This window comes from Crotalus tigris, unplaced genomic scaffold (genome assembly GCF_016545835.1).
Source record: "Crotalus tigris isolate CLP2741 ecotype Arizona unplaced genomic scaffold, ASM1654583v1 scf7180000024280.1573445, whole genome shotgun sequence".
Classification (NCBI taxonomy): Eukaryota; Metazoa; Chordata; class Lepidosauria; order Squamata; family Viperidae; genus Crotalus; species Crotalus tigris.
In genome coordinates this window covers 1403110-1547288 of record NW_024100452.1, presented here as the reverse complement: position 1 = coordinate 1547288, position 144179 = coordinate 1403110, and the positions used below count along the sequence as shown (strand labels likewise).

The following is a 144179-nucleotide window of genomic DNA, read 5'->3' as shown; positions in this document are numbered from 1 at the left end:
CCTAAGTTGAATTTTCCTGCAATGGGATTTTCCTATGTATTTTACCAGGAAACAAATAGGACAGGCTAGAATAGCTAGTGCCCTCCTAAACATATTCCAGCAGTCTGAATTTGTTGGTGATGTCCATTTTCCTCTCAGAGTTCATGGTGACCTAACCCTAACCCTAAGTGGAATTTTCCTTCAATGGGATTTTCCCATGTATATCACCAAGAAGCATCGATAGGGCATCCTAGGAAAGCTGGTGCCCTCCTAACCATACCCAAAAACTCCGAATATGTTGGCGATTTCCATTTTGCTCTCTCAGTTCACGATGACCTAACCCTAACCCTAAGTTGAATTTTCCTCCAATGGGATTTTCTCATGTATATTACTAGAAAACATAGAGAGGGCATCCTTGAAAAGTCAGTGCCTTCCTAACCAAACGGAAGTAATCCGAATTTGTTGGCGACGTCCATTTCGGTCTCCACGTTCTTGGTGACCTAACGCTAAACCTAAATGGAATTTTCCTCCAATTGGATTTTCCCATGTATATTACCAGGAAACATAAATAGGGCAGGCTAGAATAGTCAGTGTCCTCCTAAACAAATTCAAGCACTCCGAATTTCTTGGCGATGTCTATTTTGGTCTCCACGTTCTTAGTGACCTAACCCTAACCCTAAGTAGAATTTTCCTGCAATTGGATTTTCCCATGTATTTTACTAGGAAACATAGATAGGGCAGCCTAGAATTCTTAGTACCCTCCTAACCATGCCCAAGCACTTGGAATTTGTTGGTGATGTCCATTTTGCTCTCCGAGTTCATGGTGACCTTACCCTAACCCTAAGTGGAATTTTCCTCCAATGGGATTTTCCCATGTATATTACCAGAAAACATACATAGGGCGGGCTAGAATAGCCAGTGCCCTCCTAAACATATTCAAGCACTCCGAATTTGTTAGCGATGTCTATTTTGCTCTCCGAGTTCATGGTGACCTAACCCTAACCCTAAGTTGAATTTTCCTGCAATGGGATTTTCCTAAGTATTTTACCAGGAAACATAAATAGGACATGCTAGAATAGCCAGTGCCCTCCTAAACATATTCAAGCAGTCTGAATTTGTTGGTGATGTCCATTTTGCTCTCAGAGTTCATGGTGACCTAACCCTAACCCTAAGTGGAATTTTCCTCCAATGGGATTTTCCCATGTATATCACCAAGAAGCATAGATAGGGCATCCTAGGAAATTGGTGCCCTCCTAACAAAACCCAAGTACTCCGAATTTGTTGGCGATGTCTATTTTAGTCTCCACGTTCTTAGTGACCTAACCCTAACCCTAAGTAGAATTTTCCTGCAATGGGATTTTCCCATGTATTTTACCAGGAAACATAGATAGGGCAGCCTAGAATTCTTAGTACCCTCCTAACCATGCCCAAGCACTCGGAATTTGGTGGTGATGTCCATTTTGCTCTCCGAGTTCATTGTGACCTAACCCTAACCTTAAGTGGAATTTTCCTCCAATGAGATTTTCCCATGTATATTACCAGAAAACATACATAGGGCAGGCTAGAATAGCCAGTGCCCTCCTAAACATATTCAAGCACTCCGAATTTTTAGCGATGTCCATTTTGCTCTCCGAGTTCATGGTGACCTAACCCTAACCCTAAGTTGAATTTTCCTGCAATGGGATTTTCCTAAGCATTTTACCAGGAAACATAGATAGGGCAGCCTACAATTCTTAGTACCCTCCTAACCATGCCCAAGCACTCGGAATTTGTTGGCGATGTCCATTTTGTTCTTCGACTTCATGGTGACCTAACGCTAACCCTAAGTGGAATTTTCCTCTATTGGGATTTTCCCATTTATATTACCAGGAAACATAGATGGGGTATCATAGAAAAGTCAGTGCCCTCCTAAACATATTCAAGCAGTCTGAATTTGTTGGTGATATCCATTTTGCTCTCCGAGTTCCTTGTGACCTAACCCTAACCCTAAGTGGAATTTTCCTTCAATGGGATATTCCCATTTATATTACCAGGAAACATAGATAGGGCAGCCTAGAATTCTTAGTACCCTCGTAACCATACCCAACCACTTGGAATTTGTTGGTGATGTCCATTTTGCTCTCTACGTTCATGGGGACCCAACCCTAACCCTAACTGTAATTTTCCTCCAATGTAATTTTCCCATTTATTCTTCCAGGAAATATAAATAGGGCAGGCTAGAATTGTCAGTGCCCTCCTAAAAATATTCAAGCACTCCAAATTTGTTGGCGATGTCCATTTTGCTCTCCGAATTCATTGTGACCTAACCCTAACCCCAAGTTGAATTTTCCTCCAATGGGATTTTCCCATATATATTACCAGGAAATATAGGTAGGGCATTCTGGAAAAGTCAGTGCCTTCCTAACCAAAGCCAAGTACTCTGAATTTGTTGGCGATGTCGATTTTGCTCTCCGGGTTCATGGTGACCTAACCCTAACCCTAAGTGGAATTTTCCTCCAATGGGATTTTCCAATGTATTTTACCCGGAAACATAAATAGGGCAGGCTAGAATAGTCAGTGCCCTCCTAAACATATTCCAGCAGTCTGAATTTATTGATATGTCGATTTTGCTCTCCGAGATCATGGTAACCTAACCCTAACACTAAGTGCAATTTTCCTCCAATGGGATTTTCCTATGTATATTACCAGGAAACATAAATACTGCAGGCTAGAATAGCCAGTGCCCTCCTAAACATATTCAAGCAGTCTGAATTTGTTGGTGATATCCATTTTGCTCTCCGAGTTCCTTGTGACCTAACCCTAACCCTAAGTGGAATTTTCCTCAATGGGATATTCCCATTTATATTACCAGGAAACATAGATAGGGCAGCCTAGAATTCTTAGTACCCTCGTAACCATACCCAACCACTTGGAATTTGTTGGTGATGTCCATTTTGCTCTCTACGTTCATGGGGACCTAACCCTAACCCTAACTGTAATTTTCCTCCAATGTAATTTTCCCATTTATTCTTCCAGGAAATATAAATAGGGCAGGCTAGAATTGTCAGTGCCCTCCTAAAAATATTCAAGCACTCCAAATTTGTTGGCGATGTCCATTTTGCTCTCCGAATTCATTGTGACCTAACCCTAACCCCAAGTTGAATTTTCCTCCAATGGGATTTTCCCATATATATTACCAGGAAATATAGGTAGGGCATTCTGGAAAAGTCAGTGCCTTCCTAACCAAAGCCAAGTACTCTGAATTTGTTGGCGATGTCGATTTTGCTCTCCGGGTTCATGGTGACCTAACCCTAACCCTAAGTGGAATTTTCCTCCAATGGGATTTTCCAATGTATTTTACCCGGAAACATAAATAGGGCAGGCTAGAATAGTCAGTGCCCTCCTAAACATATTCCAGCAGTCTGAATTTATTGATATGTCGATTTTGCTCTCCGAGATCATGGTAACCTAACCCTAACACTAAGTGCAATTTTCCTCCAATGGGATTTTCCTATGTATATTACCAGGAAACATAAATACTGCAGGCTAGAATAGCCAGTGCCCTCCTAAACACATTCAAGCAGTCTGAATTTATTGGGGATGTCCATTTTGCTCTCCGAGTTCATGGTGACCTAACCCTAACCCTAAGTGGAATTTTCCTGCAATGGGATTTTCCTATGTATTCTACCAGGAAACATAAATAGGGCAAGCTAGAATAGCCAGTGCCCTCCTAAACATATTCCAGCAGTCTGAATTTATTGATATGTCCATTTTGCTCTCCGTGATCATGGTGACCTAACCCTAACCCTAAGTGGAATTTTCTTCCAATGGGATTTTCCCATGTATATTACCAGGAAACATAGATAGCGCAGCCTAGAGTAGTTAGTACCCTCCTAACCATATCCAAGCACTCGGAATTTGTTGGTGATGTCCATTTTGCTCTCCAAGGTCATGGTGACCTAACCCTAACCCTAAGTGGAATTTTCCTCCAATGTGATTTTCCCATGTATATTACCAGAAAACATAGGTTATCCTGGAAAATTCAGTGCCTTCCTAACCAAACCCAAGCACTCTGAATGTGTTGGCGATGTCCATTTTGTTCTTCGACTTCATGGTGACCTAACCCTAACCCTAAGTGGAATTTTCCTGCAATGGGATTTTCCCATGTATTTTACCAGAAAACATAGATAGGGCAACCTAGAATTATTAGTACCCTCCTAACCATATCCAAGCACTCGGAATTTGTTGGTGATGTCCATTTTGCTCTCCAAGGTCATGGTGACCTAACCCTAACCCTAAGTGGAATTTTCCTGCAATGGGATTTTCCTATGTATTTTACCAGGAAACATAAATAGGGCAGGCGAGAATAGCCAGTGCCCTCCTAATCATATTCAAGCAATCTGAATTTGTTGGCGATCTCCATTCTGCTCTCCGAGTTCATTGTGACCTAACCCTAACACTAAGTGGAATTTTCCTCCAGTGGGATTTTCCCATGTATATTACCAGAAAACATAGATAGGTTATCCTGGAATATTCAGTGCCTTCCTAACCAAACCCAAGCACTCTGAATGTGTGGCAATGTCCATTTTGTTCTTCCACTTCATGGTGACCTAACCCTAACCCTAAGTGGAATTTTCCTCCAATGGGATTTTCCCTTGTATATTACCAGGAATCATAAATAGGGAAGGCTAGAATAGTCAGTGACCTCCTAAACATATTCAAGCAGTGTGAATTTATTGGCGATGTCCATTTTGCTCTCCGAGTTCATGGTGACCTAACCCTAACCCTAAGTGGAATTTTCCTGCAATGGGATTTTCCTCTGTATATTACCAGAAAACATAGATAGGGCAGCCTAGAATTCTTAGTACCCTCGTAACCATGCCCAAGAACTCGGAATTTGTTGGTGATGTCCATTTTGCTCTCCGAGTTCATGGTGACCTAACCCTAACCTTAAGTGGAATTTTCCTCCAATGGGATTTTCCCATGTATATTACCAGAAAACATACATAGGGCAGGCTAGAATAGCCAGTGCCCTCCTAAACATATTCAAGCACTCCGAATTTTTAGCGATGTCCATTTTGCTCTCCGAGTTCATGGTGACCTAACCCTAACCCTAAGTTGAATTTTCCTGCAATGGGATTTTCCTAAGCATTTTACCAGGAAACATAGATAGGGCAGCCTACAATTCTTAGTACCCTCCTAACCATGCCCAAGCACTCGGAATTTGTTGGCGATGTCCATTTTGTTCTTCGACTTCATGGTGACCTAACGCTAACCCTAAGTGGAATTTTCCTCCAATGGGATTGTCCCATTTATATTACCAGGAAACATAGATGGGGTATCATAGAAAAGTCAGTGCCCTCCTAAACATATTCAAGCAGTCTGAATTTGTGGGTGATATCCATTTTGCTCTCCGAGTTCCTTGTGACCTAACCCTAACCCTAAGTGGAATTTTCCTTCAATGGGATATTCCCATTTATATTACCAGGAAACATAGATAGGGCAGCCTAGAATTCTTAGTACCCTCGTAACCATACCCAACCACTTGGAATTTGTTGGTGATGTCCATTTTGCTCTCTACGTTCATGGGGACCCAACCCTAACCCTAACTGTAATTTTCCTCCAATGTAATTTTCCCATTTATTCTTCCAGGAAATATAAATAGGGCAGGCTAGAATTGTCAGTGCCCTCCTAAAAATATTCAAGCACTCCAAATTTGTTGGCGATGTCCATTTTGCTCTCCGAATTCATTGTGACCTAACCCTAACCCCAAGTTGAATTTTCCTCCAATGGGATTTTCCCATATATATTACCAGGAAATATAGGTAGGGCATTCTGGAAAAGTCAGTGCCTTCCTAACCAAAGCCAAGTACTCTGAATTTGTTGGCGATGTCGATTTTGCTCTCCAGGTTCATGGTGACCTAACCCTAACCCTAAGTGGAATTTTCCTCCAATGGGATTTTCCAATGTATTTTACCCGGAAACATAAATAGGGCAGGCTAGAATAGTCAGTGCCCTCCTAAACATATTCCAGCAGTCTGAATTTATTGATATGTCGATTTTGCTCTCCGAGATCATGGTAACCTAACCCTAACACTAAGTGCAATTTTCCTCCAATAGGATTTTCCTATATATATTACCAGGAAACATAAATACTGCAGGCTAGAATAGCCAGTGCCCTCCTAAACACATTCAAGCAGTCTGAATTTATTGGGGATGTCCATTTTGCTCTCCGAGTTCATGGTGACCTAACCCTAGGAATTTTCCTGCAATGGGATTTTCCTATGTATTCTACCAGGAAACATAAATAGGGCAAGCTAGAATAGCCAGTGCCCTCCTAAACATATTCCAGCAGTCTGAATTTATTGATATGTCCATTTTGCTCTCCATGATCATGGTGACCTAACCCTAACCCTAAGTGGAATTTTCTTCCAATGGGATTTTCCCATGTATATTACCAGGAAACATAGATAGCGCAGCCTAGAGTAGTTAGTACCCTCCTAACCATATCCAAGCACTCGGAATTTGTTGGTGATGTCCATTTTGCTCTCCAAGGTCATGGTGACCTAACCCTAACCCTAAGTGGAATTTTCCTCCAATGTGATTTTCCCATGTATATTACCAGAAAACATAGGTTATCCTGGAAAATTCAGTGCCTTCCTAACCAAACCCAAGCACTCTGAATGTGTTGGCGATGTCCATTTTGTTCTTTGACTTCATGGTGACCTAACCCTAACCCTAAGTGGAATTTTCCTGCAATGGGATTTTCCCATGTATTTTACCAGAAAACATAGATAGGGCAACCTAGAATTATTAGTACCCTCCTAACCATATCCAAGCACTCGGAATTTGTTGGTGATGTCCATTTTGCTCTCCAAGGTCATGGTGACCTAACCCTAACCCTAAGTGGAATTTTCCTGCAATGGGATTTTCCTATGTATTTTACCAGGAAACATAAATAGGGCAGGCGAGAATAGCCAGTGCCCTCCTAATCATATTCAAGCAATCTGAATTTGTTGGCGATCTCCATTCTGCTCTCCGAGTTCATTGTGACCTAACCCTAACACTAAGTGGAATTTTCCTCCAGTGGGATTTTCCCATGTATATTACCAGAAAACATAGATAGGTTATCCTGGAATATTCAGTGCCTTCCTAACCAAACCCAAGCACTCTGAATGTGTGGCAATGTCCATTTTGTTCTTCCACTTCATGGTGACCTAACCCTAACCCTAAGTGGAATTTTCCTCCAATGGGATTTTCCCTTGTATATTACCAGGAATCATAAATAGGGAAGGCTAGAATAGTCAGTGCCCTCCTAAACATATTCAAGCAGTGTGAATTTATTGGCGATGTCCATTTTGCTCTCCGAGTTCATGGTGACCTAACCCTAACCCTAAGTGGAATTTTCCTGCAATGGGATTTTCCTCTGTATATTACCAGAAAACATACATAGGGTATCCTAGAAAAATCAGTGCCCTCCTAACTATCCCAAGCACTCCGAATTTGTTGGTGATGTCCATTTTGCTCTCCGAGTTCATGGTGACCTTACCCTAACCCTAAGTGGAATTTTTCTTCCATGGGATTTTCCCATATATTTTACCAGGAAACATAAATAGGGCAGGCTAGAATAGCCACTGCCCTCCTAAACATATTCAAGCAGTCTGAATTTGTTGGCAATCTCCATTTTGCTCTCCGAGTTCATGGTGACCTAACCCTAACCCTAAGTGGAATTTTCCTCCAATGGGATTTTCCCATGTATAACACCAAGAAACATAGATAGGGCATCCTAGGAAATGCAGTGCCTTCCGAACCAAACCCAAGTACTCCGAATTTGTTGGCGATGTCCATTTTGGTCTCCTCGTTCTTGGTGACCTAATGCTAAACCTAAATGGAATTTTCCTCCAATGGGTTTTTTCCATGTATATTACCAGGAAACATAAACAGGGCATACTAGAATAGTCAGTGTCCTCCTAAACATATTCAAGCACTCCGAATTTCTTGGCGATATCCATTTTGCTCTCCCAGGTCATGGTGACCTAACCCTAACCCTAAGTAGAATTTTCCTCCAATGGAATTTTCCCATGTATATTACCAGGAATCATAAATAGGGAAGGCTAGAATAGTCAGTGCCCTCCTAAACATATTCAAGCACTCTGAATTTATTGGCGATGTCCATTTTGCTTTCGTAGTTCATGGTGACCTAACCCTAACCCTAAGTGGAATTTTCCTGCAATGGGATTTTCCCATGTATTTTACCAGGAAACATAGGTAGGGCAGTCTAGAATTCTTACTACCCTCCTAACCATACCCAACCACTCGGAATTCGTTGGCGATGTCCATTTTGCTGTCCAAGTTCATCATGACCTAACTCTAATCCTAAGTGGAATTTTCCTCCAATGGGATTTTCCCATGTATTTTACCAGGAAATATAAATAGGGCAGGCTACAATAGTCTGTGCCTCCTAACCATACCGAAGCACTCGGAATTTGTTGGCAATGTCCATTTTGCTCTCCAATTTCATGTTGACCTAACCCTAACCCTAAGTGGAATTTTCCTGCAATGGGATTTTCCCATGTATTTTACCAGGAAACATAGGTAGGGCAGTCTAGAATTCTTACTACCCTCCTAACCATACCCAACCACTCGGAATTCGTTGGCGATGTCCATTTTGCTGTCCAAGTTCATCGTGACCTAACTCTAATCCTAAGTGGAATTTTCCTCCAATGGGATTTTCCCATGTATTTTACCAGGAAATATAAATAGGGCAGGCTACAATAGTCTGTGCCTCCTAACCATACCGAAGCACTCGGAATTTGTTGGCAATGTCCATTTTGCTCTCCAATTTCATGTTGACCTAACCCTTATCCTATGTGGAATTTTCCTCCAAAGGGATTTTCCCATATATTTTACCAGGAAATATAAATAGGGTACGCTTGAATAGTAAGTGCCCTCCTAAAAATATTGAAGCCCTCCAATTTTGTTGGCGATGTCCATTTTGCTCTTCGGGTTCATGGTGACCTAACCCCAACCCCAAGTTGAATTTTCCTGCAATGGGATTTTCCCATGTACATTACAAGGAAACATCGATAAGTTATCCAAGAAAAGTCAGTGCCCTCCTAACCAAACCCAAGTACTCCGAATGTACATTTTTCTCTCCGAGTTCATGGCGACCTAACCCTAACCCTAAGTGGAATTTTCCTCCAATGGGATTTGCCGATGTATTTTACCAGGAAACATAAATAGAGCAGGCTAGAATAGCCATTGCCCTCCTAAACATATTCAAGCAGTCAGAATTTATTAGCTTTGTCCATTTTTCTCTCCAAGTTCATTGTGACCAAACCCTAAACCTAAGTAGAATTTTCCTCCAATGGGATTTTCCCCTTTTTTTAACAGGAAACATAAATGTGGCAGGATAGAATAGTAAGTGCCCTCCTAAACATATTCAAGCACTCTAAATTTGTTGGCAATGTCCATTTTGCTCTCTGAGTTCATGGTGACTTAACCCTAACCCTAAGTAGAATTTTCCTCCAATGGGATTTTCCCATGTATATTACCATAAAACATAGATAAGTTATCCTGGAAAATTCAGTGTCCTCCTAACCATACCCAAGCACTCTAAATTTGTTGGCAATGTCCGTTTTGCTCTCCGAGTTTATGGTGACCTAACCCTAACCCTAAGTGGAATTTTCCTCCAATGGGATTTTCTCATGTATATTACCAGGAAACATAGATAGGGCAGCCTAGAGTAGTTAGTACCCTCCTAACCATATCCAAGCAGTCGGAATTTGTTGGTGATGTCCATTTTGCTCTCCAAGGTCATGGTGACCTAACCCTAACCCTAAGTGGAATTTTCCTCCAATGGAGTTTTCCTATGTATATTACCAGGAAACCTTAATAGGACATGCTAGAATAGTCAGTGCCCTCCTAAACATATTCAAGCACTCCGAATTTGTTGGCAATGTCCATTTTGCTTTCCGAATTCATGGTGACCTAACCCTAACTCTAAATGGAATTTTCCTCCAATGCGATTTTCCCATGTATTTTACCAGGAAACATAAATATGGCAGGCTAGAATAGTAAGTGCCCTCCTAAACATATTCAAGCACTCCAAATTTTTTGGCGATGTCATTTTGCTCTTCGAGTTCATGGTAACCTAATCCTAAACTTAGGTGGAATTTTCGTCCAATGGGATTTTCCCATGTATATTAGCATAAAAGCTAGATAACTTAATCTGGAAAAGTCAGTGTCCTTCTAACAATACTCAAGCACTCCAAATTTGTTGATGATATCCATTTTGCTCTTCAAGTTCTTGGTGAGCTAACCCTAACCCTAAGTGGAATTTTCCTCCAATGGGATTTTCTCATGTATTTTACCAGGAAACATAAATATGGCAGGCTAGAATAGTAAGTGTCCTCCTAACCATACCCAAGCACTCCAAATTTGTTGATGATGTCCATTTTGCTCTTCAAGTTCTTGATGAGCTAACCCTAACCCTAAGTGGAATTTTCCTCCAATGGGATTTTCTCATGTATTTTACCAGGAAACATAAATATGGCAGGCTAGAATAGTAAGTGTCCTCCTAACCATACCCAAGCACTCCAAATTTGTTGATGATGTCCATTTTGCTCTTCAAGTTCTTGGTGAGCTAACCCTAACCCTAAGTGGAATTTTCCTCCAATGGGATTTTCCCAATTATATTACCAGGAAATATAAACAGAGCAGGCTAGAACAGTCAATGTCCTCCTAACCATATCCAAGCACTCTGAATTTGTTGGCAATGTCCATTTTCCTTTCCGAATTCATGGTGACCTAACCCTAAGTGGAATTTTCATCCAATGGGATTTTCTCATGTATTTTACCAGGAAACATAAATATGGCAGGCTAGAATAGTAAGTGTCCTCCTAACCATACCCAAGTACTCTAAATTTGTTTACAATGTCCATTTTGCTCTCCGAGTTCATGGTGACCTAACCCTAACCCTAAGTGGAATTTTCCTCCTATGGGATTTTTCCATGTATATTACCAGAAATCATACATAGAGTATCATAGAAAAGTTATAGAAAAGAATTTCAAGACCAAAACTCTGAAACTAAATTAAGATTCGAGGAAAGTATATATAGTCATGCACACTGTAAAAAGATTTAAAAAGACACAGAGAAAATATAATATCAAACTGGAGTGCATGCTAAAAAAGTACAATACAAAGAGACACACAAAATGTTTTACAAAGCACAACAAAAATTCGAAAACGAAGCCAATGCATATTCACATATGTACAGCATTCTGTACTGAAGCTAGCTGGAGGAACATTTGAAAACACAATTCAATCCACTAATAGCGAGCGATCTGATGTTTTTGTACGACAGATATACAACGATTCACTGTTTGAAAAAGTCTCAAAAGTGTCCCCAAAACTTCTCGCTCCATCGCCCCCATATCGCCCCCTTTTCGTTCCTTCGCCCCGCGTCTCCCTGCGTCGCCCCTTTTCATTCCATCGCCCCCCTGAAAAATGAAATCGCCCCCTGGGGGGCAATATTTCCCAGGTTAAGAACCACTGCTCTAGACTATCCATTATAGACCTGCTCTGGGAAGACTGAAGTTGCTGAGACCAGAATCAAAGAGCCTAAAATTCGCCAAGACCACTTTCAAAACATGGTGTGGGTTCCCTCCACATTGAAGGTTAAGAGATGAGTGACAAGAAGTCATTTCCAATAGAAGGACAGCAGTAAGAAAGATGCAACCTGGGAGCTGACTGTTTTATTATGAGATAGCTATATTTTTTATTATTGGATTTATATTTTTTATTATTGGATTTCTTGTCTTTGTAATAAAAGAACTCCTTTATCTAAGTCATGTCCCAACAAGGCACCCATTCCAATTGTAACTGAGTCCATCCACTTTGCTCCTGATTGTCCTTTTCTTTCCTTCCACCATTGTCTCCAGGAAAATCTTTTCTACAGAATTAGTTCTCCACATAATGTGTCTGAAATAGGATGATTTGACCCTGCTTATTTGTGTCTTGAGTGAGCACTCTGGTTTGATTTGTTTAAGGACCCATTGGTTTGTCTTCTTGGCTGTCCATAGTATTCCCAACAGTCATTGCCATCACCAAAGTTCAAAGGCATCAATACTCTTTCTATTCCGCTTCTTTAAAGTCCAACTTTCACTTCCCTAGAATACAATAGAGCTTGCATGATTCTGATCTTTGTAGATATATACACATATCATGGCATTTGAATATATTTTTCAAGGTTTTCATGCACTCTACCAGGTGCTACTTTGTGGCATGTCTTCTGACTGCTTTTTCTTTATTGTTGATGGTTGATCCTAAGAAACAGAAGCTATCCACCTAGCAGAAGATTAAATCTAACAGACAGACTTGAAAAGAAGAACTGGAATCAGTGGTAGAAGTGCTCAAGAGATAGGCATATTTGCTATTTCCTTTCTCAGCCGTGTCATCTTGATAATTAATATACATATCAAAATTCTTACCAATAATTTTAAAAGCCATTTAAGGCCAATTGAATGGTTATTCAGTGTTCACATGGTTATGCACAAATCACTAAAAGAAAACACTTAGGTCTCCTACAATATAGATGGAATCGTTGTGTTTTCCCGGTGGAAGATTATGAATCAAAACACATCAAATAATTCTTCTACTTTTTCTTTTTAATGGATATTTGCTTGTTCCTTTTGCTGTGGGTCAGATCACAGTAATGGTAGGGAAAATGGAAGGGTTACAAATGAGGAATAAAACTGGAGGTTTTATAATGTTCTTTGAATAAAGAAAAGTGATTTCAAAATCCAAACATTATCCAAAAGTATCCATGAATAAATATGCCTAGAATTGCCCTATTGGTATAATTAACCTGTTATTTAAAAATAAGTTCATTATATTTTGAAAACCATTGTCCAGTCAACCCTAAATATATTTATTCAGAAATAAATCCCACTAAGTACAATAGGTTTTGGCTCTGCAATAATCCCTAGCTTATTTAAAATTTACATGAACTGAATTATTAAGTTAAAGCCATGATGAAAGCTTTATGCAGGATGCATATGAAGGGGAACAGTAGATATGCATTTTTTTTTTTTTTTTTGTTCAACCATGATTGGTGTTTGGTCTCTTTATTGCGTATTATCTTGCTTCCTATAAAGAGGGTGTAGGTTATCAGTAGCATAGGAACTTTGATTCATTCTTTGGGTTCTTTGTTCATTTAGATTGTGACAGATTTCTGAGATCCCTTCAACTGCAATAAAGAATACACCTACTAAGGTTTTCACAAGCTTTATAGAAAGGTAGCAGTCTGTGCTGTTCTAATTTTGATGAGTCTTTTAAAATCCAGCTCTTTATTTTAATGCCAAGACTCTGAACTGTGTGTAAAGATTTCATAGTGGCAGCTGGTTTAGTTGTTATTGTCTGTGTTAAATCCATGAACAATTTCTGCCTTTAAGACTTTCATCCAGAATTCTTTTGTAATGGTATTATCCTTTCTTCAGAATCCCTTCTGATGGTTCCCCTTTCAAATTACTGTGGATGACCTTAACGTTAACATCTTTCCCACCTAAGCTATGTCAAATTGGGCCATCAAGCCCATAGTAACTCCATCCAGCTCCAGCATGAAACCACCATTAGTTTTGTTCTTAGTGGCCTTATGTGCACACATGCATGCACACCCCCTCCACAAGTATAACTTTTTCTCTACAATAATACATTTATTTCTATCCATATTTTAGTGTTTGAAAATACTATCTGTATGCCAAGTAGCCTCTCTATATCCTCTTTTGTGTTTTTTTCCCCAAGCTAATAGTTTTGTAAGGAAAACATCCTTTGAAAAATCCATCCAACTCTTTTAATCAGCTCCATCACGATTAGAATAAAAAAAAAAAAAAGCAGAGGAAAGGTAGATTTGCAAGATTCACCAAAGCAGATGCCAGGCTGAACAAAGAATATTGTCTATGGAGATTCTCAGTCATGCAAATCATGGTTGTCCCTTTTTTTCATGAGGCAACTAGACTTGTTTTTCTTTGGAGATGTTTCGCTTCTCATCCAAGAAGCTTCTTCAGCTCTGATTGGATGGTGGGGAATGGCAGGATTTATACTCCCTGCAGACAGCAAAGTCCACATTCTCGACAGAGAAGACCCCTGGTTTGAAAGAAGGGTCAAAGAGGCCATCTATGTTAAAATTGAACAGCCCTTTCTCAACAAAAGGGGAGGGATACGACATCATCTATCTCCAGTCTACAACACAATTCTTTCAACAGTTCCAAGAAGGCTCCACACCCATTTGCACTAACCCTGATGATACATCTAAGCCTCCAGGGGCTTCAACAACTTGCTAAAAGAATGCAGATGACCAGCTGTCTGCAAGGAGAATAAATCCTGCCATTCCCCACCATCCAGTCAGAGCTGAAGAAGTGTCTTGGATGAGAAGCAAAATGTCTTCAAATTAAAGCAAGAAAGTCCAGTTGCCTTGTGAAAAAAACACCTTTGGGACAAAGAATATTGCCATACATCTTTAACCTACACATACACACTCACAAAAACACATATATTCACACAGAGGGAAAACACAAACACACAAACACACAAACACAGAAAAAGTTGCAAATTCCATGGGGAAAAGAGAATCCTTAGTATGCATTTCCTTTGTGTGGTTCCTCTAAAGAAAGCTTTTAAATGTGAAATTTAAAGGAACTTTCTGTGCACAAATATGCGTTGTTCCACACTTTTTGCAAAGCTAAATAGCAGCATATGCTTAAAAGCACAGCCATGATTGAGCCTTCTCACCCCATGATTGGTCATTCCACCTTTTTTTAACTCCTTGATCTTTTCCCACACAGTCAGCATGTGCTATTCCTGTGCTTTCCCTCCCCTGCCTTTTTTTTTACAACATCAGCAAAGTGAGAAACAGCAAACAAAAATTACATATATTAGGTTAAGCTGTGTAAAGAAACATCACATGTTTGGATAGTTGCAAATATTTGAACCCTGTTTGTGTGGAGAAAACCTGCAATACCTAGAAATGTTACAGATAAGATTTGGGCAATAGTTTGCCAAGTGAACTTTTATTTTCCTAAGAAGTGGGTTGGAAAAAGAAAACAGCTCAGCCATCAAATATTGATTCAGTTATAACATGATTTTTATTAAAGAAAATAAACTGTTCCCATACTTCTTTGCTTTTAGTTGTATTCAGTCCTCTGACTTCTCATCAGAAAGACTTTTTTTCTTTATTCCATGTACTTGTTGCACATTATACAACATACAGCACATATACAAATATGCATATGTAGCGTTACCTCCTCAGAGGCTGCCAAAGCCCAGGTCCTCCCAGCCCCAGCCCCTTCCGTCGAGCTCTGCAGCTGTGTTCTCTAGGGTTTAGTAAAGTGTCGCTTCCCACAGAGGCTCACACGAATTGAGGAGGTGGCAGGCTCTTGTCATCAAGGAGGGGCTTCCAGGAACAAAGATGACTAGCCCCTAGCCCCAATAGTCAATGCTATGGTGGTGTCTAGCAGCCCCAGGCTGTCATAGCAGCAATAGTCAATGATTCCTCAGTGACAGTTTGGAAACAAGTGGGGTGGGGAAAAGCCCCGGTTCCAGGCAGCGGTAGAAACATGAACAAAAGCAGTCAGCGTGCTGCAGTAACGGCTCCCCCCCCCCAGGGCAACTCCCCACAATGTCTAAAACTTGTACAAGCAGCAATAATCACAGTTTGAATAGCCTCCAGTCTTCACAGCAACAATAGCAGTGACCAGTCTCTCCTCCTCTTCTGTTACTTCTTGCAGTCTCAGGTCCCGTCAGTGTCAAACCCCTCCCCCCTTATCCTTTATTGTTAAAATCTGAGGTTAACAGCCAGCCACTTTTTTTCTCCACACATTCTCTCTTGCCTTTGCTTGGGATATCCCCCTTGCGAAAGAAAGCAGTAAAATTCCACCCCCTCGCTCTCTCTCACTCTCTCCTTCCCCTTCCTCTGCAAGAAGGGATCAGCTTAAAACCTTCAACCCCTCTTTACCTTCACCTGGCGAACTGCAACAAAAACAACCCCCTCTTCCTTCCTTCCTTCCTTCCTTCCTTTTTCTATCTTTTCCCAGCAGCAGCTGTCCCAGTCTCTCCCTTTCCGGCCAAGCTCCTGCAAACACTTTGAGACAGCTCCACTACACATACATATACAGTTGGAGCATTTAGATTTTTAAAACACTGAAGTTATATGCCCTGCCTATTTGGGATTATAATCTAGAACAGTGGTTCCCAACCTTTTCTATACCCCACACTCCTAGAACGCTTCTGATATATTCTCGCACCCTTACAAATGTTCAAAATAACAACAAGAAATTATGCATATACACTATAATTTGGAAAACCTGAGTTTTCACACCCCCTGGAATATCATCTCACACCCCCAGCGAGCACCCCTGGTTGGGGACCCCTGATCTAGAAGAAAGGCACATTTGAAACAGTGAGTAAAGATAGAGAGTATAGAACAAGGAATAGCTGATAATGAATGCTATAAGTGAAAAAGTGTCTTTCAAAGGGGTATGAGGACAGTGAAGAAGCCACGGGGAATATAATAAAATCAAGTCTCAAGGACTGGGAGAAACAGCCTTGTGAAGGAATGAAGACGACAATCATAATGCAGATATAATTTCCTGCCTGTTGATTGGTATCATTAGTATTATATATGATTAGTTCTGAATCAAAATGACTATCTCTTAATGCTCCTTTAATTATCCATATATTTTGAGGACATGTTTAAGAAAATCCTTTCCCTCTTTTTTCTTTTCTTTAAAAAAATTAACAATAGTAATCATTAATAATGTACCCAGTAATAATACCTACAGAAAATGCAATGCTATATATAGTATTACAATGATACTGTAAATAATCCTGGACTTACAACCATTCATTTAGCAAACTGAAGTTACAACGTCACTGAAAAAAATGACATACCTAATATCCTCCCAGCATTCCCCACAGTCAGATGATCCAAATTTGGGCAATTGGCCACCAGCATATATTTTTGATGATTGCTGGGGTCATGGTGTTACCTACTTTGGGTAATGAAATGTCTGCAAGAAAACAACCAAGCTCAGAGAACACAAAGGACCCCTCAATCCCATTGCCACTGATAATGAATTCCACCAGTCATTAAGGGAGGACTAACTGTTGTTTCAAGCCATTCCCAGCTTGGTCCCTTCCAGTTCCAGCTCCTCCCATCTTTGCCTTTTAGGTGCCTGCCTATCTGGTAGCACCAGCTGCCTTTACATTTGCCCTCCCCCCCACTGCCACACCTGCTGTACTGTGTGCCAGTACTGTGCTGGTACTTTTGCTCTGACTTCTCTCATCCTTCCAGTTGTGCTCAGTCCAGTGCCTCCATTTGCCGAGGGGCTTTTTTTTATGAAAGGATCTTGGAATATGGAAGATGCCTCCAACTGTTCTGGCATGAAAGAAGGACTCAGCTAGAAGAAGGTGCCTGACATAAAAGAAAGCAGCACAAAAGAAGGTTGTGGCCAGGTACTATGCAGTATAGGCAGAGATAGATGCTGGGGGTAGATACCTAACAACAGCTGGCAGATGGGTGGCCAAAAGATTGTCATAAATGTGGGTGGGCCTGAGTGAGTCCATATTTTATTCACGGGACTGCAAGGGCACTGAAAAAGCCAGAATTTCAAGGACTGGGTTTAAGTCCCTTTCTTCAGCACCATTGCAAGTAATTAAACTAGTTCCCAAACCTAGTTGTTAATTTAGGTTTTCTATATACAAAAAATACACTCATTTCTCAATTGATCCACGCTTTTAATACATTTTTAAGGGACTCTGAATGACATCACATGAATTTTTAAAAATCTGCTTTCCTATGTATATTCTCTAGTTAGACTATATTTCAGCCATTAAACTCTTTATATATTTGCCAAAACAAGAGCGCCAAATAGTACTATATGTTGTAAACTATGGACTGAGTGAATTTATATATATATTGAGTAAAATTTGTATGGCATCATAAATAATTTTAATGTGAGAAAAGAGCTGCTTCTTGCAGATAATTAAATGCTAATAATAGTAACATGTTAACAATGTCCCGTAATTCAGAGTTTGATACTTAAGTAAAAAAGATGAATGTCAAATCAGGAAGCAAATGAAAACAGAGAGAATATCGAATACTTCTTTTAAAAATGGAAGAAGCAATTATTTCCCTTTAGTGGATCATTCTTAAAATGATATCTTAACTCCAGGTTCATTATTTTTAAGAAAAATGTAAGTGCAGGAGTTTAATGATACAAATATAGAGTTAATAAGATTTAGGGAAATCCATTTAAGAAGAAGGATTAAAGGGACTTTAGTACATTTATATCTTATACAAAGAAATTGAAATGGATAATGTATACATTTCCACAATAATACCCAAAAGAGAGAACACATTAGAATGTTATTTTTTTTAAAGTCTGATATTTAATCTTAGAAATATTTTCTGGAAAACCACCATATCAAAAGAGCTGGGTTGGGGCTTCCGGTACGGAGCGACAGCGATGGCGGCTATCTTTTAGCCGTCCAGCTGGGAAAGTGTCAGAGCCGCGGAGCACAGCGTGCATCAGCTGGTCCGCAGCTCGGAACTCCCTTCCCGGGCAAAGGGAAGGGATAGAGAGTGCAAGAGTAGAGGTAGAACCCCTGAACCCTCTCTGGATTTAATCCTAGAGGGGGTGAAAGGAGTGTTCCCTCGGAGCTCTTGCTGTCTCCGCCTCCCAGCTGTTTTTGCTTCCTAGGAAGCAAAAGAAACTGCCGCTTCTATCTCCGTGCTTATAGAGAGTTGGTGAGTAATTCTTAAAAAACGGACAGAGCAGTTTAAAGGATTTTTCTTATATAATTTAGGTGTTTATTTTTTTTACTTAGTTTTGACTATTTCTCCTTTTTTTTCTTTTTTTACTGTGGAGAAGGAATTAAGATGGCGTTTTGAAAGTGACGGAGTTTTTTTTTTCCTTGTCTTTTGTTTCACTTTCTCCTGTTTCACTTTCTCCTGTTAAGGACTGGACTTTACTTTTGCTTTTGGTATTGAATCCTCTTTTTTGATTTTCTTTTTCTTTTTGGTTTTTTTTCTCTGGATTTTCAAGGATTATAGTGTTTTTGCTGCCTCTTTTTAAAAGTAAAATTTTTCTCTTTTTCCCCCTCATTTTTTTTGGGGGGGGGGAAAGGGAAGTGAGAATTGTGTTATTTAAAATGGCTTCAAAGAGACAGCCGCCTTCTACAACATCCAAGGTGATTTCCTCTCCCATAGCTTCTACTGCACAACCACAACAACAACTTAAACATGCACCACCGGCACAGCCACCACCCTCCCCTCCTTTGCCTGGACTTTCAGCACAAGAGGTTAGAGGTATAATGGGAGAGGCTGTAGCTCAAATGAGAGAGGAAATGAAGCAATTTACTATACAGCTTAAATCAGAAATTAAATCTGACTTTAAAGAAGAGATAAGTGGGATGAAGGATCAAATGGAAAAGAATAATAATATTTTGCGACAAGATATACTTGCAGCAGTCTCAGGTTTGGCTACAGTGGTGGTTAAGCTGAATGCAAGACTCGAGGAAGTTGAAGATAAAGTTGATTCCTTTGATGATAAAATTCAAGATGTGGAAAGGAAGGTGGAGACTTCACAAGAAGATATTCTGATGTTTCAGTACAGGCAGATGGAATATGCTTTGAGGATTAGAGGCCTCAAGGAAGATATGAATCAAGATCTGATGGAGGTGGTCCTTACTGATTTGGCTGTGGTTTTGGATATGGATAAAGAAGAATTACGCAGAGAAGTTGAAAAAGTGTACAGGCTTAACTCTTGGATTGCTAAGCAGAAGAATTTGCCTAGAGATGTGGTGATTTATTTTACGAAGAAGTCTCTGCGTAATGAGATCATACAAGCCTTTTATAATAAAAGATTTCAGATAGCTGCCCAAGATGTCATCATACTAAAGGAAATCCCATCAAAAATTTTAAGAAGCAGGAAAGATTTTGCTTTCTTAGCTAACGAGCTTAAAGTTAGATCAATGCCATTTAGATGGGAAATCCCGATGGGTATTGTTTTGAGCCATGCGGGGACACGTTATAGATTGAATACGGTTGATAAAGCTAGAGAATTCTATACTTCAGTCCTAGGTGCAGGCTCAACTTTACCTGTTCAGAAATCCCTGAGTGGCAAAGAGGCGGAGCAGCAGTCTGAGGCATTAGATTTGGTTTCTGCTGGGATGCTGCAAGCTGAATGGCAACGCCAGACGGAGGTTAAAGAGCAGAGAATGACTCGTGCAGCTTACAAACGCAAAGAGAAGGAGCAACGTAAGAAAGAGGCCAAAGAGATTTCTCCTGGAAACGTATCACCGCCGGTGGGAGGAGCAAGACCCAAGAGTTATGCAACACATGCTGCAATTTCAGATTTCCAAGGTGTCTTCTCCAGGCTGAGTGCCAAGGGAGATGGCAAAGTTTCTGACCTGGAATGTTAATGGATTGAATTCTCCTCAGAAAAGGAAAAAAATCTTTTATTATTTGAAGCAACGTAATAATGATGTTATTTGCTTACAGGAAACTCATATTTTACTTAAGGATCAGAAATATTTAGTTAATGCCCGTTTGGGATCTCACTTCGTATCTTTTGCTCCCGGAAAGAAGGGGGAAGTTGTTATCTATGTTAAGCAAAATCTACCAGTTTGTCTAGTGGAGTCTGACCCCCAAGGGAGATATGTGATGGTTGAATTGGGCTTATATGGTAAGAAAGTACTTATAGTGGGACTATATGCACCAAATCAGCAACAGGAACAATTTTACAGACTTTTACATGAAAAAATAAATTTGCTGGACTATAGATCCGTGGTACTAATGGGGGATTGGAATGGTGTCTTAGATGTACAAAGGGACAAAAAAGATTCCTCTCCTCTTCTTAAGCAGGCAAAACTACCTAAAGCCTTTTTTGATATGAAAGAGGACTGGGAATTACGGGACTATTGGCGGGAATGTAATCAAGAGGAGAAAGACTTTACCTTCTTTTCAGATAGACACCAATCCTTCTCAAGAATTGACTTTCTTCTTGATTACAACGGACTTATATAATAGAGTAAAGAATGTCAAGATTTTCCCTAGGTCTTTGACGGATCATAGTCCAGTTTGGATGGAGTTGACTCAAGAAAAAGAGGAGAGAAGATCCTGGAGGGTGAATGAGAATTTATTTAGACAAGAAAAAAATGTTCAGAAACTAAAGGAGTGTTTAAAGGATTATTTTGTTTTGAATATGTATAAGGGGACTTCAATGTCAATGGTATGGGATGCAGGGAAAGCATTTATGCGTGGGATTTTGATAAAAATGAATAACTGTCATAAGCAAAAACAGATTCAGAAACGTAAAGAATTGGAAGATGAAATTAAATTAAAAGAAAAGTCTTTGATTTTAAATCCTTCTGATGAAAGTATTAAAGAATCCTTAAAGTTGTTAAGAACACAATTTAATATGTTGTTAGCAGACCAAGCTGCAACCAATTTATTGTTTATGAAACAAAACACATTCTGTAATGCTAACAAGCCAGGGAGATGGTTGGCTTATCAATTGAGAAAGAAACAGAGACAGAGAACAATAGACAAAATAAATTACAAGGGTAAATTAGTTTATCAGAAGGAATTGATTAAGAAATCTTTTTTGGATTATTATCAAAGATTATATAAATCTACTAATGTGCAAATTTTAGAGATAAATAAATACTTAAGTGAGGTTAGTTTCCCTAGATTGACAGAGGATCAGAAACATGAAGTTAATAGTATAATTACTAAGGAGGAAATTTCGCTAGCAATTCAACAATTGAAACCAGGGAAAGCACCGGGTACGGATGGGTTAACAGCTGTTTATTATAAAGCCTTATTGGAGGAGATGACTCAACCATTAGGTGATCTTTTTAATGGCATTTTACAGGGTCAAGAGATTCCTCCCTCATGGCGTACTGCTTTTATATCATTGATTCCAAAGGAAGATCAAGATCTTACTTTACCAAAGAATTATAGGCCTATATCTCTTTTAAATGTGGATTATAAGATATTTGTAAAAATTTTAGTAAATAGGCTTATGAGGGTTGTGCATCACCTTGTGCATAAAGATCAATCTGGGTTCATAACTGGAAGGTACATGAAAAATAATGTCAGACAAATTATTAATTTATTAGAATATTTAGATAAAAATAACCAAGTTCCTGCAGGGCTGATATTTTTAGATGCTGAAAAAGCCTTTGATCAATTGAATTGGCATTTTATGTTAAGAGTAATGGAAGAGATGAATTTTGGTGAAAAGATATTGCAAGCTCTTATGGTAATATATCAAAAACAAACGGCACAACTTATCGTTAATGGAGGTTTGTCAGAGGTTTTTACAATAGAGAAAGGCACTAGACAGGGTTGCCCACTATCACCGTTGCTGTTTGTCTTAACACTGGAAATATTGTTGATCAAAATTCGTGAGTCGCAGGAAATTAAAGGAATAGAAGTTAATAAAAAAGAGTATAAGTTAAGAGCTTTTGCGGATGACTTGGTCATCACTTTGTCGCAACCTACTTATTCTGTAGTAAAATTATTACAGTTGATTCATAATTATGGTTTGGTTTCGGGTTTTAAGATTAATGTTAATAAGACTAAAATTCTACCTAAAAATATGACTAGTCGGGAGAAGCAGACTTTGGTTAATTTGACGGGTTTTGAAATTGTTAATAAGGTAAAATATTTGGGGGTGATGTTATCTGTTTCTAATGCAAAATTATTTAAAAATAATTATGAAAGGTTGTGGGTTAGGGTACAGAGAGATTTGAAGAATTGGGAAAAGTTGCAATTATCCCTTATGGGAAGAATTGCAGTGATAAAAATGAATATTCTACCCAAGTTTCTCTTTTTGTTCCAAATGATACCGATTTTGAAGAATGAGATCAATTTAACTGAGTGGCAGAAAGGCCTTAATAAATTTATTTGGGCAGGGAAAAAGCCAAGGGTTAAATTTAAAATTATGCAAGATTTCCGTGAGAGGGGAGGACTCAAGGTGCCGAATTTGAAATTATATTATGATGCGGTGGTTTTAACATTAGTTAGTGACTGGGTAAATTTGACAAACTCTGATATACTTCACCTAGAGGGATGGAATCTACTTTTTGGGTGGCATGCCTATTTAATATTTAATAAAAAAATGGATTGGGCTTTTAAATCTCATATCTTAAGAACTTCTTTACTTAGGGTTTGGAGAAAATATTATAAAAGTGATTTTAAAGTACCATTATGGGCTATACCTTGGCATGCAATAGAAGGAATAAAAAGAGGGGTTAAAATGGATACGGTGTCTTACAGACAGTTACTTAAATGGGATGGTCAAAACTGGCAGTTAAAATCACGGGAAGAGTTAGCACAAGAAAATATTATTTATTCTTGGTTCCAATATAGGCAATTATTAGATAGATGGAAGATGGACTGTAAGGTGGGTTTTCTCAGAGAAGATGAAAATCTTATTAAGCAAGTGAAGGATCAAAGACAAACCCACATTAAGAGAATTTATGGGGTTTTAGTTGAATTGGATTCAGAAACGGAACTAATTAAAGATTGTATGATTAGATGGGCGCAGAATTTTGGCGAGCCAGTTCCATTGGATACCTGGGAAACTATTTGGGTGAGAAATGTCAAATTTACACAAGCACAGAATTTAAGGGAGAATTTTTATAAAATGTTTTATAGATGGCACCTTGATCCACAAAAAATGTCTTTTATGTACCCCGACTTACAACCTAAATGTTGGAGATGTGGTTGTATGGATGCTACTTATTATCATATTGGTGGTCGTGTAGAGAGATAAAAGCATTTTGGATTAAGTTATGGTGGAATATCCAGAGAATTTTTAAAAGGAGGGTAAAATTTACTCCACAATTATTTTTGTTAGGTATAGTTATTGATTGTGATACAAAGGAGGTTATATTGATGTTAAATTTGATTACAGCTGCGAGGCTGTTAGTAGGACAATATTGGAAGAAGGAATCTTTGCCTACATTGCAGGAATGGTTTCTTAAAGTGTCTCATTTGGCGGAAATGGCAAAGATTTCGGCTTTCTTAAAGGGACAAACGCAAGAGAAATTTCTTGCTGTTTGGGATAAATGGATAAAATTCATACAATTTAAACTTGATATAAAAAAATATTATATAGTTTTCTCATAATTTTTAATTATATATACATATATTTTTCATTTTATATTCTTTTTTTAAAATATAAATTTTTTTTAATTTTTTTTAATTAAGCCTATATTCTGCTCTGGGAGGCCCTGGGGGGGGGAAGGGGGGGTTTGAGTAGGGGTGGGGGAAGAGGGGTTTTTGTTGGGTAATGTTTGTTTTTTATTTGTATATGTTGTTTTTTTTGTTTCTGTATTGTCTTTTATTTTCTGTAAAATTTATAAAACTTTTTAATAAAAAAAAAAAAAAAGAGCTGGGTTAATAGTGTGTGCACAGACACAGAGATACGCACAAATAAGAATTAGCGGGTCAAAGTACAGAAAATAATGTTTTACTGTACTAAATGGTTCCACATAATTTGTGAGATTATATGACCTAAAGAAGCCATCTGATTAATCATACTTATAAGTCTTAACCATCAGCCTTAACCTGAAGTCATCTTCAAGTCAGGTTGGACCCCTGATAAGTTTATGAATGTTTTTGTGTACTTTCTTTAGCAACTGTATATCTTTTTTCTAAACTTTCTAGTCTATCGCTGATATTCCTTAGAGACTTTCCATCCAAGAAGTAGCCAAGGCCAGACTTGCTTAGCTTCTGAATTGAGGCACAGCCTAGCAGGTACTGAGACAATGAATCTTTCTCCAAAATTAGCAACATAACACATTGAGCTGGTGTCCTGTTCTTGTGGTCATCCAGTTACTCTTCACTACATATGTTGTAACTAATAGTTAACATATATTCAGAATCACCCATTACCTTACTTCTATACAATTCTGATGAGAACTTGACAGTCTTTTAATGCCCCTGGTGCTAGCATACATGAACACTATGTCAAGTGCTGATGCTTATGTGTCAAAAAAGTAGTATTAGAGAACAAATGCCAAAGGGTATTAGGAGAATCAGAGACCAAACTGTTTTACAAAGAAATATTTCAGTGATTGGAATTTTTTATTGTAGAAAAAAATAAGAGGAGGAAAAGAAAACATCATAATATTACAGGATGACCTGAAAGTAGACAGACTGCCCTAGTTTATTTCATTTACCTATGGTCATCTGATAAAGTCAAATAGGAAGACATTTGGGATGGAAGAAAAGAAGTAAATATTTACATAGCATCTTTCAACTAAAGCATTCACGCTACAAGTTGCAATGACATCTACCAACTTCGAAAGCTTTATAGGGAATTGGACCAATTTATGGAGATTTAGGCTCCTGCCTTTTATTTTGGTTTAGCATTTTAGTTTTTGAGATTTAAAGCATACTTCATTGTAATATACTGTCACATATTTATTTAGCTAAGCTACATTTTAGCTTTAAAAGGCTTAGCCTATGTGGTTTCAGAAATCTAATATATACAGACATTCTAATCATAACTGCTATCAGTGGGAGATGGCTGGTTCCTATATGTGCAGTTTAAGACCTCTCCAGGATTATCCGAAACAAAATGCTGGATTAGATGGCCTTTTGGGATGATCCAATAGGATTTCCTTTGCTTTATTAATGCATATAAACAATATATTGTTTATGGAAAAATTGAAGTCTGACTGTCTCTCAATTAATCATAGTATGACAGAATTATTCCAAGTATGCACATGTAAGTTTATTTGATATCTACGGATTATATTTAATACTAAGATCTTGGCATAATTCCACTTCAGCTGAAAATAAAACTCTGCAAATGAAAGCTAAATAATTTACAGTATACATCTTGAATATTGAAGTGGCAAACTATTCCTTAAAGTCCTGCATTTTATAGCATCTTTTTCATGCTGGAGTTGATTTGTCTTATACACGAAGGGACTTCTATGAAGCACGCAACTCATCCAGTATTTAAAACATTTTAAAGTAGTGTGGCAGACCTGTTCCTGGATTATGAGATACGGTTCAAAATCCAATTTAATGAATTAGAAAACAATCTACTATTATTTTGACTAAGCTGGAGGCTAACCAAATTGATTTGGGTCAAATCTGATTTGGAAATTATAATAGAAAGTACAAAGTAGCTCTATGTTTTATATATATAAAAATATTGGATGGATTAATCTGGAACAATAGCTTTTTTTGAGGAATCATAGGAAAATATGATTCCTATGAAATATTTTTAAATTTTTTCATATTTACGAGTTGGTCTGTTGGGAATGTATTGTTTACAGAAGCTCGTTTGGTCTATCTGTCTAATCTATCTTCAGAAAGTTTTTATTCCTTCCCACACAAATGATGCTTATTGCCAAATTAGCTAAGTGTTTCGCAACTGATATAAGACACATGACTGCCTATAAGAGTAGCCCATAACACCACTCGGAATCTAAAATTACCTAGTTCATTATTTGACCATGCTAAGAATACCATCTGCAGATGTGATCCCTGGCACTCAAAAGGGATATTGTAGAACTGGAGAAGGTGCAGAGAAAAAAAGTGAAATGATTAAAGATCTATGGAATTTACAGAAGATAAAATGATAGACACTAATTGGAGTTGCAAGACAAAGAGATCAGGCAACATATGAAGCAATACCAATTATTAAATAAATAATACATTCTATGCCTTCAAGTTAGTGTTGATTCCTAGCAATTGCCTGGACAAGTCCCTGCAGAATTTTGCCATTCCGAAACAATGGCAAAATCCTAGCAAGTCTCCACAAAACAAGGCTTTCTATCTGTCTGTGACATTATATAAGAATGACTGGAGGAAGTGCTGCAGACTGGGCAATATCATGTAAAGAATATCTCAGTCCACAGAAGTGACAGGAGGGACACATGGGAAGCATTTCAAAAGAGACCCTCCCTAGTTTTCCAGAGAGTAAAATGAGAGGAGGGAAGAAACACTTTCAGGCTTGCAAGATTCTTTTAATATAGCCTATTTAAAAAAGATAGAGCTAGTATTCATTGTTGCACTTCTTGTTTGGACTTCCTGGCAGGGCTAACACTGTCTCCTCCCTATCAGGCTATCACAGAGTCATATTTGTTCATTTGCAAAACAAAAAGAGGGGAGGTAAAGATCCAAAAGTGAGAGCCTTCCAGTGTTTTTGCAAAATGGTTTTTAAAATGCCCACCATTTGATTGACACAAGATTTGTTACTGCATGGTTCTAAATTAATCACCCTGGACAGTACTGCATTAATTACAGTATATCACCTGAATAAAGTGAACTTAGAAAATAAGTCAATTCGGTAACAAAATTAAGTACTTTGGTGTTGGAGCTATTGAAATCCCATCTTATCCTCTACATCTGTTTGCCCTTCATATAAAAGAGCTATTTTTGTTATCCTTGACTACTGGGGGCTGTCTGAACCTCTGCTGAACCGCTTATTTGCCTTCAAGCTGGAATCCTGACAGTGTGAAATATTTTAAATTAGCAGGAGGAAAGATTGGCGATAAAATGCAGACTTGTTGCACTTACTTGTTAATACTTGCATTTTACTTCCCTCAAATTATTTTTTCTCAGCCTCTGATAGAAAATATTGAATAAACTCTTGGAACAGCAATACCAGGCAGAGGATTGTGATATTTATTGGTGAATTCTGGGAAATATTAGAAATGCTTTGGTATTGGAAAATCATAAAAGCCTTAAGGGACAATGTTCAAAGAGGGATGTTGAAAGCTTCCTTTGATGTTCCTTTTCAGATGTGCTGGAAAGGAGAAATAATGTACAGATTTATTTTAGGCATTTTGGTGTACTAGCGGTAGGTAGAACTGTGAGAATACAGTAATAAATATTTAACAAGAGATGGGTGAGGATGGTGATGGTGATGGATGCAGTTATCTTTCTGGTGGGAATGGATTTAGCTAAAGAAAGTGAGCCCATTCAAATAAATAGACAGCCCTTGGCATTCAGATTCTCACAAAGGGATAAAACTATTTTATCCCTCTGTGAAATAAGATTAAGAATATGCCAATACAACCTTGAGGTTAGAAACTGACTTGTCAAGCATCAGGTCTCAAGCCTGATCTAGAAATCTGTTAATCTGGATTAAAGTCCTATTAAACCCCAGTGGTTTGCTATGGATACTATTTTTTTGACAAATACAAATGCTCTTAGGAATTTATTCATGAGAAAAAAAATTAATACACGTGGATTTTTACTTAATTCTCAAATCTCATGAGCTATGAGGATACTGTGAATATAGTTAAATCAAGAATAGCCAATATGGAATTCCAGAAAGGTTTATCACAAGCCCAGATTTTTATTGTATGTTAATAAAAGACCTGCCCTAGAGATCCTGCTAAATACCTGTATAGTTTAATCTATAAATATGGAGGGTCTTTTTCTAGGGCATGCAATAATAACATTTATTTTTTGGAATACTTGCAAAGAGGAATTTATCTGACAAAGAATCTTATTCTGGCAGTTACATGCATATTGTAACCCTAATATTTTACTTGGTGAATTCAAAAAAGTAGAATGTGGACATAATATAAGTGTGTTTGTTTTCAATTTTAATCTCAATAATACTGCCATGGTTCGGGAAACAAAGTATCGGCACTACATAGTTGAACCCAAAAACTAAATTCCCTTCCCCCAGATACAGAGTAATAAAGTACAATTCCCACCCCCAATAAACTGTCGTAAAACACATTCCCCAATTAGCTTCAAGCGCGGGTTTTCTCCTCAGCTCCTCAGCCCGCCAAAATGTTATCAGCTTGTCCTTGAATTTCCACAGCAGCATTATTATTATGGCTAGCTGAGCTTACATCCCACCCACCCCCTGCTGCACCTGAATTCTAAAATTAAGAAAAGTGTGTTAAAGGAAAAGATAAAATGGCTGCATTTTGATCAGTTGTCAGAGCAGGAACATCCAATGTTAGCAGCGTTGACAAATACATTCATAAGTGAGTATTACGACAGTTTGTTTGGTGACCATTCAAAGGTGCAACGGCACTGGAAAAAGTAACTTATGACCATTTTTCACACTTACAACCGTTGCAGCATCTCCATGGTGACATGATCAAAATTGGGATGCTTGGCAACTGACTCATATTTATGACCGTTGTAGTGTCCCAGGATTATGTGTTCACTTTTTGTGTCCTTCTGACAAGCAAAGTCAATGGGGAAGTCAGATTCATTTAACAACCGTGTTACTTGTGATTCACTTAAGAGCTGTGGTGAGAAAAGTCATAAAATGGAGCAAAATTTATTTAATAATGTCTCACTTAGCAACAGAAATTTTGGACTCAATTGTGGTCGTAAATCAAGGACTATATACATAGTTTAATATCTAAATATTCATCTCCAACTGTACTGAAGCTTAAGGCTGCAATTTTTTTAATATTTGTTTCAAAGTTACGTACTCATTTAAGTCATAATGCTAGCACTATGCTGCATAGAAACATGGCTGGAGTTTACTCACAAGCATTTCCTGCTGTTTTTACTCTTTTCCTCATTCTTTGTTCTTTTTCCTACTATTGACATTCAGATAGCAACCTTAAAAGGAATGGTATTTGCTCACAACACTTTACAAAGCCTATGTATATTAATGATGTATCCTTGTTCTTATTTATTATACAGTAGTAATAAGTACCAAAGTGATAACTATGTCATTGAATTTTTTAAAAATGGGGATAATTTTTCAGTGGTACATTTAGCCTTTACAATATTTTATGAATTCTGATGTGAATGAGCCTTATCCATTTCATACTACCTGAATTATTGTAATTAGAGTAGCTGTTTTTCACAGTTCACATTTTCTTGAATTTTGTGCCACAGTTTTTGGCTGAAAAAAAAAAAGAAAGAACATAAATATATGCAAAACCACATAGTTTAAGGAAAGGATTTAATTGGAATTGTGCACTGGAGACAAAATGCTTACTTTTATTTCTAGAAAATACATAAATGGTGATTTAAATATTTGAAGACTTACATGATGGAAAAAGTTTAAGGCAGGAATGAGACACAATTAATATGTGAATTAATACATTTTATACTTCTGGTTCTATTGCCATTTTGATATGAAGCTCTTTTCCTAACTCTTTTGGTATGATGTTTTGATATATTATATCTTAAAAACAGACCCCACAAACTCAAAAATAAAAGGACCAGACTCCTTTGATTTCTATTGCTTATTCCAACCGCATTATTATCAACCTCTGCAGAAATATTGGAAGGATTTGTGAGCTGAAGGATAGAAACCAACATATTAGAAAAAAAGGGTGTAGTTTTGTGAATTTCCTACCTTTACTATCTCAATTTTAAAAATTACAAATTTTATTTAAATGTAAATACTGTTGTTCATTTCAAAAGCAACTTGAAACCTTATACATTTGCAATTTTCATTCACAGATTGTTATCTCACATTTTTTGTCTTATAGGTCTGCATCCTTAAAACTATGTTAGGATTCAAATATTGGATTATGACCTTGGTACTAACAGGACAACACTATATAAAAGTTGAGGAGATGCCTCTCCATCTTTTGCCCTCCTTCACAAGAGGAGACTGGAAGGAAATTTCTAGTTGGATTATAAAACCCCACCCCCTATTGGTGATATCTAGCATATTAATAGCATAAATTTCCTCTTTTCTTCACATGTATAATTTCCTGCATTCCCTCCAGCTTTCTCTACAGACTCCTATGGGATGCTATAGGCATGAAACTTAATTGCTACCCCCTACCAACATTCTTGTTTCTACTGACAGAAGCAATTTTATCAGTGAAAACATTTCATAAGATCTCCCTCTAAATTCTGTACATTCTGATTTATCCGGAGTTGGTTGCAGAATCTATTGTTTTGATATCATCTCTTTTTCTTTTATGATGAATCCTCTCAGCTGGTATTTAGAAGCACCCAGGAGGCTGAAACAGCTGTATTCAAGAATCTCTCCAGCATGACTTTGTAGTACAAATTAGGATAAGAAGGCAATATGGTCTCCAACTCACTCATTTTGTTTCCTTATATATTAATACAACAGCAAGAGAAAGATGAGAATAAAAGGAAAGAACAGGCAGAAATTGGAATAAAGTGCAAAACTAGTTCTAAGCCAAAAATCTGGTTTGGCTGGCTGTTTCCAGAACAAGTTTTTCCCAATCTGGCATCCTTCAGATGCATTAGGCCTTGTTGCGTGAAAATTTGAGAAGTATAATTCAATACTTTTAGAGAGTACCAAATTCTGAAATAACAGTTTGCTGATTTATGCTGGACAGCTCCTGTTTGTGCAAGCATCCTAATATTTGCTGGTCAGCTCCTTTGCTAGAAATTGCCAAGTTTTGCAGGATTGAATAGTTGCAGTCAAAATAAAGAATCCTTCGGAAGGCACAAATCACAAAGTGATTTTCATTGCTAAAAATTCATTGCTAAAATCTCTCTAGATCTTAGATGGCCCTTGAGGCTAGTCTCATTCTCATATAAAGGAGCCTCCTTCATGCTTTAATCATGTGGACCAGAGTGACTGTCAGTCTTGTAGCAGCTATAGCACAGTGATTCTTATGGAATTTAGGCAAGAAAAAGTCATTCAGATATATTGCACTCCATACCTGTTCAGTCTATTAATAGACTATATGGAAAAATATCTCACTAGTGAGAGATTGGAATTTCTCAAGCTTTCTTTGAGCTTTATTACAAAAGTTTATCTACTAGAAATAGCAGAGTTCCTTACATTCTGATATAAATCAGATTAAAATGCTATATTAAAAAGATAATAAGTAGATAACAAAAATAATTTTGGGTGTAAAAGCCCAAAACACATTCTTTTTAGAAAATCTTTATAGGCATGCTTGTAAGAATAGAAAGCAAAATGTTTAGCCTCTTTCTGAATACCAAAATGCTCCTGACCACTACTAGGAATGGAAATGCCAAAGTAACAATTGACAGTGAAGAGATCAAATGTGTGCAAGAATTCACTTTCCTTGGATTGCAGATTGATCAAAGCAGGAAATGCAGTCCAGGAATAAAGTTGGGTCACAGAGCAATGTTGAGCCTGAATTGAGTATGGAAAAGCAAGGACATCAGCCTGGCAAACTAAATTCAGATTAATCCTCACTGTTGTGTTTCCCACAGCCACCTACAGCTGTGAAAGTTGGACCATTAAAAAAACTAGATAGAAGGACAATTGGCTTGTTCAAGCTGTGGGGTTGGAGAAAGCTCTTGCACATTCCTTGGACAGCAAAAGTGACAAGCAAGTATTGTAGCATGTAAAACTAGTCATATTGCTGGAAGACAAAATCAAAAGCCAGCTTGAGGATCAGTTTGAGCCAGTGGTTAAGGCACCAGGCTAGAAACCAGGAGAGAATGTGAATTCTATTCCGGCCTTAAGCATAAAAGCTGGCTTGATGACATTGGTCCAGTACCTCTTAGGACAACTCTCCTCAAAGGTAGGGGAAAATAGGAGGAAGAAAGAGTATTAGATATGTTTACTGGCTTGAATTATTTATTATGTTATTTATAAAAAATAATAAAGGTGGAATAAGAAAAATCTCAGAAAATGTAGAGAGAGCTGATCCATAGAATCACTGAGAATCGGGCATGAACAAATGGATATGCTAGAGAATAACCATCTCACTTGGGAGAAGGGGTTAAGTGGGGAATTAGTTTGGACTCATTATGTTAACACAAGAGGACAAGGTCTGACCTCTCTTCCCTCAATTGCCTTTGAGCCTATTTAGTCGTTCCCAGATGAAAACTGCAAGTCTGGGGAAGTCTATGTGGAATAGGCATGGAACGATGAAATAGGTAGTTGAACACTACACATGTGGGTCTGATTATTTACGCCTTACAGGATATCATCATCATCATGTAAATATATTCCAGCAAAAGTTTTTAAACCTGAATATCAAATACCAACGCATCAACGTGAGAGAAGCAGGGAGAATAAAAATCTAAATGTGTTCTTTAGAAATCAGTCTAGTTTTCATCAGTAACAAAGGAATTAGGCATTATCTTTGCCAAGATTATATGACAACAGTCATTCCCAGTTGAAATTATTGCTCATGGTTTATTTATATTATTAAATGCCATAATTCATAACAATATGTTTTTTTTATTTCAAGGCAAACATGTCTTGTATTATACTGGGGTATTTTGCAAAGCAAGAAGATGGAAGGATATTTGATGACAGAGGTAGGCTTTGGCAGATGATTCCTATACAGTATCTACTGTATATATCTTATTCATCATTAATTATGTCCCCTGGAATTTAGATATAGATCTCTGCTCAGTCTTAGGGCCTCCAAATTCTTTTTTGACTAATTACAAAAATGCCCAGTTTATTGATTTTCAGTACTGTGTGCCCCAACTCATCCTTTAAAGCTATACTCTTGCTAACTTCACTAAGAAAGAAAGGGGAACTCCAGCTGGTTAGCAGCTCTTAAGTAGAAAAGGGAGAATCTGAAGATAGTTGGGGATTGGGAGTAAAAAATTGCACATTTTGTACTTTGTCCCTCCTCTGCAAATGGCCATGTCAAATGCAAAATACAAAATATAGTTCATATTCTGTGCTAGGTGACATGCACTTTTTCATATCATTTGGACATAATCGTAAGAATGTTCAAAGGCTCTATATTTTAGTCTTCATTATATTAAGTAACTCTGCCTTTTTGTCTCCCTGTTGTATATAGGAAAGGCTTTCTAATGAATTCCAGACTCTGCAAGATTGAATCAAGGTTTTAATTTCTCTATACCAGCTCCCAAAAGCACTTTGTACATTTTGCTTGTCTACCAAGGATATAAATAGAGTTCAACCGAACATAGGCCTAGAGGGTGTCTGGCACAAGAACTACTGATGCTTATATAATGAAGGTGACAATTTCAAAGCGCACAAGAGCAGAGGAAACCGACACCTGAGATGTTATAACTTGGAGGGCTCCATTTCTAGGCTGCTACTTAATTAGTCTTCATTTTGTTTTAATGAAGGCTAAGCAGTGTGCTTTCTTTCTCTTCCTTGCTCTTTTGTTTGACCTTTAGGCTAAGAAATGTGTCACTCCCTTAACTTAATATTTCCCAAGTTACATTTTTTGCTATATTTTCTCCTCAGTTTTTTAGGTGGCAGTGTAGGTACATTTGATGGAATTTCAAAATAATTTATTTCTGATTTTGCATGTTAAGGAAAAGGGAACCTCTTTTTTTAAGTAACAAGATAACTTTTATCTGTATTCTTTCCCACAAAGCTTTTTGAATGGGGATGAGGGAAGATCAGACAAAACATTCATATTATCATCCTGAGATGGGACTTTTGAGATCTTCAAAAAATATATAGGCAAAGCTTAATGCAATACTGAATTTTAAAATAATTGAAATCCGGTCTCTTTCATAATTATTTTCTCAGTTATGTATATCTCTATCATACACAGTAAACTTCCCTTCACCAATCTGTTTGGCAAGGTGTGGGCATTAAAAAGAATATTTCTTACATTACAGATACTGTATATACAGATCTCTATGGAGATTCTCAATCATCCAGGTCATGATTGTCTCAAAGGTGCTTTTTCAAAAGGCAACTGGACTATGTTTTTCCTTGAGGAAGAAGACATTTCACTTCTCATACAAGAAACTGAAGAGAACTGATGAACCTTCTTAGATAAAAAGTGAAATGTCTTCAAGGAAAAACAAAGAAAGCCCAGTTGCCTCTTGAAAAAGCACCTCTGGGATATACTACACTACAGTAAAACTGGACAAAGGAATAATAATACTTTTCATTGATACCTTCAAGTACTATGAAAATAATTCGCATGAAGGAGCCTCAGTTTATGGTGCTACAGAAATTGCTGATCAGGTTGTAAGCATAAAGGAACATTTAGATAAAGTAGTTCATGCTATTCCTGCCTAAGAAAATTATATGTTAACATTCATCCCACTTCTAAACGTATTTTTCTATGTTCTGAAAATGTATAGAACAAAAGTAATATCATACTTTTGACTAATATCATACCCCAAAGCAATCACAAAACCACAAAATGTATTTCTATGTTCTGTAAATGTAGAGAACAAAAGTAATATCATACTTTTGAATAAGATCATAGTTTAAAGCAATAAAAAACCCACAAAATATATTTCTGTGATCTGTAAATGTATAGAACTAAAGTAATATACTTTTGAATACTGTAATATTGTAGCTTAAGGCAACCACAAAACCATGAAGCAAACTCAAATACTGTGTAGGTATTTGAGTGGGTAATCACAAAATAACAATCATTCACACACTTCTCAAGCATCTCCACTAGTTTAGGCTTGCAATTTTTTTTATTAATTCATTATTATTTTTAGCCACCCATTTCAAACCAGTGATTCAATAATATGAAATTTTATTCATACGCTGAATAGATGTGATAGAATCACCTGGTATAGTTGAGGGGGAAATGAAGAGGTTCTGTATCTTGGAGTCACTCTGTGGAAGGAAGCGGCAGAAGCCAGAGTAATGAAGCCTTTATGTGCCTGTTCCCAAGAAGATGCATTCAATCTGGTGAGATTTCTGTAAATAGATGATCAACAATCAGAAACTACTTTGGCCTTCTCATAGAATTGTTCTGGCTCCTAGCACTGAACAATAGGCAAGTTATATAGTCCTCAGCTTACAGCAGTTCATTTAGTGACTGTTCAAAGTTATAATGGCACTGGAAAAAGTTATTTATGACTGTTTTTCACACTTATGACTGTTGCAGCATCTCCAGGGTCACTTTATCAAAATTTAGATACTTGGGAACTGGCATATATTTATGATGGTTGCTGTGTCTTGGGGTCATGTGATCACCTTTTGTGACCTGACAAGTCAAGGGGAAAGTCAGAATCTTCTAACAACAGTGTTATTTATTTAATAAACTACAGCGATTCACTTAACAACGGGGGCAAGAAAGGTCTTGTCTATCTCACTCAGCAACATAAATTTTGGGCTCAATTGTGATCGTAAGTCAAGGGCTACCTATACTTCCAAAGTTTAATCTTCTGCTATCCTGCTAAATGGTCAATGTTTCCAACTCAAAAATATATCAATACAAGTTTAGAATAAGCTCTATGCTTTGCTATTTCTCCTCAACTCCTACCTACTGATGTATTTTCTTTATACTTTATATATTTTTTTCAAATATATCCTTAGACCAGGGGTAGGCAACCTTGGCTCTTTTATGACTCATGGACTTCAACTCCCAGAGTAGCTGGCTCCAGGAATTCTGGGAGTTGAAGTCCACGAGTCATAAAAGAGCCAAGGTTGCCTACCCCTGCCTTAGACTGTTTGGAGGGAGAGGGGGAATAGGAAAAGATGATAAAGAAAGGAAAAATGAATAGAGTTCACTAGGAAAAGTCTGAAAATTATGGGAACGACAACTCGGATGGCCAATATTTTCCTGCTAAATTCTAATGAACTCCTGCATTTAATTATGTACAATAGAGTTGTCTGATCCTGGGAATGAAAATTGACATTTCTAAAACATTGCAAAATAAAAAAAAGAATAGATTGATATTTTTGTAGTACCAAATAAGTAACTAACATCTTTCTCTCTAAATTAAAAGTCAATTAGAGAGAAATAACAAGGAGGCTTTCCTTTACATATTGACTGACAAATGAGGCCAAAGATACCTTGTTTCCAAGATTTGGAACCTGCTTTCTTGATAGGGGGCTGCTATAAGGGGCTTGACAGTATGTAGACTTGATTTTCCTAATTGACTGGGAAATTACACATCACTTTTGAAAGGCAGCATTTCCAGTGCCCCTCCACTTCTCTCTGGCACTGTGCATCAACATACAAAGGCAATCTCAGTCAAACCATTAACTTGTGGAATATCCTATTCCTTGTGCCTCTCGCTACAGTCACATTCACTGATTTTAATGATGTGATCTTCAGAGTGTAAAATGTTTTTTTCTAGGGTTGAAAACAGCTATTTGGATTAAAACTATTTGTTGCCATTTTGATCAGAAAATCAACACACTATGAAAGAATTAGTCCTATGATAATATAATACTCTCTTTCTGATTAAAAAAATAAATCTCTTTGTAGATAGTAATTTTTTTTAAAATTACAATGATATATTAAAGGATATTTCTCAATGCTTGAAAATCATATCTGACAATGAAACATTTATACTTATTCTTTAAAATAAGAGTAGAAATTTAATCCTAATTAAGACCAATAGGTAGCCCATGACGGGATGATATCATAGGATGGGACTAAACTTCTAGTGTACTCAGTGACCAGATCTCTCACACAGCCATCATCTGATTCTCAAGAAGATTTGCTTCAAGCTATCAGGAGCTTTTGAAGTGGTTTCTTCCAAAATTCTAGATGTTGAAGAGACTTCCAGTTGTGAAAGAACCAGCTTCATCCCCTTCTTACTATTCTCAAAAGGAGGGTGAGGGATAGGTAAAATACCAGATAATCTAGAAGAATCTTCAACCATCAACTAGGAACTAATAGTTAGGTCTGGATGATGTTTTCTATTCAATGAAACACTTAGAACTATGTATGTATGCATGCATGCATGCATACATGTATGTAACTGCAAAAACATGCCCCATATGTTTTCATTTCCTTCTTTAATTTATTATTTCTTTGTAATTTTCTGTGCTGTTTATTTCCTAAATTCAAGTAACAAAAGGAGAAGAAATTACACTAATACATTAAAGTGGAAAATGAAAGGAAGAGTAAAAAGTAAAGTGTATTATAAATTAGTACAGTAATTTATAGTAATTTACAGTAATAAATTCATCTATTGTTCAATTACTAGATTAGAAATACAGCTTAAGTATCTATAGGTTTGCAGTTCTAAGCAATTATCTCAAAATAAATATCTTTATGTCATGCTAGTACACACTTGGCCATGGTCATTAGGGATTTCTTCCTTTCCTGAAACATCAAAGGCTGCTTATTATTAGAGTCATGTCACATGCTTTGAAGTCCCATTGATTTGGTCCCATATGGCAACCTTATATTTTTCCATTTGAATGCAGATGCTTTGGTCTCTAATCCCTCCTTGCAATAAGCAAAGAAGTGAACTGTTGGCTTTAATATATCTCTTCATGTGCTTAAAACTCCATGTTCGCTTACTTGCCCTACCAGTTCAAATGCACTTAATCTTAAGAACAATTCTGACTTCTGACCTATAATGCCAAATGCTTATGATCTTCATCTCTTCGCTCCTTGTCCTTTAAGCAAGCTGCCAAAAGACATGGTCTGGAATGTCAATGGGGCAATATTTGTTTCAAAATTATAGCACATATACAAAAATGTACTAATTAAATCCACAAGAGCAATGGCATTTCTGATTTATGCCAATTATTTTAAAAAGTTTGTTTTGTTCCGGTTTCCAGTGCTAAGCACACTGCACTTTAATTCAGAAGTTAGTTTGCATTGTAACACAGTGTAATCAATTAGCCAAATGTTTTCTATTTTAAGTAATAGGTATGAAGTACCTATTCCTGGAGAGGAAAGCTATGGCAAATCTAGACAGCATGCTAAAAAGCAGAGACATCACCCTGCCAACAAAAGTGCGTATAGTCAAGGACATGGTTTTCCCAGTTGCAATGTATGGATGTGAAAGTTGAGCCATAAGAAAGGCTGAGTGCCAAAGAATTGAGGTCTTTGAGCTATGGTGCTGGAGAAGACTCCTGTGAGTCCCTTGGACTGCAAGGCGTTCAAACCGGTCAGTCCTAGAAGAGATCAACCCTGACTGCTCTTTAGAAGGCCAGATCCTGAAGTTGAAACTCAAATACCTTGGCCACCTAATGAGAAGGAAGGACTCACTGGAGAAGAGCCTAATGCTGGGAAAGATTGAGGGCAATAGAAGAAGGGGACGACAGAGAATGAGGTGGCTAGATGGAGTCACAGAAGCAGTAGGCGTGAACTTAAATGGACTCCAGAAGATGGTAGAGGACAGGAAGACTTGGAGGAACGTTGTCCATGGGGTCGCAATGGGTCGGACACGACTTCGCAGTTAATAACAATGAAGTACTGATAATCTGAGGGTATCATATTAGAATCTGGACATATTAAAGAGTAGTCTCTGATGTGTTCTGTATATTTTCCTTTCTTGGACTTCTACAAGTCTATTCCCTCCCTAATATGCCGCATCCACAAATTTTTTAAATCCATAGCATATCTTAGTTTTGTTTAGCCTCTTTTTCATTTAATAATACAATAGAAAACTAAGGATTATATTGTATATAAAATCCCTGCTTGGTAAAAACTGGGATCTCAGGTCTTTTTCTTCTATACTGATTTGATCTGTTTGTGGATGAAATGACAGCTCTTATTACATTAGCTAGATTTGGAAAAGTTCCCAGAACAATGTCTGACCTCTAGTGGTAAGAGAAGAAAATGAATACTTTAATTGACAAAATCCAATGGGAATTTATATTCCCTCAACTTCTGTTATGTTGCCTTCTCTTGTTGAGTGTGTGTTCCTGGGCAGGATGAATGAAAGATGCTGAGAGTTTACATCAAGAGTCTATTCTCTCAGCAAGGTTACTCGAGTTGTGAAAAATCATCTTACCTGTCCTGACAAAGCAAACAGGCATCTATATTGGGTAGCAGTAGTATAGGATGCTGAATGATCATTTTAATAATAACAGTAAATGTATTTCATACTGCAAAGAAGAAGAAGAAGGTGGTAAATTTTACATTTTTCCAAGAAAATCACTTGGATAGACAAGATATACACATGACTAGCACCACAAGTTGAGTGCTGTTCAACATGATATTGAGCAAGAATTGAAGGTATTTTGGAATACAAAGTCTGTTTAAGATACAGCTAGATTAAAGCTTTTGGGATATCTAGTTGGTGATGTTGCCATGTAGAAAAAGAAAATCTGAAGCTGCAAGGACAGAATTACAGTGGGAACATGGAAATTAAGCATGAATGTGGGAAAGCTCAACACAGTGAAAAATCAATTTAATCAACTACACATTAAAACTTTAGGCATAAAAAATGGATTAGAATTGGGCATTTTCATTCAGATTATACTGGTTCCTAGTCAGGACACATGCACCCACAAACAAACCACACAAACAAAACCATTGTTTTCAGCAAGGATATTGCAAAAATAGTACTTGGTAAAATGCAATTAATGACTAAATAATTAAATTTTATGACAACTCTTTAATATGATGGTTACCCATGTTTTGTTCCAATCACTGATGCAAAGGGTTGGTTGATATGTTTATGGTCCAGTTGAATCTCAAATTGATACAACATGCAAGCACAAAATGTTGCTTATGGTGGGAGATTGGCATGCAAAAATTGGGAAATATTAAGGAGAAAAATGTAGCGCACTGTTTGACCTGGGAAACAGAAATGAAGCAAGACAATGATTTATCAATTTCTACCATTCCAACATCCTATCACCAGGCTGAGTGTATAGAAATCAAAGTGACTATATTATTGTTATAAGGAAGTGAAAGAAATCAGTTGTAACAGAAAAATCAGGGCCAGAGAATGATTTGGAACATTTCATAAACTGCTTATGAAAGCTTTTTTGCTTAATTGCCCACAATCGTTAAGAAGTCGATAAATTGCTTGTGTTTAACTGAAAAGAACAGCTGGAGAAACAAATATTGTAAACATTTCTTTGAGGCTTTCCAGGACTCAAGAAAGAGTGCATGTGAACTATTTTTCATGAACTTCAACTGCTTTTTGCTAAAATTTTAGATCTTCCCAGATGCTCCCGAAGGTACTCTGGCAACCAAACCTTTATTCCACTATTTTTATGTTCCTCAAGCTAGCTATATATAAAACAATTAAATTGTTGAAAATATAAAGTATCTGGCAGGCAAGTGGAATGTCTCCATAATTGCTATGGTCTTTGAAGCAGGGTTATTGTTTTACCTCTGCTCATGGAAAGAAATTTACTTGATCAAAAAGTTAGGATTGGTGGGGGGGGATTCAAAATGGCCACTTTAGTCTTCATGGCTTGAGTTTAGGTATCCAAGAGATCCATCTTTGCTTGTGTTCATCTGCAAACTAAGTTCTTCAGACTTTTTCAAAACTGCTTTATTAAGTTGGTAATTGATTTTATTTCTGATATTGTTGTAAACTGTGCTGGAAATCTGTTTGAAAACTGAGACAGGAATCCCCATAGTTGTCAACTTTGCTCGGTAGACCAGACCAGAAAATCATTTCTATGGGAAGGCAAAAAATAGGTCTCAAAGAAGCTGTCCTTCCCTTAGTCATATGGTGATATTAACATTAATTTCCCATACAAGGCTATTGCGAGCATTATAGAAACAATATCTAAGATACTGTGACTATAATATATATAATCAGGATGGAACGGATGTTCTATAAGCTCAATCAAATTCACCATGTGTTTAAATAGCAAAGGAATGTACTTCTTTTAAAAGATACCTCATAATTATTTAGTAGCACTTGATAAATATTTTGGAAATTAATGTATTGCTTCTCTATATGAACTACTCTGATTATCACACTGATTAACTGTGAGCTTCATGTAATGACAATTAGGTGGCTACATAATTAGGCGGCTACATTAGGTGGTTGAAAAACTAATTAAAAATGTTCATCAACGGTGCCTCATTACCTGAAGGGAAGCATCGATTGGTGTGTTGCTAGGTTCAGTCCTGGCTGTTGTGTCCTTTGGAGGAAAAATGGTTGTGATCCAATCACTTCAATATGATTTTTCTACAAAAATGTACTTCTACCTTTTTTCTTTTGTTTTGCATTGTAAAGTTTATCCCCAGAAATTATTTTTAATTTTTACCTTGTATGGCTATCCTCAATCTAAGTAGTTCCTATTCTAGAATATATTCACTTCTAAGCACAATATATTTGAGGCTATTTTCTTGAGCCCTTTAACATTGCGCACCCCCTCCCACCTCCCCACCCCACCACCACCCCGTTTTCCCATTGACCCTGTCCCAGAGTCACTTGTCCAGCCTCGGTAGAAGAAGTACTAAGTGGAGGCTGGTGTCATTGTCTGCTTCTTCCTTGTTTTTTGAAGGCTCTAAGAGCTTCTGTCACGGATTAAGTTTTCTTGACTATTGGTGGTTGTAACTTCCTCAAGGCTTTTTCCTGTCCATTTCTCTCCTCTCAACCCCTGCTATCACTTGGCTTGTGGAGTTTATCTGATCCTTTTCACCAGCCCACTTTTTTTTTTTTTTCTACACGGTTCCTGTCTGGTTACCTCCTATGGTGGCTGTTTGTTTACCTGCACCTACTAATCAACTGTTCTCAGCGGGAACTTTCTTCTTTCTGATGGGGGGGGGAGGACAGTTCAAACCCCAATATTCCCCACTGCTGCCATCAATCACACTTTTCTAGGCAGTGGCTTCAGCTCTTAGCTGGCTTCCTTTTTACCTCAATTTAATGCTGATCATCAAACTCTTAAGATGGAGAAAAGCACTTCACCCACTAACTGTTCAACTCTGTTTCTGGATTGCCATCAACCAAAACTTTCCTCCTTCCTTGTGAGCCCTCCGGTGTTCAGCATTTTTATTAATGTCTTGGATTTACAGATAGAGGAAATGCAGATCAGATTTGCAAGTAAAACAAAATTGGCACAGTAAATATCCTTCGATAGATTTGTTTAAGCAGAGGCTAAACACTCATCTCTTCTGGCTGCTGTAAATTGGATTCTTGCACTGAGCAGAGAGGTAAGTTTGATGGATGAAATGGCCTTTTACCACCCAATCATTCTAAGATTCTATAAATTCAGGAGTTACTCATTTCATAGCACATTTTGTTTCCTCAAGCCAAATAGCAATTATTGTTACAATGTTTTGAAATGGAAACATTCAAACTGTCTTTAATTAATTTCTACAGTAATGCAGGACCTATGCAAAAGTAACATGGCTGGAAATAGGTTTCCTAGGATTGACTAGAATGGGGTCAGATGATGATTATTTAAAAATCCGTTTGGCTGTCAAATCACTCCTCAGTGACTTCACGATATATTGCAAACAGGATTGATTTTCTCAGTTTTCACATTAAAAAAACAGAGGTCAAAACTGTAGTGACTTTCCATTATAGTCTGCTATTCTGAGTGTTTGTGGAATAATCTGGGACTGAAAACAGTGAAATGGCTTTGGAACTGGTAGACCTGGATTCAGTTTGATATTTGGTTATAAAATTGTTAAGTAGGACTACTCTGTAAGGTTGTTGTAGCTGTAAAAGGAGATCAGTATCTGCCTAGTACTTTGAATGAAGGCCTGGAGTAAAACATAAGAAATATGAAGGCCTCTAAACTAGACAGATGTGTTTAGATGACAAGCACTACATTTATTTACCTCATTTTTTTCAAGAATTGTAAGAAGTGAACTTGGGATCTGTCCCAAACAGCTAGGCAAGATCAAGGAAGAAATTTTAATTTTATATGTTATCTTTATTGCTAGTCTGAAGGCAAATACAGAATCTGGAAGTGTAAGAGGAATTTCCTGGTTTTGTTTGTAGGTTTATCATGAGTTAATTGAAACAAAGTCTCTTTGGGTGATTTGAATTGCTTTTTGCCAAATTTTTAACCACCTGGACTAAATTGCCATTTATTGAATATGTTGTCAATTGACTCATCTGCTAGTTCTCAATTGTTTATGTATGTCTGCTGTTCCATTCATTTCTCAGCTTCCCTCAGTCTCAAAGAGTCTTTTTTCCTTTGTATTTTCTACCTGGAATAAAGAGGAATTACAGTAACTGGTGTTCTAATGTAGCCACTCCAGGACATATCTAATATGAATCTTATGCAAAGAGTGGCCTTCTGGAAAAAAAATAGGATCTCATCTAAGTTCACCATCACTACAAGATATCAAAAATATTTTATTCATGAGTCTGGAGAAGACAATAAAACAATAAATCAAAGTGATACTCAAATTTGTCATATCTTTTATCAAAAACTATTAAGAATCCATTATCTTTCATTTTGATCAATTTGTAAATGTTTCTCAAGTCCAAGTTAATGAAAATGTGTGCTTTCTGAAATAAAAGTTAAAAGCGATACTTACTGGTCACTTCAAATGCCTATAATGATAACCAGCCCTCAAAATATTGTCTTTACATATACATATCCACATACACACACACACACACACACACACACACACACACACACGTGCATGTATGTATACATACACACAGACACAATGAAAATGCAGTTGAGAACAAAAGGCAAATGCATCCTTTATTCAGGTGGTCATCCAGAAACTTATTTAAATTGGCTAACATCTTGAATAGACATTGAATATTTTAGCTGAAATCTGGGTCCAGGCTTTAAGTTGATGACACAATCTCACAGCTAATAAGAAAGCAAGATGATTGCTTACTCTTCCCTCCCCCCCCCAAAAAAATTAGAAAAGCTGTAACCTTTTCTGGAGAGGAAGAAGGTTTAGACAATAGGGCAAGAGGAAAAGAAGGAAAAGCATCAGATGCCTGCAAATAATGCTGCTGGTGTGAGTGACATTTTTGAGATGGAAAAGAAATCACCTCCTATTCCCTTATTCCTAGTGAGCATTGGAATTTTGAGTTTGCAGCTAATCTATAATATTATCTATAATAATCTATATTATGGGGACATACAAGAAAGTTGTAATATAGATTAGCACGATTTTAGTATTTTATTGCATTTTATTGATTTTCAGTTGCAAAGGAGTTGTACGTTGCAAAATAGGATGTTTTGAAAGTGACTGCACATCAATCATTTCAACTAGCATAATTTTAATGTACTTTGTTGGCAATTGAACAATGTATTATGGTCCCCTCTATGAAGTTGAGCCAGAGTCTGAAAAAGGTGCATTTCTGTGCTTGGGTTCGGGCAAAGATTAACAAAGATAACAACATATACTTACCTATTTTCAGCTGTTTAAGTTCTTATTTGTCTTGGGGCCAAGTTTGGGGGATGGTAACATGTGAGGTTTAGTGAATATGAGACTTCAGGCATATACTCATGAGATGGCCCATGGTTCCACAGGTGCAGCACTTTCCAGCAGACTCAGAGGAATTAACCTGAACAGGGCAAGCCATGGCTAGGAATCCTGAAGGTCCACACAAAAAGAGGAGAAACCAAAGTCTTTCTCTAATACTGGCAAGGACCTCTTTACTGCTGCTAATTGTAGGGCTCCTACAAGACTGGAAATCACAAACGTAGCAATTTTCTTATTTCTGTTTGCAAACATCCTAATTTGCTATGCTCTCCTGGCCATATCATTGGAAGCAGAGAGCCATATTCTGGGTGAATGCTATGCATAAATATTAGATTCCTGGAACTCTTTCTGTCTGTCTTTTAACTATTTTATATTCTGAGTTCATTATTTTTCATTAATGTAAATATTACAATTAAAATATTAATATTTCATTTTTCATATTGTGTATTCACTATTCTGTCTTCGTTATTCAAGATTATTACCATGAAAACAGTATAGAATTCCACTAAATAAAAAATAAAATTGCGTGCATCTCTCTTGCCAGTTTGCCAGATTCCGTTTCTGCCCAGTTGTAATTTATTATTATAAGGCATGGAACGGAGGGAAAGATCTTGATATTTTTCAACAGTTTGCTTTCACTCTGGAGAGCCAGTTTGGTGTATTGATTAAGGCACCAGAGTAGAAACTAAGAGACCGTGAGTTCTAGTCCTGCCTTAGGCATGAATCCAGCTGGATGACTTTGTACCAGTGACTCAACCCTCCTATCAAGGTTGTTTTGGAGAAAATTAGGAGGGGGGAAAAGTATTAGGTATATTCACCCCCTTGAGTTATTTATAACAATAATAAAGGCAAGATGCAAAAAAACCCCACCCATAATAGGTCCAGCATATTCAATTTGTCAATTACACTGTACTCTAAGGGCAAAGGTGTCGCTGTGGTCCTGTTCTATAGCTGATGTACCATTTGTCTTTGCTTCTTTTCTTGCTCCCAATTGTTTAACCCTGCACCTGACTTATCCATTTACAACCACTCCTTCTGTGTACCAGAAAAATCAGCTTCAGGGATTGCAGGTTTCATTACTTATGATATTTCAACTTTTTTTTTAAGCCAGCAAAATGTTATTGTGACCTTTCTGGATTTCTCCTCTCCGCATAGCTGATTAAGCACAATTCTGATGTGAAAAAAACCATTATTAAAGATTAAAAATGGACTAAATCATATTTTCTTAGTAGTTCTTTAATGTTTTATTAAAGCTATCTATTCCTTGATAGCTTCCACTATTTCTCATATTGTAGTGAAAGACATTGTTAAAACTGTATGAAATGAGAGCCTTTTCGGCTTGAATAAACTTGTGCTTTTAATTCATATCTTTTTCATTGTGTTTAAATGCTGAATATTCAATAGTCTTCTCAACTTTTTAGCTATTCAAATTCACATTGAGTTGAAATTAATAGGATCGTTCTATTAATACTGCATTACAATTTTAACAAGCAGTATATGGGTATATGCCTTTGTCAACCAATGTCTTAATTAAGAAAAATAATTTGGATATGGAACCATGTAATTATACAGATGGTTTTTCATAATCTTAGCACCTTGTTTTCCAAGGCTGTATATTAAGAAACTAAATTACTTAATATTATTTTGAATTGCTCCTAAACTAATAAATGCAGAACAAAAAATTATCACTGGATTTCAGCCCTCAAAACCCAGCAGATTTATGCTTCAAGAAAGTAATGTTAATACTGTTAATGAACATATTAATGTATCATTTTGTGTTCTTTCTATTATGCAGTGTTAACATGAAAAGGCAAAATCAACGAATCAATTCTTGTCAGCAAAAAATTGGATATTTAAAGTTACCTTTACTATGGTCACAAAAGTCATTTTTAAAAAAAGGAACACCAAAGGTTAATATGATGAGGTCCTTAGGTCAATTTTTTTTCAAGACAGATGATTTCTGAAGGTAGCAGCTTAGGTGTTGCAAACTGTAGCTCATTTTTTTTCCCTGCATCAACCACAATTGGATGAAAATCATGACACCATTGCTCACTAATTGTTGCCAGAAACTGCTTGGACTAGATTTAGTTACACTAAGAGGAAATTTATTAAATTCATATTTTTATTACATTTTTATCAAATGCATGGTGTTCATGTGTTTGATAAAAATGTAATAAAAAAACCCCCCACCAGCTCAGAGTTGAGCTGGGGACTAGGTAGTTTTGATTAGTTCAAATAATGCATCACAGCTCATTTTCTAAAACTCCCTAAATAGTAGATTAAAATAATACTAATTCTTGTATTTGGATTTTGAGAAACTAGTTCACATTGTGAATAGATCTCTTCCTTATTTTAATCCATCAGTTACTTCTTTGGTACATTGGCTTCAGGAGAATGTAAAATCGGCTTAACCAAGCAGATGAAATATCTCAGTCTGGCCTTCGTTCAGCTAAAGCTTCAGTGGTAGTTAGTTTACCATCTGTTTCTCTAATAATTCATCCCACAAGAATTACAATTGCTTTACAGTTGCTAGATAACAAGCAGCAAAGTTTTCTTGCTTCTCTTGACTGCAGCCCTAAGGAAAGCTAGACTAAAAACATGGCATACGGATAGACAAGGTAAGTGACTGAACAACAAGCACCAAGAACCTAAATAATTAAGCAGTATAGTTGCTTAAGAGCCAGGGTGTTTCTTATATTCATTGAGATGTATCAAGTAATTATGGAACATGGCCTTAAGGTGCATCAAAATCAAAGAGGTGCCCATGCAACAAAATCTTCCCTTGGAGGGATTTTGTAATGCAGAACAGGTATAAGAATATTGTTAGAACTGTAGAGGTTTTTAAGAAGGGAGACAAGAAACATTCCTTAGAAATATAGGTATCTTTCAAATTTGGAATCAGATTGGATGTTTTAGTGCTGAGGCACCATTGTTAATTCTGCAAACAAGCAGGTAACTGGAAGGGATTTAAGGTTTCTACAGTGATGATGGCAAAATTTGGGAACATTTTTTAATTACAATTATGGCTGCATGCCTTTAGGGTAAATGCCCTTCTTTAATTATAAGGAAAAAATATCAGGAATACAGTTAGCTCAATGCCTTTCTTTGCAATAATTATGCAGCCTTCAAGATTTAGATACGACTTCTAATCTTTGCATTGGTGTGTTTGTCCTAATAAAACTGGAATGATATCTTAGGAGTAGGCATCTTGCCATGCTGGCAGATGGTGGTTGATGTATAGTGTATTAGAGAATCGACATATGCAGAAATTTGGAATTTACCCAGTACTGTCAAATGCCAAACAAAGTTACTTCTGCCCTTTGTCTGTTTTCATGTATCATTTTGTACATTTGATTTTTAATTCAAAATTTGGTTTGTCTAAGAATATAAAAAGTCCGAGTTGAGGGGATTGGATAAGATATTTATGCAACTGCTCTTTACCAAATACCTGGGCTGTCTGTAACAACTCACTAACTTTTGTTCTTTTGCCAGCAAACCTGAATGACAGCCTCCATTTCTCAGAGAACTGGAACAAAAATGTACACATAGTGCCAACAAACAGATTTCATAAATCTTTATTATATGATTTGTTTCTGTGCCTCAGGTATAGGGAAAAAATCTCTGGGGTTTAGGGGACACTGGCTTCTTCTCTCAGCAGTGTTAAATGGTAAAATATTACATACTATCTGAAAATATTTCTCTCTACAAAGTTTTGCTTAACATTCAGTGTGACATCTACCTTCTTTTAATTTAAAATATTTTTGCTTTGGGACAACAAAGAATAGGTTGCAGCTTTCTGTGCAATAATGATTTCAGATATTTCAAGAGTTCTGTTATCTTACTCCAGTCTCCTTTTTTTTTAATGCTAAGCATACCTAGATCCTTAATTCCTTCCTCATAAACTTTGCTTCCCAACATCATTATTCTCGTTCACTTTTAATGTCTTCCATATTTTGTGAAATGGAATGTTGATAAGAAATTAAAGGTATATAGGTTCTTCTCCAAATTCTCCTTGTAAGGTTTCTTAAAAAGTTGTTTTTCATCTTGAGGCACTAGTTTATGTAGGAAGTTTTAGAAAAGTGGACAAAAACTTTTCTATTCTGCCAGATGTTATCAGAATGCTGTTTTTAAAAAAATAATAGAAAATTATAGAATATTGTAATTATGCAGAAAACACATTCCAATTCCATATTAAACGGTGGTTATATTTCTTTGTGTTCTCTTTTTAAAACCTTTTCATTAATTTTATATGTTTTACCCTGACAACCATGAATATAAACATGTAATTTATGTTTTGCTTGTTAGATTTATATCCCACCTTTCCTAGAATTGCTTAGGGCAGTCTTAATTTATCCCTGTGTTTCATTTTAACCCTAAACACAAACCTCTGATAGGATTTGCTGAGAGAGAATGATTGGGCCAAAGTTACACATATCCAAAGGATGGCAAGATATAGAGCTTACAGGCATACAATATTAAATGTGCTTTTTACACACACACGCAAACATACATATACATACATATATACATACATAAACATACATACATACACACACACACACACATTCATGGGTATAAATACATACTGTACATGCACAAATGCATACACCTATGCTGGGACATGAACTCAGTGAGCAGGTGTAGTCTTATTATTGAAACAGAATGTATTTATTCATCACAGCATCAGATTGAGCACACTTTAGTGATGGATTAAATCAATGGTTAGAGTATTAATCTAGAAAAGGAAGTACATATTTGTTTATAATAGAAAATATTGCATAGTTCTCTATTAGGGTAACAGTTTTAATATGTGTATTTTATATATTTAATTCCTATGTTACATTTATATTCAGTTGAATGGGTTTCAAAACATAAAAGTGGAAGGTATTCTTATTTTTGTAAAAAGCAAATATCACTTACAAAGGCTTCATCTGTATGCTTAGCAGAACTCCTGGATGTTGCGCAGGTGTTTGCTTGTAAATGCTTATCTCTTTGCAATAATCACACAATCTGACCTCTGACTCAGAAAAATCAGTCATTTATATTAACTGTGCACAAAATGAAATGATCTGTGTGCTTTCTCCACCCCACCCCCTTTGTCCATGGCTGCCAAAAGAAATCCTGACTGTTCTTTGGGTGGAGGGAAAGTCCTTCCTTTCTTCATTCTACATTCAAAATAACAATATGAAATTTTGAATGTTAACTACGGCCCCTGCTGATTTTGGAGGAACATTTTGCTGTGCTTATAAGTACAAATTTAATAAATAAATCTGATAAATTAATAAATAAATGCTGTTCCTTTGAGGAACAGTTTTGAGTTCTGCCTACAAGTCCCTGTACTTTTCTTAGCAATATTTTTCAGAAGTGGTTTGCCTTTCCTCCTTCCTAGATCTGAGAAAGAGCAACAGGCCCAAGCTCACCCAGATGGTTCCTTACCTAAGATGAGACTAGAACTCACCATCTCCTGGTTTTTATCCCAGTATCTTTAACCACAATGCCAAAGTGGCTCACACATATCTGAACATCTGGATAGTCAACCACAACCACTGCTTTCCTGGTTGAAATGTACTCAGAACCCACATGGAACGCTTGATCATAGCCATGAAATAAAATTAAAAATGTCATTATTGACTTCCAATAATACTGGGACAAAGAACTTGATATATGCCTTGTAACACCCAGAAACATCCAGACTTGATTTATTTATTTGTTATTTGTCGGCAAAATAAAGGTCCACTAAATAAATAACTTGATAATGGAAACTGTATTCATTAAAAATTTAGCAAGTTTGACTTCCGGTTCCGGATTACGGTGCCTCTAGTCATACGAAGAGACTCATCTCCTTGTTGGCTAGTTTCCCTCTGCCGGTAGACCCTTATGCGGGTCAAAAGTCGCCCTGAGGGCGTGATTACCGTCGAGGAGGCTGTGCTCAGCTGCAGAGGAGCAGCGGCTCCTCCAGCTATCCAAGCGAACTCTGAGGGCCGGCAGAGAAGAAGATCGGCCAGTAAAATGGCCGATCACCCTGCCGCACCAACCGCAAGTCAAAAGAACAACTAAACATGAAGAACCACAGTGGTGAATCTGGGTGAGACTTTTTTCTCTCTCTATCCTGATTGTTCCTGTAAAGAGCTTTGTATTTCCTTGTCTTAAGAAAGTGGCAGCTGCCTATACCGGAAAAAGAGCTAAAAGGAAAAAAAAATCAACTAATAATTCTTTGTCTTTTTTGGTTATTTTTTATTATTGGACTTTTGGGGGGGGTATTTGGGGGAAAAGAAGAAAAAGGGGACATTATCAATTTGTTCCTTTCATTTTTATAATGCTGGAGATACCTCTCTTGCTAACTGTTTAAAAATGAGAGAGAAAACTTTTTTTTCCCTTTAACTCTACCAACATGGAAAAAGGATTTTAAAATCTACTGAGAACATCTGGTGGCCAAAAGCAATAATTACAACTGTATCTCTGTTATTTGAAGAAGAATTGGATTTTCATAGGACATTAAAAGAGAAAAGATAATTTGACATCTGGGTGGTGAAGCTGGCTATTGGTCCTTTGGAGACGGATATTTGTGGATCTTGTTTAAACATAGTCTCTAATAAAGGGACAGGCTAATCTACCACCAAAATGGAAGGAAATATCTCACATCTTGACTATGATTTAATATTGGAAAAAAATTTAGAAATGACAGAAGGCTCCAAAACTTATTGGAAACCTAGGAGAAAATCTAATGATGCCACCTTGGCACTTCCAATGGACCCTCCAATAATGAATCAAGCCATGGAACAAGGAACATTAGAGGAAGAACAGAGTAATCTTGAACAGGCCTCTACACATCAAGACACACAACTTAAAGAGACAGAGATATTATACTCACAACCCAACTGGGAATCTACATTGGGAGAAAAGGTGGAAACCATTGAGCCAACTAATTTTACACAACGTTACCTACAATGGATGGATGACTTGGATGATCAAGAACTATCTGTAATTGATTCAGTTCAACTACCAAAAATAACAAAGATTGACATTCAGATACAACCTTCTGGAAACTACAATAAAGTGGATAATTCACTTACAATTATAACATGGAATAAAAGTCAATATAATACCCAGGTGATATTGGTAGAAAGGGAACAAAATTTTGCTCAGTTTGAATTGGTTAGAAATTTTTATAACCAAAGTTTGAGGTTCATTAATTGAAAAGCTTTAATATGGAAACCAACTTGGCATAGAAAGAAAGCTAGAATTAGGTTTAAATGTGATATTAAATGTCACTTGATGGGTTAAAAAGGCTTTAGAGATTTTGTCTCATTTAATAACAAATGAAGGATGAGAATTGATTGTTATCATAGTTGATAATTATTCGAGGGAGTAAACCTGTTTAGGGGTTAAAAAGACTTTTTATAGATGTAGAGTGATGAAATAATAGAATATATTTTTAAAAATAGAAATGTACTTTTTGGAATTACACTATTATCTTAAATATGATAACTATTTTTAATAGAGAGAGAGTTTTTGTTTGATTTAATAAAGAATGAAGGATGGGAAGTTCCTGATATTATAATTGATAAGTATTTGAAGGTGTAAACTTTATTAAAGATTTTTTTATAGATATTGATTGATGAAATGATAGAATATATTTTTAAAAATAGAACTGTATCTGTTGGATTTATATTATTATTCTAAATATGGAAAATATGTTGTAATAGAGAGAGAGAACGAACTACTTGTGATAGGGAAAAAAATAGTCTCAATGAATGATCTATCATTAAGGATACCTGAAATCCCAACTATATTTTCATTGAAATGTAACTGGAATATGACAATGGTAATTAGTAAAGCTTAAAAACAGGATATAGATTATTATAATCACGTGACAGGATTTTTGTCAGATTGAATTTTATTTAAAATTGCATTAATTTTAATAAGTAACATTATATTTAGGAAATAGAGAGGAAATTGTTCATAATTAATTTGAGCTATATGTATATGATTTTATCTTTGAATGATTCGACACCCTGACCACCATGTTGTGTCCTAAGCTTTGTAAAAAATGGAAAAAAACAATAAAACTTTTATTTTAAAAAAATATCAGTTTTATTTGGGGTTACATTTAACTCAGTAAGATATCTTACCAAGATTATTTTTATGTACATAAATAGTTAGTCAAGAATAAAAATTGAAAAATAATTACATTATTGAGTCAGAATCATCATGAACTAATGGTCTCAGTATCCTTAGTGGTATTAATAAGATTAGATTGTAGCAACTGGTTCTGCCAAGAGACTAGCAATTAACCAGTTTTTCATTTTGTTCCCAATATTTCAGCTTTCTGAAATTTAATGAGTATTACAAGTGTATAGCAATAGCAATAGCACTTAGACTTATATATCACTTCACAATGCTTTAAGACCTCTCTAAGCAGTTTACAGAGTCAGCATATTGTCCCCAACAATCTGGAATTAATTCCTGGTTAGCAGTTATAAATGCTTTATATAATTTTGGTATAAATCATCTAAAATATATGTTCAAAAGTCCCTTTATTTTTTCAAGTTTTCCATGTTTAGCTTTTTAGTTTTGATTTTTCCATAACTTGTAAGTAATACTATGCTTCTCTTAAATGCATAACAATCAATCAATAAATTCATAAAATATCTATAATAGAAATATTTCATAAAAAGTGGAACTTTTGATAATGCTTTATTTAAAGGCCATCTGGATAAAACTGAATTACTGAAGTAGTGATGTTACAAGGGGTTGACCAAATATAGCAATAACCCTACATTATATTTATTAATCCATTCAGTTACAGATTGAAATACAAGAAAATAATCTAGAGAAAAACAGTTATGATATATGGAAATTGTGAAAAAGAAGTATATTATTTCTGAAAAGAACTTAAAAATTGCCTTAAGGGAAGGGTTATCTTATCATCACCAAAACAAATTCTAATATATAAGCAATACTTTCCAACTATTGCTTAAGTGAGATAGAATTGCAATCTAATAAGAAATAGAAACATTAAATATTAAAGTCTCAAGCCATAATTAAATGATCTATAAACAAAGTGAAAAGTGTACAAAACCTCTAGGTAATATAACTGAGAAATTCTTGGTAGGATCATAACACAGCATTCATTAAACTTTTAATCAGCAATATTAAAAATATCCTATTGAATTATTGCCTGTTCCATCACAAATTTGCTGATAAAAATTATTGCACTTCTAGCAGATCTTAAACTTCCATTATTCTTTCCCAAATATACATTACTCAGGAAGATGTAGGAAGAAAATATTGGGTATTAACAACCCCATCCAAAGAAAATTCATAACCTGCCACTATTTGTGCATGGTATTATGACATAATTCAGCAGTAACAATATTAACTGGAAAGTGGACTTTTCAGCAATAAAACAAATAGGTAGCAGTATTCCAAATGAAAACTTTTCTCCAATCAATACATCATTTATCCAGTCAATATTCTTCTCCCACATATAATTCAGATTAGAACTTTTGCTAAAACGTTAATGAGATGTGAAAATAGTTGCAGACTAATATTAGACACTAATGCTCAAATTCTGTGTTTCCATGCATTAAAAATAAGAAGACAGGGAACGAGGCAAGGGTAGAAGTTTGGACATCCTTCAGTCTGTTCTTTGTAATGTAGCAGTTACAAATACTGAGTAATGTAGCAGTTACAAATACTGAGTAATATGTATTTGGATAAGAATAATACATTTGTGGAAGTTTAAGATCTGGCTGATGTCTTGCTTTGAATCTGTAGATATCTACACACAAATGGTAAGTATAAACTCAGGATAGTGTGTTTAACTTTGTACCACGCAGAAACTGTGTCCATTTCTGGTCACTTAGGGATTTATTAAACATACGATTTAATCAGAATTGCCTATACTTTTACATGCAACTCTGGGTATCTGCATTTGGGGAGAGCTGCTCTTAATCCATTGCATCTATTTACCATATGTCATATGTTAAAACTTTGAAAGGAGTAAACAGAAAATTTGGGTTAAGGGGTGTTCATTAAAATTCTTCCCCAGGGGGAAAAAGATTGTTTTGTATCCAATATATTCTCCTTTAGTATTCATTGATTGGGTCAAATTGTTGTAAGTTTATTCTGTATTATTGGAACATCTCACCAATATCCAACTCACTGTTTGCTGGCTGTATGTATCTTTTAATTCTTGTTCCTTGGAAGAAGTTCAGTTCTGGAACAGAAATGGTTTTCCCTGATTGAGCTGATATCAGTTCATCATCATCATCATCATCATCATTACCACCACCACCATCATCTGACTGATGATGTCAGTCATCAGAGGGCTACTGATGTCCAAGCATCCTGAATATTCTGGCCATTGAATGACTTTGAACCAAAAAGCCTAATGGTCTGATGAGTAAGGTTCAGATATTACAAGGGACAAAGTGGATCTCCTGTCATAGATACAGAAAACTGGTGACTGGGTTTGACTTGAAAACAGCCTCCGCCACTGAATCTGATGTCAGCAGGCAAGCTTAGAGCAGATTTTATCACCTGGCTACCCTCCATATGGGTGGAATTGAAGTCTGCACATCTGGATGTTGTTTAAGTTGGGGAAAAGCTGGGTTTGTCTTTCCAAGCTTGGACAGTCCCTTGTCTTGCATCTATTTGTTGCCTCTTCAAGCAAATTGATGCCACAACGACACAGCTACCACACATGTGTCTTGCAAGTCAAGCCACATATGCAGTTTTTTTTAAGATAAAAGGATTTGTTTTCTCTGCTCAATGATCACTGAAAGCACTCTTTTTTTATTTAACAGTATGTTATCTTGCTCAGGGCCCATAGGGAAAAGATCTAAATAAATGAAATCTCTAGGATTGGAGTCAATATAATTATTCTGAAAAAGATAAAAAGCTGCCTCACCCAGAGCCAGACTTGCTCAGTGGTAGTACTCATGCTTTGTAAGGAAGGGCTCCAAGTTTAGCCACTGAATATGCTTTAGAGAAATCATATAGCACAAATTTTGAATATTCTGTGCCCAAACATTAGGAAGTTCCTATTGGGCAGAATAAACAGTATCAGCCAGTACTGTAGCCTGACATGAGGTAAAATAATTTGCTATACACTAGCAAATAGTGTACACTATTTCTACTTTTCTACTTTAGAGCTAGGTTCAGCATCCCAAGGTTTTTTTCCCTTTATAATCTCCTTCTTTCCTTTACTTCTTACAAGCATCATTGCAATCCTTTACTGTATTCAATTCAACATTTCCCTCAACAGTTCAATATTGCCTTCTTCAGTTAAAGAATAAAATATTTTCAAATTCTTTGATTTGTTTTTCCCAGAAAACATTTGGTCTCACTTTGTTTTTGATATATAAAAAGACCTGAAGTGCATATATAGTCTCATCAGGTTACGTTAAATGGGCATTTTCTGATATATTTTTTCTTGGTAAATATGTAGGTCATATTTCAGCGAGCCTTCTTTTTCTTCTCACAATAAATATTAATTACTCAAACTTGTGTTGTTTATCAAAGGTTCCTATTTTATTTATTTGTATGAAATAGTTTGAAAAGATTCTCTTCTTTTAAGTAACTAAAGAGTCTTGTCAGAAGATTCAGAGGAGATGATGTAACTTCCCCTGACACCCCATACTTCAAATAGAATAACTTCTGATTTGGAAGAAAGCCAGATTTGTAAATTGAAATGTTCTCTCTATAATAAATTTACACTAAGAGAACGGGAGTCAAGAGTAGGAGATTTCAGTAAAAGTACCATATCTGACACATTCTACTTGGCAAATAATCACAAAACATTTTATTCTTAAAGGCAACTTCTACTGTAACTGAATATTTAAAAATATTGGACAGAGAAAAACAAGCAAAAAAAAACCCAACACCTGTCCAAACAAATTTAATGTTCTAGGAATGCCTTAGAACAGGGGTCTTCAACCTTGGCCACTTTATGACTTATGGACTCCAATTCCCAGAATTCCTCAGCCAGAATGGGAGTTGAAGTCCACAAGTCATAAAGTGACCAAGGTTGCCTTAGAATAGTTTAAGTGGGTATCTAAAATGATAGGCTGACATCTTAGTGATGACATACAGAAATTGTCATGTAGAGACAGATATTTCTGAGTGTTGTCTCTCAGATGGCAGAAGGACAAAACTCTATCTTCTTTGTCTCGTTTTTCTCACTATTTTCTGCCTGTTGTTTTTCTCTCTTGCCTTTATACAAGGAGTACCATCTATGAAAACCACAATCTGAAAAGTCTTCAGAGAGAGGACCATTATAAATAAGGTCTTCCTGCACAATTACCCAAGAGCAATATCCCTCACTGGTGGTGTCCCCCTCTATTTCATACACAATACTTGGTTCTAGGTACACATTGTGGCTGCTATCCACTTCAGAGAGGCACACTATTGGTTTCACTGCAGTAAAGAAGGCATTAGTGTGGGGTATGGATTATAGCTTTGAAGGCCCTCAGAGAAAAGCCTTTAATCTGCCATCTGCTCTGGGGAGTCCTAACTGTCAATCACAGAAGGAAAGCAACCAATCAAATTTTCAGTGATGGCTGTCAATGCCTCACTAAGGAGCCTCAAGTGATTTAATGTTTAGATGGGTGGCAAAAATCGTCACCAAAGCTAACCATGGAAACATTTTGGTTGTAGAAATTGAGGTATAGATGTAAGTTGCTCATCTGATCCCCAGGACAGTTTGGCCTTGTGAAGATAATCCATAGCCTGGATTCAGTTTTTTTTTTAAATCCTTCAGAAGCCAATACTGTTATATTCATGCACAGTAAATTAAATCCTCTACTATTATCTAGGACTACATAAGAAACCTGGGGCCAAATTATTTGAAGAGCTGTCAGGGAACTGTATCTAATTTGTTCCAAGAAACCTATTTGGAGCCCTAAAATACCACAAAACCTGTCTGTTTGAGGCCTGAGCTGCAAAACACAGAGAGACAGAAAGAGAAATACCCAGTTTCCTGGGATACATTACTGTTGGGATGTTTAAATCTAAGTGGAGGTAGGTAAATAACAAGACGGTTATAAAATCTCAATTGTAACTTGAGTGGGCCAGGTTTAATTATTGCCTGTTAATTCATGGTGCATGATTATCATCCTGCAATAAAATATCATTGTGAAACATTAAGAAGATTTACTCCTGTTCCTGACTACTCATTAGCTTGTGATTTTGCTTCCCCTTTGAACATAGTTGGGTTCCTTTTGTTTTCAATTTTTAATGTTATTGGTAAAGGTCAATGTACATAGATTTTAAACACTCTATTTTCAATTAGGATTCACATGGTTTCTTTTTAAAGGAACCTGTAGACTTTGTGAAATATACAGGCAAGCAATTTTGTACCCTCCCTACTGCAGTTCCCATGCTCCCAGGCAACATGACCATAGATCATAGGAGGACTAGTTCAAACCTTTGGAGAGCACTGAGTTATCACCTTCCCTCTTTGACTGAAGTCCCTTTCAGGGTAATGTAGGTTTGGTTTGACTGTTGTCCGGTTTGTGCCATCTTTTCTTCTTCTTTTTTTCATTATTACATTACAGGTAATCCTCAACTCATGACTGGTCGTTTTAACAATCATTTAAAGTTACAGTGGACCCTCCCCCCAGAGCTAATAAAAGAATAACAGAGTTGGAAGAGGCCTTGGAGGTCATCAAGTCCAACCCCCTGCTCAGGCAGGAAACCCTAAACCATTTCGGACAAATGGCTGTCCAGTCTCTTCTTAAAAACTTCCAGTGTTGGAGCATTCACCACTTCTGGAGGCAGGTTGTTCCACTGATTAATTGTTCTAACTGTCAGGAAATTTCTCCTTAGTTCTTAGTTGCTTCTCTCCTTGATTAGTTTTCATCCGTTGCTTCTTGTCCTGCCTTCAGATGATTTCGAGAATAGCTTGACTCCTTTTCTTTGTGGCAATCCCTGAGATATTGGAACATGTTTTAGCCTCCAGTCCCCTAATCATCTTTGTTGCTCTTCTCTGCACTCTTTCTAGAGTCTCAAATCTTTTTTAAATAGTGGTGACCAAAACTAGATGCACTGTTCCAAGTGTGGCCATACCAAGGCATTGTAAAGTGGTATTAACACTTCACGTGATCTTGATTCTATCTCTCTGTTAATGCAGCCTAGCACTGCGTTAGCAACTGCAGCACACTTACAGCCTGCTTCAGAGTTAGGATAACTGCACACACACTCACAGTCACATGACTGCCTCTGGGGTACTTGGCAATCAATTCACTTTTTATGGCATTTTGCAGTATCCTGGAACCACAATTTGCAATGTTCGGGTTTCCAGCAAAAAACACCCCTTTGGGAAATGGATTTCCCAATTTACTCTGATCTGGATGTTCTGAGTTTTCATTCTTTCCTTGCAATGCTGTGTGATGACGAGACGCTGATAGAGGAGGAACAGATTTAAGAAAGGCTGACTTGTAGTTGCCGACAGTTCATATTTGCTTCCTTTTATGCAAGCAGCATTTTTCCTTTTAAAATGGTACCTTTTTTTAACAAAATTTAAATTTTACAGAGCCCAATTGAGTCAATCCTCTCATCATGTATGCATAGGACGTGCATCACTTTAAAATTAGAGAAGACTTTGATTTGTCTATGACATTAATAATGTTATCATTTCACTGCACAAGGCACACATCTATTTTTAATGCAGTTCTAATTGGGATGCTTTTGGTTTCCTGCAGGCTCGAGCCTTGGAAATGAAGAGCAAATCATTCTCAAGGCAGCTGAACCATCTAAAGAAACACTTAAGGGGGCCAGTAGAACTTCACTGCAGGCTTCAAATAGTGCACCAGTTGCCCGCAGGAGTTTACTTCCAGCACCAAAGACAGGAACAGCACCAGCTGGTAAGTTTTTCCATGTGTCAGAGTTCATATGACATGTCCATATATGTTCTGTATGTGTGCATGTGCAATTAGTGCATTTTAGAATTTTGTAGTATAGTTTACTTCTAATTCAGAGTAGATTTACTTTACCTACAAAGCATCCAAATATGTTTTGAAATTTGTGCTCAAATGTGTTTTACACATTAAAATTAATTAGCTGGTTATTGCTATTTAATTAATTCAGTCTTTTTAAAAACATTCTTATCCTGGAGAATTCAACAATGGATATTCAACCCGAGCTTGCAAGGTATAAAAAAACAGGGATCCTCAATAGGTCTGTGCACTGAGCGCAGAACTTTACAGCAGTTTTGTAAGCATTTTTACTTGTAACTTTTACAAACTTCCCCAAAATCAAGAATCTTGATAAATCCCTGTTCACAAGTTATACTGGAAGCATTGAGCCAAACATATCTGCTATGAATGGAGTTCCTTACCAATTGGCAGCCCATCAGGCAGACTGTACAGGAGGCATCCCCAGTACATTTCTTGTGAGGGGAGATATTCTCAGCATGTACCCAAAGATGCCCATCCCTCTGCCAGAGATATAAAAACTCTGCTAATTGAAAGACCAAGAGCAGAACTCTGAAAAATCTGGAAAAGAGGCTAGTGAGGAAGCAGGGGCCACATGGGAGTTGGCTTCCATTTTCCCAACAACTTCTGAAGAAAGCTTGGAACCCCTTGAGAACCTGGAGAAATCCAAAAACTTTGAAGCAGAGGATAGCTCAATTTCCTTCAAGAAGTCTTCTATTTGAATAGAAATAAGTAAACTAGCTAACAAAGAATATTGTGCTTAGTTGGGATATGTATGCGATGCTAAATCAATTTTTTCTTATTTCTCTCTACAGACAGGGAACTATTTTTATTGGTATTTCAGACTGGGTTCCAGAAGCTGTTTTTCTCTGTAGCATGGGTGTCAAACTTGATTATGTCATGTAGCGTATTGTGACTTTTTTGCTTTTGCGGAGCAGGGGTGAGCATGGCCTGCACGTGACTCATCAGCCTGCGGGCCACCAATTTGACACCCCTGCTCTGTAAGATCTTCCTGTAATCAATAATATTAATGGGAAATTATTTCCTGATGTTACAGAGCAGATCAGCACCATCTTGTGGTGTGTTTGGAGCATTGAGTTTTCTTTGAGATCATTGTACTCAAGTTGCCAGCAGCTGTCTAGGGTTTTATTTTTCCCCCAGCATTGAATGCATTTTTAGCAATTGATGTTAAAATTATGTTATTTTGTTATTCTTTTTACATAAAATTGTATTTTATTTATCTCTGCTGAGGATGGAAGAAAGAGATGAATCATACTCTCAATATTTCTTGGCCAGGAGGTTACATTACTGAGATTATTCGCTTTTTTGGTAGAATTATTGCACAATCACCATAAAGGCCAAAGGCTGTGAAAATGCTGTGTTTCACACATACTGGGTTTAGGAAATGGGCACCAAGTAAGGATAAGTGGTAGCAGTAGAAACTACCGAGCCATTACCTTAAATCAGGAATAGACTCTGGGTTTGAATACCCAGAGACTTTTTAGCCCAGGGGTCTTCAAACCTGGCCCTTTTATGGCTTGTGGACTTCAACTCCCAGAATTCCACAGCCAGGCATGCTGGCTGAGGAATTCTGGGAATTGAAGTCCACAAGTCATAAAAGGGCCAAGTTTGAAGACCCCTGTTCTAACCTATTAGCTTTCCAGATCTATGAGCTCAGATGTCTGCTACAATATTATAAACCTTCAGATATTTGTTTCTAAATGCAAAGGTATCCCTTCATGACAGGGACAAGGTGAGAAAGGCTTGCATATATGCTGTTCATCCATCATCATTTTTGTCCAACATCCGTTTCTCATGTGCAGTCTGACTATCGTCATATAATTAGAGATCCATTCATTTGGGTAATTATATGGATATGTTAGTACTGTGCCTTCTTTTCAAATAAGATTGAGAAGTATAAAGGCAGAAATCTGCCCAGCTCTTTAAATTATCTGATGCTTCAGAAGAAGAGACAGTCATAAATATTTCCATCCATTCATCATCTGGTCTTCCTGTACCTGATTCATGCTCCTGCTATAACATATAAACCTCAAATAAATCATAGTAATAGGAAGCGCAAGTGAAGGCATCAGAGCTGGAATCATAGAAATATACCAAAATTGCCCTCTCTAATAGTGACTCCAGGTTTCAGTGGCCTCACAAATTGGTCGCTGGAGAGTACCCAAAGGATGGATGGCTTTTCATAATTGCTACAAACATGAATCCAGCCAGCTTAAGGTTGTGGGGTTAGATTGAATGGAGAGCCCATTTGGATAATTTGTGCTCCCAGAAAAAAGATAGTCAATAAATTAGTTCTTAAGGATTCCTGTTATCAGATTGGTTTCCGGGGCTCTACTTCCCAATGATTTTGTTGATGATATGTGGGTTTCAAGAAAGAGAAGAATACATAAGACAGCTTTATCCACAAATGCCATAAGGATTAGACATTCTGTAAGCTGATTTTAAAAAATTAAAACTGGTAAATCTTGTTTATAAGAAGCTCTCAGTGAAGAGTCATAACTGCTCAAAGGAAAGGATAACTCTTTAGTTATTTACTCTATAAATAATATATAAATCGGGTGTGAAAATCTTAATAGCTTTATACCTGACTAATAAAGCATGCCCTGATTTGAGTCACCCTTTCAGCCAATATATTTTTATTTTGTGGAAATGTTACAGAAAATCATTTGACATGTTCATGGTAATGCTATATAGTTTTTAATAGAATTTGCTTTTGAGGGGAAGTATGAATTGTAATCCACAGGGGAAAAATTCAGATATAAACATATATAGAGATTAGCCCTCTAACATATATGAGTACTTTGACTATTTCTACTTGATTTAGATAACTATTGGCAAGGAAATGACTTCACTGAAGTTTTGAATTGGAACTTAGCATCTGTATTCCTTTTTTCAAATGGATATCTGAAACTTCGTCTGAGTTGTATTTCTTTCCCACATCTTTAAAATAGAAACTGATGTTCATTCGTTTAATATTAGTTTCATTCAATTTGTACACGAAAAAAGTGGGAAACCATACTGAGGAACCATGAAAATGAAAGATCACTTCTACTTGGAGTGGGTGGTCCTGCATGTAAGGATAGATAATCCTCATTTACAGATTGCCTCATACAGCAATGGTTTGCAAGTTTTAATGGTGATGAAAAAGTAACTTTGTGACCAATACTTGCATTTACAACCTTTGCTGATCTGTAAGGCAAAGGTAAATTGAAGCAAGATCCTAAGCATAGTTGTGGTTTCTCTTAGCAGTTGCTTCAGTTAATGATCAAGTTGCGAGTCCCATTTGTAGTTGCTAAATGAGGACTGACTACCCATATTGTTCCATATTGTTACAGTCTATAAGGCTGGCATGTAGGGCAAGTATCACCTGGATTTCTAAAATGATCTTTATTGCCAGTAGGATAATGTAACATAACCTTGAAAATCTGCCAAAGTAATTATTTCACACAACTTACACCTAAAGTTATTAAGTCAAGTTTCTCAGAGGCTTTTTCTCATACTTTCCCCTTCTCCTCCTCTCCCATGGACTCAAAACCCTTTTTGTAATATCCCTGTTTCCTGCCTCCTTTATATTAGGCATTTCATCATATTTATGGATTCAGATTATGCTGTGAAATTCATTGGAAGTCAATGCGGGGTCTACAATATTGGTGTAATAAGCTGACAGCAATGCTAACAATGCTAACAAGCTGGTTGCCACTTTCTGCATCAATTCCAGTTTCTGAATGGTTTCAGAGGCAGATCCATATAAAGCTCATTTCATTAGTCCAGTCAAGGGCATGATTTACAATCAAAATTCTGCTATTCCAGATATGGCCACAGTTGGTAATTTTAAAATTGTGGACTGATTAGCTGCTAATACTGAATGCATCTTTGTGGGTTCTAAAAGAAAACAGTCTGAATTTTTTTTCTATAAAAGTTAGACTATTACACTTTACATGTCTTTACATGTAAAGTGTAAAGTGTTTACATGTCTTTACATGTAAAGTGTTTACATGTCTTTACATGTAAAGTCTTTACACGTCTTTACACTTTACATAGTCTAAAAGTTAGACTGTTACACTTTACATGGAGCCACCCCTGAAGACCATTTGGAAACTCCAAGTGGTGCAGAATGTGGCTTGAAGGGTAGTAAATGGTGCCAGATAAACAGCACACATAACACCACTCCTTCATGAGCTGCACTGATTATGGGTACTATATGTTTCTATTGCAATTCACAATGCTGGTGGTTACTTTTAAAGCCCTACATGGCTTGTGAGCGAGGTACCTGAGAGATCGCCTTTTTCAAAGAGTCTCTATCCATCCAACCAAGCCAAGCAGAATGGGCATGCTGCAGATCCTGTCAGCCAAAGAATGTGGGCTGGCAGGGACCAGAAAACAAGCTTATTCTGCTCTATGGGACATCCTTTCTTCAGAAATCAGGATGACCCCAACCCAGTTAGCCTTTCATAAGGAAGGCCCTGAAAACTTGGCTATGTTCCCAAGCCTGGGGCTCTGAATGTGCCATGGATTTCATTTCCTGGCTGTATTGCTAACTGACTCCTATGTACAGTATATTTAATTTGGATATTTTTTAGTGTTTTTATTGGTTTTACTGCTTTTATTGTTTTAAAATGTTTTTAATCTTTTCAGTTGTAATACCTTTTTTAAGCAGCCCAGAGTCACCGACTGAGATGGGCGGCCACAGAAATTGAACAAATAAATACATATTTTCACAGCATGTAATTCTTACTAGGTAGCTATTTGTATGTGCAGATCAACCCCGACTGCTCTTTAGAAGGCCAGATCCTGAAGTTGAAACTCAAGTACTTTGGCCACCTAATGAGAAGGAAGGATTCCCTGGAGAAGAGCCTAATGCTAGGAAAGACTGAGGGCAATAGAAGAAGGAGACGACAGAGAATGAGATGGCTGGATGGAGTCACTGAAGCAGTAGGTGTGAATTTAAATGGACTCCAGAAGATGGTAGAGGACAGGAAGACCTGGAGGAACGTTGTCCATGGGGTCGCGATGGGTCGGACATGACTTCGCAATTAACAACAAATTTGTGTGTGCAGTGCCTACTCTCGGACTCAGAACAAATATCTGACTAATTCACGCCTTTTCAAATAGTTCTTATTATCTGCTTTTTCATGACTGTGTGTATCTTTGTGAATACTTTCCCTAATATACACCCTCTTTCATTCCAAAAACATATAGCTGAATTCACAAAAATGCAGCTGCCAAAAGATAACAGTGCTTCCATTCTCTAATTGGTTCAGAAAGTGCAAATTTAGGACATTTTTATCCAAATGCAAGCCATAAATTGTCTGTATCTTCAGTTATAGAAACTATTCTGCAGTGCCATGTAAGGTTTTGTTGCAAGACAGCTCCCGCTGTCTCTGCTGCCGGTAAGCATTTTGTATAGATATTCATTTCCTTGATGCCCTCCCATGTCTCACTATCAAATGCAGTGATAACCAATATTTTGTGGCCTCAGCTTCCATGCTGTCTTCGGCATCCATGCTGTTCTTGTTTCTACCAAGAGTAAGGTTGATGCTGAAATCCATAAGCCAAATGTTTCAATCTGAAGGCAAGATGTTTGTTTCTTTGCAATGCTGAACTGTGGCAATTGTGCGCATCATAGTGTTTTGCCAAGCGTCAGGACAGTGATCAGGTGCCAGGCAATTCTTTTGGATCTAGAGACAATAAGCACACCAGTCTATAAAGTTAGCCGACAAAAGCTAAGTGTATTAAAACAGTTTTGTTTGTGTTTTATCCTGGTGTCCAATTATCTTCTTGTATATATGTGTGTGTGTGTGTGTGTGTGTGTGTGTGTGTGTGTATGTATAAATACACATGTATATGTGTAAATATATATATGTGTGTATGGGTAAATATATATATATTTGTTTTCTGAGGTTTTCGCGGGTGTTTATATGTAGGTCTTTGGTTATTCGGGTTTTCTCCCGCGTCAAATTGGAAGTGTCTTGGTGACGTTTCGATGAAGTCTCATTTGTCATCTCCAGGCTGGCGCCCTCAGCCCCACGCCCCCAGAAGCAATGTGTGGTTGTAGCTGCTTCTTCCTTTTAACTGCCAGGAAGAAACAGCTACAACCACACACCGCACTCCCCCAGCCAATCAGAGCACAGCCAACCCTCCAGCCAATCAGAGCACAGCCAAGCTCCTAACCAATCAGAACACACCTCCATCCAATCAGAACACAGCCAAGCTCTCATCCAATCAGTTCATACCCCCACTGGCAGTTAAAAGGAGGAAACAGCTACAATCACACATTGCTCCTAGAAGCACGAAGCCGAAAGCACCAGCCTGAAGATGACGAATGAGACTTTGTTGAAACGTCGCCAAGACACTTCCAATTTTACGTGGGAGAAAATCCGAATAACCAAAGACCTACATATATATATATATATGAATAAAACACGATCACCGGGAGAGTTGAAGTAAAAATACTTTACTAAAAATATATTAATACTAAAAAATGTTTTATTCTTTTATTTATAATTATGCCCGGGAGTCGTATTTTTACCAATATTCTTGAATATATATATATATATATATATATATATATATATATATATATATATATATATATATATATATATATATACGATTAAAAAGGTTAAAAATGTGAACCCTAGGGATATTCATAATAAAATATAAAAATGAACACTAGGGTAATAAAAACTAAAGAAGTTTTTAATGGGTTAAAACTATAAAAGTTTTAAAAAGCGCCAAGCTTTCGCCGTCACCTGCCGGCATCCTCAGGGCTGGCGTGCCAGAGAATGAGAAGGTCTTTTTATAGGCGTGCCGAGGTTTGCACTCGGCTCCTTGATCTTGTTATGGGGCCTGATTGGTTCAGCCGTGTGTAGTTGGCCTGCGCTTTTTTTCTCTTCTTAGTTGTATTTTTATCCTCGTCCGTCTCCAGTTCTCCCAACCTCAGATTAGCTGAATGGCAATTCCAGTTATTTCGGTTGCTTTCATGTTCCGATCTCCCCTCAGGCTTGGGTGGTGGTGGACGTTCCAAGTTCCTTTCTCCGCCCCGTTCTGTCCGGTTGCTACTTTTAGAGTCCCATATATTTCCGGTCTCAATGCTTTCGGTTTTAATATGTTTATCATCCTGGTAATCCCGTAAATTGTTACGAGTCTGGTATAGCGTGGGGGGGTATTCCGCATGGTGGAGGGGTCGTCTCTTGTTCGTTGTCATGCCCAGCTGTCTCGCACGTGTCTTACTCCGAGTGCTCAATCCTGGGGGTGTGTGCACAGTCATCGGGGCGCGTCCCTCCTGGTTACCGTGTTCTTCCTTAGTTCTCCCCTTTTTTACCTTGTTGGAAGCGCTCGCGTATGTTCTATGGGAGTCCTCAGGATCGTCAGGTAGGGGGTATGACAGCTCGATCTCTCGCCCCCTGCCGCTCTCCGACTTTCCTTCCTCCTCTCCAACGGTATGTAGGGGTTCATCATCAACCACCTCCCGTGGTTTGTCCTCATAGGAGCTGATCGTTCCAGCTACATGGGGAGGTTTTCTCCTCCTTTCCCGACCAGCTGCGATGTTTCTTTTGGTGTGTGGGCAGGCCATTGCGTTTGGTGATTCCTCCGCATTTCCACCTGCCGTATCTTCCCTCATCTCCTCTTTGTAGCCGGGGGTCCGGACCTTGGTTCCTGTCCCTCCCCTGATCTTCTGGGATTGCGGCAGTCCCGCGGGGATGGTCAAGGTGCCTCGCGTTTGCTTCCTTTCTTTCGAATTGCACCTGGTTCGTTGGGCGGTGCGGGTGCTACCCAGATTGTTATCAAGCCGTCGGGGGTGTTGCCGCCGATTATTGGCACTCCATGATCTTAAGGCTAAATAGGATGGGCATAGGTCAATGTGCCTATTAATAGACTTACTGTCTGAGAGCCATGCCTCTCTAAGAAGGCGGCCCCCTTTGGTGTTATCATTTGCCAATACACTGACGTCACTAAAGTTAAACTTATGGCCTAGATCCACCATATGGGCCCATATTTGGGAGTGACAGTCTCTCCTTCTCACTGCTAATTCTTATATATATATATATATATATATATATCTTTGGTTATTTGGGTTGTGTGTGTGTGTGTGTGTGTGTGTGTGTGTATATACACACATATATATATGGGGGGTTGGAAAGATTGGCATACAGGTGGCTCTTATGCAAAGTAAATACATAACATTGTGCTTCCTTTCATTGTAAGTTTTATTATTTTCCTATGCATCCAGGATGCATCGTGTGCATCTAGGAAGAGTTTGAAGTTGTTGTTATGATAGATTTTAACTACAGTACATCTGTTAGCAGACTAACTCTGCCAAATGCAAAATGTCAAATAAATTCTTGATTCATGAAGACGATAATTTTCTCTTCCAAAAGGTTTAGGTGGGCATTTTGAACTCCTACCTTCTTACAAAAAGGAGGGGAAAATAGATCAAAAATAGATCATGTAAAACAAACCCTATCTTCTTTCCTTCCTTTAAAAAAAACAAAGGAAGATTCTTCCTTAAAAGAGTAGAATAACTAATTAGCATGGATAGTGATGGGGAAGGCAAGAGGGAGAGGAAATGAACAGGGAATCCAAAAAGAGAAGAACTTTGAATAACTTTGAGTTCTTGGTGTTCTCTGGTTGTTTGCTTGCCAAAATTTTGTTACCAGGCTAACTGGTCTGAAGATGTTATCTAATCTGGTAATGAAACACTGGCAAGCAAACAATCAAGCAGAAGGAACACCAAGGATTCCACAGTTCAGCCTGAGCCACATATATTATCTTCGATTAAAGAACTTGAATTCTGAATAGTAGCACTCCAATGTCCAAGATATTTTTGCATATCTTACTGTCAAAAATAATGGGGAAAAATTAAGATCAATAGTGCACTATCTACAGATTCTGTTGCTGAACCTTGATCATATTAATAAATTTTAATTTTTCTACAAATTCCAATAGGCTAACACAGGAATCTAGGTTTCACAAGGTACAGCAGACAATTTTCAAAATCTGGATCAGGTTTTTTTTTTTTTTTTTTTTTAAAAATCTATTTTTCAATTTATTCAAAATAGTGTATGGAAGGCATTCTAGTCAGTTAATGGATGGGTATATATTTTAGCTTCAAATGGTAAGCTTCTGAAAGAAAGGAACTTTGGATGTATAAGTGTATTTATTTTTCATTTATTGATTAAATTAATAAGCCATCCATCTCATTGTCAGGAGACTCTGTGCAGCTTACGACATCCTAAAAGCAAAAGTAGGATATTAAATATTAAATACTAGAATTAGTAGAGATTAGTTAGGTTAGAAACCAGAAATACAATGGGGTGGGGATGGGATCTTCTTCCCAGTCCACTAACCACATTCAAGTTGGAACAACCTCAATTTATGAAGATTTGAGTAAATTAATCATTGTGATAAGGAGTAAACCAGGAATCATTTGGTAAAGGAACATCAAGTATACTGATAAGTTAATAAAACAATTTTACCTGTGCGTTCTTATTTAAAACAAACATAGTGGGGCAAACAATGGTATTTTTATAGAATCTGCTTGTCATCCAAATGAGACATCTTTAATTAACCCCACATAAATCTCACCGTTTTGCATCACTCCACCACTTTGAGCCATCAGAAACCAAAGCATCAGAAAAGAAGTGCCTTACATGGTATGACACAGTATTAGAAAATAATTGCTATGCAAATTGTTTTGATGACATGAGCTGATTGGTTTTCTTCCATTCTCTGAAATGAGCAGCTTTAATTGAATTCACTGCATTAAATCATCCTTCTGTGCAAATTTAGGGCATCACTAGCATGTCAAGGAAATAGATTAGGAGGGGGAGGGGGAGAGGAGAATAGAAGTGCCAGGTGATTTGGAGCTTGTCCTTTAATTCCATTGAAATAAATTATACTGCTAGTGTATACTGCAAGTGTATACTACAAAGTAGTGTTTCGTTTATACAACCAATAACTTTAAAGAAAGCACAAACCTTTAAAAAGATCTTGGCTTACCAGTCAATTAGGAGATGAAAAGCTATTTCTGATGGTTCCTTTTCCCATAGAAAGCAGGCAGAAGGACCTTTAGCAGTAAAGTTTGGAGGTGGGGCATCAGGACTTCAGAGTTCACTGGAGTTGTCGATGTGAATTAAGAGTACCATCAGTTAAAATATGTATGCAGATCAATGGCATGGTATACACGTCATTGTCTGTCATTAATAATAACTTGTAGAAGTATGGAAATCTAAAAGGGACATATGAGGGACATATCCTAAAAGGACATTAAAACTGATCTTGGGAATCTTCTCTTCAAAGACTCTCCACAGCTATGTCATAGACACTAAGGTGGACTTTCCTTCAGAAGGCCTTCTCCAAATTATAACAAGCCCTCCATGTTTTCAAATGCAGTGCCATAATATGTGTTAAAGTTTAAATCTGACCCTTTGAACTGGAGCCAAAAGTTGGTCACTTTAATTGACATAGCATTAGTGTAATAGAATAATAAAAGCAATTCATGGCATAACACTATTTTACCTAAATAATTATACTCTATTGTTACTAAATATCTTTTCTTATATCCATCCTTAAAAAGTTATGTCTGCATAACACAATTGGCAAAATGTCTTTATCTACACACACACACACACACACACACACACACACACACACACACACACACTTGTAATTTGAGTTTGACCTGGGGTAGAAGGAGTCAACTTTTATTATTATTGCCATTCAAAATTAAAGAAGGGAAAAATGCTTCTGTTCTGTGACTTGCCTAATCTGACTAGTGAGGTGTAGTGAGAGAATCAGAAGAGACAACTCTTTTCCTTCAGCTTTTCCTCCTTGAACTAATCTATTTCTTTTTCCTTGGTTTTTTTTTAATTTTATTTTAGTCATGGTAAGTAGTGGTGCAGGCGGGAACATGGATTTTCAGCAGGAAAAGGGTTAGTTTTATTGCATGCCGACTGGTTCTGTCTAGATTAGGAGTTTGTGTTTCTATGCAGTGATTGAAAAATGTGTTTTAAAATTGACATATAGTTCCAAAGAATAAAAAAGAACATTATTTTTGTCAAGAAAAGGGAAAAAAAACATCACTTTCACAGGATGGTGGGACTCATGAATGTCAAGAAACAAAAAGGAAAGGATAAGAACTGATTTCCAGGCTAACAATCATCACCTTGTGTCTGTATTTGCTTATTTATTCTCATTTCTTCTGTCTTGTGCCCCCCTCACCCAGGTTGCTGGTTAATTTTCTAGTGAGAACAGAACTGAACTATTTTTTTACCCAAATAATATTTTCCATGTCTTCCTTTTCTCATTTTGTTTCAAACAATGCATACTGCAGTGCTTCATTATTCATGAAGGATATGATTATTTGTGGTTATCAGACTAGAGGGAAGAAGAGATAAAATGACAAGCTCTTTTCACAAAGCCCAACCATCCCTCCTCCCCCCCCCCACAAGTGGTTTGGTATTCAATTTGGAAATTCCACTAGTTAATTGTTAACATTTAAAAACATTTCTGTGGATAGGTTGCTCCAGACATAAACTGCGCATTGGATTGTCAAAGATTTTGGCTTGCTTATTTGGCTTGTCAGGAGGAGCTGGTAAACTCCACTTCTTTCAGCCTCTCCTCCATCACATTTTTCCTGTTTTTCCCCTGAGTTCTTTTTCTTCCCTCTTTGAAGTCTGCATTTTTAAGACAAGCATCTTTTTTCCTCAAAAGAAGGAGAAGACAAGATTATTCCCTTTTCACTCAGATGGCTATGTCTGGATTTGTCTCCCTTGTCCGCTAGCCTGTTTCCACCATTGTTTACATGCTTGGAAGATCTTGATTCTATGTCTCAGAATCAGTTATCTGTTGGGATGAATGAGGTAATCAAAATTGATGAACAAGGAGAAACATATTTTGACCTCCAGGAGACATGATAATTTTCATCTTGTACTTTGTACATAGCCAGATCTTATTTATGGAGTTCAATCTTCTGTAGAGAATTTAGATACTATTGATACCTGCATATTGAACATTAGGTTTAGGAGCTATCTAGATCCTGGTGTTCATTAAAAGATTACATTCATACATTAATGACATATTAATGCTAATATAATAAATCTATTATAGGGCCTAATTCCTTTGTTATAAACTTTTAGGTTCTTACAGATAATACTTCACATTATTATTTCCAGCTAGATACATGAGATTATGCATACAAACTAATTTTGAGTGATTTTGAGAGTGTAAAAAAAAGATAAATTAGCTGGGAGAGGTAGTCTGGTTAAATATGGTTTTCAAAACGTTCTAATTTGTGCTGTAGGCAGTGGTGGGATTCAAATATGGGAACAACCAGTTCTCTGTGTGGATGCTGCTTCTGGAAGTCCATTCTGGGCCTGGGCAACAAAAAATTAGCTACTGGTTCTGCCGAAGTGGTGCGAACTGGCTGAATCCCACCACTGGCTATAGGCTCAAGGTTGACTCAGCCTTCTATCCTTTCAGGGTTGGTAAAATGAGGGCCCAGATTTTGGAGGGCAATATGCTGACTTTGTAAACTGCTCAGGGAGTGCTGTAAAGCACAATGGAGCAGTATAACAGTCTAAGTACTATTGCTATTGCTGTAGTTCCAGTATAATAAGGACTATTATTGTGAATAATAAATAAATAATAAAGTAGTGCAAATTTCTTGTAGGGTTTAGCAGAGGCTCTGTTATGATTCTAGTTCTGTTATGATTACACTCTGTGGACTTCCCATCAACATTGTTGAATTCTGGGAATTACAGAGTCAAGATTCATTCATTCATTCATTCATTCAAATAACTCAAGGCAGCAACACAACACAGTATTTCTCCCTCCTCTTATTTGTAAATGTATTTTAATTGTATTCTCTTATTTGTAATTGTATTCTCATTGTATTCTCATTTTATCCTCATAGTAGTAATCCTGTGAGTAGGGTTGAGCTTGGGATAATGATTCACCGAAGGTCACCGAATAAATAGCTAGGGCTGAAGGAGAACTAGAACCCGGGATGTCTGGTTCTGATCCCACCAGGTTTTGGCCCTATTAAGGTGGATTGGTGGATTTTCAAATTCTGTTCTGAAAGAAAGTAAGTGAAATTTGGGATGGGTGAACTGATGGTTTCAACATATAAAGACAGACAAACAAATTTGTTCAAATGCATCATAAAATTTAAAAAGACTGGAAAGCAAAAAGGTTGCAATGGAATCCATGCATGAGATTTTTTTTTTTTAGTTCCAAATTAATACAGTACAGAGATTTGCTGGTACTGTGTTTCTCATTTTTTTAATTCTACAGAGCAATATTCAGTAAAGCAGCTAACCTACAAACTACTTTAAGTGCACTTTCAACCAGTTTAGTCAGTTAATAATGTGCCACTTGGCTGAACATTTTCTTTTACATTCAAATGGATTATAAATAATTCTGTAGGTTTTCTATGCATTTCAGACTGAAGTATCTCTTTGTGCTTCCTTACTCTGCAGTTCTTTACAGTTAGTCTGTTAAAATCAGACTGTTAAAATCCTACTGAATCTAATGGGGCTTTAAGAATTTAACCTGGTGGATCCTTTTCTCTTTTACTGCACTTATCCCAAGCTCTCCCCTTAACTTCTTTAAATAGTTTTCCAGATGTTATGAAGTTTTTGTAAAGAAATGTTAATAAAGGGATTTTAATCCTCCTAATACAGAAAAATAGAACAAAAATATTAATTCTTAATTTTTTAATTAATTAATATTTTTAATTTTTCAGAAGATCATGTTCTTAGTGCCTGAACTTGCAAAGTATTAGAAATAAAGTTTTAGTATATTATGTTTAGTATATTACTTGACATCATTGAAGCTACATGTCATAAAGATAGCAATTTTAAACTTATAATGTTATTATCGTAGTTCAAATTAATATGCAGATAAGTACGACTGATCTTTAAGTTAAATCCCCATGAGACCTTTTAGTAAATGCAAAAGAAGAATGTAAAATGCATAATTCGAACAATATTTTGTTCCTTCACCAGGTAGGATTGCTTAATTTGAACTTGGTTTTTATCTCAGTTGTTGTAGACTACAAATAAAATAGCAGTAGCACTTAGACTTAGCCCTCTCTAGGTGGTTTACAGAGTCAGCATATTGCCCCCAACAATCTGGGTCCTCATTTCACCAACCTCAGAAGAATGGAAGGCTGAGTCAACCTTGAGCCGGTGAGAATCAAACTGCATGCAGTCGGCAGAATTAGCTTGCAATATTGCATTCTAATCACTGTGCCAGCAGGGCTCTTCTAAATGTACTATTTTTAAAATAATTCAAAGCTAAGCAGCAAAAATAAAACGTTTTCTTGTTTGACCAGTGATCTTTTCCCCCATTCTTAAGGTTGTCCTCCTATAAAAGCCTACTATTTAATTCCTTAGGATTTACTTCTGCACAAATACCCTGAATAATTTGGAAGCATGTTTTTCAGAGCCTTCCTTTCTTTTTTTAAAAAATTTTTTTATTCATAATACAATTAAAACAACAATGGACAAACATGACATTCCAGAATGAATTTTCCAAGCAGTTCCTATCATAGTACAAAAATTTTATACATTGTTCTTAACCTCTATATAAACCTCATCTTTTATACAATACAATTATATATACAATTATATGTACAGTTATGTATATCTTTTAATTCTACCATTAGTTTGAAGTCCAAGCAGTTCTTAATTCATACCAGCGGTAAAATTTGCCCCAGATTTCGAAGTATTCGTGTTCCGTTTTGTCTTTCATAATCATTGTAAGCCTGTCCATCTCAGCACATATTAGAATTTTATGCAGGATCTCTTCTTCCGTTGGGGTTTCCTTGTTCCTCCAATTTTGAGCAAAAACCAGCCTGGAGGCCGTTAAAATGTGTAGCATTAAATAAAGTACGCCTTTGTCATGTTTTTGCGTAGTTAAACCTAATAGAAAGAGTTCTGGTTTTGGTTCTACCGCTTGCTCTAATATTTCTTCCAACCATATTTTAATCCTGTTCCAAAAATCACAAGCTCGCGTGCATTCCCACCACATATGATAGTAAGTTCCACTTTTCAAATTACATTTCCAACATTTAGGGGAGACATTGGTATACATTTTAGACAATCTTGTGGGTGGGAGATGCCATCTATAAAACATTTTGTAAAGGTTCTCTTTGTAAGAGGTGGCCAAAGTAAGCTTCTTGTTTCTTGCCCATAGTTCTTGCCATATATGCAGATCAAAATTAAGACCAAAATCCTTACTCCAATTCAACATAGTCACTTTTACTTGTTCCTCGTACGTTGCCTGATCTAGCAAATAGTAGTATAATTTTTTAATCATTTTATCCTCCGACCCCAAAATTATTTTATCCAATTCTATTGGTTCTAGTTTAATGCCTAACTCTTTTTTGTCTTTCTGATATCTTGCCTGCAGTTGCAGGTATGCCCACCATTCTAATTCTATCCCTTCATCGTGGATGGTTTTCCTGGATTTCAATTCTCCTCTTTCATCTAAGATATTTTTATATGTTATGGTCTTGTCTAATTGAGTAAATTTTGGGTGTACATATATTTCTAACGGTGAGATCCAACTAGGTACTTGGGTATAATTTGGTTGCCAAATTTTTGTCCATACATCAATAAGAGCTTGCCTAATATAGTGACTTCGAAAATATTTATGTACTTTATATTTATGATCCCATAATATGGCATGCCATCCTATTTGTAGGTCATGGCCCTCCAGACACAATAGTCTCCTATTTTTTAGTAATATCCAATCTCTTACCCATACTAATGCTGCGGCCTGGTAATATTTCTCCAAGTCTGGAAGACCAAATCCCCCCCTTTCCTTTAAGTCCTGTAGTAATTTTAATTTAATCCTTGCTCTTTTTCCTTGCCAGATGAATTTACACATCATTTTATTCAAATTTTGAAAAAATTTCTTGTCTAATTTTATAGGTATACATTGGAACAAAAATAAGATTTTTGGCAACACATTCATTTTTATCACTGCAATTCTGCCCATAAAAGAGAGCTGTAGGTTAGTCCAAATATCAAAGTCTTTTTGAATCTGTTCTATTAACTTATCGTAGTTATCCCTTTTAAGCGTAGCGCATTTGGCAGTCAGTTGTATCCCTAAATATCTAATTTTATTTGTGATTTGAACACCAATTCTGTCAACCAATTCATTTTTCTGTATTTTAGTCATATTTTTGACAAGCATTTTAGTTTTTTCTTTATTTATTTTTAAACCTGCTATTTCCCCGTATCTATTCAATGTTTCCATCAGTCTAATCCCTGATTGTAGTGGTTCTTCAATTATAAAAACTAAATCATCTGCAAAGGCTTGTATTTTAAATGTCTCTTTCTTGATTTCTAGACCTTGGATCTGTTCATCTTGCCGGATTGCTCTAGTTAATACCTCAAGAGATAATATAAATAACAATGGTGATCGTGGGCAGCCTTGCCTTGTGCCTTTTTGCATTTGGAAACTCTCAGTCAGTTCTCCATTGATTATTACTTTGGCCACCTGCTTAGAGTAAACTGATTTAAACATATTTAAGAAATTTTCCCCAAAGTCCATATACAATAATTGATTAAACATAAAATCCCATTTTACATTGTCGAATGCTTTTTGGGCATCAAGAAAAATTAAACACATTTGCTTTTCATTATGTACTTCATAATATTCCAATATGTCCAAAACAGTCCTAATATTGTTTCTTATATATCTTTTAGATAGAAAGCCGTTTTGATCAATATGTATAAAATCCACTAAGAACCTTTCCAATCTTTGTGCCATTATTGCCATGAAAATCTTGTAATCTGAATTCAAAAGAGAAATGGGTTTATAGTTCTTAATTTGTGTCAGGTTTGTGTTTTCTTTAGGTATCAACGTGAGGAAGGCTTCTTCCCATAAAGCTGGTATTTTAGCTTGGGTTAAAACCTCATTAAATAAGTCCAACAGCATTGGGCTTAAAGATTCTTGTGCAATTTTATACATTTCTGCAGGTATACCATCTGGCCCAGGTGTTTTATTATTCTTCTGTTTCTTAATTGCGACCGAGAGCTCTAAATATGTTATCTCTTTATTTAGGAGAGTTTTAAATTCTTCTGGCACCTTGGGTAAATCGACTAGTTGTAAATACTGTACTATGTCATAGTTATTTCTCTTTTCGTCGTCCTTATATAAATTCTTATAAAACTCATATGCCACTAGCTTTTTTCCTTCGTTCTGGCACACCATATCACCTTTGGCGTTATAAAGGTTGGTAACTCTCTGCTTATTATTGTGTTTTTTGATTTTATAAGCCAACCATCTCCCTGGTTTATTGGCATTTTCAAAGAAATTTTGTTTAGTACGTTTTATCTGCTGTCCTAGATCTTCCTTCGTAATAATATCCATCTTATGTTTAATTAAATCAATCTGTTGTTTCAAATCACATCTTTGTGGTTCATTTTGCAGGTTATCCTCAACTTTACGTAGTTCTTCTTCCAGTTGTCTTTGGCGTTGTGTTTTGATTTTGTGTTGCCTAGCCATATAAGAAATTACAACGCCTCTCATGTAGGCTTTGGTTGTATCCCATAAATTTTGGCAGTTTGTATCCTCCTTCTTGTTTGACTTAAAAAACAGATCCAATTGTTCTTCTAATTTTGATTTGAATTCTTTATGATTTAAGATTGCCCTTTTTAGAGTCCATCTCCTCGTGTTTTTTTTCCCCTTCCATCTAATTCTAATCGGATTGTGATCAGCCCAGCTGTTTGTATCAATCATAATCTCCTCTACTTCTAAATTTAAGTCAGCTGACATCCACACCATATCAATTCTGGACCAAGATTGATGACGTCCAGAATAAAAGGTAAACTGTTTTTTTCAGGATTCCTTTCTCTCCAAATATCCTGTATATTAAACTCATCTACCATTTTAAAGAAAATATCAGATATTGTTCCTCTAATTTTTTTTCTATTCTTTCCACATTTATAATCTAGATTATTATCCACAATTGCATTATAGTCACCCATTATGCAAATGCTATCATGTTCCAATTGGCTAATAATGTTGTAGAGTTTCTTATAGAAACGTTTTTGCCCCTCATTCGGGGCACAGAGCCTTCCTTTCTTAATGGAGCCTGAGGCCCACATACTTTTGAAGATATTCTTCTCTCAAGACAGAATCAATCAGAGTTAATAAAAATCTTGCATTAGGAAATGCTGCAGCTTGCTTTAATGTAGTTAAAAGTAATTTATCCACACTTGATTTTTTAAAAAATTATAACTGTTATGTTACTGCTACAATAATTCTCTGAATAGGCGATGTTACAGTTCTGTGGAAAAAAAGAAAGATATAAATAGCTTACCTTCATATAGGGAATGGCTTGGTCTGCCCAAATATATTTTGAACAATTTTTTAAGCTGAAAATTCCAAGAATTATAAGAACATGGGAAGTTGGTTTATGGTGGATCAGCATATATGTACATCTAATCAAAAGGGGAACAATCTTTCAGGGCAGACAAAGAGGTGATATCAGAATCCGGAGGTTTGCTCATTAAAAAATGTGGGAAATTGTAATTCATGGGCTTGCTGCCTCAAAATGCTGGAACTGCTTTTCACTACTTGGTTACTTTTTAACTAAAAAGTTATATGAGGGGCTGCTTCTCAGCCATCTACCCATCCCACCAGATATAACAGAAAGACACGTAAGGGGTTCTGTTGGCCGGATGTCTTCTCGGTCATCTGCCTGTTCCACCAGATATAGCACAGGGGGATGTTATGAGGTCTGTTGGCCAGAGAGCTACATTTGGGGGGGGGGCAGGTGGTGGACCTTTTCTTCAGGGAGGCCTGCACAGTGACTGAATTTGTTGGATTTATTCTACATCTGTTCTTCTCAAGAGCAGTTCATGGAGGGGGTCATATATCTCCTGTTCCTTGTTTTCACACAGAACAACTCTGTGGTGGATTGTCTTAAAAGAGAAGAACTGGCCCAAAGTCACCCTCAGCCATGGCTGAGAATGGACTAGACCTGAGTCTCCCCTGGTGCCATTCTAACCTCTTATTTACTACACCAGTGAGATTCTAAACAGAAATCTTACTCGGTTTCTTCAAAGCATCTGTGTTTCATTCAAATTGTCATTTAATAAATTATAATGCTAGCAGTGCTTTATAGGGCAGTATACGTTATCAAAAAATTTTCTTCCATTCTCAATTCTTAAATAGTAAAGAAATAGACTTGTGTTTTTGTGAGTAGCAAATTGATTTCAAACACATAAGGGAAATCTGGCCTGTGATCCAATTAATCTATTATGGTGGTTCTTCTGTGTATTTTGACTCATTTCCCAATCCTGTTCCAATATTCTTTCTTCCTCTCAATGTTCAAAGACGTTCTTGAAATAAGCTTTATTCAGTGACCTAGCAATAAAAAAGTAAGCTAAACTTCATTCTGTGTCCAGGGGAAATCTCCATCAATTGATGGAGCAACTGAGGAAATGAGGCTAAGATATTTGTATCTTTGTGATTGTAATGGGTTTATAGGTTCTCCATACATAAGTGGATTGAATATGGATATTATACATTATGATTTGTTTTATTATTTAATTTTATCATATTATGAAGTATTTTGAGTTTTGTACAATGCCTGGAAACGTGCCACATGATATATCTGAAGACAGAAGCTTCTTCACCCATTTAATGAACTTACCTATGATACATGAAGTCAAATTCCTAGAGTGCCTACCTGTAACTGTGAAGTTATTCATGTGAAGTATTTACACCACTTTATCACATTTGGAATGCTGGATCCAGTTTTGGTTGCCATGATATAAAAGAGATGTTGAGACTCTAGAAAGAGTACAGAGAAGAGCAACAAAGATGATTAAGGGACTGGAGGCTAAAACTTAAAAAGAATGGTTGCAGGAATTGGGTATGTCCAGTTTAATAAAAAGAAGGACTAGGGGTGACATATTAGCAGTATTCCAATATGTAAGGGGCTGCCACAAAGAAGAGGAGATCAACCTAGTCTCCAAAACACCTGAAGACAGGACAAGAAGCAATGGATGGAAATTAATCAAGGAGACAACTAGTCTAGAACTTAGGAGAAATTTCCTAACAGTTAGAACAAGTAATCAGTGGAACGACTTGCCTTCAGAAGCTTTGGGTGCTCCAACATTGGAAGTTTTTAAGAAGAGATTGGACAACCATTTGTCTGAAATAGTATAGGATTTCCTGCCTGGCCAGGGTGTTGGACTAGAAGACCTCCAACTCTATTTTTCTGTTATTATATGTTTCATGTTTAGTCATATACATATATCTTTTTTTTTTACAGGGCCAAAAAAAGAAGGACAGAAAGATCAGGAAAGCAGCAGGCCTACCATCTCATCCCCCAAGAGACTGGTAGTAGCAGCTACCAAGCTCCATTCACCAGGTATTTGTAATCTGGGAACACTTCTTTAAAAAAAGGTTTTAAATTTGTAGGTGGCAAATTATTAAAATGTTCTGGAATAATGTCTAGGAGGTCAATGCAAATCTGTACAAGGCTGAACAAGAAGTGTGTACCTGTTTTTAAATGGTTAAAGCAGCTGTGTCTTTTTCCACTGTGTGGCCATTTCAAAAGCTACTTACAGCATTGGTTACAAAGCTTCTTATATTAAAGTTATAAATTTATTCTGATTGATTAGGGGAAATGAGAGAGAAGAAAAGCAAAAGTGTTATTTATTGTTTAGGTTGCCCTGCATGAACACAAACTCTATAAACATTAAATCTCAGACAGTCAAGCATCAGTAAGCAAGTTTATTATATGAACAGACAAAGCAAATTGTATCAGATTATCTCTGGATGGAACAAACAATTTTTTTTTCTAAAAATGAGGACATTGTTGTTAAAAGTCTAAAATATGGAACTTATTTCAGAAATAAATGAGTTTAATTTATTAAGAAATGCTATCATGTTGTGCATAGTATACAACATTTTTACCTGTGGTTATTTTTTTAATATACTACTATATTGTCAAATAGAAGGCATTGTATTTTCTATGGATAATATAAGAAGAAAAATAAATCCTGAGTTTTGGCTCATGTCCAAGCCTGTGTTCTGCTTTTCCTTTAGTACTTTGTCAGCAGTCCCTGCATTTAACTGCAATATTGTTTTCTATATCTCTACATAATTAAAACGCCACAGGTGGAGACACGAGGTTGGTAACTGTGAACAATAAATGAAAAAGTCATTGAATATATGCATGTGTACTTAAAACTGCAGTATTGATTTCACTTATTAGTAAGAGTTCTCAATAAAAACACTTTAATGAACTAAAATTATTCTTCAGTTAGTGAGATAATTGGAAGTTTAAATGTTTAATGCTTAAATGTTTCCACAAAAATAATTGCAAATAAAAATAGCATGGAAAGGCATTTACAAATTTTATCTCCTCCTTCCCTATATAATGAAAATTTGTACAATTAATGGATTAGCTTATATTTTAAAAGCCTATATTATTTGAATTGTGAAACTACATAATTTAATGCAGAATATCATGAAGAGTTCTTGTCAATGTTCAATAGCATAAATACAGCTTTTGCATTCTATTCTTTTATTTTCAACAAAAGATTCCTTAAGTCTTTCTTGCTTTCAGCCATCAAAATATGTCATTGACATATCTAAGTTTATTTCTGTTTCTTCCAACAATTTTAATTCCAATTTCTGTTTCTTCTATTCCCACATTTATCATATATTCTGGATATAAATAAATCAAGTGACAATTTATAACCTTGGTGTATTCCTTTCCCAGTTATGAACCATTTAGATGTTCAAATTTCATTCTAATTATTGTTTTCTGATCATTTTATAACCTTTTCTTGTGATTTGATATATCCAGTTTTTCACAGGATAATCATGTTTGATGTGGCGTATCCAGTCACTACTGTTCTATAATATATAAAGAAGAAATAGGTATATTTTTAAAACCTCCTTGCCTTTCAATTATCCATTGGATACTAGCAATGTCTAGGTACCCAGCCTTTTCTGAATCCCACATTTATATTTGACAATTTTAGTTCCATGTACTGTTGAACTCTAGATTGCAGAATTTTGAGCATTACTTTGCTAGCATGCAAGTTAAGTAAGCTAAGTGGTTTATATGCAAATATACACATAGAATGTAAGTGGAAACAATATTAGTAGCATAGGTCTGCCAGGAAGCATATCCACTGTTTCAGATGAGGTCTTCACTTGCACGCTAAGGTACTTAAATTTAACTAAAGGAAATCTCAACCTTTCCCTCTTCTGAAAACTAGATCTAACCATCTTGGCCATCTCCCTAGGCTTTCCATGATATTATTTTTCATTCATACTACTACCGCCCTGTTACAAGTGTGTACCTTTGTTACAATAGTTCTAAATGACAGATTGAATTGAGTGCGACTGATCTCCCAAATGATCTTGAAAGCCATTTTGAAGGCTTAATGTTGCTTCTCAGCATGACCTGGGCTACTTATGGGGAAACTGTCAGGGAGCCAAAAGAAACAAACCAATCTGAATATATTCTATACCCAACTCTGGGCGAGGATCTCTGTGACTAAATATATAATTGCAGCAAAAGTTTATTATTTGAGTGGAGTGTTGTTTTATTTCAAAATGCCAGAGATGAAACAGTTTAAATTGCTGCTCTATTTTTTAAAATTATGACAGCAAAAAAGGAGAGACAGCTGTATTGCATAATAGCAGGACAATACATGCCAGCATTTTAAAGCAGATGCTCATTTTCTGTAGAGCTGTTTAGAAAATGTTGGTGGAATGCACACTTTAAAAATAATCCTAACATCTCATTTTAAGAACAAAAAAACCCCTCAGCTTGGATTGGACAATTTTCTATTTCAAGGAAAATATTGTAGCTCAAAACTGATGTACTGATTTGGACATTCAATGTATTACAAATACAAATTTATTAGACTAGTAAGAGAAGTCTGGGTCTGATAGATGACATTCTATGGACATTTGAGAAACAGATGGTTTTCAGTTTATCAAGCTTATTTAAACAACTAAGAACACATTACATTTTGTAATACCCATTTCTCAATTGGCAAGCTATGAACCATGCTGCTATGCACTACCTGAAGTGGCTGAAGTGAGTCAGTATCCATCAAACAGTATGCACATTAGGATGGAAATCAAAATATGATGGTACTGCAATGTCTCCTTTACCAAAGTATTTTCTGTATGCTGGCTAATCTAAGAGAGGTGGTCCAGCTGTTAACGGAAATTGTGCAATGGGATCAGAAAAATGGGAAGGGCAGATGAAGAAAATATTAAGAAGCTGTTTCTCGCCAACTACTATATAGGAAAATTGTTATACTTTCCTTTTGTTTTTATAGTTAAGGAATTTTCAATGGAGGCACTTATTCTGCAATTGCTTGACAACTTTCATGGAATTTTGATCTCTGCAAAACTGCTGAATGATTATACTATTGGGCCTGATGAGCTAAGCAGAACATAGAATAATAGGATTGGAAGGGACCTTGAAGGTCTTCTAATCTAATCCCCTTCTCAAGGAGGAGACCCTATAACATTCTGGACCAATGGCTGTCCAGTCTCTTTTTGAAAACCTCCAGTGATGGAGAAACAACAACTTCCAGAGATAAGCCGTTCCACAGATCAATTGTTTTCATTGTCAGGAATTTCTCCTTAGTTGTAGCTGGATCTCTCTTTAAAGATCTTCCACCTGTTATTTCTTATCCTGCCCTTAGGTGCTTTGGAGAATAGGTGAACCGCCTTTTCACTGTGACAGATCCTCAAGTACTAGAAGACTGCTATCATATCACCCTTAGTCTCTCTTTTTTTTAAAGACTAGAAATACTAGATCCCTCTATTGTTCATTGTATGGTACATTCAGCCCTACGTGTGCTTCCAAATATCACAATATCACTGGATTCTTGAATATGTTTAAGAACTTTCTGTGTACTAAAAGTACAAGGAAGTGCATTCCTGCAATCTTTCATGATGATGAAAAAAAAGAGAGAGATTTCCACAAAATCCCTATTTAATTTCTGTCTTTGATTATTCCAAATGCACTCCCAATAGGAGAGTGGCATCTTGGAGGTGGTTAATGGATTAGACAGACCCCACCTCATCCCCATGCACACTTTGCTCCCTTCCTCCCATCTTGATTAATTTAATTTCAACTGAATTTTAAAGGTGCGTTTTTTATTTATTTTATCACCTATTTATTTTAAATACATTTTATACTGTATTTTAGTTACATGACTGTAAGCTGCCTAGGGTCACCATGGTGAGATGGACAGCATAGAAGTTCAATTATGAATTAATTAATTAATTAATTAATTAATTAATTAACATCTGGACCGGAGAAATGTTTGAGGTGCTATCACTGAAGTTTAGAAATCAAGTATGAAAGACATTTGGCTATTAATAATACGGGTGTCATTTCAAGACCTCCCTCATTATATAGAAGGAGGAAGAGGATATTGTATCTAAAGATAGTTAATATTTTTTTATTTTTTTACTTTTTTAAATAATTCAATATAATTAATAATTGGATAAGAATTAGACTGATTATTGGAATGAGATTGAGAATGGTTTGGAAAGAACGATGCAAAAGGTGACTATTCCAAACACATAGAAAAATGCGATTAAAATACAAACGCCTTATCATTTTTCCTATCTGGCTACCATAAAATATCCGGGAAATCATTGTTCTGACTGTCTGGTGTATTTGGGGCTTCTAACCTGCTTCCAGTAAAAATATGTCTGTCCATGCGTGAATGGTCTTATCTTCTAACATCTATGTGGGGTACAATTTAAAGCATTTCTAAAGCAATTATCATGCCTGTGCCCTAAATAATATCCTTCCTCATAACTTCACCACTGCATAAAAAGATTCAGAATCATTCTATGTGCATTGTATTTTGTAGATTCTCCATATGAAGCAGAAAAATGGTAAGACAATATGCATGCTGAGTTGTTCTGTTAGTGCTAGATGAATAGAGAAGCTCAAGCTTATCCACAAGGACAAACTCACAAAACTTAAATTACAAGGACAGTTCAGAGCATTTAGAAAGACAATTTAAAGGTATTCAGTTCAAATATTGTGAGGCTGTAGGGATTTGGAAGACTTGGACAAAGTTTCAGGGAATTTTCTTTAATTAAATCTGAAACAATTTAGCTGCGGAGTCCCTAAGGAAGTCACTCTGAAATAGACTCACTGACCTCATTATTGAATAGCTTTGATGTTTCTTGGATTCCTAGTGTTTTAGATACAAAGCATATTTCATTTTTTAAAAATTATTATTTCTTTCTATCCATATCATCCTAACATTAACAATAGAAGATATTGCAAAAAAGCTCAAACAGTTCTAATTGAATCCGAAGTATAGCAAAAGCAACAGAACTAATATCAAGGTTGTTTGTCTTCCACTATTGCCACAACATATTGTCTACATTGCAAGGTAGTTCAGACAATAAGCAGGCCCAGTTGAACTAATTCTACTTTACATTAACAAATTCTTGCAAGTCTGGAAGTACATTTCTCCTATCACCTTTACAACTCAAAAAGCTAGGGAAGGTGCCATCTGAACTGAATTCCTACTGCAAGCTAAGGCTGCCTCTTATCCAATCATTGCTGTGGCTGTGACTCTTCTGCCATATCCCAAGGTCATTCCCACATACCATTACACCTTAACAAGTGCTTATTAGTGTCTAGAAAACACAGGCTAGAGCAGGGGTGTCAAACTCACAACGTCACATGATGTATCGCGATGTATTGTGACTTTTTTTCCAGCAATGGGATGGACGCTGTTTTGGCATGATGCATCCAGCCCATGGGCTGGCAGTTTGACACCCCTGGGCTAGAGGTTTAACTTTTTGACTTAGTTATCAAGTTGTTAGTGATTCTGAATCAACCTCTCACATATCTCTGGGCCATTTGATATCAGAACAGATTTAATTATTTTTATTAGAAGTCATTTCTATTGACAAAGAAAGCCAGTTTGTGGAGTGGTTAAAGCAACACACTAGAAAACTGTTTGCAACTTTAGGCATCAAGGGTGAACTTGGGCCAGTCTCTGTCTCTGTTTCCATCTCCGTCTCTCTCTGTCTCTATCTCTGTCTCTGTGTCTGTGTCTGCAATAGGAAGAAGACAATGGTAATTCACTTCAAAAATCTTGCAAAGAAAATTCAGTTGTTATGAGTCAACATTGCCTTGAAGGCATGCACTGTTGACAAAAGTTGGGTGTATCAGACAAGAATAAAATACTATTTTGCATTGGGTTTCAAATGGAAGGGAAATTAGTATCCAGTATCTGAATGAATAGAGAGAGAAGTGGAGAGGTGCAACCAGCTTTGCCATTGTAATTCCAGTCATTCCTACTCTTCGTTCATTGGACAAACCCAGAGCCCTGTATAAGTGGCATCCAAAACTCTTCATCACAGAAAGACTATATGCAACCAAAAGCAATGCACAAAAATTGCAAATAGAGTTGGTGCATTGCAAATACTAAAAGTAAAACTAGAGTGTATTCCTCATTCCAGCCTCCTACAGGTCTAGCAATACCTGATATTCCTCATTCCAGCCTCCTACAGGTCTAGCAATACCTGAATTTTTCTTTTATTAAGAATCAATTTATATGTTATGCACTTACTGAACAGTACATAGCTGGAGCAGCATATTTATCATTTGTCCCAAATTGTTCAAAACAACCATATCTTTCAAGGTGTGGTCCTACACAAAATCCTATTTTAATAAAACTTGTTTCTAAAATCACCAACTTCCTATAAAACACTAAAACTTACTAAAAGCATCCATTAGGCAACATTTTTATGTTTGAATAATAGTAATACTGCCATTCTGGAAAAAAGTTCTTATCTACTCTCTGAAGGTTTTCTGTGGGACCCACAACTATATAATCTTAGTGTAGTGTAAATATCAATTTCAGAAAATGTCTTTGGACAGAATTTCCAGGCCTTCAGAGTGTTTTCTCACCTTCCCATTTCTAGATAAATTCACCAGAAGTGCTATTTGGCACCTGCAGTTCATCAAAAGCCTGTGGAAAGTCATTGAGTCCCATGACAGTCCTTGAACACTGACGTCAGTTCTAGAAAACATCTGTGAGCACTTCAGATTATTGTGAGGAGGAGGAGAAAATAGCCACAGAAGCTTTGATGTGGCCACCAGCATTCAGTTCCGCAATAATTATATTTTAGGCCTGTTAGGACTCAGGCTGCATATTATGACTTGTATATGTGATTTTAAAAAAAAATAAAACTAAAGTAGCTTGCTGTATTAGTAGAAACAAGGCCAGTGTATTCCTTGAAATGTGAAACTCTTGTGATATAATTTTATTATTGACAGTGGTGTACAACATAAACTCATTTATTTGCAACCTCAGTGGTCTTCTGCATCATTGTAATATTTTGGAAAAATGAAAATACAGTTTCTTTCAGGAACAGAAACATTTTTCCTCCTCATCTCTTTCTTCCCCCTCCCTCTTTTCTCTTCAGGTAAGTGTAACTGCCTGCCTATGCAATTACTCTTCTGCTAAGCTAGTCAGTTTTTTTTTTTCCAAAGACAGTTGTTCACTCCTCTCTGTGAGAGGAAAATACGGAATGTGTTTGTTAGTCTCAGCACCACCTTCACCCCATTCCCAATGGCTTGTGGCTTATGCCCCTCATACACTGAAAATTAATTTCTTTCCTAAGGAGCTTTTATAATTATGAAAGGTCCCTATGTAATTTAGAACACAGCTAGTTAGCATTTTTGAGCCAGTGAGCACCTGGGAATTTTTGAGAACCTGGTGTGGACCTCTCCACAAAATGGCTGCAATGAATAAGATATACTCATTCATCAAGGCCAAAAGGAAAATGTTCATTTAACTGAAAACAAGATATTAAGATGGTTTCTTTGCTCTACTTTACTTCCCTCCCATATGATCCTTACCATTGCAGCTTCCCTTGTCTTCCCAAAGATGCATCTTTGGGATAACTACGACCTGGATGACTGAGAATCTCCATAGACATTCCCTTGTCTTTTTTCAGGCTGGGTAGATGGATATTCAAATAATTTTATTTTCTAAGGATACCCATGCAGGATCCAGAAGCCTTTTTAAAGAAGAAATAATGCTGCTTTGCTTTCTAGCATATTGGTTGCTATTTCATTTCTTTTACAGGTAGTCCTCAACTTGAGCCCAAAATTTCTGTTGTTAAGTGAGACATTTGTTAAGTGAGTTTTGCCCCTTTTTACAGTCTTTCTTGCCATAGGTGATAAGTGAATCACTGCAGTCAATAAGTTAGTAATCCGATTATTAAGTGAATCCAGCTTCCCCATTGACTTTGCTCATCAGATGGCCACAAAGATTGTTAACTTGACCTTGGGACACTCCAACGATCATAAATATGAACCAGTTGTCAGGCATCTGAATTTTGATCACATGATCATGGAAATGCTGCAACAGTCATAAGTGTGAAAAATTGTCATAAATCACTTTTTTCACTGCCATTTTAACTTTGAGTGGCCACTTAATGAACTGTTGTAAGTCGAGGTATTATATTTTCAAAGTCTAAAGGTTAGCAATTAACATCAGGGGGCTTGCCAGAAATATTGGTAATGGTAATTTTTAGATACACAAATACGAATCAACTTTACTTTCCTTTTATAACTAGGTATCACTAATCATCAAACTGATTATCTGGACAGTAAAGTGATTATTGTAATACAGTTTCACACAAAGCCTTTCAGGAAGATACTGCAGAGTTATATAGCATTTATCTGAATCCCCTCTGCAGGGTTTCATGCAAATAGCTAATTGTAGAGAAATAAGCTTGATGGTGTGATTTTCCAGCATCTGAAAAGTCTTTGAAACAGCCTTTGATTTTTCTGGAAGAAAGACCAATTCTAAACCCTTATATCAGCACTAGCACCAATATTTATATTCTTGATATGACAGATAAACGCATTTTTAAAATGCCTGCATCCAAGTCTTCTATTGATTCCTTTCTGTGTTTACCCCTAATCTCTTTATTTCTGATGTTCAGAAATGAGTTCCCTGACTTAGGTAATCATACTAGCACCATCTGCACACAAGAAGAAAGCATCGACAGATTGGGGAAAACATCACGGTTTAGCAAAGTAAAGATAGAAAGATATTTAAAGAAAAAGCCTAAAGCTGAAACTGTGAAGCAGTTAAATTAGGACTGAGCATGCTCAGTGGTAAATGGAACACTTATTGGCAGCAGGGGGGAGGCAAATAGGGGGAAGGCATAAAGATATCCACACTGCAACAACATTGAATTCTGGTTAAACTTTATTTTTAGGAATGCTAAATTCTCAGTGAACAACCAGCTAAAAAACAGGGCACATGTGGTGAAGGAACTTAGAAGATTCCCTGATTAGCAGGATGTGTGAAATAAATCAGTATAAACAAAACTAAACATAGGTGCTCCATTAACATTTTAACTTCAATAGTTGCATTGCAGTTTAATAAAATAGATGTCAATATAATATTTGTATGTACCCCTTTGCCTAGTTTGTTCTCGGTTATTTCTGTCTCCTGGTGTTCATGGAAGAGAAGAAGAACATTTTTTTTTGTTTGCAATGCAAACTGTGCATCTAAAATGTGAGTAAGAAGAGAGCCTCAAAGTCAGCAGCATGGCTCAAGAGATTGTAAAGAAGCTTCTAACGTAGATGTCTATGGAGATTCTCAGTCATCCAGGTCCTGGTGATCCCAAAGCTACTTTTTTTTCCCCAAAAGATAACTGGATTTTGTTTTTTCCTTGAAGACATTTCGCTTCTCATCCAAGAAGCTTCTTCAGTTCTGACTGAATGGTAGGGAATGGAAGGATTTCTTCCATTCCCCATCACCATTCCTTCATTCCCACCAAATTCCGTCATATTCCCTCTCCCCTGCTATTCCCATGAAATCCTTCCATTCCCCCCCTCCACCACCGTTCAGTCAGAACTGAAGAAGCTTCTTGGATGAGAAGCAAAACATCTTCAAAAAAAGAAAGAAAGAAAAGAAAATCCAGTTGCTTTTTTTAAAAAAAAAAAGGGGGGGAAGCACCCTTGGAACTTGTACTATAGAGTTTTGTGTGACTGTTCTTGTAGAAGCTTAATACAAGAGTTATGAAAAAGATTGAAAACTGCACTTGAATCGTAAAGATTTGCAAGACAATGATGATGAGCTATTCAAAGCTCAACATGCAGCCACAATTGACCCCAACATTTCTGTTGCTAAGCAAGATGGTTGCTTAGTCAGTTTTGCCCTATTTTACTACCTTTCTTGCCACAGTTGTTAAGTGAATCACTGCAGGTGTTAAGTTAGTAACACGGTTGTTAAGTAAATCTGGCTTCCCTATTGACTTTGCTTGTCAGAAGATCGCAAAAGTTTATCACATGACCCCAGGACATGGCAACCGTCTTAAATATGAGTCAGTTGCCAAGCATCTCAATTTTGTTCATGTGACCGTGGGGTTTCTACAATGGTCATAAGTGTGAAAACCGGTCACAAGTCAGTTTTTTCAGTTCTATTGTCAATTTGAACAGTCACTTAGCAGACTGTTGTAAGTGAAGGATTAGGAGTACTTTGTCCAAGGCTGTTGCTACAGAATCTCTTTCTCTTTCTTGGCAAGTTTTGCAACAGCAGCATCAGAGACTGCTACCAATGTACGGGAAATAAATATTCCTTTATAAAAGAAAAAAAGGTGGAAAGCATGTCAACACAAAACTCTTCTTCACGGTGATATTTTTCTTGTTTAAGAAAGAAAAATATCAGACAGAACAGCTTAACTATTGCACATTGAAAAATTGCAGGTTTGCGGATGTTTATGTCTTTCAATAAAATTCATTATGTGAAAAGATGCTACCAGTCTCTTCTTAATTTGTGTCTACCGTAAAAGGTAGATTTATTTTCAGCTCAGCCACCTAGTGACTGGGAATAGCTACGTTCTTACATATAAAACAATATATTACAGTGTTGGATATTTATTGCTTCTTGCAGGACATCCTAAACAAAAGTCTTCTGTTCCAAGAAATGGATTTTCTGCAAAACCAGATTTGCAGACACGAGAGCCTGAACGGCAGTTCATCCAACAAATGAAGGACAGATGTGATGAACTAGTCAGAAAACTCAACTGTGTCCAAGAAGAACTTAAGAGAACCAGATGTGGCTTTGATGTCTTTGTTGTAACAACACAGTTTTTCTTTCAGAAGGTAAGTAGCAACAAATGGCTTCCGTACATTACCAACCACCTTTTTGAGAAATCACAGGTATTTTGTTATGGCAAAGGCAGAAGAATGTAATATTAATGTGGTTTGGTCTACATCAGTAGTTATTAGGAGAGGTGAAAAGGTAAGGAGACTCAGTTTAGAAGAAACAATTTTGAATAAGACAACAGGCCCTCTGTCATTATTGTTTAGACCAGAATGTGTACATAATCCGGGATATATTGGATGCATACCCAAAAGTACAGATCTCAACAGAATTTCTCTGGAAATTAAAAAGACCATGACAGAAGTCCTCAGCAAAGTCTTAATAGCTGTGTCTTTAATTTGTATTTCCATCAGCTGTTATAACAATATTAGGATATCAGAATTGAGTATCATTGAAGATAGGCATCTACTGGCTGCCAAGCCTGCTTTGTCCGTGTGAAAATAATGTTATTGGCAGAATATTCTATTAGTACATGAACATTCTAAATAATCATCCTGAACTTCATTTGTATGGATATTTACAAAACTGTACTTATTTGGATGACAGGCACTTTCTTCTCAATATTATATGAACGTGCACTGTTGTGCATATTCTCCAATAATCTAATAGTGTGTTTCAACCTTCTAGCAAAAAAGAGAGTCAATGTTTAAAATAGTACTGAAAATACTATTTAATATTAGATATATGAGAAGTCATCCCAGAAGAAGTGTTTTAAATGAATTACTGTGGTGTGTATGTGTGTATTCTTTCTTTCTTTTTCTTTCTTTCTTTCTCTTTCTCTCTTTCTCTCTCTCTCTCACACACACACACAGGCACACACCCAGACACATACACATGCGTGCACGTGCGCGTGCGCACACACACACACACACACACACACACATGCTCTATTGGGAGAGAATGGAAATGCAGAACTTTCTGAGTGCTCTGGCCTTGGTGCTGCACATGCTAGACATAACAAGCAGAATTACATGAATTTCTAAACATTACAATACAGCATACTCATTTTGACTGGCAGAAAATATTTTAATAAAAAATATTATTTTGAGAATCAGTGAAGAAATATTGTGGCCGGTTGTCAAGCAGCACAGTTAAACTCATAGTGAAATCTATATGTTAGATGTGATAATACTGACATCTATTGGCAATGGACTTAAAATTACATGGTAGGTAAGCAAATGATGCCTTCCTGAGCTTTTAACTTGTTCTTTTGACTGGGGTAAATTGGGCAATAATATTTAAGCTTTACAATGTTTTGTTGCAGTTATGATTGTTTTTATTGTTATTGATATTTTAACATGAAGAAGATTTACAATGGATCCCGCAGATATCAGTGCCACCACCTGTTAGGAAAGTAGTTATTCAGGATGATGGGTCAGGCAGAATTTGCCTGGTTGGAGTCAGATATTTTGTGTTGCTTGTTTGTTTTTAAAATCTCATAATTATAATTTACAATTTTCTGTACATGTGTACCATAAGGTATTTTTTTAATTCACATAATTATACAGCACTTGCTTTCTAAAATTATAAGGAACCCAATATATGTTTCATATACAACTTTATATTTACTGTAGATTATTTTTAATGTCAGATACTCTGTTCCTTGTGTCATGATGCAGTATGCCAGGGGTGTCAAACTGCCGGCCCGCGGGCCAGTTTCATCATATTGAAGCCGCACCCACCCCATTGCCAGCAATGGCAAAACCGGCCCGATACATTGTGCGACGTCACATGGCGTCACGAGTTTGACACTCCTGCAGTATGCTGTGAATAATCAAACTGTTTAAATCACATTGAAATGTTGGATGGATTTTTTTTATATGTATCTGCAATAATGGTAGAAACTTTGGGAGGCAACATATGTGAGATCAATTTTTGATTCTACTGGATCACCAATTTGTAATAAGGGTCTCTGGAACACTGCTCTGCCTCTTGTCTCAACAATAGTTTCTTCCTAGAAAAGGAAGATTGGAGAGTAGAACTGTGGCTACTCAAAATCCTTGGATCCAGGGAGGATCTCTTCAAAAGGGGACAAACATTTTTGTAGCCATTTCACATTGCTGACTCATCTTTATCTTCTAATCAAAAACTGCTGCACAATCTTCCTCAAATTTTTTATTGCTATCCCAAACTATAACTATACCATTGACTTTTTGTTGCCTAGGTGCTTAACTTTTTCTTTCATTAAATTTCATTCTGTTATTCAGTCAATTTCTGAGACCCATCAAGACTGGTTTCAATGCTATTTCTACCTTCTGGCACATTAACTATGTTATCTACTTTGCCATCATCTAAAGATTGGATAAGCATTTCTTCCATTTCTCATCCATGCCATTAATAAAACAGTAAAAGTCAAAAGGAGTCAGAACTGAATTTCCTGACATACCAATTTGTTGAGGAATTGTTTCTAGCTTTGAATGTGATTTTCAAGCCAGTTATGTGTATTCATTTAACTGATAAGTCATCTAGATCTCATTTTGTTAACCACACTATTAAGAACACTATGAGTATTTTGTCAGATACTTTAGTGAACTCAAGGCATAAAACTTCATCAACTGTCAGGCCAGGCCTGCCTATAAAACTCTAATCTTCCAGGAAAAATCATCTCCTCATTTAGGAACTATATAGTAGCAAAATGTCCTGGATGGGTTGATTCATTATAGACAAGTAAGACAAGTAAGGGACATCACCCTGCCAACAAAAGTGCGCATAGTCCAGGCCATGGTTTTCCCAGTTGCAATGTATGGCTGTGAAAGTTGGACCATAAGAAAGGCTGAGCGCAAAAGAATTGAGGCCTTTGAACTATGGTGCTGGAGAAGACTCCTGCGAGTCCCTTGGACTGCAAGGCGTTCAAACCGGTCAGTCCTAGAAGAGATCAACCCCGACTGCTCTTTAGAAGGCCAGATCCTGAAGTTGAAACTCAAGTACTTTGGCCACCTAATGAGAAGGAAGGATTCACTGGAGAAGAGCCTAATGCTGGGAAAGATTGAGGGCAATAGAAGAAGGGGACGACAGAGAATGAGATGGCTGGATGGAGTCACTGAAGCAGTAGGTGTGAATTTAAATGGACTCCAGAAGATGGTAGAGGACAGGAAGACCTGGAGGAACGTTGTCCATGGGGTCGCGATGGGTCGGACACGACTTCGCAATTAACAACAACAACAACAACAACAAAGAAGACATATATATCACATGTGCTTGCTAGATGTATGTATGTATAGATTTGTGTGTTTGTGTACCATGTATATGCATGCGTGCGTGCGTGTGTGTGCGTGCGTGCGTGCGTGTGTGTGTGTGTGTGTGTAGTGATTAAGGTGCCAGAAAAGAGGCAAGCAAACCCAGGTTCTACTTCTCATTCAGACAAAGAAACTAGTTGAATAAGATTCTTTCTCAAACTGGATTGGAAATTGAAAAAAAAATTATCTACCACAGTAATCATTACAGTCCATAATCTTCAGTGAAAAGGCTTTCATTGTGCAGTGGATAAATTTGGACTGATTCTAAACTTAAGCCTCTTCCTCTCCCCTTTTTGAATCAATTGATTTTTGGCCATTTTATTTATTTTTTTCTTCAGCCTTAAGATTAGAGTTTCATATTGTTTAGACAATGGTTCTGTCTGGTCTGGGGAAGCTCTCATTCTAGTTTCACAGCTTCATACATTACAACATTGCAATTACCTTTTAAGGGAGTTACATACAAAAGTGAAATAAAACAAGAACAAAATAGGTATCATTGAGCTGACAATATCTGATCTTAACAAATCTATATTGAGTTCTCATATTTACAGTATTTTCAAGATTGCTTCATGCTCTGTTCTAGAATCTTTCCAACTATTGATGTCAGACTGATTAGTCAGTAATTCCCTGGGTTAACATTTGGATTCTTCCTGCCATTACCATTTCACCAGTTGTCCAGAATTTCTCAATGCCTTTTTAGTGTTTGTTGGTGTAGGGTACATTTGGTTGTTTCACTCTTCTGGATCCATTTTTAAAATTTAGTTTTTGTTTAGTTCTAATACCAGAAGACAGAACAAGAAAGGGTAGATGGAAACTAATCAAGGAGAGGACCAACCTAGAAATAAGAAGAAATTTCCTGACAGACCAATTAACTGGTGAAACTGCTTGCCTTCAGAAGTTGTGGATGCTCCCTCACTGGTGGTTTTTAAAAAGAGATTGGACAGTTACTGTCCACTGTCCTGAAATGGTATAGGGTCTCTTGCTTCATCAGGGGTTGGATTAGAAGACCTTCCAATTCTCTTTATTCTGTTATTCTTTTTCTATGTCTATTTGCAAGCTGCTCACAATCAACTGAGAGTCTGACAGCGTCCATGTTGATTAAATAAATAAATAATATAAAAATATTCAGAACAGCAATCAGCAAGTTCCTTTAGTTCCCTAGGATGTAATTGATCTATCCCAGGCTCTAAAAATAAGTACTGTGCCTCTACCAGTCTCAAGCTTCAATAGAGGCCCTTAAGTTTGCTCATCACACTTAGTTGATGGTTGGTGCAGCCAAAATAGGAGCAGAATTGCTGTGTATTTTCTTCATTACTTGTTATCATTTTCCCATCTTACTGAGCATCTGATATACTTAGCATTGCCTGTTTCTTTTATTTTGAACATATCTAAAAAGTATATTTTGATATTAATAACATTCTATGCTTTGGCTGTCTTGACAAACACCTTGGTGATGTACTGACAATAATTAATTCTATTATGCCTTTCTTACTTGACGTTGCGACTGTTTTAAATGATTGGCTGGACCTGATACTGAAAGTACAACATGTTCTGGATTAAGTTGCCCTTATTTATCAAAGTTATATAACCACCCATCCCACAAGTGTAACTCTGCACAGGATACAATGAAATGTTTGCTCAGAAAGAGATGATTCACTGTATGATGTTGCCCCCAGATTGCTAGGCAAGGAATGTTCTAGCCCAGTCCTGCTCTTTCCTGGGAAAGTTGGAAGTAATTTATAGCTTAATTAGTGCTTGTTGCTACTGCAGTAGCATTTTCCAAAAATATTTAGAGATTTCAACTGATACAAAATATAATGTTATATGCTTGTTTGAAATATGCCACAAAAAACATATTCATCTTGAATTAAGTCCACTGGGCTGCAATTCATTTTCAAGATATTCCAAGATTCTTAGTTCGGCTATAAGGCCCAAATAAACATGTATAAACACCCAAATTATTTGATTGAGTTTGTTTCTTGCACAATAGATAAATCCACGTAATATTATGAGAAGCATAATTACTTACTGTCCTATTTTAAAATTCAATTTATTCTACAGAATAACAGACAGAATTGCTTAATTTAATTATGGGAGACGGGAATTGGAGGTTGCCTGCTTTACAATTCTATTCTAGTCTGATGTTATATATCTAGCCATGTTACACATGGCAGAACAGCTGTCTGAATGATGTATCATATAAATAGGCAAAGCCCTGGTAGAAAACTCACTTTGCTCCTGGGGATTCGGTTTCACTGTCAGCTTAAGATGCCCGTCTTCCAAAGCTAGTCAGTCAAGATGTTTCAGTGAGATGGCACCTGATTATTGAAATTCTCTCTGGTTTCTTCATTTCAACTCATTCCACATTGCAGTAAAATGGTAATGCAGCTCTTCCTACTGCCTATGTTCTTTAGCCAGAGATCTCAGTTTCAAAATGCAGGTGTTTTTATTATATACATGTGTCCTTAATTGCTCCCAATAATATATACAGCTACAAATATCTGTCCCCTTCACTTTTAGAGACACAGTTGGTCATTGAAGCAATCTTGTTATGTATGCTGAGAAGTGATGAGTGCCCTCTAGTGGCTGTTTGTAAAAATGCACTCTCTTTGATGGGGCCCACCTTTTTAGCCAGCTCACCTTTTTCAACCAATTCTCCCCCCAGAATAAATATTGGAGGAATATATCCAGCACCTATAGAATTTTTCAGTGTGTATGTTTGAGCTTCCTACTGTAGGTTGCCTTACACTATTTTAAAGTATATTTTAATTAGGATTTTAATATTGTTTTATTGTAAACCGCTATGAGATGCTTTGGCATAAAAGGCAAATGTAAACATATCAAATAAATATTAATATATGAAATATTTATTTATTTATTTAAATTTACATGCTGCTGACTCCCCGATAAGGTGACTCTGGGTGATATAAATACATACATGTAATATACATCAAGTTTATTAGTATTTATTGATGAAACGTTAAAATTTGAGCTAGGCTCTTAGAGCCAAGAGACAATGCGCATCAGGAAAATAGCTGCTGGATGACGTCCCCAGAGTAGAAGATTTATCTCCCACTCAAAATGTGAACCTGTATAGCCCCAAGTCTAAAAATAGCACAAATAAAATTGTGCTATTCAGTGGGGACATTCTAAAACAGCAAATACCAGCCAACCGAGTTCAAGAAAAGCCTACAGTCAGGGATACAGATGGCTGATTACAGCCAACAAGCCAACAGAATAAATGCAAGAAATATAAAGTTGAAATGCAAGGAAGGGGAAGTTGAAATGATGCAAGCAGCTAAAATATGCATGCCTGACTTAAGACAGGAAAAGAACTGGCATACAGGTAGAACTGGTCCTGAGCCTCAGAAATCAACTCAACAGATCCTGTTTGCTTTACAATAAAAGGAATACATATTTTATTATACACTCAGAGTCTTTGTTTAAATGCATCTTGGGCCTTCCACTAAATCCACCTCTTCCTTCATACTTTTAACTTTATGTACTTCAGAGGGACTCTGGATTTTTGGGGACTCGGTACACCATATTGGTCTCTAAATGCCTTGAGATTTAAAGATCCACTAGTTCATATTGGATCATTCAACATATTAGTCTACAATATGTTGAATTAAATAAGTGGCCTTTTGGGGGTAACTTTGTATGCTGTAGAGTTATTTTTACCTATGGTTTTGATTCCTTCAGCACCAGTGATTATAGTAGCTCCCATTCATCCAGTCCCTGCTTCATTTGTCTTTTGGTTCAGTTATCTTCAATACCAGTCACCATTCAATTTTCTCTTCTGAAAATTTCACAGTCTTAACCAATTTTTTCTGATGGAGGATGGGGAATATCAGTCAGACTGAGACAGTTTCTTCTTTAGATCATCTATATATTTTTCTCTCTGGATCTGATGATGGGTAACCAGGAGAAAACTTCCACAAAGAAACCAATTTCAGGCTAGTGCGTTGGGTTTTCTATTCACCCATTTTTTTCAAATTGTAGGTTATTGCTGCAACTTTAGTTCAGATCAACAAAGAAAAAAGGGGCAGAAAGTGGTTCTCTCTATAGACGTACTGTGCATAAACTGGATGAAAGATAATTGAACAGATAGATATAGTGCAGCACCTTGAAGTATGGCTGATATGGTCTCCACACAGAACTATTGTATGTTTGATAGCAAAGCCGCTATGGTTTCATGATTTTGGTTCATGTAATATGGCCTTAGCTTTAAAATTTCTTAACAGCAAATTTCATTATGAGGGTGAAAGTTCATTATGAGAGTAAAATTTCATTATTTCATTAAAAGGAACTTTTTAATATTAATTAAATACCTAACTCATTTTTTTTATTTCTAATGTGGTCACTTGAATAATGTTTTGAGAGACAAAATCCAGTAGGCATTATTTTGAACACATTAATTTCAGTAAAGTTTGCACAAAAGATTTCTATTGTGTAGTTCATTAACAGCCTAGTTTTTTTCTTGGAAGTAAATTCTATTGAACTTTCATAGGACTTTTAGAAAAATGGGTATTTATGAGATTTAGAGACTAGATGTCTAATACATTTCTTTCTTCATATATTTCTACTTTCTGTACAAAAGTAGCAATAACTTGAGACTACCTGAATGCTAACTCTGTTACATGACCAAAATATCTAACAACTTCAGTGCCTCACTTTCACCTAAAGCCATGGTGACGAACCTATCACATGCGTGCCACAGGTGGCACGCAGAGCTTTCTCTGTGGGCACATGTGCCGTCACCCCAGTCCTAGGCCTTCAGCTGGGTTTTATAAAACCTTTTGGCTTTAGATCTCTGCCGCCGTGTGCAAAAAAAAAAAAAAGGGTTCAATCAATCAATCAATTTCAACTTCTCACGGAAAAAAAAGATCTTGCAAAGTTGGAATTGATTGATTGAACTTTTTAGTCCCACCCAGTCTGCTATTACAATGCAGCCACGCCCACCCAACTGGCCACACCCACCCAATTGGCCACACCCACCCGGCACCCAATGATACATAAATGGGTTTTGGATTGCAGTTTGGACACTCGGTTTCTAAAAGATTAGCCATCACTGACCTAGAGTCTATGGTTGCCAATGGACAGAAATATTGGTCTGATATACTTCCAGCTATTGCAAAGCTTTTAGTGACTTTTAAAAACTTTCTGCCAATAACGAAATTCCATAGTTGCAGGGTGCAAAGAATGACATTATTTTAGATTGTTAATATTAGATAATGCCATTTGTTTTGTGCATATCAGCATTTTGTTATGACAGCAGAACCCAAGGGAAACATAGTGATGGATTGGGGAGGGGAAACAGCAGGAAATGCAGTATATTTTATATTATTTCACTATACTAGTGGCTAATCAAGCAGCATGTAACTAAGAAACATAGACACTTAACTTAAAGAACCTGGGTATTAACCCTGAATAACCATGAATATTAACATCCAATATTTACTATACATATTGCAGAATAATATACAAATAATATAATTTTCCAGAGCTTTTCTAATCCAAGATGTGACAAGTCACTGGTGTGAAAATGAAAATGATTAGTATAAATAGAAAAAATTCTACAAACAAAAATCCAGTTAGGAATACTCACGTTGTTTTCATACAAGATAAGCATCCATCAAATGATGCTGCCTGACAGAGCTATCCAGCTAATGAGAGAAGGGGAGGGAGGGGAGGAGAAGAGAAGAGAAGAGAAGAGAAGAGAAGAGAAGAGAAGAGAAGAGAAGAGAAGAGGATATTTGATTACTATTATTGTTATAGGCTTCTTCTCCAATTCCTAAAGTGATATCAGCATAAGAGAGACAAAGGATTCTGGAGCCACAGAATGTCTATGTAATATTAATATCTTGTACACATTCTGAAAGAAAGTCAAATAGTTGTCTACAAAGAGACATCAGAGCCACTGGACCGGTTTCACTTATTTTCACATAAAACTGAAAAACTGCAATTCACTTTGTAATTTTTGCTAAATTCTGCTGATCTGTTAGCTTCTGCCTCTTCCTATGTTGAAGTACTAAACTGCCTCAATATTTTGCTTTGCCCTTGCTCAAGATGAAAAGTTTACTTCAGAAAGGTTGGAGGGATATCTCAAGATGTTAAGAAAACATTCCCACTCAACAACAAATATTAAGGTATTTTTTGTTGAAATCCCTAGATAGCCACTAGCTATTCATTCACAGCCATTAGGAGAGCCCAAAGTATTGTTTTTAATCTTTCTGAATGATATTGCAGGTTTGTTGTTTTTTAAAAAGTTCGTTTTATTGCCAGCATTATGATCATAAATCTTTCATAACTCTAAATTAGAATCTGAGGTCATATTATCCAACTGAAGGAATGGCCCTAGTATTAGTGTCAGTTATGACATTTAATTTCTAAAGATTGTTCATATGGTCCATATTTCAATATCATATTTCAATATAATAGCTTTTCAGTCTAGAATTTAAAAAAAAGAACAAGGAAAAAAGATAGAGATAACAATTGTAATTTAAAAGTAACATAGGATTTCTTGGCAATAGTAATAATAAAAAAAATTAGTTACTTCAGAATTGCTAGTCATTTAGTTCCAGAAATTAAAGAAACCTAACATTGTCTTGTAACAAACTGAGGTGAGAAAAATGGAAGAAAAATGGATTTCATTACAATAAATAGACTACAACGCATTTTATACACTTTTCACTATGATCACTCTTTCATATAGAGTGATCACTCTATATGAAAGAGAAGTTTGAAGTTCCCTCTTTGTATGAAAATACTCTAGCCTGAATTATATCTGTCGAGCAGAGATGAAAGTATGGAGGTTTCCTAAATTAGTTTCCTAAAATTCCATTTTTATACTTTGCATTCATAATCCTGGAAATCAATAATACTTCTGCAAATCTGCAAACATCTGCTATCCCCAAAATATCAAACAAACATCTTGGTTTTGGATTTTCAGCACATTTTCCTCACTCACTGTGGCTGTTTTGCAAAATTCATTATAAAAGACGAACAATTAGCAAAGAAGTCAATCAAATTCTCAACCCAAAAGGAGATATAAAAACTTAGCAGGAAAAGCAATCATAAAAACAAAACAAAATACAACTTCTTTCCATCCTTCGTAAACAGCAACCAGCTGAAACCAAATATGGTCTTCATCTTCAAGATGGCAGACTATGCACTATCAAACAGAAATCTGAGATGTAGGAGCTGGTCAATTCTTGCCAAGAACCTTCTGATAAATGAAGTGAAGGCATGTTGCCTCTATTTCTAACCCCTAGAAAGCCTTTAAATCTTGTGACTGTTGTAGGTAACACTTTTTTAGTAGAATAAAGGTTGGTGCACAAAAGATGGTGGCAAAATCATAGAAAGGATAGGTCAAGCATGTGGGATGCGTGGGACCATAGGTGGGTTATGTTGGGAAGACTTCATTTTTCTTTGTTAGAAGGCTTGATGTTGCCTTAATGTGTGTGTGTGTGTGTGTGTGTGTGTGTGTGTGTGTGTGTGAATTTCCCACCTCCAGTTGTGGTGTAATTTCCTAGTAACTGGGAGTGAAAGTATCTCTGAGGGCCTGAGGAAAAAAGGAAAGGGAAGGGAAGGGAAGGGAAGGGAAGGGAAGGAAAGGAAAGGAAAGGAAAGGAAAGGAAAGGAAAGGAAAGGAAAGGAAAGGAAAGGAAAGAGCAGTTACATTGGACTACAGACTGCAACTCTTGTGATTGACAACAATCCTATGATTGCTTCATTTGCAAATGTCCTTGAACAATGTGGACTGTACAGTAGAAAAGGTGTTTGTGTTTCTGAATAAGCCAATGGAACAAGTGGCATCCAAGTAATGTATGTGTATGTACACAATACTCACAGATTATTGAGTTCAGTAGTTGCTTTTATGCATATGTGTAATCGGAAAACCAAAGCTGATTGTGCATATTTCTGCTGCTTAAGAAAGGATTGACCCAGCTACAGCTGAGTCATTCAAGTGCCTGAGAATTATCCTGAACAAAAAGGGGTTTTCTGGTTTACATACTGCTATACTGTAAATGCACATGGAATTCAATAAGTAATAGTATAAGCCTTTACACACTTCTTTGGAAATAAACTCCACTGGGTTCAATAGCACACACTTCACTTCCATAATATGAATGAGTCAGTTCTATCCGGTATTTTAGAATATTCATACAGAAGCCATTATTTTTAAAAATTATGTAATGTTATCTCCTTAAGGAGGAGGCTACAATTTACCCAATATACCCAAAACAGTTTTTCTAAAGCCTTTTATTCTAAAATGTGTGGACTAATTTTCGAAGTCCACAGAGTTTAAAGTGGCTGAGGTTCAGAAACACTGACCTAAACTATCAAGGGTTTCAGGTCAGATTGAAAAAAAGATTTCTCGGGTCATTGCTAAAATACCTTAAACCAAGAATGGAAAAACTATTGCTCTAGAGTTGCCTGAGGCTCTCTAGTTAATTTCATGCTCCCCTTTCAAAACTGTTCTGTAAGAGATCAGTTCAAATTTCGAGTGACAGCTTTTTCTCCTTTCTCTGCAGCCAGAAAAATGGAGGGAGGGAAAAAGGTGGAGAGAGAGGGGGGGGGGAAGAGAGAGAGAGAGAGAGAGAGAGAGAGAGAGAGAGAGAGAGAGAGAGAGAGAGAGAGAGAGAGAGAGAGAGAGAGAGAGAGAGAGAAAGAAAGAAAGAAAGAAAGAAAGAAAGAAAGAAAGAAAGAAAGAAAGAAAGTGTTTCACTTGTATCTGGTTTTGTCTCTCTTACAAACTTACAGGGCTCCAGCCTATTTTTACCACCTCTGTATTAAATTCCTGCTCTTTACCAGATCATACTACTGATCTGTCATAAGAAATCAGAATTGTTTGTTTTGAATAGCTTTTTTACATACTGGTCTTCAACTGAATAATCAGATGTGATTGATTGGGTCTAGGACAACTTGCCACGGCCAACGCACCTCAGGACAACTCATTGCAAAACAGCTCGCCACAGGACAACTTGTAATGGGACAATCCAATGCTGTATTGATCGTTTCATTCAGTCACTTTTATCATTGATGATCATGTTTTTGTCGAAATTATTGTAATTTTTTTATTTATGCACTGAATTTTTTTATTTTATTATTATTGGCCACAGTTCCATCAAAATTAATTTAACTTTTGTATTTGTTAAAATTGTCCCCTGATGAGTTGTCTCATGGCAAGTTGGCCGTGGTGAGTTGGCCATGGTGAGATGACCCATTCCATGACTGAGATGTTTTGAACAAATCTTGTGCTCCTAAACCAGCTTAACCTTTGGCCACAATGGCTGGCAAGGCGTTCAAACCGGTCAGTCCTAGAAGAGATCAACCCTGACTGCTCTTTAGAAGGCCAGATCCTGAAGTTGAAACTCAAATACTTTGGCCACCTAATGAGAAGGAAGGACTCACTGGAGAAGAACCTAATGCTGGGAAAGATTGAGGGCAATAGAGAATGAGATGGCTGGATGGAGTCACTGAAGCAGTAGGTGTGAACTTAAATGGACTCCAGAAGATGGTAGAGGACAGGAAGACCTGGAGGAACATTGTCCATGGGGTCGCAATGGGTCGGACACGACTTCGCAATTAACAACAACAACAGCAACCTGGGTGTGGAAGAATTGTTGACTAACTTGTTCTTTTGTGATCTTCCTGACAAAGTGCACAGGTATATCTCTTGAAACATTTTTTTTATCTTTTCATATTTTGCGTTGGTCCTGTGCTTCCTGCCTGCTTCTGAGCCCATGTTTTCCTCTCCCATTCCCTAGTTTCTGCTAGAGCTTCTCCTTAATGCCTCCCTCACATGGCTCCAAAATTACTCTCAGTCTCAAACTAATTTCTTCCAATAATGCCACATTCAGGTCTTCATTTATTTCTCTAGTTGTTATTTCCATCTTATTTTCTGGTATCTCCATTTCTCCTTGATTTGTTTAACTTTTTTAATCACTTGTATTGCAGATTCTTCCAATATTTATTCATTTTTATCTTCCATATTTGCAAGACTTTCAGCCAGGGCTTTGTTAGCAAATCCAGTCAGTGAAATTATCTCTTACTTAATAATATAAAATCCTCAAGCATCATTTGTAACATCTCTTGTATAATCACTTTTCCTGGTATTTAGTAATCTTTCCTCTTTTCTTTTCCTGTTTTCATAATAATAGCCTCTTCTCTCCCTCCCCCTTTCTCCCACTCCCTCTCCCTTTCCCCCACCCTCTTGTCTAAAAAGGGAAACAGCCAAAATTGAGTCTTTCCTTTCTTTTTTTTCTTTTTTTCTGAACTTTTTAGTCCCATTCAATTTATGCACTTTAATGAAGATCCTTTTCTTTTTGTGTAGAAAAATCCACAAATCATTTCTCTTGGAAAACTCAAACTGTCCTCTTTCCCACAGAAATACATGCTATTCATTTATTTCATTTAATTTGAAATTGCATTAAAATAAATAAAATCCAAATTTGGCTAAACCTTTTATCCATTTTAAACTTTCATAGTCCAAACTTTTAGCTGTAGATTATTATTGAACCCTTGTATCAATTTCTTTCCATTTCTCTTTATTCATATCCTGGGTCATAGGGACATTCACTGGGAGGTCTAATTACTCTGCTGCTCTGAAGATCTCTATAGTTTTTAAATTATTATAGTCCAAATGTGCAAGTTTGGACAGACTCAGTATACTTTACAGGCTCTGAAGCTGTGAGCTTATTCTTTCTTCTAGAAAGATTAAATAAATCCTAGTGCTTTTACTCATGCCTACAGGTTTACTCATGAAGAGCTGCCTTCCAAAGCAAGCGTAGGCAAACTCTTCAACTTCTGGCTGGAGAAACTCTAATGGTCTGGGCAAGCCTTCTTGTCACATTTCTCTGCTTCAGCATTGTGAAAAGGAGGACATGAAGGAGGACACTTTTTGAGGGAGGACAGAACTTACAAAAGGAGGACTGTCCTCCCTAAAAGAGGTCGGTTGGTCACCTTACTATCATAATAGTTTGCGCTGTAGGCCACTTAAACTATTCCTTTAGAAAATTTGGGGGTTTTTTTCTGCTTCAGTTTTTAGGATTTCTCTCAACTCTTCCTAGTTCCTCAAGATCTTTCACTATACTTTACTTCCTAATCCTTTATGTGATTCTTATGTTTTGACTGTAGGTTCTCCAAGTCATATCTCACTGGCATAACTTTCTCTTTTATTTGATTTTAATTTTAATCCACATATTTGACACAATAATTCATTGTCAATTTCAAAGTCTTTATTTGGAAATGCCTTAAATGACTTGCCTGTAATTCCACATCTTCTGTTTCCTATTTTACAATCTATTTGATTCAAATAGTATCCACCATGCCCTTGTATACTGTAGAATCTATATCTTGCTTGGCAATAAATATTTCTCTTTACAAAACTGAATTATTTTCTCTTTTATATTATTGTATTTACTGAGTCCAATTTTATGAATGAGATTCTCTAATTTTTCCAACTTTTGCATTTCAGTCAGCTGAAAAAAAAATTCTTTTTTATTTTGCTTCTAGGATAATAATAATAGTAGTAGTAGTAGTAGCAGCAGCAGTAGTAGTAGTAGTAGTAGTAGTAGTAGTAGTAAAGTTGGAAGGGACCTTGGAGGTCATCTAGTCCAACCCCCTGCTCTGGCAGGAAACCCTACACCAGGGGTAGGCAACCCAAAACACTCAAAGAGCCACTTGAACCCGTTTCCCACCAAAAACAAAACACTGGGAGCCGCAAAACCCTTTTGATATCTAAAATGAAGATAACACTGCATATATCCTTTTTTATCTTTATTATAGGTGTTTTTGTGTGTGTGTGTGTGTGTGTGTGTGTGAGAGAGAGAGAGAGAGAGAGAGAGAGAGTTTGTGTGTGTGTGTGTGTGTGTATACACACACAAATATACACACACATTAAAAATAAAAGTAAAAATATGACTCTTGGGAATATCCATACTATTAAAACAATGATCACCAAGAGAATGCTTTAAGAGAATAAAATTACATACACACAAAGGTAAAAAAGGATATATGCAGTGTTATCTTCATTTTAGATGTCAAGAGTCTCTCTCTCTCTGTCTCTCTCCCTCCCTCCCTCTCTGCCCTTGGTCTGCCACTCCTCTTCCCCCACTCTCTTTCTTTCTCTCTCTTTCCTCTCTCTCTCTCCCCCTCCCCCCCCCCTCTCTCTCTTTCTCTCTCTCTCTCTTTCTCCCCCCCCTCCTATCTGCTGCTCACCTGGCAACCTTTAAGTTGTTCTCCAACAATCTCAGGGGTAGGCAACCTCGTCTCTTTTATGACTCATGGACTTCAACTCCCAGAATTCCTGAGTCAGCCTAGCTGGGCTAGCTAGCTCTCTCCTGCCCTTCCTGCTTCCTGCTTCCTGCAGAGACGCAGCAAAGGGAGGAGCTCCGCCCAGAAAGCTTTTCAGCTCCTCGGAGAACACTGTGAGTGCATCTCTTTTTTACACACGCACACACACACACACACAACACACACACAAAACACACACAGAAAGAGAGAGAGAGAGAAGCAGGGAAGCGCAATTCCTCTCTCTGTCTCTGTCTCTCTCTGCAAAGGCAGAGGAGGCTGGGAGCCGCAGGGGAAGGCTCAAAGAGCCGCATGCGGCTCCGGAGCCGCAGGTTGCCGACCTGTGCCCTACACCATTTCGGACAAATGGCTGTCCAGTCTCTTCTTAAAAACTTCCAGTGTTGGAGCATTTACTGCTTCTGGAGGCAGGCTGTTCCACTGATTAATTGTTCTCACTGTCAGGAAGTTTCTCCTTAGTTCTAGGTTGCTTCTCTCCTTGATTAGTTTCCACCCGTTGCTTCTTGTCCTGCCTTCAGGTGCTTTGGAAAATAGCTTAATTCCCTCTTCTTTATGGCAGCCCCTGAGATATTGGAATACTGCTATCATGTCCCCCCTTGTCCTTCTCTTCGTTAAACTAGACATACACAATTCTAGCAACTGTTCCTTATATGTTTTAGCCTCCAGTCCCCTAATCATCTTTGTTGCTCTTCTCTGTACTCTTTCTAGAGTCTCAACATCTTTTTTACATCAAGGTGACCAAAACTGGATGCAGTATTCCAAGTGTGGCCTTACCAAGGCATTGTAGAGTGGTATTAATACTTCACGTGATCTTGATTCTATCCCTCTGTTAATGCAGCCTAGCACTGTGTTGGCCTTTTTGTGTTCAATGTGTCATTGAATTCTTCCTCCATGTTATATGCGTGTTACAAACATTTGTATAACACTGATTTTCCCTGGATAACTATGAATGTCAATAGATACATTCATTATTTATTCATGCAACAGCTGCCACTCCATTCCTTTGTCTGGACTTTGATTGGACTTCTTAATTATCACTGATTTGCATACAAAGCTTTTGTATGATCCATACAGAAGTGGTTTGCCAGTGCCTTCTTCTCTTTATATTTTAGTGTTCCTTCTCCTAAGTACGTTGGCTTCCCTCATGCCTGCAGAGCTTCACCTGCTGTCATCCCTATTGTAGATGGCTTTTAGTTTCAAACTTTTGATTTTACCAGTAAGGTAAAATCTGCCAAGAAGACATGCTTATAACAATGCCACACCCTAGTTGGAGCTACTGAGTCCTTCTCTTTTGTCAAAGTGGTAATCCTTATTGCCACCAAAACTGAAGTATCCCAACTTTGGCAACTTTAAGATGTGTGGATTTCAGCTTCTGGAATTGCTCAGCCAACCCACTGGCTAAGAAATTCTGGGAATTGAAGTCCATGCATCTTAAAGTTGATAAGCTGAGAAAACTGATATAGATAATGAGGGAGGTAACTAAAAACAATTTTCCAGAAATAGCAGTCTTATTGAAATGATTGGCCATTGACCAATGATTACTATTTGAATCAAATAGATTATAAAATAGGAAACAAAAGATGGGGAATTATAATTGACTCATTTAAGGCATTTCCAAAAAACACTGAAATTGACAATGAATTATTGTGTCAAATATGCAGATTAAAATTAAAATCAAATTAAAGAGAATAGTTATGCCAGTGAGACATGACTTGGAGAACATACAGTTAAAACTTAAAAATGGATTTATATAGACATGAGAATGCGTGTTCACTCTCTCCGGACCATTGTCATTGCCACACTGACCCTATGTCACTTGCTAATGAGAAATCTCTTCTTGCCTATCAACTATACCATAGAACGCGGGTGTCAAACTCGCAGCGTCATGTGACGTGTTGCGATGTATCACAACTTTCTTTGCTTTGCCAGAACTGGGGTGGGCACGGCCTCCGTATGATGTAACTGGCTCATGGGCCGGCAGTTTGACACCCCTGCCATAGAATATATAACTAGTTTGAGTTGAGAATAATGCAAGATGTTTCTAATGAAGAAACATGCATTTGTTTGGTCATGGTAGAAAGATAATTAACATGTTTGAAATTCTTGAATGGTTCAGAAAATTAATCCATCTTAAGTCACTTTATACAAGTGATTACGATTGTGTTTTACTGTGTAGGGTCCCTTTTGGCATTAGATTTCAAGGGGCTCAATCAGGGATCTTCCCCAGGAGTTTGTCTGAAATGATATAGGGTTTCCTGCTTGAGCAGAGGGTTGGACTACAAGACCTCCAAGGTCCCTTCCAACTCTGTTATTCTATTCTGTTAATGGCAATTCAACTTGTGAATTCTGTTGCTTGAAATACATGCACTCTTATAACTTACACAATCTGCTGTATGTGCATGCTTTCCCCACTGCTTATATATCCTCTTTTAATATTTTGTACTGCATTCACATCCATTACACAGCTATCTGTATTCTACCTTTGCAGGCAACTGGGGATACAATAAATTGCACAGTGATGCCAAAGATGCTGGGTTGGACATACTGTGTTGACTATTTGGCTTTTCAGGGAGGAGCCTCTGGGTGCTTTCAGAGAATGACTGCTCATATATTATGTTGGCTTCTTTCTATTGATCTGCCTTGTTCTGTGGGAAGGCATCCAGGAGCACGTTGTCCCTCCTCCTCTCTGCCTTTCCTCTGACAGAATCTAGATCTGCTTTGCTTTGCCCCACCTCCTTTTCATCCTCCAGCGTGCCTGAAGTTAAATGAGCAGAGAACCTGGTAGCTACAGAGGAATCCCAGAAACAAGTTGGTGTCAATGGCCAGCAGTCCATCTTTTTCTTCCTGTTTTTAAAAAAGCCATTCCTGGGGTTTAGGAATTAAACAGTCTGAATGAAGCTGGTTGTTTTTTCAGCCAGCCTGCCAGAATGGGCCAGTGCTGCTGCAAGCTTTATTACTGCCTCCAGTGCCTGGACAAAACGGTACTTTCCATCTTTTTCATCTTCTTTTCCTGACTTAATTCAAACAACAGACTGCTAGCCTGTTATCTCTGATTCTTCCTCTAGCTACGGTAGGTAAGGTTGCATTGTGAGCACTGATTGTCTAGAAGGGAGGTGGAGGCAGTGGGAAGGATGGGAATGGGGGGTGTTAATCCCTGCCTTAATGTGCTGACTTCTCATTTGCTGCGAAGCAAACAAAACCATCAGATTCACCCTCACACTGCAGTGTCTTGCCTGCATCAGTTGTACTCTGCAGTCTGAAATTTTGTGGTCGTGGATTTTTTGGGGGAGAGTCATAGCAAACTGGTGACACAATGAACAGAGAACTGACCTGATTTGTTGTTTTAATTTGCATCAGTGGAGGCTACCTGTGGAATGCAGATTTAAAGATGATGCTGCCGTGTCGCTCCACATGTAGGTGTCTGTGTCCTTTACTTCTCTGTCTGTCTCTCTCTTTATTTGACTTGCATGAGAAATATATCCTTTCTCCTTGGTCATTGCTGTTTTCCCATTGTATTTGTTCATCGCCTAATTTTTAACAAAGATTCTGGAGCTGCATTATTATTGGATAAAAGGAATATGGGTGGGATGGCATTTTGCATGTCATAGCGAAATGTATTTTAAATGTCAGTTCAGAGTTTGTAACAGTATTCGCTGGTAGCTGTAAAATAAGGTATTGACAAAAAAAATGTTTGTTCCTAATGCACAATGTGTGATTATTTGCTTCTGGAACTTAGACATCAACTTTTAATTTGCTTGCCACAAAATATCTTGGCAGAAACATTCTATAAATTATATTACCAATTGAAATAATCTTAATACCTGTTAAAGTACAAACTGGAGCATCTTCTTGGTGATCTTGATATTAAAGTATAGTGTGAGATATATTGCTATTTATGTGATTTAATGTAGAATGTATCAAACTGTGGACTTTAGGAAAAAGTCTGGTGATAATCTGGGCTTGTAAAGTTCAATTGAAGTTATTATGAGAAAGGAGGTGCCTGTCTTCTTTCTGTTGAAGTGACAGTATTTCAAATACTTTATTGGGAAGGTAAATGGCAAATAATTTTGAAAATCAATAACATTAAAAGCTGTTGATTGCTTCCCAGAAAAGACAGATGAAAAATTTATTGAAAGAAGATTAAGAACAGATATGTCTTCCACTCCCAAGCTAAACTCTTACATTTGGAGTAAAAGCAACAATGACTAAGCACCATTTCCACATCCACCAAATGTGACTAGGCTTTCTCCAAGATAGTGAGAAAGATAGAAAAACAATTTTGGTGCCATAACAAAGAAAGTTGCATTTGCATTAAGAAGACCTGAGTTCAGCCATGTGCTCTGTGAGAGAACCCATCAGCTGTTATATGTGTATGTTAATGACAATAGGGATGTTGTGGTGAGAGGAGGAATAATTATTGTGAAGTACTGCTAAATGCCTCCAAATTAATATTGATAAATGTAGAGAATTTAAAATTGCAGGAGGAAGAAGTACTTTAAGGAATATTCCATGTACACTTCTCATTTAAACACAGGAAACCAGAGTTTAGAGTGTGTCCAGCTGTATTCAGATGAATAAAACTCTAATTTAAATAAATTCATTTACATAAAACAATCCCATTCACTATATAGAGCACACTATCTCACAAGGCATCTTACAAGATACTACAACAAACAGAAACAGCTACAGATACAAAAATAGAGCTCCATAACACAGAACTTTATAGAACAAATATAACTTCAGAGTTGTTGTCATTGATATTATTTAAATGATAATTATGCAGTGCTAAGTATCTATTTGCAAAATGAGGGCCAAAATTGGGAGCCACTTCTAAGAAAGCTTTACCTTAGTATCTACCATCTTAAGGGCTTCTAATGTGGTTTGAATTTTTTTTTGAAAGATTCCAGAGATAAGTTGAGGGGCCTTTTGCATTAGTAAACTGAATTCATTCTTATTAAGATTTTTATGAATAAGAAATAAGTTTGTTACAGATAGCTATCTGTTTTGGATGTATCCAATCAGATGCAACCAAGTGGACAAATAAATAATAACAAAGACTTTCAGCTTCAGTAGCTTGTCCCAGACTAGTGCCACTATTCTTGGTGATATCAATGGGCATCTCTTCCATGATTTGTGTGATCTTTTCATGAAGGCTTTAAATTAGGCACTACAACTTGAAATTTCAAACAAAGTCCAGCAGAAAAAACAGAAATCTGGTTGAATATGGGGCTAACATTAGTATCATGTCAAAGCCAGTTATCAAATCTCCCCGAAAGCTGAGCAGCTATACATTTCACTTATTGCTGGTACCTAACTATTGGGTTCTTGTAAATCAGTAGTTACAAGATGCTGATGCTCTTTAGGTAGCACTACAGGAAGGGACACAGACAATGGGTGTTTTGCTGAAAAATATAGCCCTCTTTTGTTTTGACAGATTGATACATGAAAATTGCAAGATAAGCTTAATTTTTTCATGCTTTTATCAGCCTGACCTTGAGTGTTAAAAATGAATATTTTAAAACTAATTCATTTGCATCAAAAGTCTGAGAGCAGACAAACATAATAAATCCATAAATGCAAGAGACTTGGAGTTCCAAGTCTTAGAACAAAAATATTTCCCATAGTATTAATAAAATGGATTAATTTTATGCTTTTATGGGGGTATGGGACTTTAACATAGTTGCTTTAACTGTTTTAGTCCTTTGCAAATTTTCTAACATCTGTCAGGATGTTAGATTCTCTATTTTCAATTAGCAATCAAATATCCAAGGTGCTGATGTCATTTACTGAGATGCTTTTGGGAATGAAGCTGAGATACAGTTTGTTTTATTTCATATCAGCATAATATTTTATTATGTCACCCGCTACCTTTGCAGTCCATTCTTACAAGATAATGAAATATGCCATTTGTGAAGATTTTTATTCCAACATATTCTAAGCATGCTTAGAATTCATGCCTATCTACTTTGTCAGGAAAAAAAGGGTCAAGGTCAGATTTCTCATCTCATTCATCATCAAATGTGATTTGACAAAATGCATTATGAAAATGGGAGAACATGAGTTGTGGCAAATAAAAAATAAAAACAGGCCTACCAATGACTGTGAAGAGTATTTAAAATACCCATACAGAATTAAAGTATCAAATATTTTGATAATGTTTTCCAACATTTAATTCAACATTTTATATGGTTTGGAATTTTCCACCATTTAACATAACTGAATGGATCTAATGTTTCCCTAATATTTTGTTATATTATGCATAGTTTTATTTGTCTTCATAATGGACCAGTGTTTTAATTTAGTAGTCAATCTACTTGAGCTATTCATTTCTGTGAAATCCAAATGGAAATAAAGACATTGTTTCTCTCTTTTTCACAGACATAGCTCTCCTCCCCTTTAAAATTTTATTGCTAAAATATCTAGGGCACCTGCAACCAATTTGAATGTGGCCTAAAAATTTGGCCACCACACATTGTTGTAAGTTGGAAAGGAGGAATATATTTTTAAAAAAAGGGAAATCAGAGATGTTGATGCAGTCCTGATATAATTAGAGAGTTTGAGTTCAGACAATTTTTTTCATAACTCTATTGAACAATAGTAGCTATAGTAGCTCCTGATTTGCACAGTTAAGCATAACTCATAATTTGCTTTGTGTGGTGATCTGTGAAAGAAGCTAATATTATAAGGAATGCTAAAATAGTCTAAGAGTCTTTGGCTCTAATACAGGATAATATTGTTGAACCAGAAATCCTGGGTAAGCAATATGTAGCTCGACCATGTGACTCATAGGATGAACTAAGATAATCTTTTGGCTGTGCTAATACACTTCAACCTTTGTCTCTGAGTTGGGCTAAAACTCTATTTAAAAAAGTAATCATGATTAGTGATTGAGAATTATGGTAGATATATCCAAAAGATCTGGAATCACAAGGGTGGAGGAGACAGAACTAAAGTATCCTTTGTTTTCTTTTATTTGTATCAGAGGGGTATTCACCTTCCGCAACAAAAACAACAAAAAGCTTAAAGTCTAATACATTGATTTTGCTAAATTTTTGATCCACAAAATTATGAAAATAACTTGGTTAGTTTAACATTTCCATAATACTGTTGTCTTATGTATTTACTGCTTAGTAATGCTGCCAAGGAAGATGAAGTTGCAGTCAAGGACAACTAAAGGGTATCAAATTGGGGAGGGATGGACTATTTGTGCCATTTGGATCTTTGTAGTGTTTGTTTAGAAAACAAATCTTATTATGTGAACTTTGGATCATTTAAAATGGATACAGGTAATTTAATAAGCCTCAAACTTGGCCCACCTCTAAATGTTTTCTTTTTTCCTAAAGCAATTACATTCATTTCTGGATCAAAATTGGTACAACATTGCATCTCTTTGATTAAATGATGCGGAATCATTCCTGACCACAGGCTCCAGTCAGGTTCCAAACATCACCTTCATATATTGTATTTCTAGTTTGGCAGCCAAAATTACATCATGATATCAGTAGTGACTGGAGCAGAAGTGACATTTCAATTTTCAGAGATGCAGGCAAAGCTTTATTACTGATCAGTACAGTAACTGTGATTTTTTATTGTGCTTTTTCTGGAGATATCTTGAAAAGGCATTTTGTATTCCTATTAAGTTCCTAACATTTCCTTTTTTAACCATGATGTTCCTATCCATGTGTGTCTTTTTCTTAATCTCTACAGGCATACAATATTAGTGCACAAGACAGTTAAACCCTGCAGAGCAAACCCTTCTACTCTTAGGGCCTACTTAGAATGGATCTTATTTTTTCATACATGTTCAATCATACCCTAATTGAAACATATACATATACATACTTACAAAAGACAAAACACTAGACACTCAAAATACCAGTTGCTAGAAGCTCAAAACACTAGAGTAGACACTTAAGACTAAAGGTCTAGGTCAGCGGTTCTCAACTTGTGGGTCACAACCCTTTTGGGGGTCGCACGAGCCTTTCACAGGAGTCACCTAAGACCATCGGAAAACACATATTTCCGATGGTCTTAAGTAGGGCTTGTCAACCACCTTCTCTCCCTCCTCCCCTCCACTCCACCTCACTTGTTTGTGGAAAATATGCTGCGTGGCAGCAGTCTGCCCTGCAGGGGGCGCATGAAGAGCACAGGCGCAGAACAAGGCCCCGCCCTCCCCAGAGACTCATTGTGCAGCAACCAGATTGACTTCTGCTCGTGCATGCAGGTCAGTGAAGCGGAGGCCGCCGCAGCACCCAACTCCTGCGCCCGTCAGCTGGTGACCCCCGAACTTGCGCTTGTCAGCCGGGAGGTCTGGTGACAGCCACTGGTCTCCTTTGCCACTACGCCCATCCTTGACTTCTCCTCCTCCCGTTTATGTTGAGCCCGCCAGGGCTTGAGAGGGAGAGAGGGAGGAAAGGAGGAAGGGACTCCTCCTCCTCTCCTAAGCTTCAAAACACGATCGGCTTCCCAAGGGCGCCACAATCCTCATGAAAGTGGGGGGGAGAAGCAAAGGGGGCAAGAAAGCTCGCAGCAGGCTCGAAGGAGCACCTGTTAGTGTTGGTGACGAGAAATTCCCCACAAACCCAGGGAAGGGGTGGAGAAAAGGAGCTCCCTTTGGGAGGAAACCGCCACCTTCTTCTCCTTGGCTTTGTGCTCTTCTGTTCCTTGGCAGCCAGGCTGCCAAGCCTCTGCTGGCTGGAACTTCCTTTCCTTCCCTCCCTTTTGGTCTCTTCCTCCTTCCCTCCCTCTCCCATTGTCCCTTCCTTCCTTTCCTTTGCCTCCCTCTTTGTCCCTCCTTCCGTCTCTCTCTCTCTCTCTCCTTATCCCTTCCCCCCTTCCTTTCCTTCGCCTCCCTCTTTGTCCCTTCTTCCCTCCCTCTTTCCCCTTGTCCCTTCTGTCCTTCCTTCCTTCCCTCTTGTCCAGGATCAGGGTGAACCCTACAGTTGATCCGCGCTTCTGCAGAGCAGCCAAGAAGTAGGTCAGCTGTAGCAGCTCTTCTTGGCTCCACCCAACAAACTTGCTTGAGCTTTGCTAGAAAACATGACGCTTGCTAATTTAGCAGACGTGCGAATCAGCTGTAGCCCAGCACTGATCCTGGGGCTTCTGCTAACTTAGCAAGCGACATGTTTTCTGGCGAAGCTGAGCAAGTGAGCTGGGCGGAACTCTCCTCTGCCTCTGGCAGCCTGTCCCCCTCCCCTTGTCCCTTCCTGGGCACGGAGGGGGGAGGAAGGAAGGGAAGAAGAGGGAGGGAAGTAAGGGACAATGAGAGAGGGAAGGAAGGAACAATGGAAGGGAAGGAAGGAAGGGACAAGGAAGGAAGGAAGGAAGGAAGGAAGGAAGGAAGGAAGGAAGGAAGGAAGGAAGGAAGGAAGGAAGGAAGGAGACAATGTAACACTCTGAACGTTCTGAGCCACTGTGACGTTTCGAATCAGCGAGCATGAAAGTACCAACTCACAAAGCTGCAAGCGCCACAGCAGGGATGGAAAGGTGAATCGCTCGCTCTTCCAACTCTCATGCTGCTTAAGGCTTCGCATACAGCGAGCCACCGAGGCCAATTTCCTCCATGAGAAGAAAACGCTTTCCCTCTGCTCCCCCCCACCCGAACTCTCCTCCTTGAAAGGAGTGGAGCTGAGAGACAGGAGCTCCTCAAGCGCTACAGTGGGCAGTTCTTAGGGAAATTACTCTCCTCTCTGACCGTTTTGAAATAAAATAATAAAATATACTAAGGGAAATTGGGATTCATTTCACTCCAAATGCAAAGCTGGGAGATGTAGAGAATTATTGGAAAGTTGTCATTTCTATAACTGAATCTTTTTCGAATAACCAGGAAGAAGACAATCCTAAATTGTTGAATAGAATAGAATAGAATAGAATAGAATAGAATAGAATAGAATAGAATAGAATAGAATAGAATAGAATATAGACCAGACCAGAGTAGAGTAGTAGTAGAGTAGAGTAGAGTAGAGTAGAATAGAATAGAATAGAATAGAATAGAATAGAATAGAATAGAATAGAATAGAATAGAATAGAATAGAGACCAAACCAGAATAGAGTAGAGTAGAGTAGAATAGAGTAGAGTAGAATAGAATAGAATGGAATGGAATGGAATGGAATAGAATAGAATAGAATAGAATAGAATAGAATAGAATAGAATAGAATTATGTTCAATTTGTAACAATGAAAGTACATCCTGCATATCAGATATTTACATTACAATTCATAACAGTAGCAAAACTACAGTTATGAAGTAGCAACAAAAATAATTTTATGGTTGGGGGTCACCACAACATAAGGAACTGTATTAAAGGGTCACGGCATTAGGAAGGTTGAGAACCACTCCTTTAGATGAAACAGATAATACAATAAAATTTATGCCATTTGCATAAATGATGTCACAGATAATCAAAAATAATAGTCACCCTCTCTCCAAATTAGTCCTAAAATTAAGTTTGATATGTACAAGGAAATATAAAAGGAAATGTAGCACTGTTAGTCATTGATGAATATCTACAGATAGGTTTGGAAAAAATACAGCATCCTTGTTTCATACAGTAAGTTCAAGAATGTATACCCTCAGTAGGTGGTACAACTAAAAGAAGAGCATTTGATGTTAGAGATCAGTATTACTGGGATAAGCATTGTCTTGGAACGGAATTTAGTACTTAAAGCAAATATCAGTCTTATACAGGTACTGTAGTCCTTGACTTATGACCACAATTGACCCCAAAATTTCGGTTGCTCAGAGAGTTTTGCTCCATTTTATGACTTTTTCTTGCCACAGTTGTTCAATGAATCACCACAGTTATTAATTTAGTAACCCCCTTGTTAACTGAATCTACTGTAGTTTCCCCATTGACTTTGCTTCTCAGAAGGCCGCAAAAGGTGATCACATGATCCTGGGACACTGCAACTGTCATAAATATGAACCAGTTGCCAAGCATCTTACTTTTGATCACGTGACCACGGGGATGCTGCAACAGTTGTAAGTGTGAAAAATGGTCATAAGTCCCTTTTTTCAGCACTGTTGTAACTTCGAACGGTCACTAAATGAAATGTTGTAAGGCAAAAACTATCTATTATAGATCTCTAGTTAGAATACATTTTTAAGTAACCCAAACAAAAAAAAGGAGGGCTGGTCATATTTTGTTCCTCCGTAAAATGTAATATTGGTTATGGTGCTAAACTGGCAACAGGTTCTAATCTATTCTCAGCCAAATCAACATCCTGGATAACTTTGGAGGACTCCTTCTCTCTCTCTCTCTCTCTCTCTCTCTCTCTCTCTCTCTCTCTCTCTCTCTCTCTCTTTCTTTCTCCCTCTCTCTCTCTCCCTCTCTCTCTCTCCCTCTCTCCCCCCCTCTCTCTCTCTCTTCCCCCCCCCCACGGAGTTATTGTAGGTAACAAGGGGAGGAGGAAGCATTTGGTATGCCATCTTCAGCTCTTAAATGTAATCAACTGTAAATGCAGACGCATCTTTGGGGATATAATATAACTATTGAGTCTTAATCAGTTTATTCAATTGAATGTAGCCAACAAATTAATGGAAGTAATTTTTGTGGGAATAAATAACCTGATTACCTATTTTCGAATGTTTTAAACAGAATGAAAGTGCCTTTGTAAAAGAAAAGGAGATCTCAGCTGAGCTTGCAAATGTCAAGGATGAAGTTGGTAAGTAGATGCTAAACAAGCAGTGTTAATTATATTTTTTGCTGGTTACCATTTTTTTAAAACACACACACACACACACAACAACAACAACAACAACAACTGGATTCTTATTTCTTGTTCTGTGAGATGAGATGAGATGAGGTGAGATGAGATGAGATGAATATATCAAGTAAGGTATCATCTCAAACCTCGAGGCAGGTTTTTATGGTTGTCAGGGGACAATAATTTATTCTTAGTGGTTGCAAAGACAGGTTCATAACCATGCACAGCAGAACTTATCATGCATTATCTTTAGTGTTCTCAGATGATTACCTGTAAAGCTATATTGCCTACTTTTCAACTACATTCTGCATAAATATAATATATAAACAAATATAAAATCCCAGACTAGAGCATTCACCAGTTTTGTAACATATAGGCATAATTAGTTCAACAATCAATAACTAAAGTCAAACTGCATTACTAATCAATATGGAGTTGGAACTGTGACTAATATGATCACCCCCACCTTCAGTTTTTTTTTTTTTTAGCAACAGCAACAACAATAAATACTCTGGTCTGAAGAGCTGTTGCCGTCTTTACTATCATTCAATTTAACATATTTAGGAGTAAAGGGGAATTCTGAGGTAAAAATGGTTGATGATAGATCTGCATTGCTTAGTTTGCCTCACAAGCTTACAAATAAGACAGCAGCAGAAGTATTATGAGCAACAGTGCTCGTATTAGCAAAGAAATAGCACCACTATTTTAATTTTCTGAGAAAGAGAACTATCGTGGTGAGGCTAGAAGCAGAAAATAATTTTAAATCAAGCTCCAGTATTTAATAATTTTCATTGAGATATAAAATGTAGGACAAAAATATCCATATGTAAAGGATTACAGCCTTTGCTGAAATTGCTATTCATTCTTATAGTGGCCCATATTCCTGATTTGCAATTATGGTGCACAAATAGAGGTCCTGTACACCAACTAAAAAGGGTTCACACAACTGGGAACAAATGCAAAGAAGGTCAAAAAAGGGCAGTCATTAAGAGACTGAAAACCTATTCTTGTGAAAAGAGATTAAGGAAGCAGGGTATGTTTGCCAAGAGAAATAGCCATAGATAGCACTAAATGACCAGACTCAAAATATCCCTCTTTGGACACATTACAAAACATCCAGTTTTCTGGGAAAGGCTCTAATGCTGGAAAGTTGGAAGAAAAGAAAAGAAGAGAATGACCAGAAAAGCAGTAAAGTGGATGGACCCAGTTACAATGGTAATGAAGGCATCGTTGAAAGACCTGAAGGACCAGTTTATGGATACATCATCATGGAGAAAATTTATCTGTGGAGTCGTTTGGAATTGAAAATGACTTAATGATACCTAATCAAGGGGAGTTACCAGAACTATCAGATACAGAATACATTGGTTATGATACTGGGCTGGTAGCAAGTTTGAATTTATTCTCAGTCAAAGAAGCTTCCTGAGTGACTTTGGGCCAGTCTCTTTCTCTTAGCCCAACCTATCTCACAGAGTTATTGTAGACAACAGTGCGAGGAGGAAGCACTGTGTATGCCATCTTCAGCTCCTGAATATAACAAAATATTATCCCAGAGTACAGGCATGAAATAATAAGATACATGAAGGCAGCTTCTAGTAGAATGTTGGGAAAAGTGACTATAAAAAAGCTTATATGGTAAGGGCAATTTGGCAATGAGGTCAGTTATCAAGATTGTTGGTGAATTTATCTCCACTGGTTTTGTTCAGTCAAAGGGATGCTTTAGTTTGCATTTCTACACTTGGCAGAGAGTGGCCTAAATGCTCTGTCTAGTTCTTTTATTCTATCTCATATATCTTTGCCCCTTTTTTGTGCAAAAATCAACTCTTTATGCTGCATAGTCTGTAAGTACCCAATCAACATGATCACCATTCTACAATTAAAAGAGGAAATATGAAGTGGCTGCTCCAACATATATGAATTTTGTGAAACCCTGTGTTGTATACTGTACATTCAGTCTGAGGACTGAAATAAATATCTGACGAACATATTTTGAGTAAGAGAAGTAAACATGAACGAACAACTCTTGATTTCCCAAACTGACAAAAATACTTTTTTCAATGACAGTAGGATTTGTCAATGAGAAAACTCATTAACTGTATTGGAATCTGAAGATCTGGAGATCTGAATGCTAAAGCAAAATATTATCATGCATGCACATGTGTTCTTGTCTCCTTTTGGATGCAGAATATAAAATACATAAATCAGTTAAACCTAAGGCTTTGTTCTGGCCAAAATCCATGAAAGAAATGGTTGCACCATTGCCATTCAGCTAATTCTTCAACTTACAATGTTACAAGCCTTGTAACCCAGAAATGCATAAAAATATTAGTCTTAACTACTGCACCATTCTGTCTAGTACAGAAATAAGTGATATAACTTGTGACATTTCACTTTTCTTTCCATTAAACAATACTGCATTTGGATTTATCTTTGCCAGTAGGTCATATGCTCAGGGAAATCACATCAGCTCAATGCTAAGAAAACATTTGAGGGCAAGTGCTGTGATTTAACTTCCAACCATCTGTCAGACCAGTAAATGTCATTTTCCATGGAACTTACATGTCGCCTTTAGGTCACAGATGAATTGTCCAAGGAAAGAAAATTATATCTTGGCACTCTCTTCGTAGGATGTAGTCTGTGTTTTCTTATGGTGATAGCTGTACCTAGTCATAGGTGGGGTTTCCTGCAGCAGTTTTGGTATGAGCGTAGATATGTGATTTAGAAGTTGTAGGCTTGTTCTTGGCTGAGAATTTTAACTCACCGTTACATAATCCCTTGAGTAATAGTTAGCTAAAGCTTTATTGTGGCATTTGACCAACATATGTACATGTACATATATTGATCACATACATAAAGTTCAAACAAGTTTAAAAGCTTAATTTTCTTTGCAAAGGGATATTGCACAAAAAGTTGTGATTTGTATACATGTGCTTCAGAAGCAAAACCTTTTGCTGCCATCCCTAAAAGGCCACCATTTGCATACCAGATATATAATGTAGCAGAAGTCTATAAAGGTTCTTTGTGGACAGTAATCCTGCTCATTCCTCCATATATTTTTTTAACTGGAATCAGAATTTTGTTGTGCCAAATGCTTCTAAAAAAAGTTACTGGCATAGGTAGCAACTCGCTATTTTTCCAAATTGTTTTTTTTATATATATACACTGAATTCATTTCAGGAATTCAGAAGGCTACAGCCTCTCCTTCCTGTGGATGGATGGGAATTTTGATCTGGTTAAGGAGTTGTTGGAAGAATTAGATAGCTATTAATAGTTTTACAAGGACTAGCTAACATGTCCCAACAGTTACTATTGAATCCAATTCTCAAATATAAAATTTCTGTAAATGAAGCTATCCATTTGAGTGCCTTGAAATAATGCTAAAATTTGACAGAGGAGTAGCTACTGACCATGATAGCTTACCAAGAGGAAGGAAATGAAGTATATGAAAGGAAGGAAGGAAGGAAGGAAGGAAGGAAGGAAGGAAGGAAGGAAGGAAGGAAGGAAGGAAAGAAAGAAAGAAAGAAAGAGAGAGAAAAAAAGCCGGGAGAAAGGATATGTCTTTCTTTTTACCACATTAAATTTTTCTTTGGAAATCTGATATAGAGCAGAACTTTGTTATATTGCTAATAATGTGAACCCACAGTTTATGCTCTGCTTGCGTCTATTTTATTAAACCATTTTATTACAGAAATGTCATAAAGAAATTGTATCCTGGCTCTCTTAACATTTTTCTCAGCTTGAAAATAAAGTGCATATGTGCAATGGTTTATAAACTGACAGAGTTTGTTACTGCAAATGCTGTTGCAGATAAGTTTCTAGTGTGTATATAATCTCTATATATAGCTTCATTCCGATCTTAAATATTGTATTTTATAGAAAAGTGCCTCAAAAACTACAATTTTCAGCCTGCTTTTTATTGTGTTTTAGATTTCTGTACACATTGCATGATTTGGCAGGTATTCTTCTATTGGTGCAACCTATACTATGCCAATCTCATTAAACAGATGTTTGAATGGCAAGTTTCAATTTAAAGCTTGAATGGGTTTCAATTATACTGGATTCCCAGTTCTGACTTTGAATGTATTTTTGTTTGATTGTTGACAGTTTCTATGCCACAATGGCAAGTTTAAAAAAAACACTAAAAGGTCACTGAATAAAATTACAGAATTATTTAAAGCAATTAAGAAAACTAGCAAAGAAATAAACAGAAATTGTCAGATGAAAGATTCTGTGATCTCATGGTTATAGTGTTGTATTAATTTAGAAAATCTTAAATCAAAATTCCAACTGAATTATAAAGTATATTGGGAGATTTGGACTATTTCTTGGACTGATTAAAATATATCATTTTCTTCCCTAGCATGGTCATTGTTAACAGTGAACAAGTCAGGACCATAAACCATGATTTGAACCTAATCCTCCTAAAACAACTCAGAACTTCCTAACTCTGGATTTAATGGGAAGGCATGGTTATTTGAACATACAAAGAAGACACATATACCATAAATACATGCCACCAATTTCACTTCCAAATCTATCAGAAAGAACTTTAAATGCATCCACAGTCATTTTCACTGGTACTGATCTTGAAACTTTGGAAACAAGAAGCAACGATAGCTGCTTCTTAGATAGCGCTAAATTATGCTACTCACTAAAAGGATTACAGTGCAACATTAATGAATTTGTCATCATAGCAATATCTAGAATTGCTGCAGATAAATACACTCAATATTAGAAAAAGTGTTTGATATTTAGTATGTAAAGTGAAAGTAAGATTTTAAAGATATTGTGTCCATAGGAAGAGGTAGGGTTGGTGGTTTTGGCAATGCTCAGTATGTAGAAGTGTCTGAAGAGCAACTTTACCTGAAGGAACTGATGTGATTTACAAATCAGTCTTAATCTGATCTCTAGAAATATATTAACAAATGTGCTTCACAACCATTTAGATAGCAAATCCTACCCATCAGTTAAATATGTCACTGGATGCTTTTCACTGAGACAGAACCAATTTATTCCATTTGTGATCATGAGCAGGTCCATTTCAGCACATTTTGCTATTTTGCTGAATTGAATCACCTGCATCTTTATTGTTAAAAGGAATCAGTCCTGACTTTTCTGCAGATCTTTAACCAGTGGTGGGATTCAGCCAGTTCACACCACTTCAGCAGAACCGGTAGCTAATTTTTTGTTGCCCAGGCCCAGAATGGACTTCCAGAAGTGGCATCCACACAGAGAACCTGTTGTTCACATATTTGAATCCCACCACTATCCTTAACGTGTGGTTCTTCTGATTTCAGCCCTCAATACAGGGAAATACGAGACCCTACAAAAAGAGAAGGAGGAGATGGAAAAGAAGTTTGAGGGGACTGTGCAGAAACTCACTTGGCAGCATCAGGAGGAGCTCCAGGCACTTGAAGAACGTTTGCAGTTACAGTACAGTGCTGAACTAGAACGTTTGCATGAGAATCACCAAGTCAAGCTTGACAGGATCAAGAGTCAGCATCAGGAACAGGTTGGTCATGTTCATTCAGTGTAAGCTCACTTGAGAGTGACTATGCTCCATGATTTGACAGGCAGACTTTATTTCTGTAAATTGCTGCTAAAACACATTTTTTAAATCATAGCACCAAGTCAACATGTGCATTTGAAATAGGCACTGTTGGTTGGAGGATTTTATTATGCTGTGGATGATGGGAGGTTACTGTTTTGAACTGGATGGTAGCAGAGCCTTTTGGGGTCATTTCCTGATCGGACCAAGCTGCAATGGTCTTCTGTCTTCTATCACTTCTATCAAGTGATTTATATTTTTTTGCCAGGCTGTTTGGCCATTTGGGAAGGAATCATGTGTGGTGCCCAAAGCCCATTTCTTTATCTGGGTTATGGCTTGGAGAACAAGCCCTGGTAGATTGGAGCCAGCAGCAAGGGCAGCTGGATTGTTGAATTGATGGGTGCATGAATTGGTTGCCTCATCCTGGAGGCGTTCTGTGTGCTTTGCAATGACACTTTTACAGTTTTCATCCAGTATTCAACCTTGACTTTTTAAGAAAGGTTGTGAAGAGTGAACATGTGTCACCTTCAAAGGACTCTGGATGAAGTACATTATCTGGACCTCTTTCAATCAGGGTTCAGGCCGGGTTATGATTCTGAGACTCATTGATTATAATCTTGGATGACTTCTAACAGGACTGGAATGAGGGTAATGCATCCACCATTGCTTTCCTTGATCTTTTAGTGGACTTCATTACCATCTATTATGGTGTTGAAAGAAAAATCAGGTCCAGTTTCAAGCTGGGAATAAGACATTGGAAATAAAATGGAGGCTACATAGGAAAGAAGGTTTTTGTTTATTGATGAGCAGAACCAGCAACAGCATGCAGTTCTGGGACAGCTTACAAAATGGAGTTGAGAGTGAGTGGGGTTTTATACCTTCTTTGGACTTTGTATTTGAGATGTCTGCTCCTGTGCAATGTACTTTGGCCTGTGCTTAAGTATGCCCTTTTGGTATTCTAATTATTGTTGCCTGACTCCCATTGTAGCTGGGAGGTCATGTCCTGTCCTTGGAGCTGGGTGGGAGAATGTAAATTCTTTATCCCATCTGCTGTGAGGGCTGAAGGAATTTTGCTTATGAATAGTGTGTCCCATCTTTCTGAATGGATTACCAAATCTCCATCTCTAAAGATTGGCCTCCTCAGGTTTCTTAGCTTGAAGCTGTTTTTCCTATGGCAGGGAGACTGCTTTCTGCCTTTGTTAAGATTTTTCTCCATTTCTCTTTTAGGGGAAATATTATATCCTGCCTGTTTTAAATATTCCCCAAAATATTTCACTCTCTGGGGGGGAGGTGCTGACTTCCTACAATGGTATCCTTCTAAACCAGCTTTGGGAGTTGGGGGTAGGCAGCACTATACTGTGCTAGTTCTCCTCTTTTCGTTCAGGGTTGATTCCAGTCAGTGTTGGGGGGGGGGGGCAGAGATCCAGTGTACAGCGCCTGTTTTGTGGATCCTCAGTTTTTCTTGGTTTTCTCTCCTCCCATATTTTAACATCCAGATGAGACTCCTGAGTGAGATGATTCGATAATTTGAGGTTATGTATCATAATATGCTGATGATATCCAATTTTATATCTCCATCCTGGGCTGCCTGAGTGATGCCATGAATATCCTGTTTCAGTGTCTCGAGACTGTTGGAATCGAGATGGAGTGCAATGGGCTTTCACCAAGCAAAGCTGAGGGGTTTTTTTTCTCTCTCTCAGCTATTTCCACCCATCCAATTCGGTCCAGAATGTTACAGGTCCTGTCAACCACGTAATTTTGGTTGATGGGAACTAGGAAATATGCTCTCTCTGCCATAACCCCCACCCTCTGGAATATTCTACTTTCAGAAATCAGGATGACCCAGGCTAGACTTCCATAAGGCTGTGAAGACCTGATCATGTGTCTGGGCAAAGGGCCCTGAACGTGTTAAGGCCCCTGTTTCTTGGCTATATTAACATCAATGGCAATAGTTTTACTCAACAGCCTTATATATTTATTTTGTATTGATTTAATTATTTTATTCTTTTATGCTTTTATGATACGTGCCACCCAGGGTCACTTGTTGAGTTGAGTGGCTATGTAAATTAAATAAATGAATAAAATATGCCTCATAAGCTCAATGTCCAATAACCATCTGAAATTGTAGGTAGTGACCAGACAATGTTTTTCTTAATGGATTCCATATATAAAATGCCCTCTCTAAGAAAACTCACTAGAATGAAGCAGAACTTTTCTCTTTTTTTTGCTTTTATTTTTATATGATTTAACAATGTATTGAGCATGTCAAAGAGAAATCTTACCTGCTGCTTTCTCTTGTTTTAGCCATTAATCTTAGACTTTGATAGAGATAGTATATATGGTATTTTATTAACTTTGTAAGTTACTGTAGATATGCTTACAGGTAGTCCTCAACTTAGCAATCATTCAAAGTTACATTGGACCCCCCCAAAAAGCTTCTTATAGCCCAGATTCAAAGTCAAGGCCCCCTCTCTGCCTTGACATGGCCACATTTTGGGTGCTTGGTAGCTGGCCAGCGTTTACAGCTGTTTGCAGAGTCCTGTGGTCACATGAGCATGCTTTAAGACATTTTTGCCGGAAACTATATGATAGCAGACATGATAGCAGTATTCCAATATCTCAGGGGCTGCCATAAAGAAGAGGGAATCAAGCTATTTTCCAAAGCACCTGAAGGCAGGACAAGAAGCAACGGGTGGAAACTAATCAAGGAGAGAAGCAACCTAGAACTAAGGAGAAACTTCCTGACAGTGAGAACAATTAATCAGTGGAACAGCTTGCCTCCAGAAGCAATAAATGCTCCAACACTGGAAGTTTTTAAGAAGAGACTGGACAGCCATTTGTCCAAAATGGTGTAGGGTTTCCTGCCTGAGCAGGGGGTTGGACTAAATGACCTCCAAGGTCCCTTCCAACTTTAATATTATTATTATGGATCATCGCACAGTCAGCCAGATGTTCAGACTGGATTTGGCATTTTGTCTACCTATCGAGTCCTTACCCAGGACCTGGGATAGGCAGACGTGGATGTTTGATGGTATTACAGATATCGTCGCAGGATGGAAGCAGTTCCTAGTAAGGCCGCCTTTTGCAATTGACTAATAGCGAATTTGTTAATGCCAATGGTGTTCAAGTGGTGCTCCAGTTGTTTTGGGATTGCACCCAAGGAGCCTATGACTATTGGTACTACCCTTGCTTGCTTTGCCACAGTCTTTCTATTTCTATTTGTAGGTCTTTGTATTTTGTTATCTTCTCCAGTTCTTTCTCGTCTATTCTGCTGTCTCCAGGCACTGCCGCGTCCACTATCCAGACTTTTTTGTCTTTCTTATTGACAATTGTTAAGTCTGGGGTGTTATGTTGTTGTTGTTGTTGTTGTTGTTATTATTATTATTATTATTATTATTACTACTAGTACTACTACTAGCATTTACTTCCAGTTTCCAGCAAAAAACACCTTATAGCAAACAATGTTCGCTTTTTGCATTCACTTAATGATCACCAAAAACAGGTCATAAAATTTGGTGCTATCATGTAGTAACCTATGTTACAATTGTCTGATGACCAAGGACTATTTGTATTTAAGAAATGCTTTTATGAGGAAGGCTACAGTAGATTACAAAAACATATTACATTATTCTGTCCAAACATGGCTTCAGAATGATTTCAGCCTGGTGCAAGAAAGTATATAAAGTATATAACAAAGTTTTGGACATGAAGCACCATAGCTGATAGGTATACAAAATATCTCAGGTTGAATCTCTGAAGTCCCTAGGGAAACCCTTATTGACAAACCAAAGAGATAGAGTATATGCTATGCATGCATAAAAATCAAAGACTCTTACTTGCAATCATGTATAATCTTTGCAAATCAACTGTAGGGACTCATGCCATAGTTCAAGAGAGCCTGCTGTGCACCAAAAGACTTACAAATATAATCAGTCAAAAGATCCATAGATTCATCCGTGAACAGGCTAGTTGAAAGATGGATTGGAAGAACATCTGTTAGTCAAGTTTTTGGCTCCCCAAGCAATGACCTTTCTCACTGTTAGGAGGAACTTGCTGAAAAAAAATGTGTTTCAGGTAAATATTCTACTGGATTAGATCTGTCAAATGTAATCTCTTGTTTTCATAAGATCCAACTGTTCTTGTTTAAAGCCACCATAGCTAGTTTACTTCTTATATTTGTGTTTTGTTATTTAAACAGGTGGATGACATTGCAGCAATTCAGGAAGTGGCAGTATTAGAGATGGAAAATAGCCACGCAATTGCCATTGAAGAACTTCAGGATGAATTTGAGCACAAAATTCACGGTAATTCTTTAATCCTAGCAAGCACTGGATTATTCTACCATTTTAGATGGTGATATGGGAGGAACCAATTTGAGTTTGTGGGATGCCTTCCTCAGAAAAGTCCAGGAAATTATACTATATTATACAAATTCTCAAGTGTCAGGTTAAAAATTGGTTATTTTATTTTAATTTCAAGTGTCAGACTAAAACTGGGCCATGTTGGTCTAAGACAGACATGTCAAACTCGTGACATCACGTGATGTCGCACGACGTATCAGGACTGTTTTGCCATTGCCAATAATGGGGTGGGTGCAGCTTCCACATGACGCATCCGGCCCATGGGCTGGCAGTTTGACACCCCTGGTCTAAGGGTTAAGGTACCAGGCTAGAAAGCTGGAGACTGTGACTTCAAATCCCATTTAGCTATGAAAGCCAGCTGAGTGATTTGGGGCCAGTCATTCTCCCTCAGCCCAACCCACCTCACATACCATAGTTGTTGTGGAAAAAATAGGAGGAGGAAGGAGTATTGTTTGTTGCCTTGAGGTACTTGTAAAAATAATAAAGGCAAGATATAAATAAATACAGAAAATTTCACTTCTACAGAAAGTCATCAATTAAAGGAACGAAGAAAACTTTATAATTTAGTCAATTGATTGTAGCATAAATAAATAACTATAAATAAATTGTCACTGCTATAGTTAACCCCAATCTGATCTATGTATTCTGTCCTCTTTGAGATGGACTTGGAAAAGAAGGGTGCAGGTGACATGTAGTTTCGTTCCCTGCAGTAAATAAGACTGTTTCTCCTGGCTGCCCCAATTTTTTTAGTTTTCAAATAAGGGTATAATAAGCTTCTGGAGAGTACAATTTGCAGTCAACAAGAATGTGTTCAGTGTCTTCAGTGGCTGGTGTTCCACAAATACACTGTCTTTTTTCAATTGGGACTCCATAAAATCTCCCATGTCTTACCATTTGAGCCCATTTGTTCAAACTGATTTCTAGAAAAAGCTCTTCTGAGATGTTGAGGCAAATCAGATGTCAGATATTTTTATGACCGAAGCTGGCTTGTATTGAGCCAGTCACTTTAGAGACTTGACACATTTAAGTGCTGCAATATTATCTTGGGCAGCCACATCAATAATGCTTTGTTTGAAGACTTCGTTGGCCTTTAGATCTGATTAGACTGGAAATTGGATGGAGAATCCATACTGAGAGATGACATTTGAAAGTTGGGTAGCCCAGGTGTGAGGTTGCTTGTTGGGAAACTGCTCTTCTGGGTCCATGAATAGGATAGTCAATAATTGAATACATAATAATAATAATAATAATAATAATAATAATAATAATAATAATTACAAAAAGCCCAACTCTGAGGCTGTCCACAGTTGAATTCTTCTATGGGTGTATAATTCTAAAAGTATAGTATAAAAGTATAATGAATGTACATTGCAACTACCTAGATTTTATTTAAATATAAAGAAAAACTTCCAGATAGGTCTCTACAATAGTGGAACAGTTACTAAGGTTGTGAGTTCTCTGTCTTTGAGACACGGCCAGGCATGTCTCAAGGATGGCTTCATATATCACAGAATAGTGGACTAGATGATCTTTGGGGTTCTTTCCAATTCCACAGTTCTAGGATTCAGAGATTCTTTCTATATCAACTTTTGGGATTATTATCCAAGAATCATTTTTATTTTTACTGATATCATGTCTCTTATTTTTATTTTTACAGGGCATTCATTCAAAGAAATATTATTTTAAAAAGAAATATTTTGATTTGACATATCAAGTTATATTACACATATTTCTCACCTTGTCTCTCTAAATATTTTGTCTATAATTCCCGAAACTCTTGACCATTGATCATGCTGATCGGGTTTTATTCATTCAAAATGTATGAAGAGTATTAAATTGTCTCTTCCTACCATCAGAAATCTGTATTAAACAACTCACAATCAATTTTTTGCTTATTTATTTAACATTTCACTTGATAGATGAAACCGAGATATATAGATAAGATAGTTCCTATCTTATATTGGTCCATTTTACTCAATGTTATCTACAATGACAGAGAATGTTTGGGGGGCCTCCATTGGGATTGTTTTGGTTTAATTTTTCTAAGATATTTATATATTAAAAAACAATGCTAACAATTCCTTTTCTGCACATATTAGTACTGAGCTATGGTCTCAGAAGAGCTTGCTAGGAAAATCATAAAAATTGCTCTAGTATCTTTTTGACTAGGAGTTTTATTATGACATAGTTTCCCTAGCAACAGCTTCTACCTAGGAATTTATAATCTATCAAATTTGGGCAGGAGAAAGTTAAAGGCAATGCAAATGGCCCACTAAAATTGGAGAAGCTTTGTCTAAAGCACTGCTGTAGAAATAAATATTTAGCAACAACTCTAAGATAGATTATTATTGAAAGCATTATTGACTTTCCTAAGTATGGAATCCCAATCATTAAATATCAATACTGTTTCTCAATTATACATACTCTAACCATCATTATTAATATTTTTCAAAGCTATTTTGGTGTATATTAAGTGTATTTTACATCTCTGTCATGAATGACATCTCTCACCATTCTTTAATAAACAAAATTCCACTTCTTGTCTAAACTATTATGCTGTTTGAAGAGCAATTGTAAGACTTAGCGCAGATGTTGCTTATCTCCAATCATCTAAGGTTTATGCAGGTTTATGCAATAAGATTGCCCTCTTGTGAGTGAAGTTAGCATTGAAACAGGTTTTTATTATTTATGAAGTCATGAGCTTATAGCAATTAATTTTTAACACATGGGTTATTAAACCACAAATTACTGGGGGTCAACAAAATGTCATCAATATTTAAGAAGAGAGGTGTCTTTCTTTCTTTCTTTCTTTCTTTCTTTCTTTCTTTCTTTCTTTCTTTCTTTCTTTCCACACTGTATAGGCTGTCAGCTGAGTTTACAACAGGAAACTTCTAAATTCACTAGATCACAGTAACTGAATCAACAAATATTCATTCAGCAGTTCCAAATTTAATTTTTTTTAACTATCGCAGTTTTCATTAAAATCATATTAAAATGCAAACATGGGCACGCTCATGAAATGTGTGTGATTTCTTTACAAAAATTCCCTCTAGAAATGAAGTCTGCTCATGAACAAGAAAAAAGAGAACTTGAAGAAAATTTTGAAAAGTTGCGCTTGTCACTCCAGGTTAGTATTTTATTCATATGCTGGTTGGAATTGTTGCTTGTTACATTATGTGAATCTCCTGAAGAACAAAATTCTTCCAGCAGTTCAAAAGCAGCAACATGAAACAGACTCTAAAGTATCTTGATACGGAGCGGTTTGTGTCTATTAAAATACCTCCTAGCTTCCCTTTTCATCAGCCGTACTTGTCTACTATTTCTTTGATTAGTGCTGTGAGTTTGCATACAGATGGTACTCAAGAACACCCCCCCCCCCAGGTTAGGATTTCTGGGGTAAGATTTTTGTTATTTGTTTTTCTCCTGCTTCAAATTATTTTTGAAGATCAAGCCACAAAATGTTTAAAGGCAGCAAATGAAGAATATGCTGGAAAAATTACATTGTTTCTCTATCTTGAATCCTGATTCATTTTTATTAATAACCTGGATTAAGAAGTTGAGGAAATCACACTTGCACAAAACCAGGGCTGGCTAATATTTTTAGAAGAAAAAGGGGGGATCCAAAAAAGATCTAAAGTGTTTGAACAGAAAGAAACTTTAGCAGGGAGAAATGGAAAGTCCAGTTAAAGAAGCAATGCTGTTCTGGGATGAAGTCTAAAAGAGACTTCATTGGAGCAAGTTCAGAGAAGGGCTAACAAGATCAGGGAAAAAGTGGAAGCCAAACCCTATGCAGTATAATTAAAGGAACTTGGAATGTTAAACCCGCAGAAGTAAAGTCTTCAGATCTTTAAAGAGTTGTCATTGTAAAGGAAGAACTGGACTTGTTCTCTGTCATCCTGTAAGAGCTTGAAATTACAGGGAAGAGGATGCCGGTCAACCAGTAGGTATCTCAGGAAATGATATGTAGGCCTTCAGCGTAGAGATTAGGTAACCATCTACATGATATCCGAGCTGACAATGACTGGCTTGTAGCCATAATGCACAGCTCGATGAAAACGTTAGTCCCTTTGTGAAACAGTCCCAATTTCATGCTTGGAGGCAATAAAAATGAAATTGAAAAAGGAACTGCTAATATAATTTTGCTCTTATACAGTTCTGTGATAAGACCACATTTGTGCTATTTGCTCAGTAATGATTTATAGTGATTTCCAGGTATCACTGGGATGATAAAACTGTAACAAAGACAGGCTTTATATCACTACAGCCCTGGCTGGCTGATGCTACAAAACACTAAATTACTAGTGAGGAAATGTCCTTGGAGTATTGTGTACAGTTCTTGTTATCATGACTGAAAAGGATATCGTAGATCTGGAAAACATCTGGCAAAATGATCAGAGGGCTGGAACTGTTCCCTTGCAAGCAAAGATTATGGCTGAACTAGCCTGATCTATCCAGGCTCTTCTGAGTTTCTGATGAACATTGAAATCAAGCATATATAAAGGTAAAAGTCAGGTCATGTCCGACTATAGGGAACAATGCTGTCCAGTCATGTCTGACTATAGGGAACAGTGCTCATCTCCATTTCTTAACCAGGAGAGCCAGTGTTATTTGAAGACAATTTCCATGGTCATGTAGCCAGCATGACTATACACTGAGATGCACTGAATGCTGTTACTTTCCCATCACAGTGGTACCTATTTATCTACTCATATTGGCATGCTTTTCAGCTGCTAAGTGGGCAGGAACTGGGTAAATAACAGGAGCTCACCCCTTCATGCAGTGCTCAGGTCTTGAACCTGGGCTGTAAGCTTTCCAGCTGGCAAGCTCAGTGTCTTTAGCCACTGAGCCATCACACTTCCTCAAGCACATATACCAAGGACACACATGTAAATTATTGATTATTGTTTTATGTGTTACCTTTGTTCAATAGTTTGCAAAGTCAGATTTTAAAAGGTTGCATTAAAACCAAATTTAAATCATGATAAATACCACAATATAAAAGAGGTAGAGGGAAGGACAAATGACTAAATATATGTTGCAAAACAAATAAGATGCTTGCAACATTATGTCACAATACACATTTTGGCATTGCTGTAATACAGTTAGGAACAGAGTCATGGCTACCACTACTAATGACCCAGCATTTTCAAATACTGTATTCAGTGAAACATATTCTTCCATGAATGAATAATAGGAAAAAAGAAATGAAGATGATGCTTTTTTCATGTATTGGCTATGTTCACATGCCACCATGGACTATTTATCTATGGTTTATTCAAGAAGCCACAGTTGCTGCATTAACATACTAAAACCTATTCTCCTTTATTGATAAACCCTAAACATTATGATTTGCCTTAAAAGTAACCTAAGTGGTGCACTAGGCTGGATGGGAAGCGTTTGCTGTGTTTTTGAAGAGTGAAATTGGTACCTCGACACTTGTTGTAATTCTGCTTAGAATGATGTGGCAGCATAGACAATTGGCATTTCTTAAACTAACACAACACAGACCTGCAGAAAGATTAAAACTGCCAACTTCATGACAAGGACAAAGAATCACTGGTGGTCTCAACTGCTATAAATCCTCAAAAAGCAAAGCAGAAAATCTTTTAACTCTTGAATGGACAGGAGGAAAATTAAACACTTACTTATGCATATGACACTCACACATACATACATACACACATCCCATCTTGTTGCTGTGTATTCATCTAGTTGTATAAAAAAAAATATCAGAGCAGTTTCTGTTCTGAGGATCTTAAACACTATGAGACTTAAATACTTTCTCCTTAAAAGACTGGCTAAGCTAGAACATCTAAAAGCTCTGACTGAGGCAGGAGGCAGAGCTTCCTTCTGCAAGCTTGGAAATAGACAACTATCAGCTCCAGCAAGCTGCAACATTTCAAAGATAAGGCTAGTTTTACTATAACTCCAAATATCCTGCTTGTTGTTGTTAGTTGCGAAGTTGTGTCCGACCCATCGTGATCCCATAAACAACGTTCCTCCAGGCCTCTACCATCTTCTGGAGTCCATTCAAGCAGAAAGGCCATTCTCCCATGCCCCATACCTTCTATCTAAAATGGAACTTGATCATGCAGGCTACAAGAAGAGTTATACCAGAAGAGTAAGATCTACAAATGGAAGGATGGAGAAAATGAACAGAACAGAATAGGAATAGGAATAGAATAGAATCTGGAAGGGACCTTGGAGGTCTTCTAGTCCAGCCCCCTGCTCAAACAGAAGAATCTGGCCTTCCATGTCAGCCACCTCATCTCCTCTCAGTCAAGGAAGGGATATTTTATGTAATCAAAATGGTGAGGGAAAATGGCCATAAAACTCAGGCTCATCGCTGCAGGGGAGAAGATCCTCCTCCTCCTTTTCTCTTCTTTCTTCTCTCCCATTAATTGCTGAAGCCAGTAGGGTGCTTTCTCAACATTAATTAGTAACTCATGTCTGACAGATTTGCCTTGAGGCTCAGAGAACTCTATGCTACCCACTTTGGGGTTTACTTAAAACAATTACTTTTTTTTTTCAGAGGACATATCTAAAATGTTTGCCCAGAAGTGAATTAGATCATCATTCACAAGTGATTGTATTTAATATCATTTACAGGACCAGGTAGATACTCTCACTTTTCAAAGCCAGTCTCTAAAGGACAAGGCAAAACGATTTGAAGAGGCATTGAAGAAAAACACTGAAGAACAACTAGAGGTAATCAATACAGTATATGTTTGTGCATTATTCACTCTAACTCAAAAATACAAAAGATGTTTTTCTTGTTCTATGACATTACAAGAGAAATTCCAGAACCAGATTAAAGGGCCTACTGATTGAAGCCTGCAACTTTCTGGATTAATGTCTACAAATAAGTCTACCATCCCTGCTGTTTTCATTCCATCTTGTCAAAATATGAAGCAGGTGCCAGCATTATGAATCTTCCCTTCATAGCTTCTGAATGGAGAGGCTTCAGTCAGTTCAGCTGCATCAACCAGCATCTTGCTGTTTTCTTTAATCAAGTTGTATTCAGGTTGCCAATTTAATTAAATCAGGATCGATTTGTACAAGCTCAGTTTGTATTGTTTTTACACTACTGAGCATAGGAGCCCCTGTCCTGTGTGATCCAATAGTGCTGCTTCCCGTGTCATTCTGTGTTTTTTTAGGTTGCCCTGGCTCCGTATCAGCATTTAGAAGAAGATATGAAGAGCCTAAAGCAGGTCCTGGAGATGAAGAATGTACTTATTCATCAACAAGAAAAGAGGATCGTGGAGCTAGAAAAGCTGGTGATGTCTCATTTGCTGCTGTTTTCATATTGTTTATGAAAAACTTGAAGTGATTAAAAAGCACAGATTAATATGTTGTTGCTTATCTATCAGAACAATCTTGCCCAATTAGACACCTTCCATATGCAGAGGTGTAGAGCTCTCACCTTCGCCAGTGTGTTTTGCCTGGCTAAAAATTGTTTCCCGTGACAACACTTGATCAGCAACTAATGTGGAATTGCTAGTGACAAGTTCTTAAAAACTTTTGTCTGTCTTAGCTGCATCTTACATGTGGTTGCAGTAATCCTAATTTTCTAATTATTAGATTCCAGAGGTGAATATACACGTGGTTTAATTCAGATCTGGGTAGAAATGACTTGTAGAAAACTTTTATATCATAATCTTTTGGAGAAAGTCTCCAATACAAATTGCTTGGATTCAGAGGCATCTGTAGAATCCAGCAATTTCTCAGAATAACAACTCTGTGCAGGATTTCCCCCCTAGGGACATGCATGCTTCATTACAGTGTTTTTTGCAGAAATGCTCAGAGTTGAATCATATTGTCAAAATACTTTCATCATTCTCCCAGTCCCACCCCTCACAGACACCCATGCTTGTAAATATAACAGCCTCCCTATCTCTTTAGGCAGAAAAGAATTTAATTCTAGAAGAAAAAATTCAAGTACTACAACAACAAAATGAAGACCTCAAAGTCAGGATTGATCAGAACACTGTGGTGACAAGGTCAGTTTAAATATTTTCTACAGAGCAAGAGGATAGGGCAACCATCAGCTGATTTAATTGTATCTTTTTTATGTTTACTGTGCTCAAGAGAATCAGAGTCCTGGAAGAATACGAACATTATTCTATACATTGAGAGTTCATATGCCATGCTGATTAGGGTTGCTACAGCAGGAATTATTTACAAATAGGTATGAAAGTATCAATCTCACATGTGTTCAGTTAGTTTTTTGCCCATTGGGAAATGCACTGAAAATATGCTCTTAGCTTGTATATTTTCTGTAAAATGTGCTTTTTGTGCATATTTTCTATCTATGTATATTGCCTAAAATACACTGTATTCTGATCCATGAAGAGGTGCAAGAAATGTGAATGGAAAACATTCATTTTAAAAAATAAAGAAAAAATAAAATTGTCCAGCATCCCAAGTAACATTTACAGGATTGTACTCTACACGACTGAACTATGAATCAAAGATTTGCTTAATTCAAATTACAACATCCATGAATTGTTTGAGTGCTTATTTACCATAGTAATATTTCATAAATTCACTTTCTAGTAATAGTATATGAGTCAGAAATGCCTTGCTGAAGTGGGGTTGTTGACCTTTTGTTTATCTTTATGTACCCACATGAGGTAAAACATCATTGTCCATTGTTGCACCAATGTTATGGGTGCTTCTCTAACCACGTTCTTCCTTCCTTGAGTCTTTGGCAGAAAATTGCATCAACTTTTTCCTTTGAAGGAATAGAAGCAAAAAAAGTTTCAAAATAAGCAAGAGTTAAAAAAATAATGAATAGTCCTAATTATGAAACAAAATGCAGGTGAGCAGTTTGTTGTACATCTAAGCTCTTCTCTTCATCTGCTTAACACAGATGCATATTTGCAAGGGTCAGTCACACAGCTGCTTTAAAAGCTTTTATAAGCTGTTCCCAATTTTCTGTATCTGCATTGCCAGATCTGCCAGCATAAGTCAACATCTGTAAGTTGATGTACATATTATTAGTGGCATTAACTTTTCTGGCTGTGAAGTGTTATGAAATTATGATGCTATGTTCTCCTGAGTCAAATAACTCAGTCATCTACCGTAGCATGTATATTCAGTTGGCAATGATTGTCTCAGACTAACCTACTATCTAAGGTCTTTATAAGTAGAACTAGGGGACTTATCCAGATACTTTTTACACTGTTGTTTCTAAATGTATAGTATAAAATTGTTCAGGTCTAATTTATATGTAGGCCTGTTGCTGGACTTCTCTATGCTTCAAAATGATTATGATGAATTTTTTTTAATCAGTGGAGTAAAAAAGCTCTTTAGGAAAAAATATTGTATTTGTTGAAGTCCTGGTCAATGATCAGAGTGTTCTTCCTGTTTGTGATGTCAAGTTTGGTGTTCTCTTGTCATCTTCTCCAGACAGTTATCTGAAGAAAATGCTAATCTCCAAGAATATGTTGAGAAGGAAAGCAAGGAAAAAAAGAGGCTGAGCAGAACAAATGAAGAGTTGCTGTGGAAACTGCAGACCTCAGAACCCATGAGTCCTGTTAAACTATCTCCAACTTCTCCAACACGCATTTACCGCTCTTCATCGGGACCCCCAACTCCAGCTAAAGTCAGCACAGTACCAAGATGACAGACCAATGCACCTACTTAAACAGACTTGGCCCAGAATATGGAAAATTGCAGTCCAAGCAAATTATTATGAACTGCAGTGAAAGATTTGTTGCTGGTCCCACCTATTCTCTAGTTCCTTATGATTAGGCAATGTACTTTTGTCATTTCAGCATCAGCAACTCAGAACGAGGTCAAAAAATAGCAATGTAGTCTGATGCATGGAAACATCTTCTGGGATTAGAGGCAAAAGCACTGGAAAACTCTTACTGTTACTTATCATTCACTCTGAATGATTTCTTTTTCCACAATAATATTTCGGGTTAATTGCAAATAGCTCTGCTTACATCTATGGCTTTGGTGAAGTATGGATTGTATTAAAATACAGGCACAAAATGTAAACACCCAAAAGGCCTACATACTGTATACAGCTCTGCATGTGTAACCGTAGCTGTTCTGAGTTGCAATTTTTCATGAACTAATTTTGCAAAAAGTGCTGATATTTTCAAGACAGCAATTTTGTAAAACGTGCCTAAAAATTATTCTGAAAGGAATTGCTTTTGGGTGGGGGGGGAGGGGTGGCTGGGGTCAAAGCTTCCCAGGAACATTTCTATCCAGACTAGAAAAAAGTTAGAAAAAAGGAGAAGCATCTTCTAAATGACCACCGAGTGGTACATTCTCTAAAGCAGGACACCAGCGACTTTTGAATTTTTAAGTAGTTACTGACTTCAAAAATGAAAATTGATTTTCTACTCAATGCCTACCATGGTCACTCATTTTCCAGGTTTAGTATTTGCAATTGTAGTCAGCCAGTTACTTTATTTATTTAGCTCATAAGACTGACTTGCTTTTTTTAAGGTTTCTAAATTGCTAACAAGTTAATATATATAAAAACATGAACACAAATCTTCCTTTCCCCCCCCCCCAAACACGATAAAACTTTTCTTTGTACAGTGACCATCAAATTTTGGCTAAAATACTAATAAGTTCGGTTGAAGACAAGAAGTAGTTTGGATGTTCTTTGACTGTATTTTGCTCTCTTTTGCATATAAAAAACCCTGCTCTACTGACAGAAGCTGCTTCTCATTCAGAGATAACCTGAAGGCATAGTCATCCCAGGCAGCTGATTTGTGGCACATTATTTAAAGAAGTGCCAGTGAAGCAATTTGCAAGCCGAGAAGGTTGACTTTGATCATTGATTATTCAATTATGTTGTGGTTGTATGTGGTATTGGCATATTAAGCAACTTTGTTAGAGATACCAGATACAGCTCTAAAAGCAGGGGCCTAAACTTGACCATTAACATTGTGCACGTCACTTACTCCATGTTCACAGGATTTTATCTCAGTTTATGGCCAACCCACTGGGTTCAGTATTTCTGCTTTTCTTAATTGCCATCTGAACACTGGTACCCAAATATGTATTTAGTAGTAGCACTGAATGGGGTATTCCAGTTGTTCAAATGTAGACTGGCTTCTTAAAAGTGTATTGTGGGGGACAGGATAGTAATATATTTGGAGATGATTCTTGATCTCAATGAAAGTATGAAAAGTATGCAGCCAATATCCCTTATTGTCTTTGATGTGTTAGAAGGTGTTCTAGCATGTTGTCAGATATATTAGACTAGACTGTGAAAGCACTAGATGCTTGTGGAGCATAAATTGTCTAAGTTAGCCTTCCCCAGTTAAAAGCCTCCAGATATAGTGGACTGCAAGCTCACATGGCTCTTAATCTACTTTTGGGGAATTAAAGGATTTGTAGCCCAGAAATCTTACTAATGCTGTGTTGAGCAAGGCTGACTTAAGCAAATGTAAGTCTTGTTATTCAATTCCATGTGGCACTTTGATTCTCGATTAGTGGCTGTAGCTTAGTATATATTTTGCACAGTCATGACTGAGTCCATCAAATTAAGAATTGTTGAAAGGGCCACATTATGTGAGAAAGCAGGAATTCATATAGTGAAAAACATGCTGTGACAAATACTTTGCTGAAATTTGCACAAACACTTAGTCCAGAAAGTCTGCTTAGTGTTTGGGAATTGCTGGTAAAGCCTAAACTGACCACCACAGATTTATGGCCTAATTCCATTGTGTATAAAGTAGCAAGATTGATTTCCCCCCGTAGGAGTTTATTTTTGTAGCTGCGTTGCATGATATTATATTAAGAACATCATCTTAGATTAGCTCATGTCATGTTTGCAGAATTAGATTTTACATAAGGGCAAAATGAATTGAAAACAGGAAAATAGTGACAATGACTTACCAATGCAATTTTATCAACCTTTTATACATAAATGTTGAAGATAGAGAACACCACAGTACGCTTGTCCACTTATTATGTTATCACTATGAACAGTGTTGCCTCATCTAATCCATGTTACCATGTTGATATATTTGTTCTTCTATTGCTTATAAGTTATGTATCACTCTTTGCTGGCAGGCTATGGAGCTAGTCATTCACAGGTGAGTGATTTGTCCATTGGCATCTCTGTTGAAGTTGTTTCATTTCCCCTCACACAATAATGCTTCCAGCTATGATGGGGATTTCAGCTGATAGTGGTTAGAGCCAGCCTACAAAAGCTTAACCTTAACTATTATTTCTATGCATATACCGACTAGAAGATAGTCATTAACCATGTATGCTATACTGATTTTCTGCATCCTTAACAGCAAAGCCAACTCTTTCCTTCTGTATCATAATTCATTTTTTTTAATTTCAAGCAGAAAATTATCATTTGCATGATGTTACATTGCTAAGCAATACCAAAACATAGAAGGCCCAAATCACCATTGCCATTGTGCCACCATCGCAAAGCACTTGTGAAACATGTTAAAGTCATTTTTGAGATGGCACGAAGGATTGATACAATTTCAATGGAACTGCCAGATTGCTTTGGCTCACCTAATGTAACATTTTTGATGACTTTCGATGTGACCAGCTTCTCTCAAATTATAAAACTATTGAAGATAGACAATGGTAATAGTACTAATAAAGGAGACTATTTGGGGATAGTCCACAATGGGGATGGTCCAACAGCCCAAAAATACTAGTTACAAGAGTTCTGTACAAACTTAAAAGAAACTTGTTTTGTGCAGCTTCCATCTCACAACATTAAAGCATAGAGCAGGCTGAACTATGTTCTTCATAGTTGGGCACTTAAATCTGTGCCAGGTGTGCATCTTTTCCTAATTAGGTTTAACCACAATCAGCTTGTATGAAAGGAAGTACAAGAACTAGCTTGGAAAAGTGATTCCTTTAACTTTGAGTTCGGCTTCTATCATTTCAAACTCAATGTTGGACAGAATTGCTCCAAGTGTATGAGGCAAAGGGAGTTGTGAATCTTCTTTTGAATCTTATAGTCTAGTAATTGTAGTACTGGAAAGAAAAATGAGAGAACTCTGCACAATAAATAAGAGGTGCTGCTGGAAAGATTTAGGAAGAAATCAGCCTTGACAGAACTCTCCCAAAGATTGGCTATATTATACTATATTATACTGATACATTAGGTAAGTCTCCCCGCACACACACCGGCCATATTTATCTTTAAACTAGAAGCCTTGTCCTAGATTAAGAATATTTTAATGTAAGCTTGTGAAAAATATTGGAGATAGTTTTACAATTAGAAACGTGTAGTTTTAGTAAATATACTATTTGAAGATCCAAGCGGAAGTAGGTCAGGAACATGTGTGCTCATACTCTCCTACTACATTTAAGACACTAAAGTAAAACAGTTGCCCTGAAAAGTTCTTAACAGATGGCCTTTGACACGATTTGCCAGCTGATTGTTGGAAGCATAACACACTTGCCATTCTTTTCCCCAAACTGTTCTGTCTCACCTCAAAACCAAGAATGCAATCTCATTTCCACTGTAATCCTTCTTTTTGGGACAAGAGTGGCAATGCAGTACTATAGTACGTATCTCTGAGCTTCAAACAAAATATGGCAGTTACAAAAAAATTAGGAGTTGTGTTTCCCTATATCCCCTATTTGTCTTTCCTGGAAGTCATCAAAATTCATTCTGGCCACCAAATTATCCCAGAAAAATCTTCCATAGGTTGCCTAAAGGTTCTTCAAAGTAATTCATGAAAAAAACAAGCAGATAGAAAAATAGTGAAATGATAGTTTGGCTACCTTAGAAAGAACTTTGGAGAGATAGCTGTTAGTCATATTTATCATCAAGAAATCAGCCAGAAATGAACCCAAAGATATATTTTGGATTAAAGAACCCAAATCAGGTATTTTAAGGGTCTGCACTAATTGCATTTATGTCCCATGGACATATGGTAGACTTTCATGTAAAGTGTCTCCTGCCCACCCACCACCCCACCATTGTTGTAGGGGTTTGTGGTCTGATAATACATGACTGTTTGAATTAGAAGAAAAAGTTTGTATTATTTCAGTTACTGTGTAAAGATGTGTGTAATATATTCCTGGTAATAAATACATGCTCCAGCATTACATTATGGCGTGCTTCTGTATTGCTTTCAGTAACTTTACATCTACCAAACTTGTGCATTTGCTTTATAAAAACCAAATCAATAATCTAATATTGGTGAATAAAGGAAACCCTAAAGTAATTTCATTACAACTTTTATTTTTTAATTAAAGCTTACTGGGTTGAAAATTCACGCTTGCTGTCTTTTCGAAGACATTAGCACATGAGAACCCCATGTATAAAATCAATATATATCATAAACTGGGCTAAGAAGTATTTAGTCTGTAATGCCCTTCCCAGTAATCCTCACTTATCAGAAATGCTGCATTTTTGCTTTGTAGTTTGAATATAATGCAGATTACCAGTGAAAGATTGCAAATACAACCGAAAATAATTTTGCAACATGTTATGCAGCAGTTGCCAACAGGGCGATTATATGTGTATTTCCTTCTTTCCCATCACACATTTTACATTTGCTGCATTATTTCAATGGTATTCTACATTTTACAGTGCTCTTACCATTGACCGCTGCTATTTTGGGATTTTGACGTTGTGTTCCGAAGGACATGACATTGCATTAAACTCAACAGAGGAAGTCCCTCTTTCCTATTGTGTTATTTTCCCAGGGGAGGTGTGTACTTTTTTCTTTATTTGGGTCAGAAGTAAATAGTAAGAAGAGCTACTCTCTGCCACCCATTCTCTCCCCATCTTTTTATCTTCTCTGAGTTGCTGCAGGAGGACCACTTTTTCCAGATAGATCTGTTGCAGATAGCATTTGAAATCAAGAAAACTATAATCTGTCTTTCTCCACAAAAGCCAATGAGATGTAGCAATAGAAAAAGGAGGTAGAGGGCACATCCCATGTTAAGAAACCTATGTAATTAAATCGTTTAAAAAATTATATTAAGACCACAGCAGTCTTAAGCAGAAGAGCTATTTAGTGTTACTAAGAAATTAAAAACAAAAAGGCAAAATTCAGAAGTTGGATTCTTACACAGAACAGCAATTACATGCAACTTATTTGTTTAAACAGAAACATTTATTAGAACTGGCAAGACAAAATTAACATAATTTATTTGAATTTCAAGGAACAAATTAATGTTGTTCATCTATTTACAAACTGATAGCTAAAAAAAAAAGGGGGGGGGGAGACATTTACAGCATCCCTCAACAGAGGTTTGTTATTGAAGCAGAGGCCTTGCTCTAAATGAATTTTCACATATAAAGTAAAAAACAAAGTTTTGTATTTGAAGGAAGGGAGAAGCCAAAATCCAAACAAACCCAGAAGCTCCACTGAAGAGGCAAAAGCTTCCGACAGGATCAAGGTTTAAGTAACTATATCTTGAACCCATTATATATTCTGAGAAAATCATTAGAAAAATAGAAGAAAAACTTATATACATTTTACTCAGTAAAAATAAGGACTAATTATTTCATGGCTTCTTGGTTATCAAAAGATGGGTATTCCCGAAGAAACCACCATATTATCCAACAGATTGTAACATACAACTCCAAAGAGTGCCACACTGACTCTTTGTACCCCTGGGAGCAGAAGTACATTGAAAGGCACAACAGAAAGAGAGGAATCCAGTCATTTTATCACTCACCACCCTTTCAGCATTTGCAAAACAAAGTATGAGTGTGATCTAGTTAAGATCCCTCGTCATCTAGAAACTTAATAAACTTGATAGGATTTTGCTAAGAAGAATACTGAGGAATTCTAGGTTTTAATTTAAAAAAAAAAAAACCAGGCACGGTTTTCATAAGGTTTGGCCTCTGCTTCAGAAATAAGAAGCGTTACAGGATGTAATTATTCCTTATCAGGAGTCTCTGTAACAATCAGAATTGTGCGAAACATTTGGAAGAGGTAATTCACAA

General features: G+C 37.0%; 1 protein-coding gene across 4 annotated transcripts; it reads left to right on the top strand.

The window, feature by feature from the left end:
* Positions 1 to 47414: 47414 nt before the first annotated feature.
* On the top strand, positions 47415 to 138411 carry MTUS2 (microtubule associated scaffold protein 2). 4 transcript variants are annotated; one of them, XM_039323630.1, is made up of 12 exons: positions 47415 to 47565; positions 59656 to 59817; positions 80210 to 80308; positions 90882 to 91093; positions 118243 to 118309; positions 123649 to 123863; positions 128098 to 128203; positions 131314 to 131387; positions 134870 to 134968; positions 135418 to 135537; positions 136163 to 136260; positions 137676 to 137881. In XM_039323630.1, exons 4-12 carry the CDS (start codon positions 90977 to 90979, stop codon positions 137740 to 137742), a joined length of 963 nt encoding a protein of 320 aa, XP_039179564.1. In that variant the 5' UTR covers positions 47415 to 47565; positions 59656 to 59817; positions 80210 to 80308; positions 90882 to 90976; the 3' UTR covers positions 137743 to 137881. The 4 variants fall into 4 exon arrangements, with proteins under 4 accessions (XP_039179564.1, XP_039179562.1, XP_039179565.1 ...); XM_039323628.1 differs by having other exon boundaries at positions 47417 to 47565; positions 137672 to 138411; XM_039323631.1 differs by lacking the exons at positions 47415 to 47565; positions 59656 to 59817; positions 80210 to 80308; positions 90882 to 91093 and adding an exon at positions 105245 to 105285 and having other exon boundaries at positions 137672 to 138411.
* Positions 138412 to 144179: the final 5768 nt, after the last annotated feature.

Coding starts and splice junctions, on each gene's coding strand:
- MTUS2 (XM_039323628.1), top strand. CDS start 90,977: ATGAAGGACAGATGTGATGAACTAGTCAGAAAACTCAACTGTGTCCAA. Junction 123,864..128,097: donor AGAGTCAGCATCAGGAACAG/GTTGGTCATGTT, acceptor TTATTTAAACAG/GTGGATGACATTGCAGCAAT. Junction 136,261..137,671: donor CAGAACACTGTGGTGACAAG/GTCAGTTTAAAT, acceptor CATCTTCTCCAG/ACAGTTATCTGAAGAAAATG.